This window comes from Balaenoptera acutorostrata, chromosome 3, assembly GCF_949987535.1.
Source record: "Balaenoptera acutorostrata chromosome 3, mBalAcu1.1, whole genome shotgun sequence".
In the NCBI taxonomy this organism is placed as follows: Eukaryota; Metazoa; Chordata; class Mammalia; order Artiodactyla; family Balaenopteridae; genus Balaenoptera; species Balaenoptera acutorostrata.
The window spans coordinates 153364037-153480395 of NC_080066.1; the positions used below are offsets into that span (position 1 = coordinate 153364037).

The 116359-nt window shown below is 49.3% G+C and overlaps 4 protein-coding genes across 8 annotated transcripts; 2 read left to right on the top strand and 2 right to left on the bottom strand.

Moving 5' to 3' along the window:
- Positions 1-3493: 3493 nt before the first annotated feature.
- Positions 3494-23397, top strand: DLST (dihydrolipoamide S-succinyltransferase). Its single transcript, XM_007184467.3, has 15 exons — positions 3494-3642; positions 4220-4253; positions 6860-6908; positions 9647-9702; positions 9842-9916; positions 10145-10200; positions 10700-10811; positions 12310-12465; positions 12844-12920; positions 14734-14831; positions 17949-18079; positions 19496-19569; positions 20229-20312; positions 20718-20885; positions 21907-23397. Exons 1-15 carry the CDS (start codon positions 3580-3582, stop codon positions 22039-22041), a joined length of 1368 nt encoding a protein of 455 aa, XP_007184529.1. The 5' UTR covers positions 3494-3579; the 3' UTR covers positions 22042-23397.
- Positions 23398-24765: 1368 nt separating this feature from the next.
- On the bottom strand, positions 24766-41562 carry RPS6KL1 (ribosomal protein S6 kinase like 1). 3 transcript variants are annotated; one of them, XM_057543841.1, is made up of 13 exons: positions 41434-41552; positions 40918-40985; positions 39756-40040; positions 38343-38467; positions 37292-37384; positions 32347-32553; positions 30766-30813; positions 30240-30372; positions 28862-29449; positions 28325-28414; positions 28084-28166; positions 26595-26690; positions 24766-26325 (listed from the first exon to the last, which is right to left on the bottom strand). In XM_057543841.1, the coding sequence occupies exons 3-13, from the start codon at positions 39889-39891 to the stop codon at positions 26215-26217; spliced, it is 1710 nt and encodes a 569-aa protein (XP_057399824.1). In that variant the 5' UTR covers positions 39892-40040; positions 40918-40985; positions 41434-41552; the 3' UTR covers positions 24766-26214. The 3 variants fall into 3 exon arrangements, with proteins under 3 accessions (XP_057399824.1, XP_057399823.1, XP_057399822.1); XM_057543840.1 differs by having other exon boundaries at positions 40299-40985; XM_057543839.1 differs by lacking the exon at positions 40918-40985 and having other exon boundaries at positions 41434-41562.
- Positions 41563-56476: 14914 nt separating this feature from the next.
- PGF (placental growth factor) lies at positions 56477-69917 on the bottom strand. 3 transcript variants are annotated; one of them, XM_057543640.1, is made up of 8 exons: positions 69482-69917; positions 68170-68212; positions 63600-63796; positions 62391-62467; positions 60343-60372; positions 60175-60237; positions 59332-59480; positions 56478-57471 (listed from the first exon to the last, which is right to left on the bottom strand). In XM_057543640.1, exons 1-8 carry the CDS (start codon positions 69554-69556, stop codon positions 57344-57346), a joined length of 762 nt encoding a protein of 253 aa, XP_057399623.1. In that variant the 5' UTR covers positions 69557-69917; the 3' UTR covers positions 56478-57343. The 3 variants fall into 3 exon arrangements, with proteins under 3 accessions (XP_007184531.1, XP_057399623.1, XP_007184532.1); XM_007184469.2 differs by lacking the exon at positions 59332-59480 and having other exon boundaries at positions 56477-57471; XM_007184470.2 differs by lacking the exons at positions 59332-59480; positions 60175-60237.
- Positions 69918-104776: 34859 nt separating this feature from the next.
- EIF2B2 (eukaryotic translation initiation factor 2B subunit beta) lies at positions 104777-111473 on the top strand. The gene is made up of 8 exons (XM_007184471.3): positions 104777-105022; positions 105142-105262; positions 105403-105551; positions 106511-106674; positions 107638-107733; positions 108357-108494; positions 109547-109613; positions 110912-111473. The coding sequence occupies exons 1-8, from the start codon at positions 104860-104862 to the stop codon at positions 111067-111069; spliced, it is 1056 nt and encodes a 351-aa protein (XP_007184533.1). The 5' UTR covers positions 104777-104859; the 3' UTR covers positions 111070-111473.
- The last annotated feature ends 4886 nt before the right edge of the window (positions 111474-116359 follow it).

The following is a 116359-nucleotide window of genomic DNA, read 5'->3' on the forward strand; positions in this document are numbered from 1 at the left end:
ATGAGTAATTCAAAGTGAATATAGGGTAGAGTCTCTATTTTATGGACCCCAGGCTCTAGCTCCATCTATCATCTGGTCAATAATATTAGAAAAAATATAAGTAAGGATGTGAGTGTATAGTTCAGACCACACTTATGAATACTGGGGAATTTCAGTTAAAGAAAAAGAATGCTGAGTGTATTATTTAAGCTGAGCTGCCCTCTCTGTGGTGTTTTTCTAAATTAACTGAGCCATTTATTCTTCCTAGAAACACGTTTTTTTTTTCTTATATAATTTGAAAGTAAATACATCTTTTCCTCAATTTAAAGAATAAACAAAAACATGTGTACAGTTTAGGACACATGCATATTGAAGCTGCAATGAAAGCTTGGGGATGGTTAATATATAATTCAGTATAGCACTGGTTAACTCTGGGATGACCAGCAAGGAGGGTCACATAGGGCTTTGCCATTTCTTAAGCTGCATGGCGAGTGTGGCTATTCTTTTTGTTACTTTTCTTTAAGTCATACACATATATTTATACACCCTTTTGAATATATATTTTGCCATAAAAATTTTCTTTTGAACCCTGCCATAAACACAAGTTTATGGACTTGTATTCATCAACTCCTGTCCCAATAGATGATGCTGTGTCCTGAAAGGCTTTAAATACAGAAGAAGGTGTGAGCTTATTGACTAGGACCCTGAGCTCCACGGAAGCTCATACGTGACTCTCAAGGAAATCAGTTTTAACCTTTATCCTGTGAGAGAAATTTTGCACGCAACTGTGTGTGTGTGTGTGTGTGTGTGTGCACTCCTACATGTGTGGTGTCTAAGACTGTAACATCTAATTAACTTGGGCAATCACTGAAACTCCAAGAGAAATGCTTTGCCACATTATCCAGGCCTGAGCTTCTAAACTCTCAATCAGAATCTCAAAAATTAATTATTTAAAACTGAAAAAATTAAGTAGTTATCTAAGAAATATTAACAGCAACCCCTGCAAAGGATTGCCACAAGTCCTGATTACTGTTTTTGGACTCTTTAGCTGCATCCAGCAGTGCTGTCAGCATGGCAGTATTTAGTCATTCCACTTGTATTTATTGAGTACCTATGGAGTACCAGCCACTGTGTCCTGTGCAGGGGATTTAGGAAAATAGAGTCATCTCTTTCCTTCTGCTGTTGTGCCCAATAGAGGAGACAGACAGGTAAAAATGACATTACAATCAAGGTAGAGATACAGACACAATGCTTTGCAAAAACAGAAAAGATATCTGTTAATTCTGCTAGAGGGGATTAGGAAGGGATTCAAAAGACTTTTAGAGGATGATTAGGAGTCCCTAGGCAAATAGGAGTTGGGAGCAGCCCAGGCAAAGATGCGAAGGAGTGAAATAGCACTAAAGCTCAGCACCTGGGAGAATGGGGGTGGGGAAGGTAGGGAGAGGCTCACAATATAGCCAGAGGCTAGGTTATCAGGTGCCTGGTCAAGTTGAAGAGTTTGGACTTTATCCTACTGACGGAGAAGCAACGGAAGGACTTTAAGCAGGGGAGTGACAGGATTAGATTTGCATTTCAAAGACATCTTTGACACAGGTGTGGAGGATGAGTTAGAGAACGTGAGCGTGGAGGCCCAGGTCCTTTCAGGAAGCTTTTTTAATTTTTTACTTTTTTATAAATTTATTTATTTTATTTATTTATTTTTGGCTGCGCGTGGGCTTTCTCTAGTTGCAGTGAGCGAGGGCTACTCTTCATTGCGGTGCGCGGGCTTCTCATTGTGGTGGCTTCTCTTGTTGTGGAGCACGGGCTCTAGGCGCCCGGGCTTCAGTGGTTGCGGCGTGTGGGCTTAGTAGTTGTGGCTCGCGGGCTCTAGAGCGCAGGCTCAGTAGATGTGGCGCATGGGCTTAGTCTCTCCGTGGCATGTGGGATCTTCCCGGACCAGGGCTCGAACCTATGTCCCCTGTATTGGCAGGGGGATTCTTAACCACTGTGCCACCAGGGAAGTCCCCTGGAAGTTTTTTAAATAATCCAGGTGAAGGATGCTGAAGACTTGATCAGGGGCAGCTGCAGGGCAAGGATGTTTTCTCTATTTAAAGTTAGGGCTTCTGCTCATCCCTCCAGAATTGCAGTGGAAGTGCTTTCAGGGTTTGGGTGAGTGAAGGCATCATAAAGCTCCTAAGGATCAGGCAAGAAGACTCAGCTAAAGAAACCAACATGAGTAGGCACCAAGTGGCTCATTCATTCATTCATTCTTAATTCAAACCGAAGCTTATAGAACACCTTTTCTATTAGGAAGGCGAACTATAAAAGTGGATACTCAGGGGCCTGGGGCTTTAAGGGGAGAATAAACTAAAGAGTAGAGGGAGTGCTACCTGCTTTCACTCTGAAGCGTGGTCTGCCCAAAGCTGGGAGGCCCAAATTCAGCCCACAAATATTTATTGCACACCTAAACTGTGACAATCTCTGTTCTAAGTGCTGGGGATACATTATACTTCAAAAACAAGCAAACAAACTCATAGAGAAAGAAATCTTATTTGTGGTTACCAGAGGTGAGGGAGGTGGGGGTATTGGATGAAGGTATAAACTTCCAGTTATAAGATAAGTAAGTACTAGGGATGTAACGCACAACATGATAGATTAACACTGCTGTATGTTATATATGAAAGTTTTTAAGAGCATAAATCATGAGTTCTCATCACAAGAAAAAATTTTATTTTAATTTCTCTAATTTTGTACCTATATGAGACAACGGATGTTCACTAAACTTTTTGTGATGATCACTTCATGATACACATAAGTCATTATGCTGTATATCTTAAACTTACACAGTGCTACATGTCAATTATATTGCAACAAAACTGTAATTTTAAAAAATTGCTGGGGATACATCAGTGAACAAGACAGACAAGGTCCCTAATCTCATGGATTTTATATTCTAGGGGTAGAGTGACAAATGAACAGCCTCCAAAATGCACAGGATGTATGGGGAACAATTAGCTCGGCTGGAGACAGTTTGAGTTGGCGCTATGGAAGATCAGGAGATGTGGATGCAGAAGTAAGGCTACTTGGTGAAGATCTTCAGCTCGGTTAAAGGGCAATGGAAGCCCCTTAGAGGTTCCGTTTCTTTGTTCCGGGGTTAGGGAGCGAGGAAAGTGATTATTGCTTTTTTCAATATTTGAGGAACCTGAGGCTTAGGAAGGCAATGTCACCTGCCCAAGGCCACACAAGTGTAAGATCAGGCAGGCATGTCTGCCAAGGTCCGAGTCCGAAGCCCATGCCGCCTTCGGCTCTTTTCCTGTAGTGCAGAGGAGGAACGGCGCGGTGTCCCTGCGTGCCAGGACAGATGGGCACCTTCGGGAGGACCGGCCCCGGCCTGCTGGCAGCACGGCAGCCTCGCTAGCGCGGACAGCTGGCTTGAGGCGGTGGCAGCTCCTTGCTGCCCGTCGGTTCACCCCGCCAGCCAGTGGTTAGCTCCGAACACCCCTCCCCGTGAGGCGGGTGCTGCGGCCCGCCCCGCTTCCGGTTGTTGCCGGGCCCTATTTCCGGTGTCCGCCTGCCCTCCGCTCCGCCGCCTCCGCCACCGCCGAAGCCGCTGCGGCCGCGATGCTGTCCCGGTCCCGCTTCCTGTCCCGGGCGTTCAGCCGCTCGCTCTCCGCCTTCCAGAAGGTATGGTACGGCCGGGCCGGGGCCCCGGCGGGTGAGAAACTCGCCGGCAGGCGGACGGGCGGCTTGGGGACAGGGGCGTGGTGCCCCGGCCAGGCTGGGGATCAAGGGCACCGGGACTCGGAGGCCGCGGTCTGGGCGGCCCAGAGCCGCTGTCGCCCTCGGGGCCGTCTTGCGGAGCCCAGCGGCCCATCGCCTTCCCGAGATAGCCGGCGCCCGGTCCCCTGCTGGACCCCACTCTCCGCGCCGGCGGAGGAGCCGCCTTAGAGCCGCGCCCGCCCCCGCATGAGACTCGGAGTTCGGGAGGAGGCGCCGCGGAAGCCCCGACGGGATCCGGGGGCCAGTTTCCTCTCTGTTAGAGTCTGTAGATATCAATCCGGTTGGGAAGTTGAGATAGTTTGGCAGGCCCCGTGTGCTGACGGACTGAGAGCCCGCCCAGGCTGTTGCCTTTACCTTTTGGAGTCATGAGAGTCGCCTGTCACCGGCACCTGGGCAGCTTTGAGTCTGTGCTTGGAAGAGAAAGCTGTTTCTTCTCTCCTTTCGTTTTGGGTGACGTCGATAATGTCTTCTTTCTCAACAGGGGAACTGCCCTCTAGGGAGACGTTCCCTGCCTGGTAAGTTCTGCCCTTGCCGTCACCTAAAATGCTCTCCTCCTGGGCAGAGCAGTATGCGAGGAAATCGGGGTGTCTGTGTTTCTCCACATCGTGTTCAGATAGATAGGAGTGAAACAGGTGCTGTTTAATAACAGCTATCATTTATTCATTTGGCACATGGCTACACAGTATCCGCTGAGTGTCAGGCACCATGCTAGGCCCTCACAAGGGATACAGCAGTGACGGGTTCTCGCCCTCCTGGAGCTTACAGTCTGGTGGGAAAGACAAAATGTAAATTGCTAAACAAGTGAACTATCATGAATCTTGGTTAAATGCTGAGAAGGAAACATACGAACCTGGACAGTAAAGCTGTGACCCAGAGGATGTGACAGGCCAGCCGGATGAAGAGCAGGAGAAAGAAAGGGAATAGCATGTATAAAGTCCCTGAGGAAGGAAAAGCTTGGTAGTATTTTGGAACTGGAAAAAGGGTGATTTGGCCAGAGCATTTTAGTTGAGGGAGAGAGTGGCATGAGATAGAAGATGGCATAGAGACTAGCGAGAATTTAGGTTTTATCTCAACAGTTTTTTATATGCGTGGCATAAGTATTTGTTGAATGAGTTGATCTTATTGTGGGCATTCTGTGTGCCAGGCATTGTTCTGAGTGTTTTCTGTGCATTTTTTCAGTTAATCATCAAGAAACAGTAAAAGAGGTGTTTTCTCTATTTTACAAATGTGTAACTCAAGACTATGAGAGGTTAAGTGCCTTGACCAAGGTCACTCAGCCAACTATTGGTCAAGCCATGTCTGCCTCCTCCTCAGCCCGAACTCCTAACCCACCATGTTATCATTTACTCATATAATCAACAGATTATTGAATTCTTACTACATGCCAGGCAGTGTGCTACGTGACAGGGATAGAGGTGGTCTCTACCCTCCAGGATCTTAGTGGCTACCTGGAGAGAAAACAAATATATATTTATGCATACCTAAGGACATAATTACATGGTGATTACTATAAAGGAGAAGTGGAGTGTAATGAGAGGATGGGATGACGTAGCCAGGCTTGGGAGGGTGGAGAGTGTGGTGGCAACGTCAGTAAAGGCTTCCCCAAAGAAGTGACATTTAAGCCAAGTCTTGAAGAATACATAGGAGTTGGCCAGGAGAACGATATTCTAAACAAAGGGGATTGCTTGTGCAAAGGTTTTCAGGCAGGAAGAGACTTGACCGGTCATAGAAATGGAAAGGAAGCCTGGCTGGGAGGGCTGGACAGGAATATGGAAAGTTTTTGGACTTTATCCTAAGAGTCATGAGATCATAGGCACCTAGCACAGTGTTCGCTCATAGTGGACTCTCAGTAATAAACTTTTTAACTTGGAATTTTGAAAATGTCAGTAAACATTTTCTCCATTTTATAGATTGGCAGGACAATGGCAAGAGCCTTGTACTTGGGGTTTGCATTGTGGTTCAGGGCTTCTGCTTGGGCTAGTCACTTAACCTCCAGAAGCCCTGCTTATATATGAAACGAGAGGAATGGCAGATGGTCGTTCCACTTCAGGGAGTTGTGAGACACAAAAATCAAAATGAGGTCATTATGTGAAAGCTTTTTATAAACTCTTAAACGCTGTACAAATGAAACTTGCTATAGGATGAACTCTAAATTGGAGTTAGGGTTCCAAAAATCAGTAAGGGCTGCTGACCGTTCTAGCTCAAATACATGCTGTGTTTGGGATTTGTACTGCAACGTCACTGGTTACTGGATATAGAGGTGACTTAACTTGCCTCTGAAACCCTGGGGGTGCTTGTAAGGAGGTGGGCACAAGAGAGAATTGTCTCCCATTTGGTGTTTACCGTGCCCGTGGTTCAGAAAGAGTTGTTAATAGAGCTGAAAAAATAAGACACATGAAAGAATATAATCAGGTGAAGCAGATATAGTAATTAGTTGTCAGTTGAGGAAGTGCAGTTATCTGTGATAAGGACAGTTGGTGGGGCAGAAAGGAGCTCCTACCTTGTTGAGTATGACCAGAGTGGAAGGTCTCAGGAAGAGTGTAGGAAGACAGTAAACTGAAAGGAGGGACAATGATTTGCTCGGTCCTAGAGCAAGCTGGAGACCTTAGGCCTGAAGTAGCCTAGTCTTTGCTACTGGGGTTCAAGCAACAAGACTTCCAGCTCAGTGCATTTTAAGTAACCAGGGAAACAAACTCAGATCACACAGTCCCACTGCTTCTCTGATTAGGCTATATGTAGTCACAGGATAAGCCATCATGTGTCTTTTTGAAGCTTCAGTTGTATTTGAAGTCTTGGGGAGTAGAGCATTTTATTATGAAAACATAAAGGGATAATGAAAGTTTATGAGTTTTAAGATAAATAAGATTATAGAATTCTCCCCTTTCTTCCTCAAAGCCATTCCCACCCGAAGTCCCACATATCTGTTGTTTTCTGCCATTACTATTGCTATGGTGGAAAAGTTTAAGAAGCAGGACTCTGTGTGATAAAGATTATGTTGTTGCCTGCTGTTGATCCTGTTCTGTCTCAGAGTTAGGGGGTGAACAGACTTCTTTTCCATTCCCAGCAGGTATCCTGTATAAGATAAAGAGTTGTTGGTTAAGAGTTGTTTTGTTTCTTGCAGGGATCTCCTTATGTCAGGGACCAGGTTACCCTGACAGCAGGAAGATTGTGTAAGTATCACTGGGGAGCACAGATATGTGGACATGGGGTATTTAAGACACCAGTTGAACCATCTGCTTTCTTCACTGTCTTTCAAGCCTAGTAATCAAGCTGGTTATGTTGAGTCCCTCTACCTAACCTTGATGTTAATTTATGACATGTGCTTGAGCTTCAGCCCCATGTTAAGTGCTGGACCAGGAGTGTGTCTGTCCTCAGGTGTTTAGATTATAATGAAAGTGAAGCTGGAATCCTCTTTTTATGGGAATAGATATAGAAAGGTGCTCCTAAATATTCTGGTTGGATACAAGTGAAGCTGAAGGACTGGAGGTTACATTTATTGTGGAGATTAAGAGCATCCTTTTGGTTGCATAGTTACTCATTTTAGAAACAGTAAAAGCAAAAGACTAGTCAGTTGAGTCATGGGACTTTGACTAGTTCAGAGGGAATGCTATTATTGCATAATGCAAAGTTTGGAGAAAGGCCACCCATGTGTGTTTCAGATTAACTTCTGCTTATGAATGTTGCTTAATGCTACTTTGCATTCCAAGTATTTTCAGGGTAGTGGTAAGAGGATGCTCTTTAGTTACCTGTTGAGCAGCTGTCAAGCTATTTTCTCTACAGTAGGATCTTCAAAATGAGGGGTGAGCAGATTGGCTCCTTCTTCACTGTGCATTACAAGCATAATCCCATTGTAAATGTTCTTTTTGCTGTTTCTAAGTATTCTACTGTTAACATCTAATATGTTTGTAGTTTAAAAGTTATTTAGGGAGATTCAAAATGTGTTACTCATCTGCAGTTTAAATGAAAAGTGGAGCAGCCACAAATCCTATGCAATAAATACAATAAATAACTATTCAAAAGTAAATTATTTTAAAATACCCTAAACTTTGAGGGATAAGGATCTCACGTTAGGGTATTAATCTAATAACTGTTTTTGTGTTGTATATTGTCTTTTTTCATGAATAAGGTACCCATTTTACTTTAAAATCTTTTATTGAAAAACTATTTTTGGCTTTATGTTTTTATTTAATAGCTTATACATTTACATGGTTCAGAAGTAAAAAGAGTGTCCATGAGAAGATTTTTTCCTGTTCTCCGGTGCCACCAAGTTTCTCTTCCCAGAGACAGCCAGCGCTCCAGGTTCTCGGGTGTCCTCAAAGAGCAGTCTCTGCATTTGTACATTACCTGTTAGTTCTTGCCTACGAACATGTACCTATACATGGTTGTAAACTTTGCGCAGAACACTTTGTGTTCTGTATTTTTTTAATAACATAAATTTTCCCCTTGATTTTACATAGACCTTATAGTTATTTTGAAATTATAAAAATAAAAATATCAAAAGGCAACTTAAATCTGTTTTACTTTTCTATTATAAAGATGCTTATGGTAGAATATTCAAACAGTCCTGAAGTGTAGAAAGTGAAAGTTCCCATCAGTCCAAATCACTCTTCCAAAATGTGTGTGTATGTAAGATAACCATAGATACCATATATATCTACGTTTCCCACTCTCCAGTGTTAACCACTATTAATGGTTTTGTGCATACAAGGTAATATCATCCTCCAGTTTACATTATTTAAAGTCAGTGTCATATCAAAGAATACCTTGCTCTTTTTTTTTAATATATTTTTTTTATGATGATGAAAGCTTGATGGTATTCACATTGCTTAATTTGTGTCATGTTTTATTTATTTATTTATTTATTTATGGCTGTGTTGGGTCTTCGTTTCTGTGCGAGGGCCTTCTCTAGCTGTGGCAAGCGGGGGCCACTCTTCATCGCGGTGCGCAGGCCCCTCACCATCGTGGCCTCTCCCGTTGAGGAGCACAGACTCCAGATGCGCAGGCTCAGCAATTGTGGCTCACGGGCTCAGTTACTCCGCGGCATGTGGGGTCCTCCCAGACCAGGGCCTGAACCCATGTCCCCCGCATCGGCAGGCAGACTCTCAACCACTGCGCCACCAGGGAAGCCCTACCTTGCTCTTTTGAAGTTCCTCTTGAATGAGTCCAGAATGGACTGATGTGCTGCCTCCTGGCAAGAGAACAGATTAGGAGATACTATATGAGTTTTTTGGTGTTTTGTTTGTTTGTTTTGCATATAACACCTTGTTTTACTTGTTAACTGTCTCATCTTGCTGTGCTATATAAATCTATAATCATGTGGACAGAAATTCTGTTGTATGTGGCACAGTGGCATGTACCCTGAGGGCACACAATTTATCTTACTTGCATTTAGTTAAGAAAAAACGTCATCAGGAAGCTGAGTCCTTTTGGTGGGTATGCAGAGGGCCAGGATGCTATCTTTTTCTTCAAAGACCCAAACGTAGGTCTGTTCTGGGAGAGCTGGCACTTCACTGCAGCACATTTCACTCACCCAAGGGACTCGCTGTTTAAGGCACCCAAGTCATCCAGGCTTTGCTCTAGACCTGCTGAGTCAGAATCTCTGGGAATGGGGCCTAGACATGTATGCTTTGAAAAAGTTCCCCCAGGTAACACTGATGGGCACTCCTAGTCAAGAATCACTGATTTAAAGGGAAGGTGAAAGAATCTAAAAAAAGTGGATATATGTATATGTGTAACTGATTCACTTTGCTGACAGCAGAAACTAACACAACATTATAAATCAACTATACTCCAATAAAAATTTAAAAAATGAAAATAAAAAAGGGAAGGTGATCCGTGGTGCCTTATCTAGACTAAAATGTGAGTGAATCACCTGTTAAAGGAGTTTACTTTTATGTTTGTTTTGTAGCATTAACAGCAATAGTGACTTCAGTGTTCGCTTTTTCAGAACTACAGCTGTGTGCAGTAAGTACCTTCAGTTCCCTACCTTATTGGGAATAGAGTTTTAATGGGAAGAACAACAATTGACTGAATTTAATTAAATAAAAAAATTAAAAAGGAGAAATGTGGACTACGTGATTTTTTTCCCCCCGTCTTTTCCTAGAGGATGATGTGATTACAGTCAAAACCCCAGCATTTGCAGAATCTGTCACAGAAGGGGATGTCAGGTGGGAGAAAGGTAAGATTTAGTGCCTTCTCACTTCTTAAGTTTAAATACTTTTGAAAAGTCCCCTTCACCCCCACGATAATCAGTGGAACCTATGGCTCCACCCTTTTCTTTACATGCAGTGTACTTTCCCCTGGCTTTAGGAAAGGGGTCTTGTAACACACCTGCCAGTGGGGATTTTGTGGCTACTGGAGGGTTCCCCCCCACACCCTAAGAGGTAGCCTTTGACTATCTTTTCAGCTGTTGGAGACACAGTTGCAGAAGATGAAGTGGTTTGTGAGATTGAAACTGACAAGGTAGGCTTGTCCTATTAGTGCCAACTTTTCATGGTCTCCCCTTGGTTTCTTAACCTAATGAAAGGAACAGGGACTTAACTGTTGGTTACAGATAATTTTTAACTGCCTCAGTTGTAAAATTGTTGGAATAGCTCATTAAAAAGAAAACATTAAAAGTTTAATTTTAGATTGTTCTAGGTGTATGTACTATGTACTTTAATAGCTTTAGTTTTATAGCTTGTGTGTGTGTGTGTGCGTGAGCTGTTTCCAGTTGTTTTATGTATCACTTGGAAACACATTAACTGAATCTTGCTTTAGTGTTCTGAGAAAGGACAGAAAGGGTGAATCTTCACAGTAACATTGATTACTCTTACTCTGAAAGTGTGGCCTTCCTGTTTCTATATACAGGGTCTTGTGTATCTGTGTTGCAACTCTTGTGACTCATTTGAGATTCTATACAATTAATTTTCTAATGCTGAGTAAAAATTTGGACTCTTTCTCCATCTGTCTTCTTTTCAAGACGTCTGTGCAGGTTCCATCACCAGCAAATGGCATGATTGAAGCTCTTTTGGTACCTGATGGGGGAAAAGTAGAAGGAGGCACTCCTCTTTTCACACTCAGGAAAACTGGCGGTAAAGAAGTTCTCCTGGTTGTCAAGGTCTCCAGTGTTCCCCCTTGGAATTGGGGCTGAGCATAATATACTAATTCCTTGATACCTCAAAGACCATTGGGCATTCCCTCTGCCCTTTATGAGGCAGTAAGAGGGGAGCTATTTATATTGTGAACTTTAAATGTCAAGTTTTAGAAGAAAAGGGTATTAAAAAAATAAAGCTCATAATACTCTGTTCTTTATTGTGCTGGACCTTTTCTTAAATAGGAATGAAGAAGATTCTAAAGACAGTGATTTCCCCCCACCCCAGCCCTGGCGTCAGAGTCACATGGGGGCTTTAAAAATAATACAAATGCCTAGATTCTGAGTCCCAGGGATTCTGATATATTAAATCTGGGGTTTTCAGATCCTGGTTATCTTATCATAGTTTTCATTGTTGTTGTTTTTAACGCTCTCCGAGTGATTCTGATACACAGCCAGGGCTGGGAGCCACTCTTCTAAAACGAGAAGTTGTATTTCATCCTGTCTATTATAGAGAATTTGGTGTAGTTTTTTCACATCTATTCTCTCATAACATTTTTTAGGGAGGGTTAGATTTCTCTTGGGAAGAAATGAGAAATAAGGAAATGAATTCATACTGGATCTTACAGTCAGTATTAGAGATTAGAAAAGAACTTTCTGATTCTTAATTAAATGCTGTAACTACTAAAGTATTTTTTTCATTGTTAAGATAGTTAAGCAGAAAGATGGTAGATTGCATCGTTATGATTGATCAGGGCAAGACCAGAAGCCCAGAATGGAAAGAACATACAGTAGAAGGCTAGGGGATAAGATTGATTCTTCCAGTTGGAGAATTTCATCTTCTGATCATTCCTTAAGAGAATGTTCTTCTAATTTAAATATAAACCCAGATGTGATGTCCAAATTGGTAAAATCAAAAATATTTAAAGTTGTGAATTTATATTGCTTGACCACCTCATTCGTTTATAAGAGTTATCCTAGATAAAATGCTTTGAAGTCTTAAGTCTAAATGTGCCCTTGATTATTTAAACTTTTAATTTTTAATAGTTAAGAGTATTCTCCCACATGTGATGTTAAAATAGAAGAGGAGATGATCAGTATTACCATAACTAGAAAGGTGTTGCTCTTATGTGTGTATTTTAACATCTTTAATTACCTGGGTTTCTTTTGCTTTGAAGTTTACATTACCATGGACTTTAGTAGGTGCTTTGAAAGTACTGGCTGAATTTGATGATCAGTAGATATTTGTGAAATCAGGAAGGCAGCTGAATTAAGTCAGTTATCTAATATAGGACATCTAGGAGCCCTGGAGAATAGAAGCATAGTGCCTTAAATCATTCTGTGTATCTCAAAGCCTTACATGTATAGCACATACTCAGGAAGCATTTGTTAATTGATTGGAGATAGAGCTTTTGCTGCTAAATTCTACTTAGTGTCTGCAATTTGGTTGCTTTCCATTCCAGATAGTGCCAATGGCATCTATTTTTCTTGTTTTCCAGCTGCTCCTGCTAAGGCCAAGCCAGCCGAAGCTCCTGCTGCCACAGCCCCAAAAGCAGAACCTGCAGCATCGGCAGTTCCTCCTCCCCCTGCAGCATCTATACCCACTCAGATGCCACCAGTGCCCTCGCCCTCACAACCTCTCACTAGCAAACCAGGTAAGCCTCTGGCTCCCACATGTGTTTATGTGGGAGAACAACATCTCATCTTATGTCATGTTCCCTCACAGTCTAAGACTAATTATGGCTCTGAACAGGCTCCATTGGCTGCTTTGTAGAAAGAATTCTAGACTTTGTATCAGAAGACCTGATACAAAGGGTTTGCATCTCAGCTTTATAGCTGAGTGTATAGCTCTGTGACTTTAGGCTAGTTATTTAACTTCTCTGAGCAGATTGTTTGTTCGAGAAGTAGGAATGATACTAATACACCTCAGCATATCTTGAAGGTTAAGTGACAGTACAGTATGAAAACACTGGCATGTACTCACGTAAATGTTTCTCATTTTCTGATGCAGTGTACCCTTTCTTCATTTTCAGTGTCTGCCGTAAAACCCACTGCTGCCCCGCCAGTAGCTGAGCCAGGAGCTGGCACAGGTCTGCGTTCAGAACATCGGGTAAGTCTCTGAGGACCACTTCCAAGAAAGAAGCCGAGGGGCAGTGCTGAGATTAATGGAGTGGGTATGCTCTGCCTACCTTTGAATGGCTGGCAGCTGATTCCCTTGGCCTTGACAAGGAAATTGAGTTTAGGACGCGACTTGTTCAGTGACATGACTGTCAAATGACAGGACTAGAACCAGAGGTCTTCTGAACACTTGTCCATTGGTTTTTCCCACTGTGTTATGCTACCAGCGAAATGCTGTGGGTGAGTAAGATATACGCAGGGGGTGGTAGCCTAGTGACGCATCCCCTCCCTCCCACGATAACACCTACTTCAGAGAGGTGGTTTAGTGAGCTCTATTCCTATACTTCGGGATACTTAGCTGAGGGCTACCCAGTGGCAGTCAGGAGCAGACATAAAACCTCAAGGAAGTATGGTCAAGAGAGTGGGTTCCTCTGCCTGAGAATACCTCCTAAAAATACTATAGCCTCAGAAGTTTGTTGCTTCTGAGTTGCCATTCCACAAGTAGCTATTCTCATGCAAGTCTTTATTACCAGAAATTTCCCTTTCTGCAGTGACTCTTGGGCTGGCTAGCCCTACCCCACACTCTTCCATAAATTGGTTTTGATTTTTAAATCAAACCATATCCTAGGCCTCTATTCTTTTTTTTTTTTTTTTAAACATCTTTATTGGAGTATAACTGCTTTACAATGTTGTGTTAGTTTCTGCTGTATAACAAAGTGAATCAGCCATATGCATACGTATATCCCCATATCCCCTCCCTCTTGCGTCTCCCTCCCACCCTCATCCCACCCCTCTAGGTGGTCACAAAGCACCGAGCTGATCTCCCTGTGCTATGCGGCTGCTTCCCACTAGCTATCTGTTTTACATTTGGTAGTGTATATATGACCATGCCACTCTCTCACTTCTTCCCAGCTTACCCTTCCCCCTCCTCGTGTCCTCAAGTCCATTCTCTACATCTGCGTCTTTACTCCTGTCCTGCCCCAGGTTCATCAGAACCATTTTTTTTTTAGATTCCATATATATGTGTTAGCATACGGTATTTGTTTTTCTCTTTCTGACTTCACTCTGTACGACAGACTCTAGGTCCATCCACCTCACTACAAATAACTCAATTTCATTTCTTTTTATGGCTGAGTAATATTCCATTGTATATACGTGCCACATCTTCTTTATCCATTCATCTGTCGGTGGACACTCAGGTTGCTTCTATGTCCTGGCTATTGTAAACAGTGCTGCAGTGAACATGTGGTACATGACTCTTTTTGAATTATGGTTTTCTCAGGGTATATGCCCAGTAGTGGGATTGCTGGGTCATATCGTAGTTCTATTGTTAGTTTTTTAAGGAACTTCCATACTGTTCTCCATAGTGGTTGTATCAATTTACATTCCCACCAACAGTGCAAGAGGGTTCCCTTTTCTCCACACCCTCTCCAGCATTTATTGTTTGTAGATTTTTTGATGATGGCCATTCTGACCTGTGTGAGGTGATACCTCATTGTAGTTTTGATTTGCATTTCTCTAATGATTAGTGATGTTGAGCATCTTTTCATGTGTTTGTTGTAGGCCTCTATTCTTGGTCAAACTGCAGGCACATCTGAGTGGGTAGTTTGTGTCTGTGTTTCCTTGTTCTTGCTCAGAGAAGCAGGCCACCACAGGAAAGAGGAAGCCTGGATCTCTCCCTGTATTTAGATACTACAGTCTGTCTTTATCCACTCCTAGCAAGCCCAGTGCTCCCTCAGACTAAGTGCGAAGGGTTAGGTCCAGAGAGACCAGGTGGTCAATGCTTGTCTCACTTTCCCTTTCAGGAGAGAATGAATAGGATGCGGCAGCGCATTGCTCAGCGTCTGAAGGAGGCTCAGAATACCTGCGCAATGCTTACCACTTTCAATGAGATTGACATGAGGTGAGCGCTCTAGTCCTCTTCCTCCCTGTGCCCATTTTCTTGGAGAACACTTCAACTTGCCCAAGTCCCTACCTAGTGCTGATTCCAAAACTAACTTAACAGGAAAGAAGTACTTCTTTGCAGTGCTTGTTGACTTATACATAGTGACCCACTGGTTTCACTCTAATCGACTTTCCTAATACTGTGCCTGCCTCCTCTGTGACCTAAAAAACTTAGCCTTTTACTTTTATACCTGAATCTTGTGATTTCTGATAAACGAGGCTGGTAATAGTCTTAAACTCTAATGACTACTGTCGAGCTGACAAGTAGAGATAGGGCATCCAGACTGACAGGGCTCCCCTAGGGATACAGAATCACTTGACAGCATGCCCGGAGTCAGGCACCATGCCCTGCTTCCTTCTCACTGTGACTGCTCCTTATGTATGTTCCTAAGCGACTCAGAATTGAGTGGGTGGAAAGGCATGGGCTTTTCGTATCTTTCACCTTTCCCAGCTTTGATAATGAAATGGGAAGCAAGTTGTGCTTTTAAAGAAAAACCTCAGAATTAACCAAAGGGGCTAATTCAGTATACCCATTTCTGTAGTGAGCTAATCGTTGACTCACTTATCTTCTTCAAGACTTTGATGTTTATAGGTGTCAGGACTGTAGGGAAGAGAATGTAGTTAAAGTCAACAAACAGTTTTTGAGTGCTTACTGTGCACAAGATATTACACTATGTTTGAGGGGGATGCAAAGATGAGTGGAAAAGAGCCCTTACCCTCATAGATCTACCATCTTGCTTGGATAAATAGGAAGTAAAATCTCTAGTATCAGTATCAGGAGGATACAAAGTGTATGAAGTGGAGAAGAGAATGAGATCATTTGTTTTTGAGGTGGCAGGGTGGAGGTAGGGATCAGGAAAGGCTTCCTGGAGGAAAGAGATTTTTAATAGACCTTAAAGAACGACTAGCATTTTGACATAGTGGAGGAAGGTCATTCCAGAAGATGTTAACAATATGGACCTGCCACAGACAGGAAAGTACATGGCACATTTGAGAAACAATCGCTGTGAGAAATATGTGTAGGAAAGAATGGTAAAGAAAGTTGGATCCATACTTCAGATTGTTTTAAGTGCCAGGGTAAGAGTTCATAGTTAATACAGGAGGTAAAATCATCAAGTCTTCAGGTCATCTCTTTGTTTTTAATTGTTGTCCGAGGTGTGTAGTCTGTGAATCTACGTTTCGTTAAGGAAATTGGTCTCCTTTGGACGGGGTCTGAGAAGTGTAGAGAGGGGAGTGCGCTGTGGCACTCACAGAGTAGGGCCCTGTGGCCCATTTCACTAGACGTCATACATTCTATTGTGAAGCTTCCCAAAAGACTGGATGTCATTCAAGCCAAGGATTTCTCTCCTCTCCATAGGATGTAGGGAAGGACCTTGACTAATGAATCACAAGGGCTGCAGCTTATGTTTCAGTGCATTAGGGCCAAATTGTACACAAATCGAATTGGGCTTTGAAATACTACCCAATTCCTTAAGACACAACATGTAAATATTTGTGGCCTTGAAAGATGCAGTTGGCCCAACAGCTTTGATTGAAGGTAAGTACAATAGCTGGATCTCCTTTCAGCAGCTAATCGAAGTGTCACTTAATGATGGCCTGGGGTCTTACTGCAGTCAGTAATCTGGTTTAGTGCCCTTTGGGTCTTGGCGCTGATCAGCTAACCCATAAGGGGCCTTTCTGAGACCTTCTCCTCTCCCCTGTTGTCCCAGCCTCTGCCTACAAGGGCAGAGCTCTGAAATAGAAACTACTTAATGACCAGACAATAGCATTTGGGCAGTTTTGAGAGCAGAGATGTTTATCACTTCTCTTTCCGTCTTCTGCAGCTCTTGTGTCTTGGGAACCAGTAATGTCTTTAGGGTGGTAATCCTAGCACTAAATGAGGTTAGACTCAGGAAAACAAACATTTTAAAACCAATCAGTCCCCCTAGGAAAACTTCCCTTTTAAAAAACAAAAGGTCTAAAGGGGGGAGTTAAAGTTATATCATCTTATCTTTCGTGCTAATGTCAAATTAGGCCATTATAGAGAGAGAGGGAGAACTGAGCATTTGGGCCTAAGATAAAGTTAAATTCGATTTCCATCACAGAACTGTATTCCCATAAATACAGAGGTTTCTGCAGCAAAATGATGGGAAAGCCATTTCCCACTAACTCTGTTGCACATGTGTTGTATGTATGTGAAAAACCAGCCCTAAAGGAACAAAGACTGGTCACCTTGCAAAGGCTTCTCAGGGGCCTTGCTGCTTGTACTTTAAAAAGCTTAGGTCCGCACATGGTCAGTTTTCTAAATACCGGGGAAACCACGTCCATCAAACTAATCTTAAGAGCAGGAATTGTGTCTTTATTATCTTTATATCTTGGTGCCCTGCATTGACCCCCACGTGTGGTGGGTGTTAGTACCTGTTTGAAGGAACAAGCGGATGGAACTGCTAACTCAGGGGAGGTGAATGAATCTACTGACTTTCTCATGAGCCTAGAACAACACTGGATTATACCCGTCCACAGATAGTCATGACTGCTGTTGTTCACGTGAAGCCCATGCACCTGTGGGGCTTTGGGGTTTTTTTTGTCTTCAGTAGTTAGGAGACAGGAGGAAGGTCACAAGGAAGTCATAATCAGGTTTGGTGGTATTTTGAAAATAAACAGAGATAAAAAGAATGGTGCTTATTTTGCAGACTTTGTTTATGCTTAAAAAAAAACTTTTTTCGGGGTAGATGGCTCATGATTTTAGTGTAGCTGGAAGTCACTTTCTTGTCCAGGATGAGAGTGTTGGTGTGCTGTATGAGCTCATATTGTCTGTAACTGAAATCTTTGACTTCTGGAACATGAAGGAGCCCTGTAAAGGGCTCAATCTACCTTAAAGACAGATTGGACCCGATTCCTTTGGGTCCAGGTTTTGTAAAGGAATGAAGTTATTGTGTTGACCTCTAGTGGACTATTTCAAAACTTGAACTTAGGTAGATGGTCCACAGTAAGGGAAAAAAGCTTACCCAACTGTGTACACGGAGTTAGAAACCAGTATGAAAGTCAGAATTGAGGCTTCTTTTGTGGTCAGTTGTTTTGTAATGTGTTTTTGCAGTAACATCCAGGAGATGAGGGCTCGGCACAAAGATGCTTTTCTGAAGAAACATAACCTCAAACTAGGCTTCATGTCGGCATTCGTGAAGGCCTCAGCCTTTGCCTTGCAGGAGCAGCCTGTTGTAAATGCAGGTGAGTTTGTGGTGGCTGGAATCACAGAGGTCCTGGGAGGTGTGCACGTAAACACAGACCTGCTCCCACACACAGACACAAAGACGGCGGTCGACAGACTAAGGCTTCTTATTTCATACGTGTGAAAAATTGAGTACCTTCCCTGGGGATTTCTTGACTCACCTTCCCAAATGGGCATCATGATTACTTCCTCCCCACTAGCTGGACAGAACAGGTTCTCTTCACAGTGCGTAGCTTGGCAGCTGCTGTGGCAAGAGGCAGTTCTGAGCCAGCCCAGCAATCCAGGCTTTGCATGTCAGCGTGGAGACTTGTGTTCTGGCTGATGCCCACCCTCCCACAAGCCCTGTTATCTTGGGACCTGACTCTTACACCTGGCATAGCTCCAGGGTGACCTTTGATTTCTGGTCAGTGGACCTCATTGGGAGGCCTTGGGCTTGGCCCCTCTTTCCTGGACTTGGTGCCCATTTTCCTTACTTTTTGCTCACCTACGTCATTGGAATGTTGACCTAACAAGCAGTTCTCTTTCTCATTGAGACAATTCTCTGTTCCCTGGAAGATTAGAGAGGACAGTGGCACTTCTGCAACCCTCAGCAGTGCAAGGTCCCTAAAGATCTAGAAATAGAAGTCCTAGTCCCTTCCGCCAAGTGGTGTGCCCTAAGGTAGGTGGAAGGGCTTTGTTTCACCCCAATGTGTATCTCTTTATTTCTTCCGTTCTTCTTATGCTTCCTGATGACTCTCTCCATCTCTTCTGCCTACACATACATGTAGGCATTTCTCAGAGTTCCCCTGACCTCTTTCTCACTTTACATGCTTTTCCGGGGTGTCTTATCTGTAATACAATGCAGACTTTCTATGGAAAAGATTCCCAAGCCTGTATTTTCTCATGAGCACCAGACCTAAATTTTTAGCTGCTGGTTTGCTCTCAGGCTAGCATATTGAAGCCAGACCACCCTGCTTCCTACCGAGTCTCCTAGAAAGAGGCTTGCCTCCTTGTTGAGAGTGGGCAGCAGAACGGGCAGCATCCCCATCCCCCCACTTCCACTTCCTTTACTAATTTGCCCTTTTGGGGAGCACTTTTTAAACCTGCCGTTAGCTAAGGGAGGGCTGGAGTAGAGCTGGCCAACAAGAACTTTGGCACATACTTATCCTGTGTTAGCCTGTGTATTGATCCCTCTGAGGGCTGCCAAGGAAACGAATGCTCCTGTGCTCATGCTTAGGGCACTTGGGAGAAGTTACAGTTGGCTGGCATGGGAGTAAGAGGAGTGTCAGCTGCCACTTGTAATGCGGTAGTTTTTGTGCTAGTTGGTCAACCCACACTGTACCAAGCACCGTGGATTTCTCCTCTATTAATGCAAATTTTTCCTCACTAGCCTAGGCCTGGGGAGTTGTATGTAATGTGTGTTTTCTCTCTCATAGTGATTGACGATACAACCAAAGAGGTGGTGTATAGGGATTATATTGACATCAGCGTTGCAGTGGCCACGCCTCGGGTATGTTGGGGCAAGAAGTGGAGCTCTGATTTTTGACTCTCTCCTTACCTGTGTGAAGAAGCAGACCCCTGGGAGAGATCTTTCCTGTAATTCTGTCTTTTTAGAAGGGAGTTACTAGAAGAGTAACCTGTTTTTGACCATACCACGTTCTTCTATCTCTGGCAAGCCGAAATATTTTAGACTCTGTTAATCACGTTGAGTAACTAAGATATTCTGCGGGAGGGGAGACCATAGGCTTGAATCAAGAGAGTTATAACTATAAAGGGTACTATTTTTTTTTTTTTTAATTTTTTTAAATAGTAATCTTTATTTATTTATTTATTTATTTATTTGTATTTATTTTTTTGGCTGTGTTGGGTCTTCGTTTCTGTGCGAGGGCTTTCTCCAGTTGTGGCAAGCGGGGGCCACTCTTCATTGCAGTGCGCGGGCCTCTCACTATCGCGGCCTCTCTTGTTGCGGAGCACAGGCTCCAGACGCGCAGGCTCAGTAGTTGTGGCTCACGGGCCCAGTTGCTCCGCGGCATGTGGGATCCTCCCAGACCAGGGCTCGAACCCGTGTCCCCTGCATTAGCAGGCAGATTCTCAACCACTGCGCCACCAGGGAAGCCCCAAAAGGGTACTATTAATTTGCAACTGAAAAGAACTTCTCACTCTCATCAGGGTCTGGTGGTTCCCGTCATCAGGAATGTGGAAACTATGAATTATGCTGATATTGAGCGAACCATCGGTGAACTGGGAGAGAAGGTAAAATAGAAAGGATGGCGTGAGCTGCTGGGCAGGTCAGGGAAGAGAGCCTGGGGAAGGCTGGGCCAGTGAGCGGTGCTCAGGGAGCTGGAGCCGCACTTTGTTCTGAAAGGAGTGCGTGGCCCCTGCGAACGGCAGTCACAAGCGAGAGCTGAAGTACAGCTACCTGGTGGAGCTTATCCTGCTCTTATGACTGAAGAGCTCATCAGATGAAACCTGCTCGGAAAAGAAAAGATTCTGAAGTCCCTTCCCCTGGTGGAGCATTAGTCATAGGCATCTCAGCTGAATGCTTTCGTGTTAAAGCTAGACCTTGGATCGTTGATCTCAGATATGGGCCTTCTGGACTTCCTTTAGGTGAAGAAAGCTGGGTTGACCTTACTTTTCAATTATAAAATCTGTTTTTAGGCCCGGAAGAATGAACTTGCCATTGAAGATATGGATGGTGGTACTTTCACCATCAGCAACGGAGGCGTTTTTGGCTCGCTCTTTGGAACGCCCATCATCAACCCCCCTCAGTCTGCCATCCTGGGCATGCATGCCATCTTTGATAGGCCAGTGGTCGTGGGAGGCAAGGTAGGAACCATCACCATTAATGTCCTAGCAGCTAGGCGATAAGGAGAGGGGAGTCTAACTAGATGCTCATTATAAAGGATTTGCTATAATTTCAGGCATAAGTTGCATCTCCTAGTTTCTAATTACTAGCTGAGGCACTGGTTCTTAAATTGTGTGTGGAGTAGCAGCACCTGGGAACTTGTTGGAAATGCAAATTCTTGGACCCCTTCCGAGACCTAGTGAAGCAGAAAGTACAGATGATTCTGATGCACGTTAAAGTTTGAGAACCTTTGAGCTGAGAAAGCTTGCTCCTTCATCTGGGACTAGTCAACAGGCTTCATTCTCTAGGTGCTGTAGAGAGTGTGGGGATACAGTTGAAGACATGGTCCTTGCTCCTGGGGAACAGAAGACAGCAGGGCAGAGCCATCTACAAGCTGCCAAGTTGTAATGATGAGGCTTAGAGGTTTTCTGGGAGTTCACGGAATGAGGGCAAAGGGTCTTGAGCTGGCCCTGGAAGATATGTTGGTAGGAAAATGTTTTCTGGGACTCCTGTGTTTAGAACCTTTTTGGGTCACTAACTCCTTTTTCAATCTGAAAATCATAGATCTTCCCTGAAAATGCTCATACACCCAACTTTGCATAGAGTTTCAGAGAATTTGTGGACCCCAGGTTAAAAAAAAATTTTTTTTGTTATAACCCCAAAGAAGAAACTGCAGGCAGCCAGAACTGAAGAGGAACTTCCCTGTAGACAGCAGACAAGTGAGAGGACAGAGCATGGTGTTTTGTTTTGTTTTGTTTTTTTAAAGGCAGTTGTAAGGAGACTCCTATTTTCTTGGGTTAAGCTTTGTTTTTGAGTGTGGGAGCTTTGCACTCAGGGCAGGGCTTGGTCTTTGAATATACTGTAAGTATCCAGAAGCAACAAAGCAAAGTAGGAAAGGCTCTGCAACTGGGAACTTAACTATGGGCTGTGCTTTGTCATCTCCCCTTTCATCTGGGCTTTCTCTGCCCCGCTGCAGACAAACCTGTCGACCTCTCTTTGTAGGTGGAGGTGCGGCCCATGATGTACGTGGCCCTGACGTATGATCACCGGCTGATCGATGGCAGAGAGGCCGTGACTTTCCTCCGCAAAATCAAGGCAGCGGTAGAGGATCCCAGAGTCCTCCTATTGGACCTGTAGGAGGAAGCCACGCGCCCTCCACATCAACCATGCAGGAACTGAAAACCAGTCTTCTCCCTGTCCCCTCACGGGCCCCAGCTTAGCCTGGTGACAGACAGGCATATGCTGTTGTTCTCAAGCAAGGAAACCAGGGCACTATGTAACCAGCAGTCACAGGTCTCTTCTTGGTGTTCCTGCCAGGCTCTCTCCCTCTCTGCACCGTTCTCTTACACTCGAATATCTGATTTCCTTAGGCTTGAGGGAGAGAGAGCCTTACTGGATGCTCATTAATATTCCTGCATTTCTCCATTAGCCCTCCGCAGAGATGATTTTACTTCTCCCCCATCCAGTATACCATAGGGAAACTGCCGGGGACCGTGTGATTAAGTTTCTGTCTCTTGAAAGTCTGTTCTCCAGAGACGCCTAGGAGGGTGCTGTGCCTCCCAAGCTCGGAGCAGCCTCTGTCCTGGCTGTGCACGTCCGTACTCAGTTCCACCCGTGTGGAGGTGTTGACCACAGGCCAGGAGGAGCTGCTTTGCTTCTTAAATGGCATCTTCATTCTCAGCTGTCACTGACTTCAAGCTGCCTCTTCTACCTCTTCCAGGAAGCACAGGCTGGGGGATCTGGAGGGGCAGGGGATGGGTAGGCAGTGTTGAGGGGGAGGACAGATTCTGAGGTCAGAGGTTATAAATGAGACTGGAGCAGAGCCCAGGCCTGCCCTCACACTCTCCATCATAGCTTTGTACCAGGAAGACCCATTTTGGCACAAGCACTCCCAGCTGTGGTCGTGCCGACCTTTCCAGACCACTGGGACCATTCTACCACATTATTCTCATCTAGAGCGGATTCTAGCACATCTTGGCAGTGAGACACAGCGTGTCACAACCAAGGGCTGGATGGCGCCTGGTAGAGATTGGAGTGAAGGAGGCATCCTGTGGACTGGCTCACATTGTCTTGAGCTTTTAAATTCCATTGGTTTAAGCCTGTGGGCTGAAGAGGCAGTTCTGTTCCTTCCTGTATCATGGCCCTTAGGGAGCAGAGAGCCTTAGCTCTTCCTCCACAGAACACAGGTCTGGGAGAGGATGGATTGTGGTGGAAACCAGCCCAAGATGCTAGTACACAGTGGGGAAATGGCCGATGTCACCTTTGAGGTACTGCCTTGGGTCTGGGCACAATCATTGGAATTCTTCGGAGCATGGTTAAATGCACACATCTTGTCATGAAAGTTACTGGGCTTCATCGCTTCGTATCCAATTGCATCCAGGCCTGAGGCTGCTGACACTTGACACTTGACACAGGGAGCTGTTTATTTAGTGCAGGGTGCCCATTTGTATTTTGAGCGAAGAAGCAAGGCCTGGGGGTTGGGGGAGGGGGAAGGGGTGGGAGCCAGTACTGAGTGCCTGCAGCATCTCCTATGTCTTCACCATTCAGAACTTGTAACTAAAATATTTAAAGAAACTGATTTTAACTGCAAATTAAAGGGCAAATGTTCGCAAACAGGGTTCCTGCTTCTGTGCTTCTTTTGGTTACTGAGGTTGTACAAGTCTCCAGCACTGTAACTGTCATAGCACTGAAAGCCACGTGACATCCCTGCCATCCAGAAAAGTGCCCTGGCTTCCTTCCTCGAGCCTGGTGAGCCTGGCAAGCCACACTGTTGAAGAGAAACTGGTTCTCACCTGCGTGGAGCCCCTTCAAACACCAACAGACATTTACATTTTGGAGGCGCCTTGCATTATTTCTGGGATGGATGGAGTGGTGGAGCAACGTGGTTTCGCGTTTTGCACTTGATTGCCACGTGGGTAGCCAGATGCTCAAGGTTGATTTGAACAAATGAGGGTAGATCACCTCCTAGGAGCAAGTGGTCTGTGAGGGCGAGTGGACGGGGTTGAGAGCTAATCTGCGCTGACTACGTGTGATAGGCTTGATGGTGTCCAGGCTTAAACTCAGCCTGGCTTTTCCACACGCAGCCCCTGCCTGCTGATGTTGCGTGCGGTGATACCATCTTTATGTGAAGGTCTGTCACGGGAACAGAGTGGCTCCTAGAGGGTAGAACTAGAGCTAGTAGAAAAAACGGGGGTTCAGTGAAAGGAAGAATTTTAGGTCAGGTTTGGGGCATGGAGCTAGAAGCTTTAATTTCTTTAGTAAACCTACAAAGGAGGTATATTTAGCCCCATTTTTACCAAATGGAAATAGACGGTACACCCCTTAAGGGCTGGGACCACAATATTCTAAACTCAGGGCCTAGCAAAGTGCCAGAGGTGCAGTGTTCATTGCATGAGTGAGGCCCAGAAGTTCCAGAAGCAACTTGCACCTTGTACAGTAGTTGGAGGTGCTCTGACCTGACTGAAGGAGTGTAGCGGAAGGAACACAGACCTGGGAGCGGGCTCCACCAGGCTCTGGCCAGGTCCTGTCATTTCCCTTTTTGAATTCCAGTTTTCTCAGGAGCCACCATCTGTTGAAGAGGTCATAGTGAGGGTTAGGTCCACTCTCCTGCACCACCCCCAGGCACCATGACCCTCTTCGAAGATGTCTTTTCCTGTTTTACTTCCCACGGAGCCCAGTGCCGCCACTTTCTGGGGGGCTCACAGCTGCTCTGCTGGGTACAGGCTGGCGTGCTGTTCACAACCAGCCCTGCTTCCTCCTTCCTAGCAGGATCCAAGCACACTCTTGGTTATCATGGAGCTTGCTCTGGAGGAACCCTCCCATCTCCCCATCCCCTCTCATGGCGTTAATGAGGCAAGGACACCAGAGGCAACAGCAGGCTTTATTGGAGTCGGGGTGGAGGGACGTGGGCAAGCCCCGGGGAGAGCCAGGACCTTCCAAAGGCTGCACCTCCCACGTCCCCCAGACGCGTCCAGAGGGCCTGAGGAGCGTCGTGCCATCCCCACAACAGGTCCCCAGCCCCAGAGTTAGAGCTGGGCCTTCACAGCCAGACTGGAGGGTGGTGTCAGAGGCGCCACCTGGTGGTGTCGGAGAGGCAGGCGGGAAGGAGTTGGCGGAGATCTGTGGAAGTTTGTCTTAGATGCCACACCCCAGTGACAGGGTGAGTCCTGAGAGGAAGAAGGCCCCCAAATCTGGGCAGGGAATTGTCTTTGGGGATAACTACTTACCCCAGTTCTGCCGAGACCAGAAACATTTTGCTTCCAGCTAAAAGCTTGGGCAATCATTCCATGTGTTTTGTGGTTTCATTTCAAAAGGAGATGAAGTCACAGTGGGCAGTGGATTGAGTGGACCCTCAAGACTAAAATGCAAAATGGTAAACACGACGAACGTCCGAGAAGGGAGTCCTCGTGGGTACAACTTTTCTTCAAGTGGCTTCAGCCTGGAGACTGAATGGCGGTCTCCCCTCAGACCCAGGGGGCAGGTTTTCCTTTCTCTCCACATGGGTGGGCTAGCCAGGGAAGGGAGCTCTGTTTCCAAAATTTCTCTAAGTGGCAGAGCTGTGCCTTCCTCTCTCCCCTCATTCCTCTTTATCCTTATTTTCCTCCCCTCCTTTCCTTTTGCTCTCCAAAGTCTGTAATCACAAGATAAGGGGCATGGTCAGGAGGGGGGAATGGGTTGTCCTGTCCCATTCCCTCACCCCACCCCATGCCCACTACAGACTTCTTCCCTGCTTCCGCAGCCTCCCGACCCCCTGCAAAAGTAGCCTCTGGTGGAAGAGGCCCACTAGTTGCATGGTTAAGATGACCAGCCAGGGCAGTCCTGGTTTGGGACTAGTATCCTGAGATGAGTCTCCAGAGACATTCCGAGTGGGGCACATGGCAGATAATGAGTCACAAAATTTCACGGCTCAGCAGGTGGTCAGTAGCTCAGAGCTAATGCAAAGGAAGGCACCTTTTAACATGGTAGGTCCAAGTTCAAGTACAGGGTGTGCACTCAGCCGGTGACTGTTGACTGATGGGTGGAGGGGTTCAAGCTGCCTAACAGGCTGGAGAGATCTCTCTTTCCCTCCCGCTCAGCACCGTCTAGGAAGGGTTTCTCCAGGACGTGGCTGGGGGACTCCGTAGGCCCTTCCTGGTCAGTGAAGAGACTTCTGAGGCCCAAGGGAGGGGCCTGACCAGGAAAGGCAAGCTGCCTTTCATTCTTTGCCCGAGAGCCGCTGATTAGAAGGGCCAGCTCTGGGTGGCAGGCAAAGAGAAGAGAGGAGATCCAGACCAGTCCAGCTGTTTCCATCGCCTACTCCACCCCCTCCGGTTACCCCACCAGTTTGCTCCACTGGATGGTACTGAAAAAGGGGTGGGACTTGAGTTTGTTGACACCGCCTCCTCCAGTGCCCAGTCGCCCGGCGGGATCAAACTGCAGCAGCTGTGGAGAAAGGCCCAGTCAGCACTGGGCAGGCCTTCCCAGCCCCTCTGCTCCCTGCCAGCCCGGCCCACAGAACCCCCAGGGTTACCCTGGGGGGGACATTGGTGTTTGGCCACCAACATATAGAAATTTGTTGTCCCCATTAACCTCCTGCACCCACATCAGACACCTAATACACTGGGCGGCTTGTTCACACACAGGGCTCTGTCCTCCCTTCTGTCCACCCTCAGGCCAAAGAAGCCGCCTCCTCCGGGCCGGCCGCACCTCACCTCAGTCAGCAGGGAGGCTGCGGGGCGACTGAGCCACTCAGGCAGCTGGAGCTGGGTGTGGGGTTGGATTCCTGAGGGGTGGCTCTGGGACAGCGCCTGGGAAGACACACGGGGGCGACCCCAGGAGAGTCTGTACACTCCAGTGGCGGCCAGGATTTTATTTTTTTCCCCCTGTGTCACATCTCACGGGGATGATGATGATGCAGATCGTTGCCTTTTGCTTTGCATCTACCGCGTGTCAGGCTGTGGAAGATGCCTGAGACCCATTATCCGTAATTTCCACGACAACCTTCAGAGTAAGTATTAGTACCCCCATTTTAAAGACAAGAAGCAGGCTCAGAGAGGTCAAGGGATTTGTGCTGAGTTCAGGGTTTGAACCCAGGTCCCTCTGGCTCCAAGCTTGCTAGAAACATCGGTCTTGGGTTGCAATCAGGGCAGGCACTCTATCAGGAATAGCACCGAAACTTGTCTCCTTACAGAAAAAAAATTTCCATGGGCGACTCATTTGACATGGCGTGCTACTGTCAGGGCCAAGGCAGGGCTGTGGTGAGGGAAGAAGGCAGGACCTCTCTGTGCTCCAGAAGGGTGCAGCTGGGGGGAGCAGAGAGGTCTGTCTGGAGGTCAGGAAGAGAAGCAAGAAGCGACCAGGAGGAAGGCCAGGAGCCCTGGTCTGGAGAGGTGGTGGGAGGCCAAGAGGAGAGAACCACTCTGTGGGGCTGTGTGCAGCCAGGGCTCTCAAAGGCCCTGGCTACAGGACCAAACCAGGAGGGAGCCAGGAGGGACCGGTCAGATCTGGACTTCCGGTCACACTGCATCCACTCGGGCATTTCCTGCTCAAATGCAGTTTGGCCTCTCCCTGCTGCCTGACCTAACCAGCCCCAGGTGTGGCGTTGAGCTCACGAGGGAGGATGGGGGGCGGAGGCCACCATCCTGAGCAAGGGTGCTTGCCCGGGGAACTTTAAGCTCTGGGTTGACCCAGGCTGGACAGGGCAGCTGCCAGCCTGGGATGAAGGAGGCCCTCTCTCTGGTCTTCCAGGCAAAGTCTGGGGGTTATAGCTCTGAAGGGTGTGGATGCGGGGAGCTAGCAGCGGGGAGAGGAGGCTTGGGGGATGATCCAGTGGCCTTCTAAGTAAAAAGGCTGTGTCAAACTCCACCCTCCCTCCAGATCCAGGCCCGGGCGCTCTCTTCCAGAAACCTTCCCTGATCATCCTGACTCAACTCCCACTGAGTTGACAGTCTCCCTAGCTATAGCCACTCATCTGGCAGTGGTGCAAAGTGTGGCCATGGCCTGGGTGGGAGTGGCTTCCTTGGTCTCTCATGGCCTCGGCGGTGGAGGCGGGAGCTGTGCTGGCAGAACACTGGGCCCGACGGCCAGGTCTCGGGGACCCCAGCAGGCTCTGCCCCAACACCGACTGGCTGGACTAACCGCAGCCCGTCCTACATTCAGTGACAGCCACCGGGCCCCACAGGCTGCCCACACACCGCTCACCGTTCCCGTCAGCAGTTCATACAGCAGAGACCCAAAGCTCCACCAGTCGCAGGCTTCGGTCAGCTCAGAAATCCCACCCACCTCTGAGGGAACAAGAACATACGTGTCTCAGCCTCGCCCGCCCAAGGAGGCGGGTCTCCCCTCCACTCACCCTACCCAGATGCCCCAGTTCCCTCCGTCATCCTCAGTCCCCTGGCTCAACCCACACCCAAGGGCTACCCCCTACCCCTTCCCTTCTTGCCTGGGGCACTGTAGAGTTTGTCCAAAGCCTCCCTGCAGCACTGGGGCTCCACCTCTGACCACTGGCCGAAATACGTGAGCCGGATGTGGCCTTGTCATGCAGTGCATGCAGGGAGGAATAAAAGGGGACAAAAATTGCTATTAGTCATCTTGGGGCTGCAGGTGTGAGGCGGGGGACTCCAGCGCTTCTCCCAACAGCCACAAGGCAGGGGCCAGCGGCTGCGCTGGGCAGAAGCTCCCTAGGGGCCCGGCCCCCCCGCCCCGAGGCCCCGAAACAACCTGGTCTTCACGGGAGCCTTGCCCTGAGCTCATCGAGGGAAAGGGTTTGTTTCCCAAGCTCAACCCTGGCCAACCAGGCTCAGCAGAGTCCTTCCTGAAAAGGCCGGGGAGGGGAGGCAAGGGAAGAAGCAGATAACCTCTGCATCCTCCTGACTTTGGGGAAATTTCCTTCTCTGTCTTGAGGCTTCGGGGGCCTCCCGCCGGAGGGGTGGGGTAGGGTGAGGGCCCACTCTTCTCCCCCTGGGCCCAGGGCTCCTACCTGCCTGGTCCAGGAGCAGGTTCCGGGGATTGAGGTCCCGGCACAGCACCCCCTGCTCGTGCAGCGCCTCCAGGGCCACCAGCATCTCGGCCGCCCACTGCCTCACCTGCTCCTCCCTCACACTCCAGGCGGCCCCACCGGCTGAGGGGCGGCTCTGACCTCTGCCTCGGCCACAGCCCCCCAGCACCCGGCCGGCCCCTGCGCGAACCCAAGGGAGCCCCCGAGGGGGCCCCGGATCAGAGCTCTGGCCGGGCCCCCGCCTGGCTTGGTGGTGCAGGTGGCCACCTGGGGCCTTTGGAAGGTCCCAGGAGCAGGAAGGGCTGGTCCCGGCTGAGGGTTCACCTTCAGCCTCTCTCTGGGGTCTGATGGCTGCGGCCCCCCTGGCCGGGGTAAGGCTCTGAGAAGTCCGGGGAGGCTCCAGGGGGATTCCGTCCTGCAGGCAGGTGTGGCCAGGCGGGAGGCGAGCTGGGATCCCGAGGCTGAGGCGGGAGTTGAGCTGAGCCTTCATCCTCTCCAGGCTGGAGCCAGACCTAGTCCCAGACTGTTGGAGGCACGGCTGGGAGAGCAGGTGGGACCACAGAGTGCCTCCTGGGCGTGCAGAGGGTGCAGCAAGCATGGGGATGGGGAGTGAAAGAGCGTGGAGCCCAGGTCCCTGTCCCACTCCTGCCACCCCCCGCCCCCCATCTTGGGCATGGACCCTTTGCCTTCCAGGTCCTCACCTCTGCTCCCTCCCCTCCCTCAGCCTAGGATGCCCTCTCCCCTCCTCTCCACCCACCTAAAGCGGCCCCAGCCTCACAACCTGGCACAAAATAGGTGCTTAACCCCTAAGGAGATGTAAATTATTCTTAATGTCCTTGGTCTAGGTGGTGGGTTCGCCAGTGTTCAATGTATTATAATTTTTTTTTAAGGGAGTAAAGTGTAATGAAGTTTAAGTAAGTAAAATAAAAACAAGGCCAGGCATGGACCTGCAATGACTGTATGTCATGACCCAGAGATGTGTACCTCATTTAAAAAAAATCATAGCTGATCAATAAATATCTGCTACGTGACCCAGTTCCTGTCCTTACAGCTTCAGCACCATCACCCCATGGGGCTACTCCGAGGGGTGGGCACAGACTAGAAAAGTGAAAAGAGCCAAGACTGGAGGAGAGGGTGACAAAGGGGACATCTGCATAAATGCCCTCTCACCCGCCCAAGATGTGAACATCCTCCCAGGACGTCCCCTGCCCCCCTGGCACCACACAGAAGCCCCCAGCAGCCATCATCCTCCAGGAAGCCTGGGTCCCCTGGTCTGTGCTGGGCATCTGGGTTCGGCAGTTTAAGAGGATGAGACAGGACGACATCCCAAAGGCCTGAGGGGCTGACAGGGCCCCCTCACCTTGCACATGCTCCAGGTGCAGGAAGATGGAGTCCTCGCTCACAGAATACCGCAGCAGCTTGGTCATGTAGGGGACGCCGTGTGGGATGATGGTCAGCCGCTCCCGGCTCACCGCGTGGCACCTGGACAGGCTCTGGGGAGGGAGCAGAGCAGGTAGATCAGCTGGGGACCAGCCAGAGGCTGCTCTGGTCTTCAGGGGCAACCAGATGAAGGGTGGGAGCCACCCTGGAGAGCAGCTGCCTCCCCCCAGTTCCTAACCTGACTTTCAACCCTCTTTCCACCTTGGAAGGCAGGCCCTCCCGTCTCTGGTCCAAGGATGAGGTGGTGTGTGTGTGCGTGCGCACGTGCGCATTTCTGGGAGGCAGGGTGCATGCTGGGGGCAGAACAAACAGCTGTTGGATTTGGAGGGAGTGTGGGTTTCCAATACAGCTTCTGGGTAGAGGTTCCCCAGGGGGTAGGGGTTTCCAAGAGCTCTGAGAAAATCCAAAGGGGAATACAGAATGGCAGGGGGTTGGGCGGCACCTGCCTTCACCACGAAGGTCCCTCCAGTCGCTGGGTCCTGGACCAGCTGCACCTGCCGAGGTCCAGGAGGCACTAGTCAAGGCACATGCTAGTTTCCGGGACTCCACAGCCCCAGCCCCAGCCTCCCAGGGTCCTCCAACAAGGCTGGGCTGGGAGGCCAGGCTTTGGTAGTGCAGAGTGTACCCCCCACCGCCAAACTGACATCGAACCTGTCCTGCTCATCCACCCTTGTTAGATCTGCAGGTCTTAGCTCAGGTACCACCTCCTCCAGGAAGCCTTCCCAACCCTCGCGTTAGGCTGGTGCTCCTAATCTGTCTCCAGTGCTCTCTGGGCTCACCCTATCACACTGTGTCTAATTTCCTGTCTCCCCGCTGGGCTGTGAGCTCCGAGAGGGCAGGGGCCACATGTCCAGCTCTGTACTCCCAGAGGCCTGCATAGGACAGGGAGGTAGTCAGTGCTTCCCACATGCATGGTGAGTGGTCCATCCTGTAGGGTCTGAGGGTGTCATGGCTGGAAGGGACCTCAGAGCCAGTCACCTTCTCTGATCTCTTATTTTACAGGTGAAGAAGCCAAGGCTCTGAGAATGTGGCCCCAGTGGTGCCTGAGACCATGTGGTCTTGGCATGCTCCTTCAGGTCTCATCCCCTGCCCCCCAGCCCCTTCTTTTAAATGGTCTTTCTTTCTGGAGGCTATCTTTGGAGGGCAGCCCACTCCTTCTCCTGTTGGTGTTGCTTGGAGGCAGTGGTCTGCCAATTGCTGGGCAGAGCCTTGTTTGGAGTTGGGCCCTAGACTCATCTCCATGGTGGGCAGGGGTGGACCCCAGCCATAGGAGAGGACACGTCAGGGGAGGAAGGCGGAAGATTCGGCCCAGATGAGGGGCATGTGGGGGGCAAGACCAGCACCCTGGTGTTGTGACTCCTTAGCCGTCAGCCTGCCCTGCACACGATCCCCGTAGTGGCACATGGGAACCAGGCCCTGAGGCCAGGCCACTGGGCAGTGACGAAGGCTGCAGCCTAGGATTGGGGTTCAGATCTTGGGTGAGCGAATTGATCTTCTCATCTACCAAACAGGAATTACAAATGCCCATCCTCCCTTATCACTGGTTTGTTGAGGCCACCAATGGGAAGGCCCTTGGAGAATGTAAAGGCGGTGGGAATGTCAGTTACCACATTTGCCAAGTCACATGGCCTCTGTGAACCTTGGTCTTCTTCACTGCAAAATGGGTCATAGCAGTACCTCCTTCAGAAGGCCATTAGGGGGATTCTATTAAAGCAAGCAACTCAAGTATAGCAGCAGCCTGTGCCTGCCACATAACATGCTCTCAATAGTCTATAGTGACGATTATTAATATCATCACAGGGAAACCCCACGCTGGCTATACAGCATTTACTCTGTACTAAGGGCTTTATCTAGGTCATTTAGTTTTATTCTCCAGCGCTACCAGGTGAGCATTACTAGTGACTCATTTTACTGATGAAGAAATTGAGGTTCAGAGAGGTTATGTTGCCTACGGTCCCCCTGCTAAAAAGTGGTAGAGCCAAGATGTGAATCCAGACAGGCTGATCCCGGAGCCCTGGAGACATAACTGCAAATAGGGGCACAGCCAGGTGACCTGGCGCATGCCTTCCCCTCTGGGCCTCAGTTTCCCCATCGTCAGTGAGATGAAGGTGTTGGCCTCTGAGCACAGGGGCAGCAGGAGTGAGGCATCCCTTCTGACCACTAGAGGTCTCTCCTCCAACAGCCAGAGACGGAGTCCAGCCTAGTCCCGGCTCCTTGGCCAAATTTACGCAAAGCTTGAAAAAGAAAGAAAGAGAACTCTGGGGTCATTTAGGATAATACAGTTTCCCACAAGTGCTGACACCCCGGATAATTCCCCACTGCCACTTGCCAAGTGGGATTCCCCTCCACCTTGTCTTGTCTTGGGCAAGTCTTCTCGTTTACAGGGTACAAAAAAACAGCAGTGAAGGTCGGGGAGGCCAGAAATAAAACTTGGTCAGTACATTGAAACAAGTGTGTTAAAAAAGAGAAGAAAAAAATATATATATACACACACATCTATCAAGAAAGAATTAGACCAAACCATGAATAGTGATTATCTTGGAATTAGATAGGATGGTGGGGATTTTTTTTTTCTTTTCTGTTCTAAACTCCTTTCTCTTTCATGATATTTCAAAAGGGTAGAAAAGGGAGCATTTTCCCATTAAACCAAGCAAATAAAAAAATCCCCTTCCTCTTTTGCTCTGTGCTATAGAGCACTAGTTTGTCCCTTGACCTCTATGAACCTCAGTTACATTCTCTGTAAGACAATGATTAAAATGCAGCACTGTCCAGGGACTTCCCTGGTGGTCCAGTGGGTAAGAAAGACTTGGTGATCCCAAGGCAGGGGGCCTGGGTTCGATCCCTGGTCGGGGAACTAGATCCCACAACTAAGAGTCCGCATGCCACAACCAAAAGGTCGCACATGCCACAACTAAGAAGTCCACATGCCACAACTAAGACCTGGCACAGCCAAAATAAATAAGTACATAAATACCTTTAAAAAAATGCAGCACTGTCCAGTAGGACTTTCTGCCATGATGGAAATCTTATATATCTGCACTGCCCATTAGAAGCCATTAGCCACATGTGGCTATCAAGCCCTTGAAAGGTGGCTGGTGCCACTGAGAAATAGAATACTTAATTTTAATTAATTTTAATTAAAATAGTCTTATGTGGCTGGTGACTACTGTATCGGACTGCACAGTATAACCCTTTTTCTCCCCAGGGTGACCGAGCAGGTTTAATGCAACAGCTTGGCAAACTAGAATGGGCCTTAATGAATGTCAGGTGAGTATTGCTATCAGGAAGGTGGAAGGCAGTTCTGGTGAAGGGTGCCTGCCCTCATCTTTTTAAAAAGGGAAATCTCGGGCTTCCCTGGTGGCGCAGTGGTTAAGAATCCACCTGCCAATGCAAGGGACACGGGTTTGAGCCCTGGTCCGGGAAGATCCCACATGCCGCGGAGCAACTAAGCTTGTGCGCCACAGCTACTGAGCCTGAGCTCTAGAGCCTTCGAGCCACATCTACTGAAGCCTGCGTACCTAGAGCCCGTGCTCCGCAACACGAGAAGCCACCGCAATGAGAAGCCTGCGCACAGCAACGAAGACCCAATGCAGCCATAAATAAATAAATAAATAAATAAATAAATTTTAAAAAATAAAAAGGGAAATCTCTTTTTTAAAAATAAAACCCACTGAGTTCTTTGGATTCGGGGACAATGAAAGCTTTGGTGAAACACATTAACCCTTTCTTTTAAAATGTCCACAGTATCAATTATTAGAGAAACACAAATCAAAACTACAATGAGGTATCACCTCACACCACTTAGAATGGGCATCATCAGAAAATCTACAAACAACAAATGCTGGAGAGGATGTGGAGAAAAGGGAACCCTCTTGCACTGTTGGTGGGAATGTAAATTGATACAGCCACTATGGAGAACAATATGGAGGTTCCTTAAAAAACTAAAAATAGAATTACCATATGACCCAGCAATCCCACTACTGGGCATATACCCAGAGAAAACCGTAATTCAAAAATACACATGTACCCCAATGTTCATTGCAGCACTATTTACAATAGCCAGGTCATGGAAGCAACCTAAATGCCCATCGACAGACGAATGGATAAAGAAGGTGTGGTACATATATGCAATGGAATATTACTCAGCCATAAAAAGGAACGAAATTGAGTCATTTGTTGAGACGTGGATGGATCTAGAGACTGTCATACAGAGTGAAGTAAGTCAGAAAGAGAAAAACAAATATCGTATATTAACGCATGTATGTGGAACCTAGAAAAATGGTACAGATGAACCAGTTTGCAGGGCAGAAGTTGAGACACAGATGTAGAGAACAAACGTATGGACACCAAGGGGGGAAAACTGCGGTGGGGTGGGGATGGTGGTGTGCTGAATTGGGCGATTGGGATTGACATGTATACAGTGATGTGTATAAAATTGATGACTGATAAAAATAAATAAATAAAATAAAATAAAATAAAATGTCCACAGTATCAAGGCCAGGAGGACTCCTCCTGGAGCAAACAAATCCAGAAGTTTCAAGCAGGTTCTCAAGCACTAAGGTCCACAGGGGCTGGGCATGTGAGCCAATGGGCAGGATGAGAAAGGGGCAGACGGAGGGCAGGTGCCCCATTAAATCGGGCAGCCCGTCCTCTGCTCCAGCTGACATGAACATGAGCCAGCATTTCCAGATCTTCTGATTTCTCAGGATAAGTAGGAAATCTGGACTTCTCTATGAAACCTGCCAATTTTTAAATGCTGATAACTAACAATAATTCAAAAACCACCCCTGTGTTTGAGCCAAAAACACAGAAGTGACTTGGCTGGTCTTCTCTTTCTTCCCCATCCCTGACTCAGGGCCTGGCTCCTGGACAAAGCTCAGCAAACAGGCAGCATTGTCTCCCAAGCCCCCCAGGCTTCCCAAAAGCAGACCCTGGCTCTCCTGGCCAGCTGCCTGCCTAGTCCTTGATCCACCCTCCTTGCTGTTCCCTGCCACCCCCTACCCCTGCCAGTATCTCTTCGGCCCCGAGGGACCCCCCGCTTCCCAGCCCCTTTAACCCTCACAATGGGGTGTTTCTGGGGGCACTCAAGGCTTCCTGAGCGGGGCCCTCTGCTCCCCCCGAGTCTGCGAGCTGCTGCAGGCTGGCACTGCCCTCCCACCTGCCTGCCCAGATCTGCCTGGGCAGAGCTGTGGTATGGAATGTGGTGATACTCATCCAGGCCTGGCTGCAGGGACCTGGGCCCAGTGGCCCCGACAACTCTCCTAATTTGGGGAGATTGGTGTTCCTGGCTTGGGAATGACTCAGAAAAAGGAAGCAGGATTTTAGGAGGGAGGTGGAGTAGGTAAATTGAGTGCCCAAGAAAGTATATAAAAAGAAAGAAAAGAGGGCACTCTCAAGACAGAATGGCTGGGCTTGGCCTGAATTTCTAATTCTCATATGCACAGGCCTCAGAATATGGGATTCCAAAAATGCTTTGCACATGTGTGTCCAGGGTTAAATTCAAATTCGGGGAATTCTGTCACAGACCTCCCTCTTGGAGATTCACTGTGTACATCTGCATCCTAAAAGCTTGAAACTTCCTATACTTAAAAAACTGAAGTAATGTAACTTTAACTCACTGTTTCCAAAACTTATTTGACCCAGAAGCCCTCTCTCCAAAACACCACTGGTTCAGTGGGATCCCACACGGGGAAACAGTGGTGGCTGTCACCTCCTCGGCCTGCCCGTGGGAGCGGCCGAGCCACGTGGACCTGCGCAGTGGGAGGGAAGGGCTGGGCAGATGGAAGCTGGCTGGGCCTTGGCTGACAGACTGGGGCCTGTTCCAGGGACCTGGGAGCAGCAGCTGGAGCAAGGCCGGGATGGGAAGCCTGCTCGCCGACACGCTCTCGTCATTCGCCTTCACGGCCATCAAACTTGTATCAGATGCTTTAGCGTGTGCCAGGCCTTTCCCCCAAATCCTTTCACTTTAGTTCCCACATCACACTGGGTGGGGTGGGGTGGGGTGGGTGGGAGGATCCTTACCCCACTTCCAGATGAGGAAACCAGCGCCCAGACAGGGAAAGGAGCTCGCCTGTGGCCACGCAGTGCCAGCCCAGCCGGCACTTCACCCTCGGCATGTCGGGGAGCACACACCGCTCCCCTTTTCTCTGCGGGCTCCCAGACCCGTCCAAATCCCCCGTGAGTGTTTTAAATTACAGGTGCCTGGGCTCAACCCTAGAAGTTCTGACTCAGTGGGTTTGGGATGGGGCCCGGGCATCTGGATTTTTAGGAAGCTCCCCCAGGGGATTCTGATAAACAGCTAGTTTGAGGGAAAAAAACGCTTTAGCAAATATTCAGATATCCCTGGGCTGGGGCAGAGAGTGATCAAATATTGGGTCAAATCTCATTTGACCCAACTTGTCTGTCCTTCTGATGAGTGTCCCAGGTTCAGGTTTGGCTGTCAGCTCCTATCTTCCTGGCTGCCCTGAATTAAGGGAAAAGATCCTAGATGGGGTCAGGATCGGGGGTGGCCGGAGGAGCCAGGAGAGAAACGGCAGAGCTGCCAAGGCCCTGGACAAGGCACCAGCCCACTTCGACCGTCCGCAGAACGGGTTTCTGGAGATAAGCGCACTCCCGCTGCTGGAACCTCTGGGCTGTGCTAGGTGGGGAGACTCCTGGCTGCAGCCCTGGGGAAGTGGAAGTGGGGCAGGCAGGGCAGTGCGGGCTGGCTGGGCGCCCCTGTGGCTTCTGTCTTGAATCGCTGAGGGAGGCTTTCTGCGTCTGAGCTGGCGGGCTGTGGAGAGGAGCTGCGCGCCTCTGCTTTTTCCTCACGTTTTCCTTTCCAGGGCTGACTGGTGCGGGCTCGGGTGGAGGAAGGGTGGGGGACCGCCGCAGCCGCTCTCCTCCCCTTGGACCCTCTGACCCCTTTCCAACACCTGCCCCTCCCAGTGATACACAACACCTACCCCCACACCTTGGGCGATGCTCACTCACCTTCTCGATGACCGCGACCACCTTGCAGCCCCTCAGCTGCTCTAGGGCAGAGCTCAGTGTGCGGATGGGCCGCAGCCTCAGGCTGCTAAAACCCTGCAGAGGCAGGAGAGAGCCATGTAGCGGCCTCAGGGTGAGTCCTCCTCAGCCACGGCCTTCTCACCAGGCAGTGGGCAGGGCCCCGGCTGCCAGGAGAGCAGTGGCCACAGAGGGCAGGACCGGGGTACAGGCAGGGCCCACCTCACAGGGACAGACTGAGCAGAGAAGCTGGCCTTGGTCCAGGGTGGCCAGGCCACCCTCTCAGCTTGGTCCCCACCTAGCCCTCCTCCCAGGCCCAGGGAGTTCTCAGGGCTTCAGAAACCCCCTCTCAAAAGCCCCGTCCACAGGAGGCAGATGCTCCCGGGGAGGGGGGAAATAACCTGGGAACATGTGCATCTTGGGGAACACGCCTCGAAGACCAAGGCATGTGGCCCAGGCACCTGCTTTGGGGGAAGCAGCTTACAAGGTGCAGCAAGCCTAGAAGGGGTGTGTATGTGCACACCTGTGGGCTTGAGAAGTGTGCGTGCATTTTCAACCCTTTCTGAGTGCCCACTGGGTCAAGAAAAGCCATACGGGGAGAGGACTTTTGCACACTTATATATGCACATATTCATGTATGTGTATATGCACGTGGGTATTTGTGTCTGCTCCGAATACTCACTGCAGCCCAGCCAAACACAGAGAGATCTGGGAACCTGAGTGTGCACATAGGTGAGCACGTGTACGGGCCATGCGTGAGGGTGGGGAGGTGTGTGTGTGTACTTCGTGAGGGCGTAAGACTGGACTGGAGATGATTCACTAAGCGTCTGAAAATGAATGAATTATGGAGAGTGTGGGATAGAGAGGAAGCCAGGAGGAGGAGGGCAGGAAGGCAGCCCTGGCACACACACCAGCCGACCTGTGCTCTCCACCGTCTGCCTGCCGCCTGGGATGGCAGGCGACAGCTCCCTGGCCTGTGGGGTGAGGGCCTCAGCTCTCTCCCCTCAGAGCCCTCAGGCCTTTGGGGTCTCCTTACCGTGCCAGGGCTGGCTCCACTGCCCAGCGTCCTCTGCAGGTGGCAATTAAAGATCTCCTCTGCCCGCCGCAGGTACTTGGTAATTTTCAGCTTTACAGCCTCACATCTCTCCTTGTTGGGGTCGACTGTGGGGAGAAGGGGTCCTCTCCTTGGGAGGACGCTGGGGTTTGGGCTCCCATTGCCCGCCCTCTGCCGTCCATAGGAGGTAGTGCCTATTTCTGATGCTGGTCAGTGGATTCTGACCCCACATCTGTTCTTGGGTCCTCCTCTGGATGGGAGACCAGCAGGGAAGGAGGAGGAGGGATGGTGGCAGGAGAGGTTGGGAACCACAGTCGCCACTCAGCCTACAGCACTTTACATTTGGCACCTACTACCTCGCTGGCCACCATCACACCCTGGGAAGGGACGGAGTGTGGATTTCCATGTCCGTTTTTCAGAGTAGGAGACAGAAGCCCCCAGAGAACACACGTTCCTCTATCTCTGATGCCCAGTGTGAAAGAGGCCAGAATGGGGATCAGGACTGGAGGGTAAAGGAAGTCACTGGACAGGCATGAGGCCCAGGTGTTGAGAGGTCTCATCGGCGGGAGGGTAGGAAGCGTGAATTGGGGCCTGACTCCTACCCCCGGCCTGGCCACCAAGGCCCTCAGGGGTCTCCAAGTGGCCTCAGGGCCAGCCTCTCTCCCTACCTGGAAATGCCTCCCTTTTCCCTGAACAGGCCTCCCCTCTCACCTCCAGGCCTGTGCGGTTCTCTCTCTGGAGCCTCACCCAGCCCTTCAGCTGGACAACATGCCCACCATTCTTCAGTACTCAGATTAGGGTTTTGACTTCTAGAAAATGCCCTATGCCAGCCTAGTCTGGCCTCAGTTTCCCTCTTCCCTCCCTTCACTTCCTCCTCATTGTTCTTGCCACCTGGGACTATAATAGTCCATCATCAGCTCATCAATCTCCGCCCGTTAGAATGCAAGCCCACAGAGGGCAGGACCCCAGCCCAGCTCCAGGGGCAGGCAAGCTTAGTGAGCCAAGCGCACAGCCTCTGGAGCCCACACTGTTCAAACCCCAGCTTTGCCACTTGAGAGCTGTGGAGTCTTAAGCAAGCTATTTAACTGCCCTGTGCCTCAGTTTCCTCATCTGGAAAACAGGAATAAAAATCATTCTTATATATTTGGAAGTACCGGCAAGAACATATACAGTGGTTTGTATTACTGTGAATGGGAAATGAGTTGATACAGGTAAAGCCCTTAGACCAACGCCTGGTGTATAGGAACCGTTCGATAAATGAGAGCTGTTATTATTGTCCTTTGCAGAGGCCCTGCAGGGCCCACACAGAGAGCCCTGCTCACCCAGCTCAGATGGACAGATGGCGGGATGAGCCCTTCACCACGGGCCTCCGTCCCTGCCCAGCCCCAGCCTCACCATTTACTCCTCGGAGCAGAACGTCCACGCCATTCTGGTAGTGGTTGAAGGCTGCCTCGTAGTCCTCACTGACGTCACGCTCCAGGGCCAGCCGGATCTGTGTGGCTGCATCCACCAGGTAGTCGCGCTTGGTCATGTCAGGTGCCCCCGGAGTGACCCGGTTGCGAATCTGCTCCAGGTACACTAGGGCCTGGGACCGCACTCATGAGCAGGGCTCGGCGTCCAGGCCAGGGCCAGGGGGACACTCACAGGCCACCAGGCTCATGGCTGCCCTGGAGCAGGGACCTGGAATGAGCAGAGGCCTTAGGGAGAATCCAGCTGGGAGTAACACCCCATCTGCACCCTGGTTTCCTCCACTGAGTATTGGGAAGACTAATACTCACGTCCAAGGGCTGGAGGGATCAGAGCTAATGTGGGTAATATCCCTCACTGAGCCAGATCTTTCCTAAGTGGTGGTAATAACAGAATAATAACATGCTTTGGGCTCTGGGTTTTTGGTTTTCAATTCAAATTCAGTTCAACAAGTATTTCTTGAGCACTTACTATGTGTTGAGCACTGGAGAGAGCTGAGGATATGCCTGCAAAGGGCCTCTATACACATTAAACATGGAGGTCACACACTCCGAGGCTGAAGCCAGGGCCCGGCGCCCAAAGGCCGTTCCTTATACTGTTCCCTCCATCCTGCCTGTTCTCCCCTCCCTGCTCCTCCCATGGGAACCTCATTTATCCTTCAAGGTCCGGCTCCATGGCACCTCCTCGAACAGGATGGATTGCCCCTGCTTTATTTCCCTAGGTCCTGAGGTCAGTGTGGCCAGGGAGTGAGGACCCCCAAGGAGCCAGGCAGAGAGCCGGGCACAGGGCTTGGCCTTAAAGCCTGCGGGCAAATGAAATGACTGAGTGGCAGATTCAGTGCCACTCTGGGTGGAGCTAGAGGAATGAGGTCAGAGCCCAACCAGCCCGAGGAGGGGATGCCTCTGGCCTCCTGGCTCTGTCTCGGAGAAGGCCAGGAGGCCACGTGGCCGCCAAGGACCGTACAGCAGCCCCTCCCTGAGCAGTGTGCGATACAAGTGGCCACAGGGGTAAGAGCAGTGTCTTCAGGAAAGGAAAGGGCTCAGAGAGAGGCCAGCAGAGCTGCCTTTGCCCCTCACTGCAGCCTCTGCACCTTCGCTCTCTCAGGCCCCATTGGGAAGGGGCAGGGCCCAAATTGCCAACTCCAGGTCATTTCTGCCTCTGTGGAGAGAGGGAGGAGAGAACAGGATGGGGAGTGGGGCGGGGAGGAAAACCCACATCGTGAAGCCAGCAGGGAGCTGAACCCTGGCCAGGATGCGGCCAGGAGGTGGAGGGAGGGGGGAAGGGAAGCCACACCCTCCCTACTCGGCCCAGTCACCAGGGACGTGCCGCTCTGAGTCCTGTGCTCAGAGGCACCAAGGCAGACAGGGTGGGCTGCTCTGTGTCAGGGCCCGGCTTCCGGGGCCACACGCCAGGCCGGGTCCTTCCGGGCAGAACCGCATAGGCGCGCCTGGACCCAGAAAGCGGCGCGTCCAACCCGCAAGTTCCCGGCACGCAAGGTGCACCGCCCCTCGGGGGTCGCCGAGGAAGGCGGGCTGGAGGAGTGAGAAGAGGGGGCATCCTCTCCTGGGGGAGGGGGGATGGAGGAGGAGCCGGGCAAACACCGTACCTGCCCGAGCCAGGAGCTCGGTCCTCGCGGCCAGACCCAGCCCTGCCGCCACTGCCCCTTCGCCCCCGCGGGGGACCTTGCACCGTGGGCAGCTGCTTTCAGCCCTCCACCCAGGTGCAGGGGTCTGGCCGGATGCAGCTCGGTCATTGGTTGCAGATGAGCTCATCCTCCATCCGTTAGAATAAACCACCAATCAGCGCCTGGCTCGACTTCTGCGGGGCCCTTAAAGCAGAAGCGCCCGCAAAGCGGAGCGCTGGGGGAGGGGGCGGGTAAGGGAGTTGGGGTGGGGGTAAAAGCTGCGGAGAGAGGAGGTCCAGAATCTCTCAGGGATGCGGAAGGAGTTGCTTCAGAAATCTAGGCCGACTAAAGGCACACATGCAGCTTCCAGGACTTTTCTCATCCATTACTTCATTCATTTATTCAACTATTTAAATATTATGTATTGAGAGACTACTGTGTGGGAGGAGCTAGATGCCAAGATACCGCGACGGAGGGGACAGTCTCTGCTCATGTCTTCATGGGGTTTACAGTCTAGGGAGGGATACACGGATTAAAGAACTAAAGAATACAGTTGATATTTCATTCCAGTTGTGATCAGAGTTGTGAGAGAGAAGCACCACAGGGGCCATGAGACAGCAAGGGGAGTGACCTAGTCTGGGGGTGAGAAGACTTTCGGGAGGGGGTGATATCTGAACTGGGCACACAGACCTCACCTGCACCCTAATGCTGCCTGGACTCACGCTATTCTTCCCTAGTGCACTTGCTCTCTTCTAGATACCTTATCATTCCATTCCCTTCTAATTCCCAACACCTCCTCCCTCTCACTCAGCCAAAGACCATGCTTCTTCCATCCCCTGAAAATTTAGGAACACAGACTCCTACCCTGCCTGCTATCTGCCTGCTGGCCAGGTCTGCACCCACATACCGTCTCCCCATCTCTTTCGATAGATGACCTGTCTGAGCCCCATCAAAGGCCAACCTTCCCCTTGGGATCAATCTTGTCCCGTCACCTACTCAAGGAACCCCCTCCGGCAATTCTCCCCTTTCTCTCCTACATCATTAATTTTTGGCTCCTACTGCATCGTTCATTCCTATCTGAAACAAACATCATGCTGATTCTCCCACCTTGAAAACAAAACAAAAAACACTCTTGGCCTCACTTCTCCCCTATCTACCACCCCAGGTTTGCAGCAAAACTCCTCAAAAGAGATGTCTCTACTGTCTCCAGTTTCTCTTCTACCACTCTTTCTTGAACCCGCTCTGATGAAACTTTCTTCCCTGACATCGCTCTGAAATAGCTCTTGGTCATCCAGGAGCTCCATGACCTCCTGGTTGCTAAACCCAATGGTCATTTCTTAGTCCTCATCTTACTTGACCTCTTAGGAGCATCTGACCCAGGTGATCACAGCCTACTGTCCATGTACTTTCTCCCCAGGCTTCCAGGACCCATACTCTCTGTTGCCTCCCTCTCACCAGCAGCCCCTTCTCTGTCCCCTGTGATGGCTTCTTCTCTTCCAGATGTTCGAGTGTTCCAGTTTTGGGCATCTTCCTTCTCTCTGTCCTTACTCACTTGATGAGGGATTGCACCTAGTCTCATGATTTTAAGTAGTATTCTTCCATATATTGATGATTCTGTATATCTATTTACAGATATCTTATATTTTCTGTATCCCTTAGCTCTCACCTCTCTACCAGACTTAAATATTTAATAGTCTAATAAAACACCTCAAATTCAAAGAGTCCAGAACCTTGGAAAAATTATGTTGAATGAAAGAAGTCAGACACAAAAGGCTACATACTGTATGATTCCATCTATATATAATTTCCAAAATAGGCAAATTCATAGAGACAGAAAGTAGATGTCTAGGAGGGGGGGGTGGAGAGTGGATAATGGGTATGTGTTTCTTTTGGGGGGTCAACAAATGTTCTGGAATTAGATAGTGTGATGGTTGCACAACTCATGAATATTCTAAGAACCATCGAAGTCACATTTTAAAGAGGTGAATTTTATGATATGTGAATTTTATCTCAATAAAATATTATCATAATGAAAAAGAAAAATAAACTGAACTCTTGATCCTCCCCCACCTGAAACCTTCTCCACCTAAAGCCTCTTCCACTCTTCCAGCTCCATCCTTCCCATTGCTCAGGCCAAAATTTTGGAGCCATCCTGGCTTCTCTTATTTTCTCACACTCCACATCTAATCCATTAGAATATCACCATGGTTTTTCCTTCAGAATGTATCCAGAATCTCAGCACTTCTCACCACCTCCACTGCTGTGACTCTTGTAGGAGCATCTTCATCTCATACCTGATTTATTGTAGGTGATTCCTCCTGTCTTCCTGTTTCTACCCTTGCCACCCTAAAGGTGGTTCTCACCACTGCATCAGGGGGATCCTTTCAAAGCACAGTCAGATTCTGTCCTTCTTCTGTTCAAAAGTCTGCAAGGGCTCCCATCTTAGTCCAAGAAAAACTCAAAGGCGGGCTTCCCTGGTGGCACAGTGGTTGAGAGTCTGCCTACCAATGCAGGGGACACGGGTTCGAGCCCTGGTCTGGGAAGATCCCACATGCCACGGAGCAACTAGGCCCGTGAGCCACAATTACTGAGCCTGCGCGTCTGGAGCCTGTGCTCCGCAACAAGAGAGGCCGCGATAATGAGAGGCCCACGCACCGCGATGAAGAGTGGCCCCGCTTGCCACAACTAGAGAAAGCCCTCACACAGAAACGAAGACCCAACACAGCCATAAATAAATAAATAAATAAAACCTTTAAAAAAAAACAAAAAACAAAAAAAAACAGTATTAAAAAAAAACAAACTCAAAGGCCCTGCTATGACCTCTAAGGCCCTCACGGTCACCCTCCTCCACTATTTCTCCAGCTTCATCCCTTACCAGGTTCACTCGCTCAGCTTCAGTCCTGGAACATTCTCACTGCTTCTAGAACCCACATGGCAATTCCCACCCCAGGACCTTTGCCCCACTGCTGCCCTCTGCCTGGAACAGTCTGCTTTTGGATACCTACCTAGGAAACTCTGCCCCTGCTTTGAGTCGTTGCCCTGATGTCCTGAAAGACCTACTCTGACTACACTCTCCCAACATCTCCATTTCTCCCTTGCCCTGCTCTGCTTCTTTTCTGTTGTACTCAAGACTATTGGCATGCTATCTAGTTTACTTATTTATTTTATACGTTTCTTTTCTTTCCTCCCCCTGGTGTAAGATCCACATGGGCAAGGCCTTTATCTGCTTTGTATCCCAGATGTATCCCAGATGTATCCCAAGTGCCTAGAACAACATCTGGCACATAGCATTGCTCAATCAGTATTGGCTGGATGAGTGAATGAGCTCTAAAGAATGAGAATTAACCAGGAAAACTGTTTGAAGAGGACAGTGGAGGAGAATGTTCTGGGTAAAGAAACAGCATATATAAATGCCTTAACAAATTAAGGGAGAAAAACAACATTTACACATCAAACAGATGACATAAAAACAGTTGATAAAATTTAACACTCATTCATGATAAGGACAAACTCTTTACTTAACAAGTTCTAAACAAACTCACGCACTTACTTCTAAACTTGATAAAGGGTTATCTACCAGAAACTTAGAGCAAACACCATGTGTAACGGTGGAGCATGAGAAGCATTCCCACAGTCCAGCTGTTCTTCTGGTATATGGAAGGATCACACTTCCCTTCCCCTTTGGAAGTTAGGCTTGGCCATGGGACTTGCTTTGAAATGTCAGTGGACAGAACAGCAGTTACTTCAGGGTGGAAGCTTCAAAAGCCAGTACATAATTCCTCCTGCCGTAGTGATTGTGGAAGCACATGTCCATGTGCTTAGCCTCCCTCAGCCTGAGTCTCTGAGAAATAACAATAAGGAACCCCTCCCAGACCCATTACTTGTGTTGAATATGAGGTATAAGTGAGAAATAAATTTTGATTGTGTTGAGCCACTAGATTTTGGGACTGTTTGTTACTGCAGCAAACCTTGACCTATCTTGAATGATACCCCAGTGCAGTCAGAAATAAGCCAAGACCTCTACTCGTCAACAATATACTGGAAGTTACAACTAACACGATAAGAAATTAAAAACAAAGAAGAGAATAAAGACGCAGATGAATAGAACTGACTTGGGGACACGGGGTGGGGGGAAGGGGAAGCTGGGAGGTAGTGAGAGAGTAGCAATGACATATATTCACTACCAAATGTAAAATAGATAGCTAGTGGGAAGCTGCTGCATAGCACAGGGAGATCAGCTCGGTGCTTTGCGACCACCTAGAGGGGTGGGATAGGGAGACTCAAGAGGGAGGGGATATGGGGATATATGTATGCATATAGCTGATTCACTTTGTTGTACAGCAGAAACTAACACAACATTGTAAAGCAATTATACGCCAATAAAGATGTAAACAAACAAACAAACAAGACAAAACAAAAAAAAGAAGAGGTTTAAAGATTGGAAAGGAAGAGACCAAATTGCCATTATTTGTGATAATGTGATTACCCACCTAAAAAACCCAGAGCAACAATTATTGAGTTAGAACAGTTCAATATTTACAAATCAAAAGAGCTTTTCTATATATAAACAATAACAATTTGAAAATGTAATAATAATTTTAAAAGCCCATTCATCACAGCAACAAAAACTATGAAATACTTATGAATAAACTAATCAGAAGTATATAAGACCTTCATGGAGGAAATAATAAAATTGAAAGTCACAAAAAATGGAGAGACATGCTGTGTTCAATAATGGAATGACTATCGTTGTAAAGATGTCGATTCTCTCCAAAATAATTTAAAACTTCAATGCAATCTCAATCAAAATACTAAAAGGACTCTGTAGTACTTGACAGGATGCTTCTAAAATCCATATGTTTATTCATTCCCTTAACAAAAACTTATGGAGTGTCTACTATGGGCCTAACCCTGTTCTAGATAGTAAGGACATGGTGGTAAATAAAATAAAACAAAAACGCCTTGCTGGAGCTCTTTTTCTAATGGAGAAAAACAGTAGTAAACACACAGACATACAGATACATAATATCTCATGATGATTTTACACAGTATATGAAAATGTGCAACAATAGCCCCTTGGAAAAAAACAAATGGTGGGGGTTAGGATCTCACCTTACCAGATCTAAAGAGGCTCTATTTTAAAAGAGGTGACGTTGGTACACATAAATAGGTAAGAATAGACTAGAGTCCCAAAAAAAAAAAAAAAAAAATTCACGCATCTAGGGGATTTGACTTAAGATAAAGAAGGCATTTTGAACCAGTGGGGTAAGGATGAATTCTTCATGAGAGGTGTTGGGACAATTGACTTAAGGAAAAAAAATTGATCTCTTCCTCATACCTTATACAAAAATAAATTCAAGTTTAAAATTCTAAATTTAAAAAAAGAGAACAACCTCAAAATTTTAGAAGAAAGTATCAAAGAATATCAGCATGTTCTTCAGGTAGAAATCACCTTTTAAATATTCCTGGTGGGGAGGGATATGTGAATTAGTATATTTTGGAGGGTGATTTATCAGAACTATTTAAAATGGAAATACACATAATCTATGACCTATCAATTCCACTTCTAGACATTTAATCTAAAAAAAAAAAACACTTGCAAGATACGTAAGGATATATATAGATATTCACTGCAACATTGCCTGCAATATTAAAAAATTGGAAAAAATTCCAAATTTAATATCTTGTGAAATATCAATGTAGAAATGAATTAATAAAATGTGGTATATTCATATATTGAATTATTATTATTATTCAGCATTTTAAAGGAATGAAACAGAACTAAATCTATGTGTACGAACATGCAAGACCTGAAAAACATATTGTTGAGTAAAGACAGTCAGTTCCTAAGAGCTACCTGCCATATGATGCCATTTATATTTATATATTTTTTTATTTATGTATTTATTTTTTCTAAATTTATTTATTTATTTTTGGCTGCATTGGGTCTTCGTTGCTGCGTGTGGGCTTTCTCTAGTTGCGGCGAGCGGGGGCTACTCTTCGTTGTAGTGCGCGGGTTTCTCATTGCGGTGGCTTCTCTTGTTGTGGAGCACGGGCTCTAGGTGGGCGGGCTTCAGTAGCTGTGGTGAATGGGCTCAGTAGTTGTGGTTCACGGGCTCTAGAGCGCAGGCTCGGTAGTTGTGGCGCACGGGCTTAGTTGCTCCGCGGCATGTGGGATCCTCCCGGAACAGAGATTGAACCCATGTCCCCTGCATTGGCAGGCGGGTTCTTAACCACTGCGCCACCAGGAAAGTCCTTTATTTTTAATATTTATTTTTTATTTATTTATTTTATTTTTTTGGTTACGTGGGGTCTTAGTTGCGGCATGCAGGCTCTTCTTTGTGGCGCACGGGCTTCTCTCTAGTTCTGGCACGCAGGCTCCAGAGCTTGAGGGCTCTTCGTTGCAGCACGTGGGCTCCAGAGTGTGTGGGCTCAGTAGCTGTGGCACGCGGGCTTAGTTGCCCCACAGCATGTGGGATCTTAGTTCCCCGACCAGGGATCAAACCTGGGTCCCCTGCATTGGAAGGTGGACTCTTAACCACTGGACCACCAGGGAAGTCCCTATATTTATATTTTTAAACTACACACACACAAAAATACTATATACGATCTATATATTATAGAGTATTAGGATTCTCCAGAAAAACAGAACCAATAGGTTGGATAAACAGTAGATAGATAGATAGATAGATAGATAGATAGATAGATAGATAGATAAATAGGTGATAGATTTCTTACTGTAAGAAACTGACTCGTGCAATTATGGAGGCTGAGACGTCCCATGATCTGCTGATCTGATGTCTGCAAGCTGTAGACCTAGAAAAGGCTGGCATAGTTCCAGTCTGAGTCTGAAGGCCTGAGAACCAGGAACACTGGGCATAAGTCTCAGATCAGAGTCCCAGATCAGTCAGGCAGAGAGAGTGAATTTTCCCCTCTTTCACTTTTTTGTTCTATTCAGGCCCTCAGTGGATTGAATGATGCTCATCCACATTGGGGAGGGCAATCTGCTTTACTGAATCTACCAATACAAATGCTAATCTCATCTGGAAACACTCTCACAGACACATCCAGAAATAATGTTTAACCAAATATCTGGGCACCCCATGACCCAGTTAAGCTGACACATAAAATTAACTATCACATACAGTAATAGCTAACATCTATTCAGCACTTACTATGAGCCTGGCACTATCCCAATCACTTAACATGGAACATCTCATATAAATCTTAATCCTACACTATTAATTACTCTTATTAATCCATAGCTTACAGATGATAGAACTGAAGCAGAGAAAGGTTAAGTAACTTGCTTAAGGTTACATAGGAAGTAGGAGCAAACACTGGGACTCAAATCTTAGCAGTTTGGCTCCAGAACCCAACCTCTGAGCCACTATGCTGATCACAGTAAGCTCATAACAGTGGTGTAATCTAGGAAGTGGGGGAAGGCAGGGAGCGAGATTTGGGGGAGGAGCTGGGTAGTGGTCAAATAAAGCTCTACAATACCTGTAATGGTCTATGTTTTTAAAGGGCAAAGTAAACTCGTATATTATTTGTGATAATAAATTAATTTTTAAAAATTACATATGAAATATATATATATACATGAAATTATATAATTATTTTTCAGGATATAGTGATTAATGTTACAAGGAAGTAGACAGTGCTCCATAGCCTTTCATGGTGGGCTAGACCTAGTTGGATGGGGAGGGATGTTTGGGAAACTTTCCTGAGGAAGTGTCTTTGAGCTGAGTTGTGGATGATGCATGTGTATTAGTCAGCAAGGGTAAGGAGTTGGGCGTGGGAGGGTGGAAAGATTTCCTGGCAGAAGAAACAGCATGAGCAAAGGCCCTGAGGGGGGCACCACAAATTCCCAGAACTAAGAAAAGGTAAGTGTGTTATGCTTTAGAGAAAGAGGGGCCATGGCTTGAGATGAGGTTGGGGAGGTGGACAGGGGTCTGACCTCATGGAGGCTTGTAGGCTGAGGAAAGGACTGAGAGTTTAATTCTCAGAATATTGTGTGCTGTTGGGTAAGATGAAAACTGGACACGCTGGTTGGCACCACGGAAATCGCTGGAGTCACTTTTGCAGGGCTGTGTTATGATAGTGAGTAGAAATGCCAAGAAAGAGACTGAAAATATAGACAAATCTCAAAACACATGGATCTGAAGCACAACTCTGGGATAGGGAGGCCCCTGGAGGGTGAATGTGCCATTGAAGTCTGGGTTTAATTCCGGCTGCTGTTGTTATTTTTATGATGGGAAAGACTTTTACACACAAAGACATATCCACAAGGACGTTCATCATAGCAATGTTTATTACAACAACAACAAAGAGAAACTAAATATCCAGCAACAGATCAAGTAATCAAATTACGGGATATCCAAGTGACGCAAAGCAATTCAGTGCTTAAAAAAGTATATCGTAGAAGAATATCTATTGTTGTGGGGAATGTCTACAACATATTAAGTCTAAGAAGCAAGTGATAACATAATGAGTATATTACGATCTCATTTTGGTATCAGAATGTCTCCTCCACCTCCTCCTTTCTCCCTGTCTTCATGCCTGGTGGTGGGAGGAGGAGGGGGTCTTTTGACATAATGCAACATGCCAAAAATTATGCCAAGGGAAGTGATCCACTTTATCAAAAGAGAGGTTCATTTGCTCCATGTGGGTCCAGGATGGAGCTGGAATGTTGGGGGAGGGCAGAGGGATAAGAAGGAAGGCACTTCTGGTCCCAGCTTTGGCCAAATTTATACCAAAGCTGAAAAAAATGTATTGCTCGTTCTCTGGATTTTGGAGGAATTTGTGATAGGTTATAGGAAATATCTGGGTGGGGGGCAAAGTTTTAAAGGGAGATGTGACCGCTCACTAACAGAAACAAGAGTCTTGAGTGTACTGCTTGCTTAAGAGAGCTGTACCTGCAAAGCCTTCTCTGAGCAAGTCGGAGAGGTAATCTCATATAGGCTTTGGGGAAGCGTGGAGTTCAGCAATGGGTCAACTCTCAGAGTGTTTAGGAATGGTCGACCCTTGGCTCTAGAAGCACCGGCAATGGAGTGAGGCTGCTGCTGACTGGTTATTCTCTGAAGGGCGGGCTATGACTGATGGAGCGCGCGGTTCCAGGAGCATGGTTACTGAAACAAGTGGTCATAGAAGCCGGGTGGATAACTGGTGCTCAGAGTTACTTGTTACTCTAGCCACATAACGATCCATCTTTTCCTAAGAGGATGGGAAGAGAAAGAAAGAGAAGGGAAGAGATGGCAGGGCATTCTACACATACATGAAGATGAAGGGTCTCAGTGAAACAGCCCAGGTGGAGCCTTTGTGCTGGAGCTAATCCTGATTGGCCAGGACTGGTTTCTAAAGAAGGATCCCAAAGGCACCCAGAGTTTCCTGGATTTGGACTTAGGACTTGGTTGCGAGAGAAGAGTCCTATCCCCTCCTTACCTCCGCAGGTCTGGTGAGAAGTTGTATTCCCAGTTGAGCCGGGGAGGGGGAGGCATAGCTCCCGGGCGCCCCCCTACCCTCAGGTTCCCCCCTACCCTCAGGTTCCGACTGGGCCCTCCCTCTTGAGTGATGACCTCCATGACCCCAAAGGGCTGGCCCGGGGTCCACGAGCCGATCAGAGCCTGCGAGGCCTCAGCTTCTGCCTCGCTGTGTGGCAGCCGCGGCCAGCTGTCAGGCCCCTGGACCCTCCAGAGACTCTGGGGCTGGAATTCCTCGGGCAGATTTCTCACCCTCTCAGTACTTCCTTCCAGCTTGTCTGGCAAATGAAAAGACTTCACAGGCTTCCAGAGAGGACTGTGGCAGGGACAGCTTTGGGAGGGATAAAGAGCTCAAGGAGGGGCGGATATTACCATCATTACAGTCTAAACCTCAGACCCCCGCTGGGGGCGTCAGGCGGTTACATGTCTGTAAACAACCGGGGCTGCTGGCCTGGCTGTGTGAGCACAGAGGCTCCTGTTGCTGAGTGGCCCACACGATGACTCATGGGGGGCCCGGGCTGACTGCTGGGGGGCGGGGGGAGCCGGGGCCTTAGATGGGAGAGAAGAAGGGGAAGACCTAGAGATGGGGGCTTGGCGGTGGGGGACTCTCCTCTTCCGAGTCCAGTGAGGACAGGGGCTGATTCTCCAAAGTGCCTCGACGGAAGGTCAGTATGGCCGCAGGGCCTCTGCCCGTCACCCAGGTAACGCCCTCTCGTGGGAGGAATGCGGGTGGGAGGGTGCCCAGCTCCGTGGGGAAGCTGTCACCCTCTTTGCCGCTGGACTGTCCTGCCTGGTGGTTGCCATGGTAAAAAGCTACCTCAGGGGCTAGAAACACACTATCTTTTTGGCCTGGAGCCCCACGGCCTGTGAGGTGGGATCCACAGATGGCTGGCAGGGACCAGTCCCTCATCTGCCTCAGTCACAGCCAGCGTCGGGGGAGGGAGAGCACTCCAGGCTTCCCTCAGGAAAGGGTCAGCCTTCTCTAGGAAAACAGCTGCTGGCCTCCGGTGCTGACAGAGCCGTCTTTCCACACCAAGGCTCTGTCCTGTCACCGCCCTGTCTGGAGCCTTCGTTTCCCACCAGAGTGTGCGGAGGGGCCGTTCTGTGGACCCACCACGCAGATGTCTGGCCTGTTTCTTAGGTTTGGAGCAGACACAGTTCTCCTCCCCTCCTCTCCTCTGCGCTCAAGCCTGAGAAGAGATGATGCAGTGAGGGGTAGAGAGCACGGGTTTTGGATTCAGATCTGGATTCAATTCCATTCCTGTCACTTACTGGTCACTTGTGAAATTCTGACTCACTTAACTTCCATGGCTTTGGACGCACCTGGCCCTCAGCTTCTTCATTTGCAAAACGAGGATGTGGAAATGGATTATTTGTAAATTTTCTTTCAGCCTGGAATTCCAAGATCATGTCACCCTCCTGCCTAAAACATCTCCGTGCCTCCCACTGCTTTGCAAAGTCCTGACTCCCGAGGATGGCGTCCGGGGCCCAGCCCACCTTCTGGCCTTATCCGTCACTCCTCTGCTGCACCTGCCTTAAGCATCAGCCACACTGAACCATTGGAAATCCCCCGGCTTTTACACCTCTGGGTCTTTGTTAGTGGGTTGCCTCCACCTAGAACACCTTCCCCAGCCATCTCCCCACACTCAGGCTTGCCTATTCCTCAATGTCACTGACTTTGCAAAGCTGGCCCTGATTTTCTCCATGGGTAAATCAGCTCAGCTCAGATTTCTTTAGTAGCACTCCATCTGCCTTTGCTGAAGCTACGTGGCCTTCTTTCCTTCTGTTGTGATCACCTGTGCGTATCTGATTCCTTTGACGAGTTTTTCTAGGAGCAGAGACAATGTCTTAGCTATCTCTGTGTAATCCTAGCTAATCCAGGTGTTTCACTGGGTTCGGTTTCTGCCTAAGAACATTAGGGCCTTCAACATTAGGGAAGTGTAGCAACATTCCCCAAACCCTTCCTTCGCTCTCCATGCTGTCTTAAATCATCAGAAGCTCCAAACAGAGCACCAAGCTCTTTCTCTAGCTCTGGCCCTGACATCTTTTATTTCTCTCTCAGAATCGTGCCTTCTCTCTCTTAGTTCTCAGGTAGACAACTTAGTCTTTCCAGCTAAGACCTCTCTCTTTATCCTTATTTCTTCCAGAATGGGATTTTCTTTAGTAAGTGGGGACACTAGAAAGACCTTCATGTGCTAACATATTTTGCCCCTTCACACATGTATCTGTTACAAAATGCCTGGCCCTAGTAGACTCAAAAAATGTTCATGAATGAATGAATGATCCGGGTAACGAGCCCACATGCATAATTAAGACCAAACTCTACTTCTCTCCATCCCATGTGTTTCTTCCTAGACAAAGCCACCATAATTGGTTGTCTGGATTTGCTATAGCCTTCTAGGTGGTATTTGTACCTCTGGTCTTGTGCCCTTAGAGTCTGTTCTCCGCATGGAAGGCAGAGTGATCTTTCAAAAATGTATGTAATGTCACTTAATTCCCCTGCTTGAAACCCTCCAATGGTTTCCCTCCACATTACAACAAAATTCAAACTCCTTACCCTGCAAAGCCCTTCATGATCTGCCTACCTCTAACATCACATCTCCTGGCCCTTCCTTCCTTACTCATCACTCTCTAGCCACACTGGGATTCCTTCTAGGCTTTTGCATCAGCTGTGTTTTCGGTTCAAAGGGCTCTTGTCCTGTTTTGGATTGATCTTCACATGACCATAACTTCACCATAAATGTCACCTCCACAGAGAGGCCTTCCGTGACCTCCTGGTCTAGAGAACCTTCCCCAGACGCTATCTCATCACATTTCCTTATTTTCCATTCAGCCCCTATTGCTGCATATCAAACTGCCCCCAGACACTTTGTTTTTATTACATCTCATAATTCTACGGATTAGGAAATCAAACAGGGCACAGTGGGTACAGCTTCTCGCTCTCTTCTCTATGGGGTCTGGGGCTTCAGCTGAGATGACTGTAATGCCTGGGAGCTGGAGCAACTGGAGGCTGGCTGATACCCCTGCCTACATATGTATACATATGTATACATATCTATACATATCTATACATATCTATACATATCTATATTGCTAGCTTGGGCTTTCTTCCAACATGGTGACCTCACAATAGTTGGACTGCTTACATGGCAGCCCAGGGTTCCAAGAGACCAAGGCAGAAGCTGCCAGTGCTCTTTAAAGGACTTGGAACGATTATAAAGTCCCTTCTGCTATACTCTATTGATCAAAGCAGACCCAGGTCAACTCAGATTCAAAGGAAGGGCCATCTCTATGCCAGAACCGTATTCTGGCAATAAGACATTTTCTCATTAATTTCTCTGTTTACATGTATAAATTGCTTATTGAGAAAACCGTGGGAGTACAAACAAACCAGTTTCTTTCTCTCAACATTGCTTCTAGATTAACTATGTTGATTCTCCTTTTCCTGTTTCTTAATAGCATCTTGGGCAGATCTTCTAATGTTCCTGTCACTTTAATTTATTAAAGGTCCAGCCCCATCTAGGCTGGTCCATCCAATTTAAGACTAACCTCTTTCTCTCCCCTGGGCAGGGCCTGGACTTGGCTCAAGAGAGCAGGAAGAGGCGTAGTCTTCCCCTGTACTCCTCTCTACTTTCCTTGCCAAAGTCCCTTTCTCTTTTTTCACAGGGTCGGGAAGGAGAAATCAGGGGAAAGTTTCTCTTAGCTGTGGCCATTTCTTGTCCAGCTATGAATGTGCCTCGTATGACAGGCATCTAGATGCCGGCTCTCGTGTGGGTGCGCTGCAGGGTTACCCCACGCACTGCTCCATAGTGTGTTCCCTTTCCAGATCTATACCCGACACCCCCACTCAGCTATTGCCCCAACCCTACGTCCACAGCCTTGAGCCTCTGGGGTTTCCTCATCTGCACGTATCCCTCTGCGGAGAACACGGGAAAGGCGGCTCATGGCCATTCACCTACCCCCATGTCCCCCTGGAAACTCCTGCTGGAGGTCCTGAGGTGTCCCCTCTCCCCATCCTCTGTCACTCACTATTCAGTTCTCCATTCCTCCAACTCCCAGCCAGCTAGCACATGGGCTAATCTGAATGACAAATCCAGCTCCAGGGAGAGGAGGAGAAGGGGCCAGCAACCCAGGTCTCTGGTGACCTCCCCTCCCTCTCTCTCCTTTCCCCCTCCCTGGTCCTCCGCTTATGGAGACTGAGGAAGGGGATGCTGGGTGATGTTTGAGCCTAGCAGGATTACTTCAGCCATCTCTTAATAAATCCTATAGGCGGATGTGTCCAGCCCCAAATTGCTTCTTCTTTGTTTTAGAGTGTGGGATACTCAAGACCCCTTTTTCCTAAGTTATGGTCCAGTCTCCAATTTGAAAAAGAATAAAGTCCACCCAACATCCTTAACCCACGATTATGGTCTGTCTCTCCACTAAATGCAAGATCCATGAGAGCAGGTCCTGGGAGTTTTATTTCCCACTGAGTCCTTGGTGCCTAGGACAGTGTCAGGTACACAGGTGGGGCTCCACAAGTATATAAAGAGCAAAAGAAAAGGGCCTTATAGGTCCTAAATGATCTGAAAGGACGGCCAGTGTAGTCAGCTGGACCAGTCAGCTCCTTTCCTACTGACTCCTGCTGTGAGGCTCTGCCCACGGATGCAGATTTTTGCTTCTGGCCTCTGGATGCTCCCCGGGTCTCCGTCTAGTTCTCTACAGAGGTGGCTGGTCTGGGTGGGGAGGCAGACCTCCATGCGGGTGTCTTGTGAATCTGAGAGCCTTGGAGATGCTGCAGGGGCTGCGGTGGGGTCCCTGGGGCCACGTCAGAGCCTAAGGGGGAAGGGTGCTCTTCTCAGTTCTCAGTCCCTCAGAGGCAACGGCTCGGAATGCGTACAGCCCAAGAGTGGAGAAGCTGGAGAGAAAGTGTGTTTTTTCTGCAAAGCGTGTCCCCCGGGGCTGGCCCACCCCTACTCTGTGATCACCAGCCAGAAGCACATTCTGACCAGACTGTCCTAAAGGGGGGCCCAGGCCTCGGTGAACAGACCACCAAGGGCCTCAGCAGGGCCTCCCCACCCCACCTACCTCACTGGACCGTCCATGGCTTCCTTCCAAAGCCTGGGGTGGGCCCCTGCCCCCGGGCCTTGTGGCTTTGTCTGAGCAGCCTGCAATTAGAGAGAGCAGGGAGCTCCCCTTCCCAAAACACAGCGGGAAAACGAACACATCTTGTGGGTCAAAGGCAGAAGGGAATCAGAGAGTAAGTGTATGGGATTGAAAAAAGAAAAAAAAGCATTTTTTTCTCATTTCACACCAAGGTGTTCAGGAGGAAGACAGAGAAAGACAGGAGGTCAAAGGAGGAAGAGATCAGGCAGCATCTGCCAATCCCTGCATTCAGCAGCCAGAGTGGGTTGGAGGTGGTGCAGTTCAGTCTCCCGGGGCCACAATCTGTGGCACCTGGGAGCCCCCATTCACTCAAGGTCCTGAGGGCCGGGCACTGGGCTGGGTATAGGGTGGCCCTGGGGGGAGAGGAAGGGGACTGGGCTCTAGAATTTGAGGGTGATCGGGGGGGCTGGGGTCAGGGCCTCCCAAGTTTGGGGCCAAGCCTCCATCCTGGGAACCCCTCATTATGGGAGGAGCGGGCCTCAGGGTTGTGCCTAAAGCACCTGGGAGAAGATGCCCAGGGAGCTGCAGGAGCAGGCTGGAGCTACCCCCGGGCAGCCTTGGAGCCCACGGTCCCTTTTACTTCTGTCCTGCTTCCATTTCCTGCTATTGCCCGCTGCTCTGGCAGACACACTCCCCTGGAAAGCTGTTTCCAGACTAGAATACTTTATTCAAGAGAATCTGGCTTGGCGGTCAAACAGCCACGCGGGGGCAGCTTGCTCCATGTCCAGCCTGGGGCCACTCTTGGCCTGTGTCCCTGGGAGGGGCAGGATGGTGACGCCTTAGCCGTAAAGAACAATGTCCCAGCACAAGCAGTGGCAAGATGTGAGGCCAGACCTAGGGGACAAGGAGCGGCCAAGGCCCCCAGGCAACCACTGTTCTCCAGAGCTGAACGTTCTGATCTCCAGGGGTAGAGCTGCTGCCTGCTCACCCTCCCAGCAGGGCCACTGGGAGCAAGCTCCCCGACTCCCACCCTGGCCGGGAGCGCCCCAGCAAGGGCTGCTGGTCCGTGCAGAGCCCAAGGCCGGGGGGCAGGCGGTGGGTCTCCAGTCCTTCCCTCTCCAGCCCCCTGGAGACCCCCAGAGCCTCTGGGGACTGGCCTGCCCCTCACAAAGCCACACATCTTGCTTCTTCCCAAGCTGAAGCCACATGGGTCTGTCTTCTGTCTTTCTCTCACGTTCTGTTTAAGGCACTGAATTCCTGAGGGTCCTGTCCCTCCCTGCCCCTCCTCTTGGAGGGAGTGAGTCATTCAGCAGGGATACAATTGGCTAATAAATAGAGGGCAGGTGCCAGCAGGGAGGTAACTGAGAGTGTGACGGTAATAAATACACGAGCCGGGTGTGGGGTCTCTCTCCTCCGAGGGGCTGGTTACCTCCGGGGAACAGTATCGCCGCACCTGCCAGAGACCAAACACAGAAAGGGGGTATCAGCCCAGTGTGGAGGGTGGGGTCCCTCCTATGGGAGGGGGGACAAACCCAGAGGGGAAGCTTGGACAGGGAGCACGGGAAGCTTGGACAGGGAGCACGGGAAGCCTGGATCTCTGCTTGCACAAGGCCAAGAAGCAGCTAGGAGCTACCCTTCACCAAGCACGCACCCAGGTGCCCAGCCCCGCGCTAAGCACTCTCTCATTTACCCTTAACAATAGCCCATGAGTAAGGCACTATCATCCTTTTGCAGATGAGGAAACTGAGGCTCAGAGAGGTTAAGAAACTTGCCCAAGGTCACACAGCTGGTCAGAGACGAAGTCTACTTTGAACGCAATTTGGCTCCATGCACCAATGCCTTTGCATACTCTGGGACAGCAGTCTTCAAACGAGGATATGGGAACCCCTAGGTGTACATGAAGATTGTCCAAGGTGTATGTACTGATGGTTTTAAAGGAATTCGTTTTCAGCCTTCCCATGTACTCTGCCTGAAAACTGTCTGCATGAGAGGTCCGCTTCCCCCATCTTCCCCACCTGAGGTCTGCTTCCCACCATCTTGTTCCCAGTTGTCCTTCTCCCTTAGGAAGGAAGGAAGCATCTTGTCCATTCTAAGTCCTGTTACAGTAGTTTTCCCCAAGGTAAAAAGGATTCGAGGGGACACTGAATAAAATAACCATCTGAGACATTGTTGTAGGCGTTGAGAAAGGAAATATGGTGACTGGCTGGGTAACCAAGCGTGTTGCAAGTGGGGTGGTTTCCAAGTCTGCTTTCAACAAAATTGAAGAACAGCTTAACCGAATTGTCAGTTAATCTGTCATGAGAAGTAATTTTTGTAGCAGATCACCTTGAGGTTTTTGGCAAACAACTTGGAAGGAGTTCAAGTGATTGAGTGACATCCAGTCCCATTTACGTGTTTATGTGAACATGGTTTTTCAGTCTTTTCATCTATAAAAAACGATGCACAGGAATGGAATTACTATTGAATCCTGCCTCAGTCTGGCAGGAGGTAACATTCGTTACTGAGTTCATTAACTAATTGAAAAGAAATAGCTGCATCCATCTCATTGAGATGCATTCCCAGTAAGATTGATTGTACTTTTGCGTTTAGCATCTAGTAAAATATGATGTATTTGTGCTGTTTTGATCAATTGTTACTACTAATAATTATTGTGATAATTCATTCCAAGAGAAAATTTAATTTCGAGTTTTCTGCTCACAGGAAATTTAAAATAATTCAAACTTATATACCATTGTTGTGGCAGATAAATATGACAAGGTGATACATAAAAGACGTTTGAATATTTAAAAAATACTACATTAGGCTGAAATTCTGTGGGGAAAGTAAAATGGAAAGACAAGTTCAAGGAAAAAAGAAGCAATGGAAATATTCAGCTATTAAAGGAGAGTGTTCATATTTTTTTGTTGTTGTTGCCGTTGTTCATGTTTTTAAGAGTGGATGATGGTGAGTATTAAATTAGGATGGCTTATTCCACGGGATACATTTGGAGAGTGATCTAATGGCTTTATATTAAAATATTAATATTCATGATAGGCCAGAAGTTACATCCTTTGCAACTATTTACAATTTTGATGAAAAAGTTCAATGTCAACTTAAAAGTGAACAAGGGAGCGCATGAGTTTTTGAATTTCTTTCAAGAGATTCCCGAATGAAACGTTTGAAGACTGCTGCCTTAGCAGATAGAGGACAGGACGCTTTCCATCTGGGGCTGCCCAGCTGGGGAGCCCCGCACTGACTTCACTGTCAGCTCCTCCCCCAGTCGCTGCTTGGGCCCAGGGGAGAAATTAGGGCCATGTGCCTGCAGAGGACCCACCCAGAATCCTCCCCAGCATTCCTATCTTCACAGAGTGGGATGGAGGTCTCCGCTCGTGCAGGGGTGGGCTCATGGGGTAGGACTTGGTCAGCCCCAGTCCCATGGCATGAAATGATTTCCTGAGTCCTGTTGCTGGAAGGAGACAGGCCCTGAAGGAGAACCGTGGTGTGACTGAGTTACTGTGCATGTGGAATACTTTATTTTCACTCTTTACTCTCACAGATTTGGGTTTTCCCTTCTCTAATCCTGCTCTCCCAGCACTCAGGCTTGGACTCCAGCCTAGTCCTCCATATGTGAAGCCAAATGGGCAGGTAACACGGAGAGGGAAAGGGAAGCGAGTGGACCCCAAGGCTCCCTGGGAGGGTGGAAGAAATATTGGTCTGGGAGCCGGTGAGGGGCTACACCTTCCCCCGGGCCACCAGGAGGTAGCCCTGGCTGAGTTTTTGGACGTTTTAGCACTAGAATGTAAGCCCTGTAAGAGCAGGAATCTTGTTGGTTTGCCCACTGACGTACCTGGCACACAGTAAGTGCTTAGTAAATGTAGACCGACTGAATGCTTGGTGGACCCCCTGACCCCTCATTCTACACACAGAGAAAAACTTGGCTCAGAGAGGTGACGTGACCTGCTCAAGGCCACACAGAGACTTAGAGCTAAGCCAGGACGAGAAGCAAGGCTTCCTGGTTCTTGCCCTGGTTCACCTGAGGCTTCCTAGGCCCTAGAATCTCTAGGTTGTGGCCCCCGACCACTGGCTTTGTCCCTCCCCGACCACTGACCCTGCTGGCAGGGCTGGGCTCCCCTCTGGCCCAGCCTCCTTGCCATCCCTGGGCCCCCCGCGCACTCACAGGTGGCAGTCTGTGTGTCTCTGCTTCTCTCTCTTCCTCTTCCCCCTGCCCTTGGGTCTCCTCCTGTAATAAGCCAAAAGCGTCAGGACAGAGTGGCTGGGGGCCCCCATGCTAGGACAGGGGCTGGCAGGCCTGAGAACAGCCCGGTGCCCCAGCCAGGCTGCTTACCTTTCTGGCTTCATCTTCTCCCGCAGAGGCCTGGGAAAACAGAGAGGAGCAGGGGAGAATCAGGAAAGCAGTAAGCGGGGGCTCCCTGCCCGCCTAAGCCCCCTCGGACATCACTGGCGTTGGTCCTGTAGTTGGCGCTGAAGCCACTAGGGGGTAGCATGGAGCTAGTTAGGGAGAGATGCCCAGAGGCCTGGGGGCTTCCGCTCCCACGCTAGCCTCTGGTGACCCCACCAAGAGAGGTGTGAAATACCCTCTTGGGGGTCCTCTCCACACCCTCTGCTCTCCTCTGCCTCTTGGCATCAAATCTGGGGAATGAGTCTGCTCTCTGCTGCCTTTCTCTGTTCACTTCCTTCCCTCACACCTGCCCTTCCTCCCACGGTGCCCTCTGGGAGTTTCCTCGCTGACAGTGAATGAGGGGCAAGGCCACCTGTCAGATGGACATCGTGCCACCCCCCACCCTGGGGATGTGTGACGGTGCAGGCAAGAGCAGGGGGCCAGGGTGAAGGGTGGGGTGAGGGGAGCTGATTGAAAGCCCCCCAGTCACCAGGCTTGTCCTGGCTCTGCCTCCGGGGGCTGTGGCTGTTGACCCAGAAGAGAGAAGAAAGGTGGCCCTGTTGCCCAGCCCTCTGGAAGGGGACAGGGCCTCAGTCTCCCCTGGGAGCCAGAGTGGGGGCGTGGGGCAGCGCGGTGACAGCAAGCTTTGAGGTCCGGGAAGGCTCCCTAGGCTGGCCATCTCCCTTGGGAGCCAGGGCAGCGTACCAGCGCCTCCTGGGACTGCCTGCTCGTGTCTCTGCCACCTGGGACCAGTCAGAGACACTCTTGGACCCTCAGTCTTCTCATCTGCCTGCCCCAACAGAGAGGCTGTGAGGGCAAAGGTGATGTGGAAGGTGAAAGGTCACTCTCAAGCACTGTGCCCGTGAGGGTTTCTTACTGAACTGTTGTTATATGGCCAAGCCCTGGCAAGGGGGGACAGGAGGAAACAGATTGGGGCAGGGCCTCTAACAGTGGTACAGGTCCAAGAGGGGTGGCCAGAGCCCAGGACACTAGGCAGGACCAAGCCCAGGGCAGTACTGGGGCTCCTGGAGAGTGTGGTAACGGCCACGAGAGGTAGCAAGAAAAAGGGCAAGCTTAGGGGTTAGACAGGCTGGGGTCCACTCACTAGCTGTGGCAAATCACGTAACCATAGCAAGCCTCAGTTTCCTCATCCGTAAAATGGGATGACAATGGTACCTATCTCCTAGGGTTGTTAGGCGAGCTGGGACTTGGTCTATCTTGCTCACCACTGTATCCCAAGTATCTGGGACAGTGAGTAGCGTACAGTTGGTGCTCAATGGATGTTTATTGAATAAATGAGAAAACACAGTCAGGTGCCTAGTGCGCGGCGAGGCACAGAGGAGATGCACCATAAATGGTGGTCCTCCCCCTCTTCTGCCCCAGGATAGGGCTCAGGACCTCTTGCCTGGTGCCTTCGTCTATGGCCCAGGGGTACCAGGAGAGCACCTAAGCCCATTTCTCTCTTCCCTGAGCCTGGTTGGCAGTGCCAGGCCTGCTGCTCCTGGTAACTAATGCTCAGAGTGCCCTGGGCACCAGCAGCAAGATGTGCTGGTGACAGGCTCTTCCAGGTGGGGGAGCGACTTTAAAGAAAGCTCCTTCCCTCTGCCCCTTCCCTCCCACCAGGGCTTGTCCATCTCTGCGCGCCTCAGCCAGTTGACCCCTCCCGTGGGCACCAGCCTGGCCTATAACTAAGTCCAGTCACTTCTTCCACGGCCGTGGCAGCTGCCTCCCAGTTTGAGGAGGGAGATGGCGTGCCCTGAGCCTGGCAAGTTTGGGAGAGACCCTGGCTCCCTCCATCCCTGTGGTTTCTCAGCAGCTGTGCTCCAGCTGCTGGGGCCAGCTCCCTGGGCAAAACCGGCTGATGGGGAGACACAAGCAGCCGCCACTGGTCGCCGATTTCCCTGGTCTCCCTCAACTAGGAAGCAGGGACGGGCAGCCCCTGGCTGAAGCTGCCAGGCTCGTGGGGGCTGTCCCTGCCACACCCAAGGACCCACCTGCACTCGCAGCGCACATGCTGAGAGAACGTCAGCTCCACGTAGGAGGGCCGGTCCCCGGAGCGGATCTTCAGGAGCTGCAGGGAGAGGAAGGTTGGGTGACTGGATTGGGGGTGGCCTGTGGGTTTCCAATACTCCCTCCAGCCTTCCCTTGGATGAGGACCAGGCTCCCTACTTCCCACCAGCCTTTGGACTACACACCCTAATTCCGCTTTGAGTGTGGGGCAAATAGCCCTCCCGCCTGCATGTGGAGCTGAGGGAGGCCCCTGTCCCTCCCGTCCCAGGGCCACCAGCATAGCAATAGTGTAGGAAAGGGGCCCCTGCTCTGGAGGCAGCGAGATCTATGTTCAAAGCTTGGCTCTTCCACCTGCTAAGCAAGTGAAATAACATCTCTGAACCTCAAGTTCCTCATCTGTGAAATGGGAATATCACTTGGCTCCAAGGATTGAATGTTGAGGTAACATTTCTGAAGCACCTAGCATAGTGCTTGGCATTATTCAACTAGTGCTCAAAAAACCATTGTGGGGGGGCTTCCCTGGTGGTGCAGTGGTTGAGAATCTGCCTGCCAATGCAGGGGACACGGGTTCGAGCCCTGGTCTGGGAAGATCCCACATGCCGCGGAGCAACTAGGCCCGTGAGCCACAATTGCTGAGCCTGCGCGTCTGGAGCCTGTGCTCCGCAACAAGAGAGGCCGCGATAGTGAGAGGCCCGCGCACCACGATGAAGAGTGGCCCCCGCTTGCTGCAATTAGAGAAAGCCCTCGCACAGAAATGAAGACCCAACACAGCCATAAATAAATAAATAAATAAATAAAATTAAAAAAAACAAAAAAAACAAAAAAACATTGTGGGTGCGAGTGTGTAAGAAAGCTCAGGGCACCAAATTCTCCTGGTATAAACAGGGACATCTTGAATCCGAACAGATTTCTTTTCCAACCTCAACCAGATATCCTGGGTCCTGGGGCAGGGCTGAGCCAGAGGCTGAGAAAGCTGGTAAGGGAGGAGGTGAGGGGGCTCAAAGCTGGGGCAGGGGTTCAGGAAGGAGGGGCACTGTGGCAAGAGGATGGGCCTGGGCATAAGTTCTGGTCCTGTGACCCTGGCCTGCCCTCCTTCCCTCTCCAGGTCCCTGCTCGGGGGCAGGGTCTGTGGCCCTCTGAGCAGCGCGTGGACAGAGGGGCAGGCCCGGACACACGGAGGAGAGCCTCCTTACCTGCATGGTGACGTTGACCGTCTCCACTGGCACACAGTGCAGGTTCTCATCGCCACAGCAGCCCGTGCAGCGCAGCAGGGAGACGCAGGACGGGCTGAACATGTGCTCCACCTCGCTGGGGTACTCGGACACGATGTCCACCAGCCTCTCCAGGGCCCGGCAGTAGCTTCGGCCCCACACTTCCTGGAAGGGCACCACTGCGAGGAGGCACAGACAGGTGCGTCAGGCCCGGAGGGGCCTGCTCCTTGAAGTCCAGGCCCTGCAGGTCCTCCCAGGTTCAGCCCACACCGCCTCCTCCAGGAAGCCCCCAGCCTATGTGAGCTCCCCCTGCTCTGAACTCCTGATGTGATCCCTCTGGGATGACAGCTGGACCTCCAACTCGTCTGCCGGATGGAAATCCCAGTGGAACGGAATTTCTCAGTGTCTTGAGCTCTCAGCTCTATTCTCAACTCAGGGACCTGCATCTGCCTCGGTGCCTTGAAGCTTCAAGGAGTGTGCTCTGGCAGCTCCCCAGGCCCTCTGGATCTTTCTTAGCCCTGACCTGGTGCTTCCTCAGTCTTGGGGAATCGGCAGAAAACAGTCAGTTCTGCAAGTTCCGCGAGATTGGCTTGCAGAGTCCCACAGGGAGGGTTAGCCTTCCCCTTAGTCCTTGTTTCCTGCCCCACTCTGGGCCAGCTCCTCTGCCTGGTGGCCAAGACTGCAGCCAGCAACGTGCCCCATCCCCGTGCTCCATTTCGGTCAGGCCACCCTCGTGAGAGCTCGGGGCCGCATCACCCTAATTCCCACTTAAGGTCCATGCTCCTTGCCCCCTTCTCGTTTCTAACCAAATAAAGCCCACTACCCACTTCCCCAGGCCCGCCTCCCTTCCTCCTCTCCGAAGCCTTCTCCTACTTGTCCAGCATGAACAGATGTTCCTTTTTTGAGCATAACTCAGCCCCAAGGGCTTGCCTTATCTCTGTCACTGGTGGCTCTTATCTTTTTTACAAGCAAGTTGAGGCTCCTTGAAGACACGGACCCAAGCACCCAGTAAACACAGGCTAAGTAATTACTGATTGATTAGATGATAGTTCGCTGAAGATTATCAGGGACATCCCTGACCCCCACGATGTCCTGGTGGTCTTGACCAGGATCTTCTGGGGGCTGATCTGGAGTCTCTCAAAAAACGTTGCTCCTTCAGGGGAGGGCCTGGGGCCTGGCCCCAAACAGAGGCTCACAGGAAGTGAGTAGCCAGAGCCAGGAAACCTGGCTCCTAGTCCTGGCCCTACACTGGCTGTGTGACCTTGGGGAGGTCACTTCACCTTTATGGGTATATCAGTTTCCTCAGCTGGGGAAAAAGAAGAAGGTTGGGAATAGATGGTTGCTAAGGACTCTCCCAGCTCTGACAGGCAGTCTGTGATTCTGTGCACACAACCCAGCCCAGCTGTGAGACCGTGAGCAGAGACACATCTCCAGTCCTGGGTCATCCTGCCCTGTACCTGATGGTCGTCCTCAGCTGGTGGGGGAGGACAGGGAAGCTGGGCCACCTGGGGACCCTGCAGCCTCTGCCCTAGAGCAATGGCCTCTCCTAGCAGCCTCTCACTACCTTCCATGTCCCTTCCTAGGAGGCAGAAGGGGCTGAAGTCCATTCTACTGAGCCTACGAGGACGTGAGTCTCAGGGTAATCTCAGAGGAAAAATAAACTTCAGCCCTAGCAGAGGCCCTCGGGAAAGACTGCAAGCTGGTGGAAAATACCCAAGAGGCAGTGTGTCCACGTGGAGCTGGCTGAGGCGGCAACAGAGCAATAAACTGTGCTTATCTGGGCGTCTGCTGCTCCATTCTGCCCTGTCTGCTTAGGGGGCACTAGGGCTGGGCCCAGGGATGGGAGGGAGACCAGAGACCTCCCTGATCCTACCTCTCCAGGCCACTGGGTCACTCTCCCTGGACCCAAGTGGGAAACAAGGCCCTCTCCTCCAGGCAGCCCAAAGCCCCAGGGAAGCCAGCCTTTGCAGGGAGAGGTCAGAGGAGCACCTCCCTATTGTAACTCTGTGAGTGCGTGTTTAGTCTAAAATCTTCATAAGCACTACACAACTCTGAACATTTAATCTCTGCCTTGGAAAACATAAATAACAGCAGAGGGATAGCCAGCTGCCAAAGTGCCACAGAAGGTTCAGGGTCCTGCCCCGGGACCAGCCATCAGGGAGGGGGAGAGCAGCAGAGAAGGGGCACCCCGTCCCCCTACCATCCCGCAAGCAAACTCCACCCAGCTGGGCCATGGGGCCACCGCCAGGTTAAGCAGAGCCGCAGGGCCTAGGAGGCAGAAGGGATTTCCTTTCCCCTCACCCACCATGCAGACTGCGGCAACAGGACCCAGGTTCCAGGGCCCTGAAGCCCACCGCTTTCTGGGCCTCATGGCGGACGGTGTGGGAGAGGGCTGAGAAGGAGGTGGGCTGGGCCTGGCTTACCTGGCAGCCACCAGGAAAGGGGGCAGCTCATTCCTGGGGCTGCTGTCGGGGTGTGTGGGAGAAACAAAGGGGGCTGGGCGAGGGGCTGGCTGAGGGAGTGCTGTGACCGCTCCCAGCTGTGGGCTGAGCCCCTCAGCAAAGAGCTCTGCTCAGCGGCTCCTGAGAGCACTTCCTTTGGCCCCAGACCTGCTCAGAGGCCGCGGTGGGGGGAGAGGAACGGGAGGCTGTGGCCGAGGCAGGCACCTGGCTGCTCCCGGGGCCAAAAGTGGGCTCTCAGCTCTCTTGCCAGCCCTTGGGCGAGCCTCCCATCTGGCTCCAGCTGCCTACCACCCAGGACAGAGGAGACCCCAGATGGGAAGTGTTTCATCCTGAGAGCAAGCTCCTGGGGGGCCCACTGGGAGGGTGGGGGGACTGGGCTGGGCAGAGCCACTGGCCACCAGCCCGAGCCCAGCAGGTATCCTCTTGGTGGTCACCGGCGGGGCACACACCCAGCCTGCGGCAGGGGACACCCTGCTCAACGCCTGCTCAGCTGTGAGCCGTGGGGAGGCTCGGTGCCACGCGCCCCAGCTCTGCCACATGTACTGAAGCGTGTCCAAGGCTTTAGGTGATCCCAAGGGCCTCTCTGAGCCTCAGAGCCTTCATCTATAAAACGTGGAGAATACGAGTGCCTTCCTAATTCACAGCTTGTGGTCAGCACAGAGTTATAGTAAATGCCTGATAATATTACCATGAATAGTAATAGTAAAAAATCAACGTCTGTGGCTGCAAAGCACAGACCATTCTGTCTCTTGTCTGGTGTTAGGAGGGGATGGCATTTGCAGGATTTTGATAACTGGGGTCCAAAGCTCTTTCCCTGGTCATGATACAGGCTCCCTAATTGATCAGGATGACAGGTGAGCTGCCCTAATGGATCAACACTTCCCGGGTCCCTCCTCACCCGGGTCCCTGGGAGATATATACTCCTGTATCTCCTCCATGGAGTCAGAGAATCCTACAATCTGAGAAAAAGAACCTTAGATATCATGTAGTTTAATGCTCCCATTTTATAGATGATGAAACTGAGGCTCAGACTTCTTTGATAGCTGTTATCTGAAATATACTAAAAGCATCAAAAAGGCCATGGGGTGGAGATAGGTGATGGGTCTCTCTCCAAATCCCAGAGAGCATAATATTGTGCCAATCCCAGAGGGCAAGCAGGGGGAGGGAGAGGATATCAATGAAATCGATGTCTGCTACCACCCCCACCTTCTCAGTGCCGAAGGGGCCTGGGACTCAGCCGTCAGAGCATGGCCAGGCCCAGGAGAGGCTGGCTACCAGGCAGTAGAGGGAGGGTGTTCCCAGCTCACAGAGGTCACCACGCGTGTGCGTGTGCACGTCCCTACATGCTCCCTTTCTTCCGTGGGAAGTGGTGTGTGGCCTGGCTGCACGTCTCGGAGAGGCAGGGAGGGAGGAGCAAGGCAGGGGGCCTGGCATGGGCCTCCTGCCTTCTGCACGTATGTCTCTTTGGCAAATTGTCTCTCCCTTTGAAGATTCCCTCTTGATGCAACCCTGGGTGGGGAGTGGAGGGGCCAGGGAAGGCACAACTCATTCTGTCTGTTTATAATCAATGGAAAGGCCTCGTCAGATCCCTGAAGCTCCTCCAGGGCTGGCTGCTGGGAAGGTCCTCTTGCCCCTCCCTGGTCCTCCTGACTGCTGGCCCACTGCATCCAGCTCATAGACCCCCAGTCTGGCCCTTGGCACTCATTGCCTGCACTGCCCTCCAAGACCCCATCTGCCCCCTTACATCATGCTGGGAAGGGGCTCTGATGAACACCAACCTGACGAATCCTGGGTAGACGGGCCCCAGCCCTGCTCTCTGTGTGCCGGGTGACCCTGGCCCAGGAAGACACCTCTCTAGGCCTCTGGGTCACAATGGGGGGATCTCTCAGGCCCTGCCAACTCTGTCGGCCAGGGCATCAGCCAGCTTGCAGACTCTCCCCAACTTAGTATCAGCCTGCACCCACCTTTCATGCCAACCCTTCCCATCCTCTGCAGAGGCCCAGGAGGTGAGGACTTGGCGAGCCACGCACCCGCCCCTCCAGCCCCGCCCCTCCAGCCCCGCCCCCGCCCCCTGGGCCCAGGCAGCTTACCTTCCACCTCTGAGGAGCCGTTCGCAGCAGACAAGGCCCACTGCTGTGGACAGAAAGGTGCAGAGATGAGGGGACCACCTTGGGCCTCTGTGCTCTGGGGCCCAGTGTGTCGGTAAGATCACAGAGGCCCCTCTGACTCTGAGCTCCTTCCCACCCGCTGCACACACTCTGCCCTGTCTCAGAGCTGGCTCCTTCCAGGTGCAACGAAAAACTCAGGGGACCCTGGGTGGGCCCCATGGGTGGGCCCCATGGGTGGGCCCCAGTGGGCCCCACCCCCCACCCCCCACCCCCTCTCTGGCCTCAGTTTCCTCATTTGGAAAGGGTGGGAGGCTGGAAGCTTTTGGAGACCTTTTGCCTGCTCTGTCCCAAAGATCTGGCGATCCTTTGGGGTCTCCCTTCTACCCAGCCCCCAGGCAGCCCTGCTGGGCCCTGTGCAGCTCGCCTTGGCTGGGTGCCAGAGCCCAGGGGCAGGCGATCAGCTGGTGAGAGCCGAGGCGCTGGAGCGGGTGGCGCCAGGAGCCGGTGCTGCCGGTAAAGTGACACCTCTGACCAGCCCTGCAGCAGGCAAGCGGGTGGCGGGTGGTATGGCCCTTCCGCCCCGCGGAACTGCCCAGCCCACCCACTTCTGGGCTGGGGCTTGGGACTCCCAGGGCAGTGGGACAGCGCAGTGGGAAGGGAGCTCATTGGCTTTGTCAGGATTTCACTGCCCAAGCTGGCTCACAGCCAGACTCACCCAGCTCCTGGGAAAAGGGCCCTGCTCACTTCCCCAGGCCCTGCACTCAGGACCTCCGGCTGCCCATCCGGGAAAGAGGGCACAGTGGGACCCTTGTCTTGCCCCCAGCCCACCCAGGAGCCCTGGGCTCAGCCTGGAGCCTCGGTGGGGGCAGGGCCCAGCCTCCCCACCAATAGTCTTTTCAGCCGGCTTTCCCTCCACCAGGCCAGGTCAGAGGTCCTGGGGGCGCCTGCCTGGTCACAGGGCCTCGACCCTGACCACAAGGCCAGGGACCCGCCTGGGATTAGTGGAGAGATGCTTTTAGCAAAGCCACCAGGGCTCCAGGGGCCAGACAGGAAACCTCCCTCCCTTCCCTGTGGCTTCCCTGCCCCCGCCAAGACAGACCCCGGAGCTGAGGTCTGGGACAGCCCAGCCTGCGGACTCCTCCCAGACGACGTGGTCCAGCCTGGCTCCTGGGAAGTGTGTGGACATCCTTGGAGGTGCTGCTCCCGGGAGTGGGTCTGTGATTTCAGAGCCCCCTGTTCCCAGTGCCGGGGGTGGGAAGATCAGGGAAGACAGGCTGGGGGGTGGGGGTCTTACCTGGGGGGGCACAGCAGGCAGCGCCAGCCCAGCCAGGAGCTGCAGGAAGCAAGTGAACAGCCTCATGGCAGGCATCTTCTCAGACGTACCAAGCCAGGGGGCTCCAAGGGAAAACCACCATGCTCGTACCCGGGGGGAGCCCCTGGCACAGGAGGACAGGAGCTGAATGGGGGGCCGCGTGCCCCCCTCACTGCTGCCCCGAGGTCCCTGTCGGTGGCCCGAGCATCCTCTGGAAGCCCTGGGGATTCTGGAGCCCGCAGGTAAGGCTGCGGCTGGGGAACCTGGTGCGGAGGGCCCGGCAGGGCCGGGCGGCGTGGGGCAGGCGGGTCCCTGAGGAGGGTCCGTCGGGCGCCCAGCGCGACCCCAGGTCCTCTCGTGGCTGGCGAGTGAAGATGCAGTTTCTTCCTCAGACAGCAGCTCCCTTCTGGGACTGAAGCTTGTCGGCCGCTGGGTTTCAGGGGCCGCGAGTGGGGGCGGGGCTGCAGGCCCGCCCCGCCCACCGCCGACGAGGCTCCAGACCCGAGTCCTAGGGAGCGGCCGGGCGCCGAGCGGGGCCAGAGGCCGGCCGGGCGGCGCGGACCTGAGCGAGCTCGGCCGGCAGTGCGTGGAAGGGGCCCTCCCGACGCGGGCTTCACCGCCCGGCGGAGCCCAGCCCGCAGCTTCTCCCGGGACGCTCGGAGCCTGCTGCCCGGGGCGCCGGCTGAGCCAGGCAGCACCCAGTGCTGGCCCAGGAGAGGGGCCCCCAGCTTGGCTCCCGCTCTTCCAGGCCGGCCACCTTGGGCGGGGGCAGCCAGGTGTGGAGGCCAACGCCTGCGAACAAGGCTCCTGACGTTAGGCCTCTGCAGAGATGCAGCTCCAGACCCCCAGGAAGGCAGCGATTTGGTCTGGTACTTCACAGTGCCACCTTATGCCATCCCCATAATCCTCAAGGGTGAAAGAATTATCAGCCCTATTCTATAGATGAAGAAACTGAGGTTCCAAGAGTGCCCCTCCCTGTATATGTTGTACATACATATGTACTCCTGAAAAGTGTGTGTGTGTGTGTGTGTGTGTGTGTGTGTGTGTAACTTACAGAGACAAAACCCATGCCGTGTGGCTGTGTCTTCAGCCCATGCACCATCCTCCTGGCCAGGCACTCGGACGGCAGGCACCTGGCTGGGGCTTCAGCACTGTTTCCTCTTGTGGCAAGCAGTTTTCCAGGCCGTGCCTGCAAGCCGGCCACATGTGGCTTGGAGAGTGGCCTACTAGTGCAGCATTTCCTCCTGGTCCCGGGAGGAGGAGGAAATGCTCCAACATGGCAGGGGTCTGCCGGAAGGGGTCTGTGTGTGCGTGTCTCTGTGCCTGTGTGTGGGCATTTGTGTGTGGTTGTGAAGATCCACGTGTGCTATCAGTCTCTGTGTGGTCTGAATGTCTGTGTGCATCTGCTGTATGTGCAAATGTCGCTTTGTGAGCGTCTGGTCTCTCGGTATCTCTGTACGCCTGTGTGATTATGTGTGTGTGTGTATGTGTCTGATTATTCTTCTGTGTTTGGAAGTGTGTCTGAATGTGCATTTCAGTGGGATTGTGAACTTGTATGCCTGCCTGTGTCTTTGTGTGTGTGTCTTCGTGGGGGAATATCTGGGCCAGCTTCTGTGTGTGACTGTGCATCTCTGTGTTATTTGTGTATGCCTCCCACGGTCCTCGAGTGTTCATCACCACCACCACCCTCCGCGCACACTTCCTGGCTACAAGAACCTGGCAGGATTTGGGGTCATGGGTTTGCCTGGGCCTGGGGCTGGTGGGCGGCTGTGGGAGAGGAGGGGGGCCTGAGAGGCGGCCCCTACATCTCACATTCCAGCCAGGAAAAGAGAGGCCAGGGCAGCCCCAGCTCTCACCCCAGTGACCTCTGCGTCCGTTGCCTGCCCGCCCACCCACGAGGGGCTGCCGGAGATGCTGCCTCCTGCCTGGCCGGCCCCAAACCCGGAGGTCCAGGAACCAGGGGCCAGTCACCAGCCAGCTAAGGGGTGGGCTGCAAAGAACTTTCTGACGAGCTCCAGCATGCTAAGGCTCATGGAGCAGACAGATGCCTTCCTGGGCCCAGGGTCTTGGTGGAGGATGTCTGGGCATCGCTGGGGTGAGTAGATGTGTGTTTGTGCATATCTGGATCATATATGCTTGCCCATGATATCTGTGTATACATATGCATGTGTTTATGTGTGTCTTTGTTTCGGATTTGGATTTGTGAATGTGGACACGGGTGTGTTTTGTGTATGAGTGTGTGTGTTTAAGTATCTGTTTTGTATATGCTTGTCTATAACTGAGTGTTTTGAGCACTTATGCATTGGGCACCTTTGCCTATAACAACTGTGTATGTATAAGGGTGCATAGACTGTGCATGTTGTGTGTGTTTGTTTTCATTTATCTGTCCTTTCATGCAACATGTATTGCTTCAGCCCTACTATGTTCTAGGCACCGGGCATGTGGTGTGGTGGTTCCCTTGAAGTTTACATTCACAGCCAGGGCCGAGGAGGGGGGTGCTGGGTAGGTACAGATGGGTGGGAATGCTGCAGCTCCCTTTCTACTCTCTGGAGTGAGCTTGATGCCTGGGCAGTGTCTGCGATTCCTACAAGTGCACCTCAGTCTTTTTGTCACTAAACTGGATCCTTCTAAACTTGGCTTCTTGGGTTGTGAGATGAATTAGCTAGGGTAGACTAGGGGAAACCAAGTAGACTTTCAAAATGTCCATGAGTCAGATAGAGGTTTACTGTTGCTCACATCCAGTCCAGGGCAGGTGTGCTGGGGCTCTGCTGTCCTGGATTGTGACTCCAGTCCTTACCAGCTGTATAAGTTCAAGTAACTTCCTTTACTTCTCAGAGCCCAGACTTCCTCCATCTAAAGTGGGAATAATAACAGTGCTTACCTCATAGGTGAGGACTGCTAAAGCACCTGGGGTACAGGAAATGGTAGCTGTTAGGCATGATTTCTAATTCAACTTTAGATTCTTATTAGAGATATAAAGACACTGCAGAGTAGAGTCCTCACCATCCTGGACATGAGACAGAAAACGAAGAATCTTATGCTTCTGCCAAATGCAGAGGAGAAAAAGGATGCAGGGATTTGCGTGCGCGCGGATGTGCATGTGTGCATGCACGTACACGTGTGCGCACACACAGACACACAGACACACACATGCAACTTCTCACCATCACCATCCAGGCAATCAGTCCCCAGCTGTCCCTGACACCTTCTGAGTAGATCCAGGTGCTGAGCAGATCCACTGGTAGCGTCAGTGTTCACAACTCAACATTTAGCTGTAGCATGGTGATCATTTGTTGTTGTTTCAGGGAGAGAACAAGTATTTTTTGAGCACTTATTATGTGTCAAGCAGTGTGCCTGGCGCTTTTAGCACTTCAAGTCATTGAATTCTCCTAACAACCCTATGAGGTAGGTTTTAATTATTCCCATTTTGAAGATGGGAAAATGGAGGTGCAGGGAGTTTGAGTAATTTGTCCATAGACATTTTTTTTTAAATTAATTTATTTATTTTTGGCTGTGCTGGGTCTTCGTTTCTGTGCAAGAGCTTTCTCCAGTTGTGGCGAGCGGGGACCACTCTTCATCGCGGTGCGCGGCCTCTCTTGTTGCGGAGCACAGGCTCCAGACGCGCAGGCTCAGTAGTTGTGGCTCACGGGCCTAGCCGCTCCGTGACATGTGGGATCTTCCCGGACCGGGGCACGAACCCGTGTCCCCTGCATTGGCAGGCGGATTCCTAACCACTGCGCCACCAGGGAAGCCCCTGGCCCATAGACATTTAGCTACCAGGGAAGGAACAGAGATGGGGATCAAGCTTAGGTCTTTCTCCAGAGCTCTTTCCAGTGAGCACAAGCTCTCTCTGCAAGCAGATAGCAAATACCTTGAAGGCAGGGCTGGTGTCCCAAAGCTTTTCTGGATCTTCCCTTTGCTGGAGCAGAGTGGCTGCTTGACAAGCTCTGAAGGTTGGTGTGTGGGAGAGAGAAACTGGCATCCCGGGCCTGGAATTGACCCTGTCACAGGTAAATACAGGTGAACACAAGGGTCTAGGCCATAGAGACACTGATTGGACCATGACAGTAGTCATCCTGAGCAGCCACGGGTGCTGCAGCCACCAGCTAGCCAAAGTCACCAGCAAGAAGATGGCTGGTTGGCCTCTCTGCCTTCTCCTCCTGCCTTCTGCGCTGGGATTTCCTCAGCCTCAACCCTGAGCCTCTCTCCTTCTCTCCATGCACTTCATCCAGGCTCCAATGGCCTCCCTGGCTGCCACCACTGGGTGAGACACTCCTCACCTAGGCTCCCCCAGCACTTGGAATTTCCCTCCCATCACGGTGCCTGGCCCTCAGCATCATCACTGCCCAGACGCTGGTCTGTCTTTCCTCAGTCTGTAAGATCCGAGAGGGCAGACACTTGTTCACCCTTGGATCCCCAGCACCTTGTGCAGTGCCCGGCACACAGTAGGGGCTTACTTGTTGCTTGTTGAGGTGGGCCCATCCTCAGCGCGCTCTCTCCTCTCTCCACGGGGAAAACGTCCCAAGCCTGCTCATTCTTTACGCAGATGCCCTTCAGTCCCCAGAGGTGGCCCTTCTGGACCCCATGCTCAAGACAGCTTGTGTGGGCCTCTCTGGTGGGGTAAGTGTGGGAAAACAACTTCCCGTTGCCATGTAATCACGCCCTGGGCTGGTCACCACAGCCCCGCCAGCCCCCAGGGGACAAGGCTCACGCCTCGGCCCAGACACCAGAACCCGGTGGGAGGCCTAGGGCGGGTCCGAGTTGGAAGGGAGACAAAAGCAGAGCCCACGGGAGACCCAGTGGTTCCCAGGGCTGGAGACTAAGATGGCATCCACCACGAGGCCGCGAACAAGGGCGGCCAGGCAAGGTGCCTGCGGCCTTGTCCCAGGCCTTTGGGGCAACGTGTCGTCACCAAAGGATCAGAAACCCGTACTTTGGGAACTTGGCAGCCGGGCCTGGGTTTTTTGTGTTTTCTGTAATTATTTCCCTTTTGTTCTCCCTTAGTATTTAGTAAAGCCCTTTGTGAAAATGCCAGCTGGTCTCAGCTGTGCTAAGTGGAATGACAAAGGGGTACTCTGTGCATGCTTGGCCCTCTGCTTTAACGGAGGGATGTAGCTTAGTGGCGGCAGCAAAGTCAAGGGACACCAGGGGCACAGGGAGGCTCTGGGGCCACAGCCAGCACCTCGTGTCCAGCAGCCACACTGACACTGAACTTCCTTCCAGGCTCTTCCAGACTGGAAGAGCTTTATTGAAACCAGACGGGCTGGAGGGCCGGCCAGCTGCTTTGAGGGAGGGCATTTGTTCAGATCCCAGGGTGTCCACAGCTCTCGAGAAATCCAGAGGCGGGGCACCTGCTGTGCTCCGGCTACCCAATCAGGGGCTGTCCTCCCAGGCTGGGGGTCCTTGGCAAGCTGCTTTCCAGGAACTGAGCCTCTGAGCTAGTGCCATAGCTGCTTCCCCTTTCTGCCCTCACAACTCAGGACCCTTGCTAAGCCTTGGCCCCCTGCCTGCCTGCTGCCTACCAGGGTGGACACAGTGGGTCCCTTCCCAACTGCTGGGACCCTCCACATCTATTTCCTGTGACTATTCCCCCTTTCTCCTCCTAGCCCCTCCTCTCTTTCCCATTGTGTCTCCCAGCTGCCCTGGTGAGAGGGGCCAGGGAGACTGTCCTCCTCAGGAACAATCTCCCCTTTCTCTCTGTTGTGTAAGTGATACACGAGGAGAGGAAGCAATTTGTAACTAATCGGCTGTGATGTGGAACAGAGCTTTCTGAGAACTGGAGAGTCTGTGACAGCCCCGGGCTGTCCTGCCTCTGCAATAGCTGGGTGGCTTGGGTGGCAGGTCAACCTTCTCCTCCCCCACTCCACCAAGGAGGCCTGAGGGATGATGGTGGGTAGTAGCTCCCGCCTGTGTAGTACCTCTTGTGTGCCAGGCAAGCAGCAGAAGGGAGAGGGATGGGCAAGGACTAGCTGAGGCTGTACAAGGAAGCAGTGTCAGGCAGGGATTAAGAGCCTGTCTCTTTCTAGCTATGTGACCTTGGGCAAGTCTTTTCAGCTTTCTAACCCCATCTCAGAGACTGGTTGTGTGGCTTAAGTGAGAAAGTGGAAGTCGATCACATAGCAGAGTGTCTGGTACACTGTGAGTGTTTAATAACTTCAGCTGCTATAATCATTTCCTGGGGAGAGGGGAACGAGGTGGGCCAGATTACCCCCACTGAGCTTCAAGCAGACCTCGCCATGGTCACCATGGTTACCACGGATGGCAGGAAAGCCATCCCAGAGATGGCAAGGCTTCTGGGTTATTCTTCTGCCCTTCAAGGGGTGGAGCCGACCTCAGAGACCTCCTTCTCCATAGACTGGGAGAGGATGGGAGAGGAGAGAGCACCCACATCCATCGGGCCCCTTCTCTGTGCCATTCATCTAAGAGAACAGAGATGCTCCCAGGTCATAGACAATCACAGTTAATTATGAATTGGCCTCTATAGAACCAGAGTCAAGGTGCAAAGTGCTACGGGAGCAGAAAGAGCGGGGAGAAGGTTGCTGGTGTGTGTGCGTGTGTGTGTAGGGAATGGGGGATCGAAATCAATATTGGATCTCCCTGGCCTGAGAATCCTGACCGTCCCTTCCCCCAGAGGAGGCACCCACCCAGAAGCTGGAAGGGGAAGGGAGATGGGCCCTAGAACCAGGGCCTAATGCTTCCTGGGGAAGGACGTCTTAATGCCCCAGCCACTTCGTCAAGATGGCAGTGTGACAAAAGTCTTCTGCAGGGACTCCCCCAAAGGAAAAACGTCATGCCTGCTTTCTGGGTAGTAACTGAAGGACTTCCTAGCACCTGATGGGGGAGGGGGCACTTGGGGAGAGGTAGAAGAAAATAGCAACCAAAGGCCCCATCCCCACGCCTCACCCTCAGAGCACCATGTCCAGAGGCTGCGGAGTCTGGGCAGCCAGTCTGTCCTCCGTTCGGCCTCCCAGAGCTGGCAGGGGACGAAGGACCCAGAGTCTTGGCTCGGTGTTTCCCCAGTGTCGGGAGCCCAGGGGGTGGCAAGGGGCTTCGGTTCTCATCAGGAATGACGTGGTCTCTGTTATGGGGCGAAAGGTCAGTGGAGACAGTATAGACTAAACATCTCATAATTGGAACGGCGTGGATCTGGGTGAAGATTGCTGTGAGGGCCCGTATCTGTTCCATTTTAATGTCATCCCTTAGAGTGTTAGTCCTTGGTCAAGCTGTCATTCTGCACTTCGGAGGGAGGGGGCCAGGCCGGTGAATCGGCAGGGCTCTGAGCTACAATGAGAGAGAGAAGGAGCTGCGTCTTCTGTGGGTCCTTCGCTCATTCAGCCCTACTCAGTGCCAGCCCCTGGGCTCACTGCTGGGGACACCAAGACAGCGATGGTGCTGGAGGAGCTTCTGGTCCAGTGGGAAGGGCTTAATAATGCTGTCTTAAACAATCCTAAGTCTGTGCAAAGCAAAGCCTCCAAGGCCACTGCTGCAGACCCATGGTAGCAGGCGGGTGGGCAGCTCTGAACCTTAGATGGCCGTCCTCTCGAGGGCATTCAGACATGTGAGAGAGTGTTCCAGAGACTTTCCATGAGGTCCACAGAGGACAGAAGTAAGGCTTCACGTGGAGAAGGTAATGCTTGTGTAGCATCTCACAAGATGAATGGAAGTTTATCAGGAATCGAAGGGTGGAAAGAGCATTGTAGTCAAGGGGAGTACCTTGGTGAGGTACGGATCATTTGAGGGACATAGAGGAATCTGGTGGGGCTGGACTGTGAGCAGGGTGCAGAGGGTGTGCATCTGTACCTGGAGATGAGGCTGGAAGGGAAGTCTGCAGTCAGACTGTGAAGAGCTTTGCAGGCCATACTGGGAGCTTGTAGTTTATTCCAAGGGCTTCAAGGAGCCACTGCAGGTTCTTGAGCAAGGGAGTGATATGGCCAGATGTGGAGGGTTGGCCTGGAGGCAGGAAGACCAGATCTGTGCTTATCATAGAGTTGAGAGAGGCCTGAATCAGGACAGTGGCTGTGTGAGGAGACGGGATGGGACCCAATGCCACCCAGATAAAAGAGCTCACTTCCCAGCCATCTCTGGAGCTGGCAATGACATTATGACTAAGTTCTGGCAATCCTTGCCCCTTAGGGCTTCTTAGACTTTTGGGTGTACGTGGAAGTTTGGGGTTTGACCTTTGGAAAGTCTTCTTAAAGGAAGAAGCGTGTCTTACTTCTCTATCTGCCAAGCTTTTGCCTGGAACTTGAATATGATGGTAGGAACCCTTGCAGTCATCTTGCACCTTGAAGATGAGTTGGAAGGAAACTGGGTCCCTGAAAGCTTTGCAGGGTCTTCATACCAGCCCTGGCCTATTTAACTCCAGAATTATTTCATGTGAGGAGAAAATAAATTTCCATCTTGTTTAACTCACCATTATTTTGGAGTTTTCTGTTAACACATGTGCTATTCCACATTTTGCCTTATAAAGGTGAGAACATGAGTTCCACAGTTCTATATGAGTTTTGTGGGGAAAAGGCTGCTATCTTCCATGGCTTATCCTGGAGAGTGAGTCAGATCACTGCTTCCTGGGGAGAACTAGTGCTCTCCAATCCCCTCTCAGTTCGAAGCAGGAATGGGGAGGCCACGGTTAAGGATACAGATGTTGTGGGCCAGCTGAGCTGGACCTGCCTCCCCAGCCGCATCCCTCTTTTCCCAGCTCTCATCTTCTCCCAGGGAGCACAGGAAGGAAACTGTGCTGGGGGCAAGGGATGCAGAGGGGAGCCAGATTAGTTACTCTTATGGTTGGATTCCCAGGGGTGGAGGAGACAGAAAGTCTAGCAGAGCTTTCAGCAGACAAACAGTAGACCTCCAGCTGGCCCCTTGCGCCCCCAGCTCTCTTATGAGTCAAAGAACACTTGGCTGCTTCTCCAAAGATCCTCCTCTTCCTCCAGCTCCCCTCATCTTGGAGAATACCAGGGGCCTCGAATCTATAGCTCAAGAGACCCTAAGGGGCAGAATTGGCTCCTGCCTTGGGTATTATTCAGTGAAGGTGGGAGATGGGAGTGGAGATGGAGCTGACAGCTGCACTTTTACTCTCTAACTTTCCAGCTCTAGCTTTAGACCAGAACAGCTTTGGGGAGTCCGATTCTCCCCAATTATGAATCAAATGATCCAGATGATGTCATATACTGTGAATCACTTCCTTATCTTTCTTCCAGGAACCTGCAGGAGTTCTCTGGAACCCACATTTACTGAGCTTGCTATGTGTCGGGTCTCTTGTACACATGTGCGATCTCACTCCATCCTCACAATAGTCCTGAGAGTTGGCATTGCCCCATTTTAGCGATGAGAATGATGAGGCACCAACAGGTTAAGTAACTTGCCTTAGGTCACCTAGCCAGTAAGTGACGGAGCTGGAACCTGTCATGTGATACTAGACACGTGACTCCAAAGACCAGGTTTTTTGTGCTGGACAGTGCTGGGGAGCCCCAGTGGCAGGGAGGCCTATGCTCAAAGTCACAGAGGGCAGTTTCCAGGTATTCCCAGACCTAGATCAGGGTGTGAAGGAGGGTCCTTGGCATCCTCCCTTTCCAGCCCTCCTGCCTCTCACCCCATCTTACCACCCTCTTTTCCTCCAGGCTCATCTTCACGTCTCGTTTTCTGTATGCAAAAGGTTTTGAATGACACTGGATTTGTGATTCGGCCAATAATAATACTAATGAACCTTATGGCGATTTCCTGATTTCAAACCCCTTTCACATACTTAGTGTGCTGAAAACACTCCGTGAAGCAGCCAGATGAGGAGATGGAAGGGACTTGTCCAGGGCCACACAGCTATGAGCATAGGGGTAAGGACCAGAACTCAGTTTCCCAGCTCCCGGTTGGTACTTGGATATGGCAAATACCATATGCCATATGCTCTGACCTCAGACCTCTTAGCCCTTTTTGAATGACATCTATCCTATTCCAGGCCCTGTACTAGGTAGTACTGGGGGAGATTCCGAGAACTAAGACACTTTCAGCCCCTGTGATGTTCAAAACCAGCACTAGGAGGAAAAGCTGAGGAGTCGCCCCTAAGACCAGAGCCAGTATAAGCAGCGATGGGTGAGGGGGTCTCAGAAGAGTCAATTGGAAGGATCACTCTCTGCAAGTGTGCCGTATCCCTCCAGGGACCAAAAATCTTCATAACCATGTGCCGCACTCATGAAGCTTGCTGTATCCTAATAACACCTACACTAGTATTTGTTTGTTTAGATTGATTTTTTTAACTTAAAAAATTTTAAAAGGAAACTTTATATCACTACCTTAAATAGCAAAGTAATTGTAAAAATAAATTAAATTATAGCTGAATAATGCCAGTGAAGACTCTGAGCCTAAGGTCTGCTCTTTTTTGTTAAAAAGGACATTTAGCACGTGTTAATGAGGTGTTAGACACACATTAGCCCCTAACTGAGGCTTTCTTTTTAACTCATTAGATGGATGGAAAGAGAATTGGAAAGGGGACAATTTTCTTACTCCATGACTCCGTACTATTAAAGGCTAGCTAAAATCATCTCAAACACACCCCAGATCATCTCATATGCTGTCTATACTTTGAGAACCAGTGGCATAGAAAAATGAACATTCCAATATCATAGTCAGGGTAGGTGTAATGTCTGGGGAGCAGATTCTCACTGGCAAGGAAGGCTCAAGTCATGTTCCCTCTGAAAAATAACAAAAAGGATAGGCAGACTTCTCAGTTTGGGTACATGTTTTTCCAACTTGCAAAGAGTTGTGTGTTGTTTTTTTTTTCTTTCCCCATGCATATGAAGCTCACAGCCTTATGCAGCCCAAAAGATCTTTGGGTAATTTTCCTCTCTATTATGGCTGAGAAAACTCTTGTAGAGAAGGTCACTGGGCTCATGCAAGGTCATCCAGCAGGTTACCCCACAAAATACTTTACAAATGCTTGATGGTCCTCTCTAGTCACCCCATCCTCAGGTAGGTGAACACAGCATCACTTTGTGTGGGAAGCCTGTCCTGCATTGTAGCAAACCCAGACCCTCAGAGGCTGGTCCTGGAAGAAGAGCTTCTGGAAGAGCCATCCTGTGAGTCTGATCTCTGCCCTGAAACAGGATTCACCTTCTCATGGGGGTCTCTCTGTTCCTGATGCCCTCTGCTCCCACCCTGTTGGTCCCAGTGGGTACTCAGGGGAAGGAAGGACAAAGGAGGTACAAACACTGAGGGAAGGGGAATGGGTCACTGTCCAGAGGCTGAGATGTCTGCCCTCCAGTGTCAAGGGCCTGGGATGGGGGCCTCAGTTCCTGGCCTGCACCTGCCTCCATGAGGACAGCTCATCTGCAAGCCTACCACCTAGGGTTCCTCCTACACTTTGCAGTCTCTTCCTGGTCCAGGTCCAAAGAACCCCATTCCCAGGCCTCTGCCTGGCCAGGCCTTTCAGCTCAGGGTTGGCTCTTGCACCAAGGGATGCAATTTTCATAACTGGTCTCAGCAATGCTTTCCCTTCCATTGAGACTCACCTCTTACATTCAGGGTGTGGCCTAGGGGTATAAACAGTCACTTTGTTTTAACTAAACAGTATACAGTCAGCCCTCCGCATCTGAGGGTTCTGAATCCAAGGATTCAAATAACCACGGATTGAAAATATTCAGTAAAAAAAATTCCAGAAAGTTCCAAAAAGCAAACTTGGGTTTGCTGCATACTGACAACTATTTACATAGTGTTTACATTGTATTAGGTATTGTAAGTAATCTAGAGATGATTTAAAGTATATGGGAGGATGTGCATAGGTTATATGCAAATACTATGCCATTTTATTTTATTTTATTTTTTAAAATATTCATTTATTTATTTTATTTATTTGGCTGCATGAGCCGGGTCTTAGTTGCGGCACGTGGGATATTCATTGCCCCACGTGGGATCTTTTAGTTGCATCTTTTAGTTGCGGCATGGGGGCTCTCAGCTGAGGCATGCGGGATAGTTCCCTGACCAGGGATCGAACCTGGGCCCTGCACTGGGAGGGTGGAGTCTTAACCACTGGACCACCAGGGAAGCCCTGTACACCATTTTATATAAGGGACTTGAGCATCTTCGGGGGGGTCCTGGAACCAGTGCCTGGCAGATACCGAGAGATGACCATATATCCATTGTAGAAAATACGAATTAACATAAAGAATAAAATAAAAATCACCCAACCGCATCACCCAGAGAAAACCTCTATTAACATTTTGTTTTATATTCTTCTAGATTTTTTTTCTATGCACGCATATCTTTTATAAAAATGGCATCATATTGTTTGTAGCATGCTATTCTTCATTTTATCATACTTTGGTAATGTCTTTTCATATTAAAAATTCTTTTCATAAATAAAAATTCTACAGCCTTGCTGCTTGAAGTGTGGTCCAGGGACCAGCAACATCAGCGTCCCCTGGGAGCTTTGCTGGAAATGCAGAATTTCAGGTATCACCCCAGACCTGTTGAATCAAAATATTCATTTTAACAAGATCCCAGGGATATTCTTGTGCACGTGAAAGTTTGAGAGCGCTGCTACTTGGCGTCATTTTTAATGGTTGTGGTCCCAGGGAAGACTTATCGCTGCGTGATTAGATTTTTCTTTTCAAATCTACCTATAGTTGGGCATTTAGGTAATATCAATGTTTTCTCCATTATTAACAGTGCTACAAGGAGCATGTCTACACATATTTGTTGCTCGCATCCCTTAAATTCCTAGAATTTCTGTGTCAAAGCCTTCTTTTTATTTTTTTAATTTTATTATTTTATTATTTATTTATTTTTGGCTGCGTTGGGTCTTCATTGCTGTGCGCGGGCTTTCTCTAGTTGCGGCGAGCAGGGGCTACTCTTTGCTGCGGTGCACGGGCTTCTCATTGCGGTGGCTTCTCTTGTTGCAGAGCATGGGCTCTAGTCGTGCGGGCTTCAGTAGTTGTGGCACGAGGGCTCAGTAGTTGTGGCTCGCGGGCTCTAGAGCACAGGCTCAGTAGTTGTGGTGCACGGGCTTAGTTGCTCCACGGCATGTGGGATCTTCCCGGACCAGGGGCTCGAACCCGTGTCCCCTGCATTGGCAGGCGGATTCCTAACCACTGCGCCACCAGGGAAGCCCTGGGTCAAAGCCTTCTGATGCTTATTGTCGAGTTCCAGTAAAGCTGTTCCATTCCTCCCTGCAATGTCCAGGATGATGAGACCCCTACACCTCGGTATCACCATTCTTTTACACCTTTGCCATCAGATCTGGGAAAGTCATGTCTCAGGTTTGTTCTGGATACATTTCTTTGGTTACTGGGCAGTCGAGTGAGTTCTCCAAGTGAGTACTGGCTGTTTGCATTTGTTCTGGCTGAGTGTCTGCTGGGGTTTTTTATACCTCAAGCCCACCGAGATAGTGAGAGATGTTGCCAGTAAGGGCTGCAGGGACAGTGGCCCAAGTCCAGTCCTGGTGTAAAGTCCTGTGCGGACACTCCTGTTGCTGCTGCTAGAGGGCACAGTGGGCTAGGGCCAAACTCAGACCCCACCTGGCTCTCTTGTGGGCCCCAGCCTCATGCTGTGTCCAGACCCCAGAGCAAATGCCCAGCCAAGCCCCTGCCTCCTGGCCTGGTGCGGGCTGGGGACTGGCTGCCACCCAGGATGATGTTCTCAGGCCTGGCTGGGCGCCCCACAGTTCCCCAGGCAGGCAGGCCTGCCAGGTGTGCTGGGGGGAGCCGGCGGCCAAGACAATTCAGGGAAGTGACCCTGCCGCGTTGCTGAGCGCCTGCCCCAGCAAGCATTGTGAGCCGCCCTCTGGCCACCATTGCTGAAGCTGCTGACGGGGGCAGCAGGAAATGGCGCTTACTCAGCCCCGGCTGCACGTTTGCTGCCTCCCTCCGCCCAGTCTTCCTCCCAGGCACAGCCTGCCCAGCCAACAGCTGGGGGAAGCAGGGCGTGGGGAGGAAGCTGGAGGGACCACCCCCCCGCCCCCCAGGCGGAGCACCTGCACTCTGCCGGCCCTGCCACCTGTTGCCTGGCTGGGCATGAGGCCTGCCTGGGGGCCTCTGTGGCCAGTCAGGCTCGGGGCTGGGACATGGGGTGGGTCCTGGCCCCGGGGCAGGCAAGCTTAGAGTGGGACCCCGCCTTGACATCTACTCACTCACTCCCCACAGCCACTGGGATGCATGTATTATTATTTCGCTCTGACAAACAAGGAAATCAGGCTCAGAAAATGAGAGTAATAATAGCCTAACCTAGAGATCGCTTGTTCGGTGCCAGAAACTCTGCTGAACACTTTGCAAATGTTAACTCATTCCATTCTCTCAAGAATCACGGGTACAACAGCAGACCCATTTTCACTGAGGAAAACGAGGCGTGGAGAGGTGAAGGCGCTTGCTCTAGGTCACATAGCCTGTGAGTGCCAGATCTAAGTGTCTCACTCCAAAGCGCACACCCTTCACCACCCTAACCACCTGCCCACCAGGTGACCCCGCCGGAGCTCCAGACCTGGCGGTCAGTAGCAGTGGGGAAGCTGGGAGGGGCCAGCCCTTAATTAGATTGTTTCAGCACTGGCCCCGCCCCCCCACGGGAGCACCCACGAAGACCTTCATGTGGGCTGCTTAGTGGGAGTCGCCTGACCCTGGGCCTCTGTCTCGCCATCCTCTTCTGTGTCTTCTTCTGTCACCAGATGTCCTCGGGGACCGTCTCAGTGGCTGTGTCCTCTGGCTGTCTCTATCCTGCTTCTTGACCCTGACTCTGCGTTCATCTGGCTCCTCTCTCTGCAAAAGGAGCAGAGAGGGAATATGCATGGAACGTTGCAGACCAATTGTGGCACCAGATGCCATGGGCATCAGAAAAGCGTCTCCTGGCTGGGAGCTGAATGGATGGAGGATAAAGCAGAAGGAAGGGAGCGCAGAGCCTGCTCAGGGGCTGGGGACCCACAGGGCAGGTGTCTGGAGGATGAGAGGTGCCGGCTCCCCAGAACTAAGGAGGGTGCCGCAGCCCTGCACCGCACACGCCCAACCTCCTTTCACCTTCAGCAGGGGTGGTGGTGGCCCCAGGCTGCCCCGAGGGCTGCAGCAGCTGTTGCTGCTGATGTTATCTGTCGGCTGAGGGTGGGGGTGGGAGATATGGAGGGCCAGGAGGAAGGAGGGAGTTGTTCTCAGAGTGAGGGTCTCTGCATAAGCCTGTTGACAAGCTTTCAAATCTGCAAGATGGGACTCTGGGTTCTCAACCAGATTCACTTCTGTCCCAAGTGGGGCTTAAAGACAGACCTCCAGGCCTTTGGCAATCAGGGTGGGGTCCAACCACCCGCTGTTATGGTAACCTGTATCACTTAGGACTGCGCAGAAAGGCCTAAAGCCTGCAGTCAGGGGGCCAGCAGCTCAGAAGTACGTGGCAATGGGCAAGCCCATGGGTGTGCCAGGGAGAACCCTACGGGGTAGGGCCCAGAAAGGGTTTGGCCCTGCCGCTTCCTTCCAGCCCTTGCCTCTTCCCAGCAGTGTCTCCTGGATCTGGCCTAAGTTGGATTTCAGCCAAGCTGGCTGGCCTCCAGGTGGATTTGGGTCAGACAGCTGGGATGTGGTGTTTCCCGCTCTGAAGAGATGGAGGCTGGAAATGGGGCCATGGTGGGGTTGGAGCCTGGAGTGCTGAGCCTCTCAGCCACAGATCTCAGCAGGATGGCGGGGTAACTGGTGGGTGGAGGTTGGCTAGAATGTCTTTAGCGAGGTTTCCAAGGGAGGGGACGTGTCAAAGGATCAGAGCCAGGTGGTCCCTATAACTCTACCCGTTCTTTATCCGGGTGACCCTGAGACATGAGTGGTCCCTTGGGAAGGCCAGCCAGCTGGCCCTGAAGGCTCCTCCTGTGTCCTCAACCCATGGCTCTCCCTCATTCAGGAGAATACTTCCTCTCCTCTCTGAGGTCAGGTCAGCCTGCCCCAGGGTAGCATCAGGCACTGTTCACTGGCCTCACTTTGCATGTCCCAGTAGACTTGGTCATAGCTGCCTGGACTCCTGACTCCAGCATAGATGGAATAGCTCAGTTCCTCAAGACAATCTGTGCTTGGCTCTACGGGGTGCATGCGAATAAGAGCACAGCCCTTCCCCCACCCCCAGCTGCCAGGTTCAGCTTCAGGCCTTCTTCCTGTCCTTCCTTGTCTGGATGACTGCTGTCCATCCTTGGAGGCCCATGCCAGATGTGAAGCTGTTCCTGCGCCTCCCCATCGGTACCAGGCAGAATCGCTCATCTCCCCACTCTGGGCTCCCACAGCACAAAGCACTGACTGAATGAAGCTACCTAAGGAGCCACTCTGATCTTGACACTCTCCAGCTCAAACATTTGCCATGGCTCCCTGTTACAAAAGGCCTTTTGCACTTTTTGGCTGCATCATCCCCTAGGATGAACCCTCCAGAGAACCCTTCACTCCAATCAAGCCATCCCCAAGCCTTGCCCCAAACTTGGCCTGAAACTCCCCCTTCTCTACTCCCCTGCTCAGCCCAGACCCTCTTCCTGGAACACAGCTCCATGCCTACCTACTGAAATTCTACCCACTCTGCAAGGCCTGGGGTCTCCTGGTGCCCTGGGAGGCTGATGGCTCCCAAATGGGCATGAGAGAAACTTCCCTTGGGGGCCCAGGATTCCTCTTCCACCCCTTCCCATGCTCTCCCGAGCCAATGGCTTTTGAACAACTTCCATCATATATTCCATAATGTAAATCAAGCAGCAGCTGAAAACCTTCCATTAATGTCCCATGTGAGTACACATGAAATATGTCATTGTATGCAGATGAATATATGTACATTCATGGGAAGATATAAGGCAGCATGTGCATGGGGAGCTGTGTGTGGGTTTGGAAATGTGTGGGAATGAATGTGCCTCTGCTTGTGTGAAAGTGGGTGTGTACAGGTGCGTGAACGTGTGTGCACATGAGCCTGTGCAGGAGACCCTGTGCTCGTGTGCCAAAGCATGTGCTTTGTGTGTGTGTGTGTGTACAAGGCATGTGCTCACATCTGCAGGAGAATCTGTCTGTGCATGCAGGTGTCCGTGTCCTGGTGTGCTTCCTTCTGCCCTGCCCACGGGTACCGGGGAAGGCCAAGGCCAGGCAGTGTGCCTTCCACGCACCACCCACCCCCAACTTCCAGGGGCACGAGGAGGGGGCTGCACACCGCACCCTGACTTTTGACAGAGATAAATGAAGCATTCCTGTGCGGTTGCCCAGCCATAGCAATGAGCAGCTGTGAGTGGCAGGGGTCTGGCCCCATGGTGATCTGGCCCCTGGCCTCCAGCCCTCAGGAACCCCTGTCCCCCACATAGCCAGTAACCAGGACTAGGAGGGCTCAGGAAGGGTCCAGCAAGAGGTAATGGCTCTGTCCTTGTCCCAGGCAATGGGAACCCTCCCTGGGCCTGTGAGGAGCGGCATATATTGGATACTGGAGGTGGGGACAGTGACAGGGCCAGAGTACCCGGAGAATGCCAGGGCTATGGTCCTCTTTCCTCTGGGGAGTGAACTTTAGAGGAAAGACGCAACAGGTTAATAATGCTGAGGGAGGGTCCATCTGTGTGAACCCACTTTAGGTGGAACGAGGAGCTACAGGTTTAAAATGCAGCAAGGAAGCTTAGACTAGACCGAAAGAAAGAGCATCCTTCATTGACCAAGGCCACAAAATCTACGTCCGCAAAGATCCCCCAAACAGGATCCATATACATCCACGGGGTGGTGGAGGGGATGGGAGGCAGGAGACTGGCCGGGCGTCCTCTGCAGCTCTGAGGGGGCCCAGACGGGAGTGTGGGGAGAGGATAAGCCAGGAGCGCTTCTGGACACTGCCCCTGAGATCTCTCCCCTCCCCTTCTCCCACCAAAACCTTCTTATCCTCCACTTCCTGTTGCCCTCCTCTCACCTCCAAGTGGCTGCCCCAGCCTTGCCCCCAGAGTGGCTTCCTCACCCCCTCCCTGCTGCTCCAGAATTCGGGAAACAAGCCACAGATTCTCCCAGCAGACCACCCCCAAAGGTCCAGCCCAGTCCCGCCTGCCTGGTCCCTGGAGTGTAGCCCTGGGCCTCCACCCACAGGAACAGTGTTTAGAGGCCCAAACTGGGAGGGGTGCCGCGGGAAGTCAGGGCGCCTTGGGAGGGCAGGGAGAGGGCAGGCCTCGGTGGGCACAGGCTCCCACCAGGGTGGTCCTGAGGGAGCCAAAGCCAACTGAACGTGAGGGTGTGCCCTGGGCCACCACCTCCGTGCTGGGTCCCCCTCCTCTGAGGGGCTTTGGGGCCCCTGCCTTGCCTTTCCTGGTGGCTTCCTCTTGCTCCTGAGGGAGTGGCTGTGGGACAGGACACGCAGAGGTGCTGGGGAGGGTGTGGAAGGAGGGTGAGTGCCCGCTACACCCTGGGCTCCCCCCTCCTCCTTCTGGAGCCCCCATGCTTTCCCTGGGAGGTCTGACCCAGGCGAGCTCAGGGATGTGGGGAGGAGGTCATTCATCATCGTTATTTATTATTTCTTATGTAACGGGTGTTATGAAACATGGGACCTTGTACCAGGCACGACTGGGAATGTGCGAAAGATGGTCCCTACCAATAAGAGCTCCCCGTGGGAATGAACAGGTGGGCCAGGAGCCATCAAGATGGTTCCTACAGACCAGCCTGGAACAAGCAGCAGAGGCTGGGCTGGACTCAGGCAGGAGGTGGTCAGCCTGCCGTGATTGCCTGCTACCTCTGGGAGCCTCGAGGTAGGAAGGGAGCTGGGTTTGGGGCCCCCTGCACCACAGCAGGCTCGGATCAGCTCTGGCTCCAGGGTGGCCTGGGTCACAGCTGGAGTTGTCACAATATTGACCCAGGAGGAGATAACATCCAAAGGGCTTGGAGTCCCAGTCGGATAAGGAGGGGGATGTCGCCGGAAAAGATCCCTGGCCCCCAGGGGATCAAACTAAATGGGGCTTTAATAGGTCTCTTCCAGCTCAGATTTCATGGGTAATTGGAAGCAGGTCTTGAGTTGAGCAGAGTGGGCTGGCCTAGTGGCCTGCCAGGCGGGTGCCGCCTCCATGTCACCCCACACATCCCACTGAGGCCTCACTAGGGGCTTCTGGACTCCGTTTACTCTGCTTTGGAAGTGCTGCTGTTTTAACCCCTTCAGGAAAAGAAGGTGGATAAGTGGGGAGTCTGAGTTGGCTTGGAGGATGTGGGGGTGGGAGAAGCAGGTCCTGAGCCAGACATGCACCAGGCCTTCATCCATCATTCATTCATTCAACAAACGTACATTAACATTTAAAGCTGGCAATAGCCCTTTAAGTTAGAACCCTTACATTCTTTAATTACAAAAGAGGTACATACGTGGGGACTTCCCTGGCAGTCCAGTGGTTAAGACTCCGCGCTTCCACTGCAGGGGCCACAGGTTCGATCCCTGGTTGGAGAACTAAGATCCCACATGCCATGCGGCATGGCCAGAAAAAAAAAAAAAAAAAAAAAGAGGTACATACTTGTTGAAATAAAATTCAAGTAATATCAAGGTATATTAAGTAAAAATCGCACACTCACTGCTCTGTCCCTCCCTTAACTCCCACACTCCTGGATAACCTCTGTCTACAATTTATTGGATGTCCTTCCAGACCGTTTTCAATGCATTCTGTGCTACATCCTGCTGTTTTCATTCAACAATGCATCGTCAATATCCCTCTAAGGCAGTAAATACAGTGTGGATATTCCTCACTCCCATTTTAAAGATGAGAAAACTGAGGTCCAGAACAGTTTAATGGCTGTCCCAGGCTGCACAGCCAGGCCTCATTCTCATCCTGCCACAGCTTCCAGCCCCTTCACTGCAGAGAATGGATATGATGGAGCAGAGAGACTGGAAAACCCCTGAGGAAGGGCTGGGGTGGCAGAAAGGGGCTGGAGAATGAGAAGGAAGCAGCAGGCTAGGGAGGGGTACAGGGTCAACTTGGAGTGCTGTGGTGCCTCTCCTCCAGTGTCCCCCAGGAGCCCATGCTGTACCCATGCTCAGGGTCTTGGGGTGCTGGAGGCCTGGGCTGGGCAGGGCTGGTCACTTGGCAGGGAAGGGGTTTTCAAACCAAACCTAGCAAGAGGAAAGGAAGGATTGTATTTCAGCCCCCAATGTGCCTGGGGCACATACATTCCTAGGCTTGAAGGGACACTTCTCACCTGACACCATCGGTGGGTGCTGGCCACTGCCCCTGCCCGCCGGTGCTGACCTGATGGGCCTCCCTCTAGGGCTCCAGCTACCTGGCCTCCAGCACATCCTCCCGTGGAGAGGGGGCTGCCCCTTATCCCAGCCAAGGCCCTGAGCAGCCAGGACCAGCTCCTACTCACAGATGGCTTGGGGCACCCCTCAGGGAGGGGACTGAGGGGACAGGCAGGTGGGAGGCCAGCCTGGCCTGTGCCTCAGGCTGAAGTGTAAATAAGACAGGCTCTGAAAAGGTCATGACCCAGAGGCCTCCACACCAGACACCTAGCTTTCCTCCTCCTTGCCTGGGACCTCCAAGGGAGGGAACACAGAGGATGTACAGGAAAGAAAATATCCAGTGTTCCTCCAGGGCAGCACACATACTCTCCCCCAGCCATATGCATGGACGTGCACACTTGTGCACACACACACACTAATGCAAAAAGGAAGAACTTGGCCAAAGTGTAGCACAACGGCCCATCAGAGATGGCTTAAGGGATGCTGCCTGTAGAAGCAGGGGCAGGGCCGCTGGCCCAAGAGCTCTCTATTCCTCAGACTGTCTGGAAAAATGCTCCCACAAGGACCACCCAGACCTTGAAGGGGATCACAGAGATTCTCCCACAAGGCATTCCGACCAACTGGGGAAGAGGACACCGATCCACTCACTTTGCCAATATCCTTGGCAAACTTACTCTGTGCCAGGCACCATGCTGGGCCTGGGAGTACAGAATGCACCTGCAAGGCTCGACTGGTACCAGGCACCAGTGGGCATATGGGGATGAGGGGCCCTACCAGCAAGAGATGAGCAGATCTCTCCACACGGGGTTGGCTGAGCAGTCACTGAGGGGCTGCAGAATACTCTTTGGCCAAGCTGAGGCCACACCTAGGATGCGGACCCTCGCCCTGGACCCTGTCCCAGCTGGTGCCTGAGTAAAAAGAGCTCCGGAAGACCCATGTCTCCTCCCTGCCCGCAACCCACCCACCCCCACAGTTCTGGCCCTGGCTGGGGCCCCAGAAAGAAAATCACCGAGGAGGATTGAATGTCAATTCACAAACTAATCCGATCAGTGCAAACAGCTATAGCACATGCTGTTCCCTGCGCCGTGGCCCCATCCCCTGCTCCACAGACCCTGGCGGCTGCTGGCTGACAGGCCCGGCCCCTGCCTGGCTGCGAGGCCAATTACAGCAGCCTTAATCACCATGGTGGCGGCGCGTTAACAACTGTCTGCCCATCAGTCTCCTTCCCAGGGCGTCGAGGAGGGGGTGACCCCTCACAGCTCTCCTCGAAGGAGCAGGAGTGTGAAACTGGATCCCAGCAAGCCGGTGGCAGCCGTCCAGGGTAACGCCTGACTCCTCTCACTGCTTGCTGGTCTCCTGTGTGTTTGCCTGGCTCCTCCTGGCCCCGGGGTGGAGGGCCCACCAGGACAGGCCTGGAGACTGTGCATCCCCTGAGCACTAACGCCATCGCTCCCTCCCAGTCCCAGTGGTGCTGGGGAGGTGGGCGGTCCCAGCCAACCAGCGCAAATTAGGTGCCTGGACATTGAGGTCTGCTTGGCATTTCCTGTGTTGGCTTTGGCTGGTGAGGCCAGGCCAGTGGGCCGCCCTCTTGACCTGAGCCGAGTCAAACAGGCACGTCCGGAACTCTAGAGCCTACTGACTTCTGCTCTGCGCCCCACAGGGAATCCTGTTCCGGAAAAAAAAGATCACCCCTCCCCGCCTGGGTTCCCACTGAGCTGCCTTCCCTTGCCTTGTAGGGTGCTGTGACCGCCTGAGGCCTGGCCGGCCCCCAACCGGCCTCATCTCAATGCATGTTCCTCAGGCTGAGGGATGGAGCCCAGGGAATCTGTGGATCTCTGAGCCTTTTCCAGTGCCTCCTGGATGTGGTGAGGCCCCTCTGCCTGCAGGCCAAGGTTGGGGTTCAGTGGGGGGCTCCGAGCACCTCAGATCTCCTGCTCCCATCTGTCCGTGGAATAATTAATTTTCTTAGCTCAAGGCTTGTCCTTTGACTGGACCGCAAGGAGCCTGCTCTGGGTGTCAGCACCCAGGTTCCAGCTTGAGAACCCGCAGGAGCACCCTTGTCCAACCCTGGAAGGGCCAGCTTCACCTGAAGGCTTCAGCATTGCTGGCTCCGGTTCTTCAGTCCATGTTTTCTTTGGCTTTGGGTCTCTGGGACACCAGATTGTACAAAACAAGATGACTTCGTGATACTCATTTTCCCAAACAACAGAGGCTGCAACACAATCAGGTTCTTTGTGTGCAGTGCGGTCCCCAGCTGCTCCCTCTCCAGTTGCCCCCATCCCTGCCCCACCCAGGTTCCCTTGGGGCATAGAGCATTCCCCATTCCCAGTGGCCAGGGGTCTCTGGTCTAGGATTTGACCAGGCTGGGCAGAGAGGGCAGACCCAAATCCCACCCCCATAGACCATCACTGGTCCACAGCCCTTCCCTCTCTCTTCCTTTGGGTGCCAGCAGAGCCCCTGTGAGAAGAAGCAGGAAATGGGAATAGTCTAGAGCAGTGGTCCCCAACCTTTTTGGCACCAGGGACCAGTTTCGTGGAAGGCAATTTTTCTATGGACTGGTGGCGGGTTGGGGGGGGGGGTTTGTTCAGGCGGTAATGTGAGCGATGGGCAGCAGCAGATGAAGTTTCCCTCGCTCACTGCTCACCTCCTGCCGTGCGGCCTGGTTCCTAACAGGCCGTGGACCGGTACCGGTCCATGGCCCGGGGGTTGGGGACCCCTGGTCTAGAGCACAGGGTCTAGAGTTAGACACCTGAGTACAAATCCCAGCTGTACTACACACCAGCTGTGTGCCCTGAACAAGGTACCAAATGACTGTGGAACTCACTTGCCTTGTCAGTAAAATGGAGACAATAGAGGTACCTATTGCCTAGGGTTTGTGAGAGGAGTCATTGGGCCTAGCCTATAGTAATCCCTCAATAAATGGCTATCCTTTTGCGTGGGATTGGCTGAGCAGTCACTAAGGGGTCTGCCAAGTGGTCCTGGGCCAAACTTAGGCCACACCTAGGATGGAGACCCTGAACCCCTACCCCATAGATGCTTCCTTGTTCCCAGGCCGGCTCTGCACTGCAGTCTCTCTGAGTAGGCTCCAGACCTAGGCTGGCTCTCTCCTGAGTCACTCTACTGCATGGCCATTAACGACTTGTCACCTCAACTGGACAGACCAGCCCAGAGGGCACTCAAAGATGGTTGGGTACATGAATCCCTGCTAGTGGAGGCCTCCACCTTCCTCTAGGGAAAGAGGAGTCATGGACAAGCAGCCTTGGCTCCTCAGGGCCAGGCACATGAGTGCTCAGAAATGTGCTAAATGTGTGGTGAAGGAAGGAAAAGGCTCTGGATTTCCTACACTGCTCATGGGACAGAAAACAGAATGGTTGCCAGGGGCTGGGGGGAGTGGACAGTTACTGTCTACTGGTGCAGAGTTTCGATGTGAGAAGATAAAAAGTTCTGGAGATGGTGATGGTTGCACAAGAATATGAATATAGGGATTTCCTTGGTGGCGCAGTGGTTAAGAATCTGCTGCCAATGCAGGGGACACGGATTTGAGCCCTGGTCCAGGAAGATCCCACATGCCGCAGAGCAACAAAGCCCATGCGCCACAACTACTGAGCCTGTGCTCTAGAGCCCGTGAGCCACAACTACTGAGCCTGTGCTCTAGAGCTCACGTGCCACAACTACTGAGCCTGTGAGCCACAACTAGTGAAGCCCGCGCACCTAGAGCCCGTGCTCCGCAACAAGAGAAGCCACTGCAGTGAGGTGCCCGCGCACCTCATCAAAGAGTAGGCCCCACTCGCCGCAACTGGAGAAAGCCTGCGCGCAACAGCAAAGACCCAATGCAAGCCAAAAATAAATAAATAAATAATTTTATAAATAAATAAATAAATTTATTTTTAAAAAGAATATGAATATACATTTAAAAACAAACTGTACTTTAAAAAATGGTTAAAATGGTGAATTTTATGTTATGTATATTTTACCACAATTAAAAAAAAAGAGGTCATAGGAAAATACATCAAAATGTTCTTAATGAATATTTTTGAGTGAAGGGATTACGGGTTGATCTTTATTCTTTTTAGTTTCCGACATTTTGCCTCTAGTAAATGAGATTTTTTGTTTGTTTGCTGTTTGTTTTAAGGAAGCTTGCTCCAGCATCTGCCAGATGTGTGCGGGGGTGGGGTGGGGGGGAGGCTTGGTCCAGCTGCAGTTGGAAAAAATGAGGGGAGAAGCACAGCCTGCTGGGTGAGGGCTGGCTCAGAGAAGGCCCGGGGTCTCCCCTAAGCTCTTGCTCCCCCCGGGCTGGCCTCTTTCTCTGCTTTCCCTTCACACTCTGAGCCTTGCCCAGGGGCCTCTCTGTAGGAACAGTACAGTTGCTAGCCTGAAGGGGCTGTCCCAGCCCTAGTGGGAATGCGGGCTTGGGGCTTTCTCAGATGGTCGGTACCCGCGAAGCCTTCCCCGCTGCTGCTCCGCCCCAGCCCAGCTGCAAAAACAACAGCCCATACCCAAAGCTCTGTTATTGCAGCCCAGAGTGTTGCTTCAGTGTGCAGCAGAAGGAGTAGGGATGGGGCCAGTCAGCCCTAAAGAGACCTAGGGAGATGGGAGGTTCCCCTCCTGCTCCGCTGCAGGAAACCTGGCTCCAAGGTGTAGGGGGAAAGGGCTTTGGGAGGCCTGGGGACTGACAGCCAACTCTGCCAGTGGCTTCCCTGGCCCCCTGGGGGCTGTGAGGGGTGGTGGTGGAAGGGGGGCAGGAAGTCAAGCCACTTGGGAACCCGCTGAGCCAAGCCGTGGGCAGAAGGCGGCACCACCGTGGCTCCCAGGCAGGCCAGGGCCAAGGCTTTCCCACGGGGTGCGACTGGCCACTGGGCTCCAAGGCTGCATCCACCCAAGGCTAGGCTTGTGAGCCCTGGGAGGTTTCCATTCAGGTTTCCCTTCAGCGGGTAGGGGCTGGCAGGGAGATTCCCTTCCCCACCCCCAGCACTCTCAGGTGTGCGCAGGGCGTCCTAGCAAGGCTGGGGCACGGCTCTCAGAGGACTGCCACTCAGCCTTCTCAGCATCAGCTCCGGTCTCATCCTTTGGCTCCTTATTCATGCGACAGGGTAGGGACACAGAGCTTTATATCCCCAACATCCTGAAGACCTCAGGGACTGGTGGGAGTCTGGCCCATTTGACCCGTAAAGACCATTCCTCCCACTAACATGAAGGGTATAGACGTTGTGGAATTAGGAGGCACTGTGGAAGTCACTGGAGAAGACAAACCTGGGTTAGAACCTAAGCTCTGTCTCACTGGCTATATGCCTGGGCATGGCATTTAACCTCTCTGAGCCTTGGTGCCCTCCAGTGTAAAATGAAGAAGTTAACATTTACCTTGTAGAGACTTGGACGGTTTCGTTGTAATTAATACATAGCCTCTGGCACAATGTAGGTGCTTAGTAAGTGGAGGACACTGTGATTCTTATTACTCAAGCCCTAAGAAGTGAAATTAGCTGAGATTAGAAAGAACTTTCTGGGACTTCCCTGGCAGTCCAGTGGTTAAGAATCCGCCTTCCAATGCAGGGGATGCGGGTTCGATCCCTGGTCAAGGAGCTAAGATCCCACATGCTGCGGGGCAACTAAGCCTGCGTGCCACAACTACTGAGCCCACGCGCCTCAACTAGAGAGCCCACGTGCCACAAACAACAGAGCCCGTGCGCCACAACTAGAGAGAAGCCAGAGTGTCACAAGAAGATCCCGCGTGCCGCAACTACAACCCAATGCAGCCAAAAATAAATAAATATTTTAAAAATAATAATTAAAAAAAAAAGAAAGAACCTTCTGATCTCAGTACTCAGTTCAGTTCCCCCATCTGCCACGTTCTGCACAATGTAGACAGCACGCTTGAGAAACCTCCTTGCCTCTCCTTTTTCCACTCTGGTCAGGAACCAGTTAATCAAACTACCCTCTGCAGTTAGACAATCACTGTCTGTTGTTAAGGATGTTCCTGGCCACAGGCCTCAAACCAGGGATAGAAACTATTCCAGGGAAAGAAGGAGGGGAGCCAGATGGGAGACGGTGGGCCTTGGGCCCCTGCAAGCCACCAGCAGCCTCTGCCCATAGGTTAGTTGCTGAGTGTCATTTATGCCCCAAAAGTGGTAGGAAGTGCTGGCACCCAGGACCCAGGCTTCCTGACTGGGCTGCCCCATCATGCCAGGTCTGTAGCTGTTCTGAAATACTCTCAGGTAGTTACACTAACTGATTCATTCTTCAAGAGAGGAGTTATAGAAATAAAAGCTGGCATTATTTTTGTCTGGACTATCTGGTCTTCAAAATTCTAAGTACATCAGAATCATGTTTTACTGGAGATTTTAAAAAATTCTCTTGATTATGGGTATGGGTATCCAGACCTACTGCTTTAAAGATCAACAGTAGTACAATGTCTCTAAATCTTTAAGATCACTACCCTTTATCAAACGTCACTGTCATTATCATCTCCACTGACAGATAACATCACTCAGTTTCGGAGGGGCAGACCTAAGATTTCAACTGAGATTTACATGACTTCCAAGCCCAAGCATTTAAACATTTAACATTCCATTACACTGCTACCATAGCTAAGAGGATAACTGTGGGCCTTGGTCTCCACAATTTTTCCCTCAGGATCACAGACTATTTGTTTTTGTCTATCTATGTGCTTGGTACAATTCTCACTTAGGATGGACCTGTCAATTGCGGAATAACGGATCTCTTGACCAGAGCCAGCCCACTTCATAGGGCTCTTTAGAGACCAAAAGAGATAAGGAATATGAGTATCTTTAACTAAAAGGCAAGATCCTCTAAGTGTAAGGGATGCTGCTGCTTATTGAGTCTCCCCTGCTACAGGGGCTATTTTCCAATATGCAATTTGGTGCTTATATTTATTTATATGCTCAATAAATATTTGTTGCCTATTGAATATGTTGTTCTATGAAGAGCAACTGTTAATACAGTCTTAATAACAATAGTGGTAGTAGTTTTTTCTAATCACATGCTCTGGGACTACCGCTGTGTCTGTCAGTAGAATTTCCCTCCAAATTCCTAGCAACGAACCACATTTAAGTGCCAGGGAATCTCAAGAACAGAGCCAGTTTCCAAAGAATATAAATCCACATTTAGACCAAGATTAGCTTCTAGTCTAGCAGAATCAATCAAATAATAATAAACTCCTACCTTAGCTGAGAATAGGGTTGGGTCCCTTGGAGGACAAAAGAGAAACATAGTCAAGGCTCTAGCAACTCAACAATTTAAGCCAAAGGGGAATATGTTGAGAAGTCCAAGGGTGGCTCCACCTTCACGCTCCATTTGCTCTTTCCCCTCTCGCTCTAGGACTTGGCTCTGCTTGCTTCTGCTTCTCCTGGAGCAGCTGCCTGACTTTCTCCTTCAGACAAGCTTTTCTCCATGACGCAGGAAAGCTGGCCACACTGATAGTCCAAGCCAACTTCCCTAGAGCAGATGAGGAGGAGAGAAACCTGCTCTCTTCCAGGTCTGTATAGCAAATCACAGGGAAGAACTGAATGGCTTTGCAAAACCAGCCATCATGGAAGTGGGTGACTGACCAGACCTGGGTGGTGTGCCATCCCTGCGGTGAGGGGCCATGCTGGGCACCAGGAGACCCTGCGATTGACAGTTTCACCTGAATGACATGGGATGAGGAGGGGCAGTTCCCAAAGGAAAGGGGGTGCAGGGCAGACAAAAACAACAGGTGTCCACGACAATAGCACTTGTTCTCAGGTTGCGTAGAGACATGACTTATCCACCAAAACAATCAGAGAGGGATAAAAACAGTAGTGCATTCACATGCCCAAGCCTTGAGTCAAAGCCCTTCAGGAAAAGGAAGTGATCTGATGGCCTAAAGGAGATTCTTTAGAATAGGAGGAGAAAGACACAAATATTTTGGTCGGCTTCCCTCCCCCTACTTGAGAATTATCATCATAATCACCTTATTCTCCAAATTAAGTTTGGAAACTGTGATTTGATAATTATGCAGACAATCAGCCAGAATGTTTGAGACTGGGATCCTTTGGGAAAACCTGGAAGATTTGGTCAACATAATCATACTCATTGAGAGAATGGGCCTGATGAAGGATTTTTTTCTTTTTCTTACAAATAACTTTTCTGATTATAAATGGGTGTGTTTATTGCAGAAATTTTGGAAAATACAGAACAGTAGACAATGAAAATAAAAACCACTCTTGTATTTGTTAGGACTGGGTGTGACTGCAAGTGAGAGGAACCCCAAGATAACAATGGCTTAAACAGGAGTGAAGTTTATTTTGCTCAAAGCTACACGAAGTCCAAAAGTCCAGGCTGGCATGGGAGTTCTGCTCCACAGAGGCCTCAGGATGCCCAGGCTCCTTCCAGCTCACTACTCTGCCATCCCTGCAGCGAGGCCTGCATCCTCATAATCTAAGCTAGCAGAGCAGAAAGGCAGCAAGAAGAGAAAAGGATAAAGAGGCCAAGGACCCATGATGGCTATCTCCTAGGGAAGGTTCTCAGAAGTAGCAACACAACATGTCCATACCATCCCATTGGTAAGAATGTAGTCACATGGCCACATCTACCTGCTGGGAAGACTGAGAAATGTAGTCTTTTTCTGGGTGGCTATTTGCCCAGGTAAAACCCTATTACCATAGAACAATGGCTTTTGAGGCAACTAGGGGTCTCTGATAAACCTGTAACCATAATACCCAGAGATAACCACTGTTAACATCTTGGTATACGTCATTTATACACACATACAAAAACACACACACACCTGCATATAGAAAAATAGATATAGGTATATGTAGACATGTAGATTATGATACTTGGTGTATATGTGTGTGTGTGTGTATAGGTGTGTGTGTGTGTGTGTAAGTATATATGTGTGTATATTTTTATAATTTATATGAATAACATATATAAATATTTTAAATGAAATTGAGATCCCACCAATTATACTATTTTCTCATCCTGCTTTTTTGAAAAATTGCAGACCTTAAATAAAGTCTCTTTTATTATCTATTTTAGCACGGAGTCATTTAACAATTACAGTTAGAGTAATGTAATGCTTTATGATTTTCTTTTAAATACATGTTTTTCCTTTATAAATCCTGGTTCATGAAGTTTTCATTTATTTATTTTGAAATCACTGTAGATGCACAGGAGGTTGAAAGCAAGGTACACCAAGGCCCATGCGTTCTTCCCTTGCCTCCTCCAATGGTAACATCTTATACAGCAGTGGTACAGTATCAAAACCAAGATATTGACACTGGTACAGTCCATAGAGCTTATTTAGATTTCACTAGTTATACATGGACTCATGTGTAGCCTTACATAACCATTACCACAATCAAGAAACTCAGTTCTACTATCCTCTGTGTCATGCCTTCAGAGCCACACCCATCCCATCCCCCCACTCATCCCTAACTCTTGGCAACCATGAATCCACTCTTTATCTCCATAATTATGTTTTTTCATTAATGTTACACAAATGGAATTAGGTAGTATGTATACTTTTGAGATTGGCTTTTTTCACTCAGTGTAATTGTCTAGAGGTTCATCTAAGTTGTTGCATACACCAATAGTTCCTTTTTACTGCTGAGCTGTATTCCACGGTATGGATGTACTGCAGTTTGTTTAAACATTAACCAATCGGAGAACATTTATTTGGGTAGTTTTCAGTTCGGGGCTATCATGAATAAAGCTGCTATGAACATTCATGTACAACTTCCTATTTGGACATAAGTGCTCATTTCTCTGGGATAAATGACCAAGAGTGTAATTGCTGGGTTGCATTATAAGTCCATTTTCAGTTTTGAAAGGAACTGCCAAACTATTTTCCAGAGTGACTGGAAACGTAACAATATGTTGTCAACAATTCTCCTTATCATTAAGCACTTCCTATGTCATTAAATATTCTTCTAAAACATGATATTCCATTGTATGGCCATACTATAATTTCCAAACAAGTTCCTAATTTTGAATTTTAGGAATATTCTTATTTTTGTGTTATAAGTAATAAAGTGAAAAATATTGTGGATAAATCTTTGTGCCTTTCCTTAGGATAAATTTTTAGACATAAATATGCTGGTTTAAAGGGTATGAAAAAACATTTTAAAGTCTTTTGCTTTTTTTTTTTTTTTCCAAATTGTCCTATTAAAGGTTTCAATTTACAATCCCACAGCAATATATGAGAATTGGGCAAAGTTTCTAAAAATACTAATATTTCAACATAAATTGCAGTCAAACAGTTGGTATCCTTAATATATAAATAGATCTTATAAGTCAACTAGAAAAAATAAATACCTAAAATCAAGATGCTTTGGGCTGCAAATGACAGAAAATTCCAATCAAAATTATATAAGCAATAGAGAAATTTATCACTTCATATAATAAGAAGTCTAAAGGCAGGGCAACTTCTGAATTTGTCGATTTCACACAACTTAAAAAAAAAAGGCACCACGATATATAGACTAATGGTGCAGGCTCTGAAGCTAGATTGTTGGGTTTACATCCCAACCCTTCCATTTACTGACTGTGTGACACTGAGCAAGTTACTTATCTTATTTATGCCTTAGGTTCCTCTTTTGATAATGGTTATATTAATAGTATCTGTCTCAAAGGATTGTTTTAAGGATGAAGAGTTAATATATGCAAACTATCCATTAAGTATTGACATTATCAAGAGTCTAGGCTCCTTCTCTTTTTCTGTTCTGAAATCCTCAGAATGTTAACATTATCCTCAGTCTTAAGACCTCATGGTCACAAGATAGCTGCATTAACTCTAGGAATCTCATCCAAGGAGTCCAGAAATAGAAGAGACTATGTAGTCTTCTCTGTTTCTTTCTTAAGAACAGGGAAACCTTTCCAGGAAGTCCCAAACAGATTTTCCTTACATCTCACTGACTAGAAAATGGGTTATTCTACACCAATCTGTAAAAAAAAAAGTAGAATGGAATTACTATGATTGGCTTAGACCAATCAGGATTTATTCATAAGGTAAAACCACCTTCCCTGTGGGTAGAAACCAAACAAAATCAGTTCTTTTTAACAAGGAAGAGAAAAAAGGATATTGAATGAACAACCAGAATGTCTGCTATACATCATATTAGAAAAATGGGCAAACCACATGCACCAGTAATTCATAAGAGAAGCAATGCAAATGGTAAATAAACATGAAAAAGGCTCATCTTGATTAATGAGCAAAGGAATGAAAATTAAAAGGAGCTTCTGTATTTTCTCTATCAATTTGGCAATGGTGAAAAAGAATGATAATCATCTACAATAGTGACAAATATATAAGATGCCTAGGAATAAATTTTATACACAAGATGTGCAAGACCTAAATGGAGAAAATTATAAAATTTTACTGGACAACATTAAAGAAGACCTAAATAAGAAGAGATATACACCATGTTCATGGATAGTAAGACTCAGTATCTTAAAGATGTCAATTGTCCTCAAATTGATATAGAGATTTAAAGCAATGTCTATCAAAATCTCAATAGAGTGGATTTTTTTTTGAGAAATAGACAATTTATTTCTAAAATATATATGAAAGAGCAAAGGCCCAAAACTAGTCAGGACACTCTTAAAGAAAGGAATATGGTAAGGAAGTTTTTCTTACCAGAGAGCAAGACTTTTCAAAAAATAAGACAGTAGTAATTAAGATAATGTAATACTGGCTCAGGGATAAGCAAATTTAGCAATGGAACAAAATAGAGGGCCCCAAAACAGACTCACACAATATACAAACTTCACATAGTACAATGGTAGCACTGGAAATCACTGAAGAAAGAATGGAAAAAGAAAATAAAATTGGATCCCAGCTCTTATCCTACATAGGAAGTAATTCAAAATTATATGTAAAGGCAATTTTTAAAATACAGGAGATTATCTTTATGCCTTTAGATTAGGGAAGGATTTTCTAAATAAAACACAAAAAGCATTAACTACAAAAGACAAGATTGATACATTTAATCACATTAAAATCAAGAACTCTGTTCAAAGACATCTCAAAGTGAGTAAAAAGACAAGCCATAAACTAAGAAAAAAATTAGTATTCAGAATATATAAGGAACGCCTACAAATCTATTAGAAAACGTTTTTTTTTTTTTAACCAAAAGAAAGTAGGTAAAAGACACAAGTAGATATTTCACAAAGGAGAAAAAACACACGGCCAATAAACATATGGGAAAAAAAAAAAAGAACAACCTCATTAGTAATCAGGAAAACAAATTAAGATTCCAATGATATATCCTTTTATATCCACCTGATTCCACCCCTGCCCCCCAAAATAGTTGATAATACCAAGTGTTGGTAAGCTAGAACTCTTTAAGCCCTACTAGAGGGAGCATACATTGATTTAACCACTTTGGAATACTAGCACTATTTGTAAAGTTGAATATTCACATAGCCTATGACCCAGCTGTTCCACTTGTAGGTATGCCAAGATATACAAAAGAATATTTATAGTTTATATTCTCTCACCCCCCAAAAAGATTGGAAACAACCCAAATATCTGTTGAAGGAAAATGAATACATAAATTGTGGTATAGTCACATGATGGAACATTACACAGCAGTGCAAACAAGAGAACTACAGATACATATAACAACATGGATGAATTTTAGCAATGTCATACTAAGTAAAAAAAAGCAACTTGTAGAAGATTACATTATAATACCATTTGTAAAAAAACTCCAAAACAAGCAAAATTAATCACTATGTTGTTTAGGGATTGTAAATATAAATTATTTTTTCATAAAGCAAAGGAATATCAATCAAAATTTAGTTTAGTGGTTATCCTTGGGTGTGGTAGAAGGCAGGGAAATGGGTTAGGAGAATAGCACACACATTGATGTGATGGTACTGGCAGTATTCTAGGTGTTTTTTTAAAATATCACAAATTGTTTTTTAAAATTGTGGTAAAATACACGTAACATAAAATTTACCATTTTAACCCTTAAGTGTGCAGTTCAGTGGCATTAAATGCACTTACGTTGTTGTACAATATAAATGCACATCCATCATCAACCATCCATTTCTAGAATTCCTTTCATCTTGTACAACTGAAACTCTGAACATTAAACAATAAATAATCCCTCCCTCAAGCCTCTGACAACCACCATTCTATTTTCTGTGTCTATGAATTTGAGATTTTTAGTTTTCAAGTTGACAGATGGGCCCATGGGTGCTCATTTTGTTGTCAAGTTTCATAACTTGCATATACATACTATATACACATGCGCACATATTCTTTTGTATGTATAAAATAGTACGTACCTTATTTTTTAATGGCTTTATACCTGGAAAAATAATGACAATATCCAAAATTGGCCAGAACATAAGTGCCAGCAAGCATGTAAACTCATAGAATTTTTTGGACACTTTAAACTTAACACACAGTAAAACTGACAAATATTTTATGGCTTTTGGGAGCTACTATGTTTTCAATTTTGGTTTCTGATTATTCATCGATAGTATACAGAAATATGATAAATTTTTGTGTGTTGACCTTGTATCCTTGCTAAATTCACATATTAGTTCTAGGAGGTTTTTTCTTATTATTGTTGATTCTCTGGGAATTTCTATGTAGACAATGATGTTTTCGGTTAATAAGGACAGTTTTCTTTCTTTCCAGTCTGTATGTTTTTAAAATTTCTTTTTCTTGCCTTATTGCACTGGCTAGATCTTTTGAGTATAATATTAAATAGGAGTAGTGACAGTGGACTCCTTGCCTTGTTCCTGATCTTACAGAGAAAGTAGTCTTTCACCATAAAGTATGATGTTAGGTATAGGATTTTGTAGATGCCCCTTATCAGGCTGAAGAATTTCCTTTCTACTGCTAGTTGTCTGAGAGGTTTTGTGTGTTTTTTTTAAATTCAATGGCTGTTGATTTTTGTCAAATGCTTCTTGCATCAATTGATATGATCCTGTGGTTTTACTTTTCAGAATATTAATATGGTTTCTCAAATTGATTTTCGAATACTGAAACAGCTTTGCATTCCAGGTTTAAATTCTACTTGATAATTATACATTAATCTTTTATGTACTGATGGATTTGGTTTGCTAATAATTTGTTGCAGATCTTTGTATCTGCATTCATGAGGGACACTGGTCTGTAATTTTCTTTTCTTGTACTATCTTTGTCTGATTTTCATATTGATATATTTTTTTGGAGGGCAATTTGTCAACTGTAACAACAGCCTTAGAAATGTGTGTGCCCAAGGACTTCACTTCTAAGGATTTATCTTAAGGAAACACTTAGAGATTCTCATTACACACAGACTTTGGGTTCAGACACACCTGGATTTAAATATAAACGCATCCCCTTACTAACTGCTTAAGTTCTGTGGCTCTGTTTCCTGATCTGTAAAATGAGGATAAGAGGACCTACCTCACAGAGATGCATTAGATGAGACAATTCACACACAGTGTGCAACACCTAGTAAGCTTTAAGTAAATGGTAGCTCTTGGTGTTATGTTATACTCTCTAGTCTCTGTAATCTGTCCAGATGGAAGGACATCATCTTTGCTCCCATATTAACTCCCACTTTGAATCTCCTCATTGGTGGGTATTCGATCTCCTCATTCCCGATTCCTCCGTCGTATATTATGCGTGCTAGTCGTTGAAAAGGAAAAGGCAAACAAACAAAATATATATATATTGTCCCTGCCTTCAGGGAGCTCAATCTATTAGAGAGACAGAGGCGCAAACGAACCAGTAACACGCAGTGTAACAGCATTATAATGGGGCGTCGGCCCATGGGGTAGCTGACCCTGGACGCACACTCTGAGCGTCTGTGTCTGGAGGCTGGGCCGTCACCGGAGCTGAGGGAACGGGAAGGAGGGCGGCAACTTCTCCAGCGTAGCCTCGGGTAGTGGTGGGGGACGTTCAGACTGGCTGTTTCCACAACAACTGGTCTAGCCACCCTCCTGAGGCCTCACTTGCGAGGTCTTCTGCGTCTGAGGAGGCAGGAACGGTCACTTCCGCTCCTCCAACCTCGGAGGCGCGCGGACGCTCGGCCGTAACTGAACAAATCGAGCTCCAAGTCTCTGATTGGCTCTGGCAGGTGGCGGGGCGGGATGTGGCAGCGAGGGGCGTGGCCCTGCCGTCTCCCAAACTGGAGTCTTCCTCCCAGAGCGGAAGCCGACCTCTCCTGCCCCGGAAGTGCAAGCCTGGAGGTCGTGCAGGTGTGGATTCCGCCGGCGAGGCGGCTTCTTTCGAGATGCCGGGGGCTGAGGCCAAGGGCTCGGAGTTGTCCGAGAGGATCGAGAGTTTCGTGGAGGCACTGAAGCGGGGCGGCGGGCGGCACAGCTCCGAGGACATGGCCCGGGAGACCCTGGGGCTGCTGCGCCGGATCATCACGGACCACCGCTGGAGCAATGCAGGTGAGGCAGGCCTAGCTCCATCGCCTCCCTCGCCACTTTCCGTTTTCGATCCTCCGGCGGAAAGTCGCCCAGGCCCTACCGCGCCCTTGCCGCGCTTACCCTCTCTCTTTGGACGACAGGGGAGCTGATGGAATTGATCCGCAGAGAAGGCCGGAGGATGACGGCCGCTCAACCCTCGGAGACCACCGTGGGCAACATGGTGCGGAGAGTGCTCAGGATCATCCGGGAGGAGTATGGCAGGTCAGGCCCACGTCCTGGGCCGGGGGTTGGACCCAGTGACGCTTTTTGCATGGAGCCTTTATTGGAGCTGAGCAGCTGTTGTTGCCTTAATGACCACATCTCTTCCCCACCTCCCTCTTTGGGTCTTGTTGCCTCCATAGACTCCACGGACGCAGCGACGAGAGCGATCAGCAGGAGTCCCTGCACAAACTCTTGACATCCGGGGGCCTGAGCGAGGATTTCCGCTCCCATTATGCTCAACTCCAGTCCAACATCATTGAAGCAATTAATGAGCTGCTTGTGGAACTGGGTGAGTCCTGATCCCTAGGTGGACAGGACAGGTGGCAGGCAGATGAGGGAACAGAAGACCCTGGAAGTTGTTCATCAGCAGAGATGGGAGATAACCAGTCCTCTGGTTCTCGGGGAAGTTTGCCCTCATCCTGATTAGGAAGGGTTGGAATAGGTGGCAGACTAAGATAACCCTCTTTACACTTCCTTACAGACTAACCCCTTATCGACTGCAAATCTGCTGTGGCAGAGACTCTATTTGGGAAGAGCTTTATTTTTATTTTAAAGAAGATGAACCCCCGAAAACCACAGTTGATAGACTCTCCTTCACTAAACTTCCTCTTGAATTTTTATACAGACACACATACACGTGTACATACACATACACATACACCCAGGCCACCTCCATCCCCCTTGTCTCTGTGACCCGGGAGAACTGCAGATACTTATTGCAATCAGCGTTCCCAGGGGAGGAAGAAGCCGGGTCTGTCTGTGCACTGAGCTGCTGCTTCCAAATTCCTCCCCCCCCCCCCCCAGTTTTTCTGCCATGGCCTCCCTGTCAGGTGGAGGTGTTGTGGCCACCTTTTGGAGGAGTTCTTTTAGGGGGAAGCTCTGTTTACCCCATGCTCAGCACTTTAGAATTTCCCAAATTGGACCATTTCTTGCCTAAATTCATTGTCTTCAAAGTCAAATGTAAAGAGCTGGTGTTGGGACCCGGCAGGGGCGAGGGGAGTAAGTTGATGAATAGGGGTGCTGCTGGGCAAGAGGGTAGACTGAGAACTTGGGAGGTGGAAGATCATGGAGGAGCAGGGCTTTTAAGGAAAGGTGACATTCTACGTTAAGTCCATTGACCACATGTTACCAGGGTCTGCTAGGTGGGCAGTATAGAGAAGGGTGTACATCCCTTCTGTTTTCTGTCGTGTCTGTCTGTGTTGTAGCATGGCAGTGTCATATTTTCCTTGAAAAACTGGCTTCTTGCAGAAGGGACAACGGAGAACATCGCAGCCCAGGCTCTGGAGCACATCCATTCCAATGAGGTGATCATGACCATTGGCTTCTCCCGAACAGTGGAGGCCTTCCTCAAAGAGGCTGCCCGAAAGAGGAAATTCCATGTCATCGTGGCAGAGTGTGCGCCTTTTTGTCAGGTACGGGGACTGCTGGAGTTGCTAAGAAAAATTTAAAATGAGAGAATAAAGGAGACGTAGGTGGGCTCCATGCCATCTTTGAATTGATAAGCAAGGCACAGTGAGAAGACAAAGTAAAACACTAAGGGAATTTTCAAGTTGTTCATCCTGTTAACATTCTTAAACATTGGTTTAGGAAAGTTAGGTGACATATTTTTCATACCATATAAAGAATGAAACCTTTGTTTTTAACCTTCAAGACCCAGTTTAGATATCATCTCCTCTGGGAAACTGTTTTTCACGGCTATTCTTCTCCCCCTTCTCCCCAACCCTTCCAATAGAAAATGAATCAATTCTAGCTCTATACTACTTCCTACTTCAGTACCTCTATTATTATATCTATTACTGAATGTTAGAGTTTTATATATATGCCTCTCCTAAAAACTCCTTGAGAGAGTCAGTGGTATTCACTTCTGTAAAATAAAGGCTCAATAAATGTTTTCATAGAACTGGGTAAAAAAAGAAAAAAAAAAAAAAAGAAAGTTGGGTGAGCTGCTAGGCCCAAGAAAAGATAAATATTGGTTGTTTTAGGCATCAAAATAGGGTAAATTACCTTGAGGATGACTGATGCTTGGTCTAACCTCACTCAATCTTTAGGTAAATAGTAGGTCTCCAAAAAAGGAAATATGTAAGGATGCAAGGATGTTGTAAAATAATGAGCTAGGATCTGTCTTGTCAGCTCTGCTGGATTATGCAAGCAAGTCATATTTCCAGTTTTGTGGCTGTCCTAGTGCTGCTGGGGAGTAATAAACATTTATTAGAGTCCCCTGGGCTTCCTCCCGCTTCCCAGAGAATACCTACCAGATGAGTTAGTTATCTGTTGGAAGTTGCGCGTTGGATATGTCCAGTATCACAGAATCCCCCAGAGCTCTTTCATTCTCTCCCACTCTTCCTCCCAACATCAGCCTTTCTCTCCTATTGCAGGGTCATGAGATGGCAGTCAATTTGTCCAAAACAGGTATTGAGACAACTGTCATGACGGATGCTGCCATTTTTGCTGTTATGTCAAGAGTCAACAAGGTGGGTGTATTTGGGTTATAGTATGTCGAATTCATGAAGATTATACTTCTAAAATGTTGGTTCTCCACCCCCACCCCACCCCCAATATCCATGAGAAGAGAGGAAAGTTTCTAGCACCTTTTAAAAATACATACATGGGCCTTTTTAATCTATTAACTGATTTTGTTTCCCCCTTTATCTGAATCATTGTTCCTCACTTGGAGGAGCCTCATTTTGGTTAAAGCATTGAAAAGAATTAAGTGGGACTAAGTTAAGTGTGTCAGCTGCTAGGGATCTGGTAAAGGGCTGCTCACTTCTGCTCAGAGAGCTTGGCGCTGGTGGATGGTGGAAGAAAGGCTCCCCGCTTCTCAGGAGGTATGACAGATAGATTTCCAGGAAAGACAGGGCTAAGAACAGTAGATATTGCAGTTTCCTGTCCTGTACTATGTTCATTCTTCCCTTGCGAACCCACTTTTATGCTAGAACTTGTGGTCTGAGCCTAGACTCCCTTTCCCTTGGGTGTACCAGTGTGTGACCCCCCCCAGTACACCAAGACTGAGGCTGAGCATTCAGGCTCTTGTGCCCAATGGCCTGTTTAAGGCTCTATTCCCAGGATGGCTCACATTTTCTTTCCTGTCCCAAAGGTGATCATTGGCACAAAGACCATCCTGGCCAACGGTGCCCTGAGAGCTGTGACAGGAACTCATACTCTAGCACTGGCAGCAAAACACCATTCCACCCCACTCATCGTCTGTGCACCTATGTTCAAGCTTTCCCCACAGGTATGTCTGTCCGTCTCCAGCTGGTCTCTCATCTGTCTCTAGCCAACAGAAGGAAGTCAAGGTGTAGGTCTGAACTCTGGGCCTTCAACCTTCTCACTCTGGGGCTTCTCTTTGTCTGCATTTACTCAATGGATTAGACCCAGTTGAGGCTGGAAAAAGCCACAGAAGTCTTGATCCAGGAAAAGCCATTGATAGTTACAACCTGTCAGCTTCAGTAAGTCAAAATTGTAAGGTCAGGACAATACGCAGTTGGGGAAGGCCCTTTGTTTACATTGCCACCACTTGCTGACACCATTTCTGAAAGTGCCAAATAAGTTGAAACTAGAAACATAGAATTGGTTTTATTTGTTCCAGGGACTGTCCTCTGTAGCCTGAATACAAGAAGTTACTAAGGTGAAGAGCAATTTCACCAGTGATAGAAGCTACTTGCTTTGAACATATCAGCCTATCTATAGGTGTTTACTTTTTTAAAAATTGAGGTGAAATTCTCATAACATACAATTAACCATTTAAAATTGTATAGTTCAGTGGCATTTACTACATTCACAGCATTGTGCAACTACCACTCTCTAGCTTCAAAACTTTTTCATCATCCCAGAAAAACACTCTGTACCTATTGAGTAATCACTCCCTATTCCTCCCTCTCCCCCATCTCCTAGTAATTGCTAATCTGCTTTCTGTCTCTATGGATTTGCTTATTTTTGATATTTCACATAAAAGGAGTCATACAATATGGACCCTTTTGTTTCTGATTTCTTTCACTTAGCATAATGTTTTGGGGCTTCATCCGAGTTGTAGCACAGTACTTTGTTCCTTTTTGTGGCCGAATAGTATTCCATTGCATGGATATACCACAATTTAATTATCCATTCATCTGTTGATAAGCATCTGCGTTATTTGTACCTTTTGGCTTTTGTGAATAATGCTGCTGTAAGCCTTTGTAATCAAATGTCTGTGGATGTATGTTTTTTATTTCTCTTGGGTGTATACCTAAAAGTGGAAGTGTCAGATTTCTCTCTCTTTTTTTTTCTTTTTCCCTAATTCTTTTCCAGTTCCCCAATGAAGAAGATTCATTTCACAAGTTTGTGGCTCCTGAAGAAGTCCTGCCTTTCACAGAAGGTACAGAAGTTGCTTGAATGTATGTGGCACACGCGCTTGTGTGTTTTGGGTTTTTGTGTATGTGTGTTTCGGTTTTTGGTTTTGGTGGCCAATGGGATTGAATGCCGTCAGGTTGTGTTTTTTTTATCATACTTCTTGTGCGGACTGTTCTCTTTAGCAGCTTAGAGTGCTTGGGGTCCTGATCTAATAATCCATGTTCATTTTCTTCTAAAACTAATATATTTTAGCTGAGTTATTGGGGCCATGGCGGGTTGGATCACCCAGCACTGACTGGGTTTGGCCTTGAAAGTTGTTTCAGACACAGGCGACAACCCAATGATAAAATGTTCTTGTTTTCGGCTGCTGCAGGGAGTCATTTTGGTACCGTAAGGTGACTGCCAAAGAAAGCAGGCTCTGAAATGTTACTTCTGAAACTCGCCTGTAGCCTGGACACCTTTGTGTGTTGGGGTCCATTTCTCTCACATATTCTGAAGGCAGCTTTGCTCAAAGAGCCTGCTGCCTCATCAGCAGTTCGCATGGGCTTTAACACCCTCTTGGAGCAAAGCATAGTACTCGGGGTGCTGATTCTTCTTGGAAATTGAATAACTTCACCATTTATCCAAACATTCATTCTTTCAAGAAATATTTATGACTATTGAGTACCCACTGTGTATCCAACACTATTTCAGGCACTAGGGATATAACAGTGAATAACATAGATAGGCCCTGGTCCCCCAGAGTTTACATTATGTTTCAAAAGACAGACAAGAATATGTCAGGTCATGGGATGTTTTAGGAAGAAAACAAATACGAAGGATGAGATGGAAAGTGACGAGGGGACTACCTTAGTCTGGGGAAGGGACTTAATGAGATGGCAGTTCAGCTGAGTCCTGAAGGAATACAGCCTGCTATGTGAAGATGAAGGAAAGAGTTTTCCAGGTGTTGGTGCAAAGGGCCTGAGTTAGGTACATGCTTAGCCAATTGGAAAAAGATGGCCATGTGGCTAGAGAGTAATGAGCAAGAGAGAGAGTAATATGAACTATAATTAGTGTAGTGTGGTGGCGAGGGGCCAGGTCTTGAAGATTGCAATCCCAAATTTGAATATTACTCTAAGGGTTATCTATGGAAAGGCATTAGAGAGTTATAAGCATAGGGTGTATCATGATCTGAAGTCATCTCTTCTGGTTTGCATGTTGCTGCAGTTTCCCTTCCTTGGGGTGGCGAGTATACTTGCATTACTGAGCCTAGAATCTATAAGATACTTAATTATTAGAACAGGAGCCTTGGTTTTATCTTTTGCTCGTGTGATTACCTTTCAGGGGACATCTTGGAGAAGGTCAGTGTTCATTGCCCTGTGTTTGACTACGTCCCCCCAGAGCTCATTACCCTCTTTATCTCCAACATTGGTGGGAATGCACCTTCCTACATCTACCGCCTGATGAGTGAACTCTACCATCCTGATGATCATGTCCTATGACCACCACGCGTCCTAAGCAGAAGCTGCTTAGGCACACACAGAATGGAGTGGAGACGTCAGCGCCATGGCTGAAACACATCTTCCTTGTAATGGGGGAGTGATCTGGAGTCAAGCTGAGAAAACTTGATACTGATAATGTTCCCTGCTGTTTCAGTCATCCTATAACCAGGACGCACATCCAGGACTATTTTTTGCCTTTCAGGTCTCAGCAGAGCAGCAGGGCTTGACCTATTGATTTTGGAGCCTCTTAGTGATTTGGGGCGTCTGTTTCAGGAACTTAAACTTTCTGGTTCAGTGGTGTGTTAAACACAACACTGAAGACCTTGCTGGGCTACAGGTTTTTGCTCAGAAATGACTGCCACGCCTTTTCTGAGGCTGTGCCAATAAAAGCTGCTCGAAGGTTCCTGAGTTGGTTTATTTATTGTCCTGCTCTGACTGAAGTGCCTGCAACAGCAGCAGCAGAGCCCTTTGGTGTTTTCATAGCAGGCAATAATCAGAGGTAACAGCCTAAAACAGAAATGCAGATGAAAGTATTTATGATTCCTTTATAATTGACTGGAATTCATCCCAAACAACTTGTTAATAATCTAAGACAATGGTTCCAAAATCACTGATCATCAGAATCATCTGGGAGTTTAATATACAATCCCAGACCTACTGCATCTGATCTCTGGGATGGCACGTGGGAATCTGCTTAGAGTGCCCCAGAAAAGGACCCCCTCATGTACTGTTAATAGGATTGTAAATTGGTACAACCTTTTCCAGGGCAATTTTGAGTCTTCTAGAATTATTTTTACAAGCACACAAAGACACAGACAAGAGTATCCATTGTAGCAGCTGTAACGTCACAGCCTAAGTGTCCAGCAATATAGCATTTTGTATTCTGTTAGTTAAAAACAAGACAGGTTTTAAAATAAGTATGATGTACCATGGAACATTATGTATACACTGCAACAGAGGTTTCAAAGGGCGGCTTGAGACCAGTGTCCGGATTAGACATTTTGGCTGCTTCATCTAGTATTTAATTTGAATTATTTACCAGTATTTTAAAATCTGGAGGTTACACATTAAACAAATTCAGATTTCTTGCTTCTCCTGAAGATTTGGCAACTCTGGGCCCACATTCCCAAATGGCAGCATTTGGCTATAGTTGAGTAGCTTCTAATTCCATTAAATGGAAAACCCCCAGTTTTCTGCAGTTCCAAGCCATGTCCACTAAACTCATTTATGTTGTCTGCCGAACCCTTGTAGGCATCTGAGTGGTGACCCTTGTGTTAATGAATGGGATAGATTTGTAAGCAAGTCTATTTTATATTCTGTATAAAACCAAAATCAAGCTGGGAAAACAAGATGCAGAGCAATCTGCATGACATGACCCTAACTTCCTTAAAACAAAATATATGCATGCATAGGATAAAAGTCTGGAAGAATAACACCAAACGGCAAGAAGGAGGACAGCTTCTAATTTTATTTAGTGTGTTTGTATATTGTTTCTATTTTTTATGTGTACTACTTTAGTAATTCTGTTTTCAAAAAGTCTCCCCAGGTTATCGAGATTATCTGGATGCCATGTTTGGGAAGTTTGGTCCAAAACAGGGGTCCAAGGTCCACTGAGTGTGCAGGGGGAACCCCCTGGGATGCTTGTCACAAAGCCGGCCTCCTGCCTCTTGTAGCAGTGTCTGTGAGGTACGGGAGGAAGTTCTAGGAATCTGCATGTTTAACAAGCAACCCAAGGGATTTTAACAGGGCATTTGATAACCTTGTTTTGATAAACACTGGCCAGAGGTAGACGATGAGGGAAAGGCCTCTACTCTCTGTTAGCTACTTGACATGGGCAGATCTTTTCCTTAGGACTCTTATCTTCCCTGAGACAGGGAAAAGGCGAGACTGAAGAGGGTCAGTCTAAAGGACTGACCTAAAAGCTCTCTGACACAGAAGAGCCTGGCTCACTTAGGTCTCTGTCAATTATTTCTTAAAGCATCTAAGACCCCACGCTTTCTCAGTGAAGTGGCTTATAGCTACCAATTTCGAGTGATTGTCTCCTCTTAAGGCACCAATTCTTAACGGCAGCTCACTTGGGTACGACCATGTGCTCTGGAGTAAGAGCAGCAGTGAGTCAAGGAACTTAAATCTGTTTCTGGCTCCAAAAGTGCTTTATGATGCTTGTCCTTTGTGCATCTTGGTCTCTGGGTCTAAAATTAGCACCAACATCCTGCCCAGGCAGAACTGAGATGGATGAAGTTTACCAGGGTAGAGGCTGTCTCTTTGGTCAACACTACAGTGCCTAGAACAGAACTGCACAAATGCGTACTCTTTAGAACCTCAGTCAAGTAAATCCCACAAAGCTGTTTATATGTCTAGTTTTTCTATTTCTCTCTCTCCCTTTTCCCAGTTGAGGAAGAGTAAATTTTGGAAAGGGAGAACGTGTTCTGAACAGGGAGAAGCTAAGGCGTTTGTGTCAGCTTCCTACCTTATCAGCCTTTGTTTGGGCTTGCCTCCCACCCCTGCTTTTGCAGCAGAATCCAGAAGCTCATTTAAAAACTGTTGTAGCTTGGAGAATTAATAGAGGATTCCATGGACGTGGAGGTCTTCCTGAATATGCTAAATAAACCAAGTTAGATCACTTACTCAATACAGTTGTAAAGACGCTTTTTCCCACGGTTTATGTCTTCCAATTTGGACGGAGGGCAGGAAAGGCACAATTCCTGGAACTCAAATAAGGAATAGAAATTCCCAACATAGCCTCTTAAGAGAAGTCTCTGAAAAATACTTTACCAAGAAAAACTGAAGTGTAAAGTGATACCTCAAAGAAAAAAATGCTGGTACTCGCAAGATCATAAGTTTCACAGATGTGCTTCAAAGCCACTTCTCAAAGTAATCTGTTGCAGCAGTCTTTGGGTTTATGAAGGCTGCCAGGCTCACAGTTCCACCATTGAGCTCCATGACTCTGTAATACCGCATATGTAGAACTCGGTACATCAGAATGCTTTGCCATAAAGATAGTACCAGATGGTGATGTAATTATTGTACAGGCCGTACACTATCCACCTGTCCTTGCAAAAACTCCCTCTGCAGACATGCATCTAGTTGACACAAAGGAGCTATTTTGAAATGTGGTTTGGAAGTGTTTTTTTATCTTGTCTACTTTGCTTTGGATTATCCTTTCATTCACCAAACAGTTGTTCCAGGATGTTGTGCAATGGCTAAGCGATTACAACCAATAAAGAGCTATAGTCTAAGCTTTCAGTCTTCACAACACACAGCAGAGGGCTGCCTTCAAGCCTAACCACACTTGAAATGACGATCGCCTAATGTTTAAATTAAATATTGTGCTGACGAGAAGAGGCCTTTCAGTAGTGTTTTTGCAGGCATGTTAGTTACATTTATTTATTTATTTATTTTATAAATTTATTTATTATTTATTTTTGGCTGTGTTGGGTCTTCGTTGCTGTGTGTGGGCTTTCTGTAGTTGCAGCGAGTGGGGGCTACTCTTCATTGCAGTGCGTGGGCTTCTCATTGTGGTGGCTTCTCTTGTGGATCAAGGCTCTAGGCACGCGGGCTTCAGTAGTTGTGGCACGTGGGCTCAGTAGTTGTGGTGCACGGGCTTAGTTGCTCCGCGTCACGTGGGATCTTCCTGGACCAGGGCTCGAACCTGTGTCTCCTGCATTGGCAGGCGGATTCTTAACCACTGCACCACCAGGGAAGTCCCTAGTTACATTTAGAATTAAGACCTGCCTAGAGAAGAAGGAAACTACTTAAAAACTTGACAAGGTTCCAAAGATTCATAATTTATATGTAAAATTCTGCAGTTAACTACTATAAAAGAGAGGTCATGAAATAAGTAATGATAAACTAATAGCAGTAGCTAACTCCAAACTACCTTTTTTTTTTTTTTTTTTTTTTTGATCATGATTGGATGCTCCTTAGAGCAAGTTGTTTAGTCAGGCAAGTTGTACAGGGAAAGTCTGGCCAAATCCAGCTTCTTCACACCGCTACTTGAGTCATGCTAGCTTGCTGGCTCGATAGATTGCAATATGTAAGACACTCAGATTCCCACAGGCTTTGATCAGGTTGCCTGAACTTTATCAGATGTTTCTGGATAAGATTGAGTGCTCTGTGACAAATGGGCATGGGATGAAAGTGATTCAGGGGCTTGAAAAATCCTAAACCGTAAGATAACTTCTTTTTTCTTTATCTCTTCCACAGTTTCTGCCTCAATACATTTAGAAGGGACTCACTAAATGTTACTGAATGATAAATAAATGAATAAATGGAGAGATAGAAGGAAGGAAGGGTTTATTTGGTGCAGATTATCCAGATTTTTGGTTTCCCAGGCTTGCTTTTCCTCTCTTCTGAGCCCACCTTTTTGCCATCTCACTGTTGATGAGCAACTTCAGCTGAGAAGGGGTGAAAATTGGCATGATATACAGTGGCAAACATACCAGTCAGTTCTCATTGTTAACCTGCTTTTGTGAAGGGTTTTGATGGAAGGAGGTGCACTTCAGTGGAAAACAGGTAGGGAGAGTCTGGTTCTTTGTGCCAGAAACTGCTCTTCCCTTCCTTCAGATACGCCGGTACTGGCCCCCACCTGAAGCTCCGGCTGAGCCTGGTTGTCAGTGCCGTCTAGGAACTGATGGGCTGCATCTGTTCTTGCTTGGCATGGCTTCCGCAGCCCCCTGCACATCTCTAGAACTTGGCCTTGGGCCCCTTCCTGCTCTGACCTGTTTTGGTTGCCTTGTTCTTTTTACTATCTGTTAGGCTCAGATCCCAGCTGTTCATTTGTGTCTGACCTTTCGCCTTGCTCTGACGTCTGATTGCTAGACCCTCTCCGTTCTCAACTACTCATGGCGTTCCAGATCCCCAGGTGGGTTCTGGACTTTGCCCTAGCCCCCTCCCCAGACTCTCCTTTTCCTTCTAGCCTACACTCTAAGCTTTGCCTTAAGCTTTCCTGATACTAGCTCCTATTGCCATCTATATAGTCTTAATTCTGACGGTAGAATTGTTAATTTCCATTTATTTCAGTAATAAAGACATAGCTGTAACTCAGGGTGATTCCTACACTAGAGGAAGTTACCTAGTCTATCATTAGTTTCCTTGTCTCTCTCCCTGACTGAAGCTAAGCTTCTTGACGGTATGCACCTTTATTTCTCAATACAATTCTGATGAGTGTTTCTGACAAAGGAACTTGTTAAGAATGGCTTCATTACACATCTCATCTCTCAAGTTTTACTCTCAAGTTAACAAAGCCTCCGCTAACCAGAATCAAGTACAGTTAAACCACTAAGTTTAC

What these genes read in the sequence shown, in the direction of transcription:
- EIF2B2 (XM_007184471.3), top strand. Translation starts at nt 104,860, where the DNA reads ATGCCGGGGGCTGAGGCCAAGGGCTCGGAGTTGTCCGAGAGGATCGAG. An exon ending in TGAGCTGCTTGTGGAACTGG is followed by an intron (nt 105,552 to 106,510) that starts GTGAGTCCTGAT and finishes GGCTTCTTGCAG; the next exon opens with AAGGGACAACGGAGAACATC. An exon ending in AGTGTGCGCCTTTTTGTCAG is followed by an intron (nt 106,675 to 107,637) that starts GTACGGGGACTG and finishes CTCCTATTGCAG; the next exon opens with GGTCATGAGATGGCAGTCAA.
- RPS6KL1 (XM_057543839.1), bottom strand. Translation starts at nt 39,891, where the DNA reads ATGACCAAGCGCGACTACCTGGTGGATGCAGCCACACAGATCCGGCTG. An exon ending in GAGGGACCTTCGTGGTGAAG is followed by an intron (nt 30,373 to 30,765) that starts GCAGGTGCCGCC and finishes CTCCCTCCCCAG; the next exon opens with AGCCTGTCCAGGTGCCACGC. An exon ending in CCTGCTCCTGGACCAGGCAG is followed by an intron (nt 28,415 to 28,861) that starts GTAGGAGCCCTG and finishes CTGCATGACAAG; the next exon opens with GCCACATCCGGCTCACGTAT.
- DLST (XM_007184467.3), top strand. Translation starts at nt 3,580, where the DNA reads ATGCTGTCCCGGTCCCGCTTCCTGTCCCGGGCGTTCAGCCGCTCGCTC. An exon ending in CAGAACTACAGCTGTGTGCA is followed by an intron (nt 9,703 to 9,841) that starts GTAAGTACCTTC and finishes GTCTTTTCCTAG; the next exon opens with AGGATGATGTGATTACAGTC. An exon ending in TCGGTGAACTGGGAGAGAAG is followed by an intron (nt 20,313 to 20,717) that starts GTAAAATAGAAA and finishes ATCTGTTTTTAG; the next exon opens with GCCCGGAAGAATGAACTTGC.
- PGF (XM_057543640.1), bottom strand. Translation starts at nt 69,556, where the DNA reads ATGCCTGCCATGAGGCTGTTCACTTGCTTCCTGCAGCTCCTGGCTGGG. An exon ending in TGCCTGCTGTGCCCCCCCAG is followed by an intron (nt 68,213 to 69,481) that starts GTAAGACCCCCA and finishes TTCTGTCCACAG; the next exon opens with CAGTGGGCCTTGTCTGCTGC. An exon ending in CGGCTCCTCAGAGGTGGAAG is followed by an intron (nt 63,797 to 68,169) that starts GTAAGCTGCCTG and finishes GCCTCCTCGCAG; the next exon opens with TGGTGCCCTTCCAGGAAGTG.